The sequence below is a fragment of the Ostrea edulis genome, chromosome 10 (genome assembly GCF_947568905.1).
Source record: "Ostrea edulis chromosome 10, xbOstEdul1.1, whole genome shotgun sequence".
NCBI lineage: Eukaryota > Metazoa > Mollusca > Bivalvia > Ostreida > Ostreidae > Ostrea > Ostrea edulis.
This window is the reverse complement of record NC_079173.1, coordinates 14796842-14920718: the sequence shown is the minus strand read 5'-3', so window position 1 is coordinate 14920718 and position 123877 is coordinate 14796842. Positions and strand designations below refer to the sequence as shown.

General features: G+C 35.2%; 2 protein-coding genes across 2 annotated transcripts; one reads left to right on the top strand and one right to left on the bottom strand.

The window, feature by feature from the left end:
* Positions 1-5839: 5839 nt before the first annotated feature.
* Positions 5840-49055, top strand: LOC125666394 (atrial natriuretic peptide receptor 1-like). The gene is made up of 19 exons (XM_048899563.2): positions 5840-6137; positions 16717-16877; positions 18130-18267; positions 18544-18679; positions 19748-19839; positions 31134-31202; positions 34461-34538; positions 35621-35728; positions 36296-36367; positions 36641-36788; positions 38352-38513; positions 38789-38957; positions 39510-39659; positions 42035-42158; positions 43481-43549; positions 43652-43826; positions 45557-45655; positions 48598-48689; positions 48981-49055. Exons 1-19 carry the CDS (start codon positions 5840-5842, stop codon positions 49053-49055), a joined length of 2415 nt encoding a protein of 804 aa, XP_048755520.2.
* A 16509-nt stretch (positions 49056-65564) lies between these two features.
* On the bottom strand, positions 65565-116529 carry LOC125666890 (atrial natriuretic peptide receptor 1-like). Its single transcript, XM_048900216.2, has 22 exons — positions 116184-116529; positions 103784-103944; positions 100724-100861; positions 99549-99684; positions 97870-97961; positions 97053-97191; positions 94280-94361; positions 86323-86440; positions 81347-81415; positions 79658-79735; positions 78198-78305; positions 76321-76392; positions 74947-75094; positions 72647-72808; positions 72217-72385; positions 71691-71840; positions 69544-69667; positions 68200-68268; positions 67926-68100; positions 66921-67019; positions 66511-66602; positions 65565-65780 (listed from the first exon to the last, which is right to left on the bottom strand). Exons 1-22 carry the CDS (start codon positions 116527-116529, stop codon positions 65706-65708), a joined length of 2802 nt encoding a protein of 933 aa, XP_048756173.2. The 3' UTR covers positions 65565-65705.
* Positions 116530-123877: the final 7348 nt, after the last annotated feature.

Genomic DNA, 123877 nt, shown 5'->3' with positions numbered 1-123877 from the left:
TCATATCTAAAATATGTATTCCCATCCATCGTTGTTTTGATTTTAGCAGTTTAGCTTTATTCGTATGTATACAATTGTATGATTTTTCCTTGTAGTAATAGAAGAGTTGATATAATATTTGGAATACTCTTAAAAGTTTCCAGAGTTAATGATCATAAATACACTTCAAATCTCTTTCCTGTATTTTGCAGGTGTTTTGCACAGCACAATTGTATCATATCAAAGGGCAATGATTAGAATTGGACATGATAGATGAGTGATATATTGTTTATATGCCTAATTAGCTTAGATGTTTACCAAACCATTTAAGAACATTTAATTACCTTGCTGCCTTTTTGAAAATACTTGTGATATATACATATGTATGTTGAAAGAAAGTTGAAAGTCAATGGCGATGCCTAATAATTATAGGTTATCATGACAAGAAATTTTGATTCAATTTGACTCAAAGAAAAATCCTTTGTTTTGTGTGTTTTTGTCATTAAAGATAGCTTGAAACTTTGCTAGGTTTGCGTGTATTTGCTTTCAGAAAACCCATTTAATCAGAGAGGTATTGTCATCTTGAAGTGTTGCTATATTTGATTATTGTATTTTATTATAACTGATGTGCTGTCTACTTTAACACATTGTTTGCTTTGTGAGATGTGCTACGTAACATTTTCCAAGGTGATTTGGAGAGGTCGTAGGCCTTTGAGTTTAGACGTAGTTCATGAGGAAGGCTTTAGAGGGATTCATACCAATTATTGCTGTTTATTCATGAGTTATTGAGTACTAAATGTAATAAAAGAAATTTGACATATGAGATTGATCACTGTTCGTCATCTTCACCTTTCATATATGCATGTATGCACCATAACCTAAATCAGGGAGTAACCGTATTTAAGTAAGAGAGAGGTAACGTGTTTTGTTAAACCAGTTCTATAGTGATGCGCTATTTCAGCAAGAGTCGCCGAGAAGGTATGACTTTCATACAGTGAGCGCTTAGGTTAAGTTTGTGTCGACCTGTGTGGTCACAGAACTGTCATGTGTGATGATGACATTCTGTCTGATGATGGTGTCATTTGTTTATGTGTGAAATGACAGCAAGTGTGTTTTGCAATAATTTAGTCTATGTATATATTATGTATATGAAAGGCGAAGATAACGAACAGTGATCAATCTCAAAACTCCTATAAGCAACACAAAGTAGATAGTTGGGCAAACACGGAGCCCTGGATACACCAAGGGTGGGTGAGGTGTCTAGGAGGAGTAAGTACTAATATATGTACAATTACATATATTATTTTCGTTAATTCTATGCTATTATAGAATTAGGATGTATCACGACTATAATCCGACCATCAATAACTATCATAGGTGACATCAGATGTCTACTCATTGATAGGATTGATGTAATCCGTCTACTTATTCTACTTGTACTACATGTGAATGTTCCTGCACTACTAGGAATTCCAAAATTTAAATCTTCAGGTATCAGAGTATCATTTCTGGACGAGACATAATGAGGAACCTCCGCATTATGTATTACATATACGGTATTCCGAGTGGTGACATAAACAACATGTCCGCATATCCTTATCGTATTGTGGACTAATGGACGCTCTCTATATATGCATTATTGTCGTTTGTTATGAAATGGACAATGGTTCTTATAAAAATAAAGTATATTGTTTCGACATACGTCGTAGGGCTTACGATGGATGTGACCGGTCGACAGGGGATCCTTTCTTCTCCTAGGCACCTGATATCACCTCTGGTGTGCCCAGGGGTCCGTGTTTGCTCAACTCTCTATTTTGTATCGCTTATGAGATTTTAAAGCAATGCTGTATCCCTTATGAGAATACGATTTCCGTCACAATATCATAAAGTGATAATAGCTCTAAATCTGAAAATGTTATTATATTGCAAAAATGTTCTTTTACGATAGTGTTTGTGTGTAACTTCAACAATAATCATTGATGAATTTAAAACTAAGTTTAAGATTTTATCAAAATAAGAATCTCGGATATATTGAATATGTAGTATTATACAGAAATCAGTTTTTATACTTTTAGATATATCGTTGACGTTTTGTCTATTAACAATGATAACTTTCATTCATATGTCGATTTGATATATCCCGGTGAGCTCGAAATGAACAACACCACAGAGTCGTCCACTTCTGCTTCATAGTTATGTAACCGAGCAGGAAGGCAGATGTTGGTTTTATTAATTTATTCAGTAGAAAATAAGGCATTGACCTACAATAACAGATAGATAATATTACAAATCAAGAAAGAAAAATATAAGTGAAATATGACAATTGTAAATTGTACCCACAGTAAACGTTTTAGAAGCATACTATACTTTACAAAAATATGTACATGTGTTCTGTAAATAATTTAGATTAAGATCTTACAGACTAATAGAATCATTACGACTTTGAAAGCAAAATTACAATAAAGTAAAGAACTTGCAATCAAAATAATTACGTATATCGGCTCTTCATATGGAAAAGAAACATATACTTTAATATAGAAATAACATACCATAAGATGCGGAAGATATCAGCTGCTTGTAACTCTTCAAAACGTATTACTGCTCTAACTACATAGGTAAGCGCGGTAGATTTATACATATACTGAAATACTATTATTGGATAAAGAAATATGAAATGACCAATGAAATCAAAGAACCAATGAAATAACAGAATAAAACTTTACTCAGCCAACTCAATCCAGATGCGCAATTGAACTTACGGTAAAGTGAATTTTAAGATTGTATTTAGCAAAACGATCAATGAAAAATATCAAAACGAATAAATACATATAGAAATTCATATTTATACTATCACATACTCCCCTGGAAAATTGTTAATCTGTCCTCAGATTAAAGAAACATCACATCTAAAAACAATAAATACAAATAGAAGTTTATATGAAGCAAAATAGAATTTGAGTTTACAAAATCATAATTACCAATGATTTGTAAACACACATCAAAATCCTTGAAAATCGGTTTTAATTCCATCCTATTCACATTCTTTATTCCACCAGAGTCACTGTTTTCCACTTTAACACTATAAACAGAGTTGCATGGTTTACCAACAATACTGTACACCTCTGATTTCCACTTGTCCTCTATCTTGTCTCGTCCTTTGAGTCCCCTGTTTCTTATGAATACGCGTTCACCGATTTGCAGATTTTTTTTTCGAGTTTTCCTGCATCGTGTCTCTGTTTTCTGTCATCTTCATTGCGGTGAATCTCTGCCTTAGCTCTGTTGTACGCAAACGACAACTTTTCGGAATGCATTTCAATCCACCGATCTAAACTGATATCATTGGTTGAAGTAAGGTTGCTTCTAATAAGAAATCTATTGGTAGATTTGGTTGACGTTCAAACATAAACGAATAAATACATATAGAAATTCATATTTATACTATCACATTTAGATATTTCATTGAAAGTAGACATTATCGACAAACTGACAACTCAACTGTATGACAAACGGGATGATTTCAGCTTCTCCATCGTCAACTTCCCATATTTGTGTAGCAATATTACATTATCACCTGCATATGGTGTTTATATATCTCAACTGATTCGAGCTTGTTCTGGGTATAGTCAGTTTTTAAATCGAGGTAAGCTACTGACAAACAAGTTGATGGTACAGGGATTTCGACAGTCTCGATTGAAGTCAGCATTTTGCAAATTCTATGGTCGTTATAACGATCTACTTCGTCCGTACAACCTCGCATTGGGTCAAATGCTGTCTGACGTGTTTCATACCGATTGTTAAACAGTTCTTGACACACTGATTTTCACTGCGGATAACTCCGTTTACCTGATCAGGACATAGGGCTCACGGCGGGTGTGACCGGTCAACAGGGGATGCTTACTTCTCCTAGGCACCTGATCCCACCTCTGGTGTGTCCAGGGGTCCGTGTTTGCCCAACTATCTATTTTGTATTGCTTATGGGAGTTATGAGATTGATCACTGTTCGTTATCTTCACCTTGCATACAAGAGAACAATAAGATAATCTTGCTTTATTCAGAACCTCTGGATAGATTTTCTAACATGGATATTCATAACAACAGTTTTTTAATCTTATTTTTCTGTTTTAATAATAGTAAATCACAAGTTTGCAAGCAAAAAAATGTTCGACACCAAAATAACAGCTAGTATTGCTTCAGGGAGTAAAAATGTGCATGTATATAAATTATATCGAGAAAGAACATCATCGAAATACACAGTTTACATTTAATTGCTGAAGGTTAATTTAAACAATAATATACACGTTTATAATATAAAACTTATACGGTACCAATTTTGATGCACCAGATGCGCATTTCGACAAATAATGTCTCTTCAGTGATGCTCAACCGAAATGTTTGAAATCCGAAATAACTATGAAGTTTTAGAGCTAAATATAGCCAAAAACAGCGTGCCAAAAAAGGTGGAGTCAAATTCGGCCAAGGATAGGAGCTATGCATGAGGGAGATAATCCTTAATTTTGAAATGAATTTCTAAATTTTATAACAGCAATTAAATATACATCCGTATTTTCAAGCTAGTAACGAAATACTTAGCTACTGGATTGTAGAGACCCTCGGGGACTAACAGTCCACCAGCAGAGGCATCGACCCATGGGTCATAATATAAAACTTATACGATACCAATTTTGATGCATCAGATGCGCATTTCGACAAATAATGTCTCTTCAGTGATGCTCAACCGAAATCTTTGAAATCCGAAATAACTATGAAGTTTTAGAGCTAAATATAGCCAAAAACAGCGTGCCAAAAAAGGTGGAGCCAAATTCGGCCAACGATAAGAGCTATGCATGAGGGAGATAATCCTTAATTTTGAAATGAATTTCTAAATTTTATAACAGCAATTAAATATACATCCGTATTTTCAAGCTAGTAACGAAGTACTTAGCTACTGGGCTGTAGAGACCCTCGGGAACTAACAGTCCACCATCAGAGGCCTCGACCCAGGGGTCATAATGTAAAACTGATACGGTACCAATTTTGATGCACCAGATGCGCATTTCGACAAATAATGTCTCTTCAGTGATGCTCAACCGAAATATAACTAAAACATTAACCTATATTTCCACCGAATGCACCATAATTACCATTCCCTTTAGAATACATGTACTTACACTGTGTGTGAATGTGAAAGGAAGATAACTAACAGAGATCATTCTCTTAACTCATATAAGCAATACAAAATAGAGAGTTGGGCAAACACGAACCCCTGGATATACATGTACCAGAGGTGAGACCAGGTGCCTAGGAGAAGTAAGCATCGCCTGTCGACCGGTCACAACTACTGTTAGCCCTATATTTTGATCAGGTATACGGATATACCTGTAGTCAAAACCAGTCTGCAGAGAACGGCCTAACAATCAGTATGAAACACGTCAGACAGTATTTGACCCATTAATAGGTTGTATTGACAAACTAGATCATTATACCGACCATAAAATGTACGAAATGCTGACGTTAAACGAGACAGTTGAAAACCCCGTAACGTCTCGTTTGATGAATATACTAAGTATTGACATCAAGTAGTAAACGACAGGTTAATGAATTCCTTGGATGCATGGTCATCAAAGATTAAAGACCTATTTTTATTTGTGAGTTATCGTTAATCAAGGGTCGCAATAAAAAATGATGGCTGACGATGGATAATGACACTTCAGAACAAACTGTATAAAGGGACGTTTTAAAAGAATGCACCAACGAATTGCCACATCCCCTATTAAATGTAAGGTTATTTAATGCTTGAAAACTTACCACAGCATGCAATTTCTGTTGTTTGTATCTTAGATGCAATAACATAGTTGTAAGCATGCTAACACAGTTTACCATTGCCTTAATGCTGAGTGCATTGGTGTATTCGAAGAAACCGAAAATAACCATAGGTGCATTCATCGGTGACCAGTCATTGCCATTCGGAATACATCGGAGTGGGCCAGCGATTGAGTTAGGACTTGAGAAACTGAAAGATATCGCTGCTGGTGAATTCGACGTGGAAGTCATTCGATACATTACTGACTTTGAGTGCTACTCAGAAATGACAGGGCTTTTCGCAACTGTTGTAGCTGAGATGTATCACAGAGGAAACATAACGGCAATAATGGGACCCAGTATGTATTCTAATCATTTAATTGTTAATGTTCATTATATATGACTGTTTCTAATGATCAAATGATAATACTGTTGAGATCGTTAACGCCCTATGAACACGCATGCTGAGAATGGCTATAAGGACATGTTAAAGTATACGATAAAAACTACATGTCTCAACTGAATTTGAATATCGACATTTGAATTTGTACTTTACTATGGCATAACAAACATCAATTTTCCCTTGAAAAATATTTTGTGGATTTCGGGACGAAAGAAGCATCATCATATAAATTATTTTGGAATTTTATATTCGCTATAACAATCTAGTTTACCAATGCAACTTATCGTTGGGTCAAATGGTGTCTGACTTGTTTCATACCAATTGTTAGGCCGTTCCTGGTACCCTGATTTTGACTACAGATATCTCTGTTTACCTGATTAAGATATAGGGCTAACGGGAGGTGTGATATATCAACAGGATATCCTTACTCCCTCTAGGCACCCGATCCCTCCTCTGGTATATCCAGGGATCCATATTTGCTTAAGTCACTAATTTGCATTGCTTATTAGAGTTACGAGATTGATCACTGTTAGTTATCTTCACCTTTTATAAACAGTAATTGAGAGCTTCATCATCGTGAAGATAACGAATAGCGATCAATCTCATAACTCCTACAAGCAATACAAAATAAATAGTTGGGCAAACACGGACCCCTGGACACACCAGAGGAGGGATCGGGTGACTTGGAGGAGTAAACATCTTCTTTCGACACGTTAATTTCCATACATATGACTCTTTATCCCACTACTTCTAAAGAACATCTATCAAACTAATATCAAACGGATTTTCTAACTCATTTTCTATGTAGATTCTTACGTAAAATACAATTTTTTTTATCTAGTGCCTAGTTTTATTTCAATTATCTGAATTTCATGGATTATATGTGACCATGCATTTACAACATAGGTTAATCTAATTTTTGTTATTAGCTCTTACAAATACTTCAAAGAAAATGTCAATAAAACTCCTACTTTCATCATAAGGATATATGGTTATCACGGAGATTGAAATCATTTTAGCACGTACATATGTAAGTTTAGGCCAGACTTACCTCTAAATGTTCCCATGCAAGTGGAAAATTAAGAAAGTGAATTTCGTGTTAATGGCTTAAGACTTAATTGTAAGTCATCACCCCCCCCCCCCCAATTTTACGTGTATGATGACCAATGGTATGCTGGCTGTCCATCAAACTTTTAACAATAAATCTCAGGTGGAGTAACATTTAAAGATACGTTTAAGAGTGAGATGAATTGCACGCTACTGCTTGCAACAAATACTTACATTACATTAATGTTGAGAAAGTAAAAGCTGTTTGTCATGTTATCCTCTGCAGCGCATCTTCAGAAAGTGTCAATTCTCGTAATCTCTCTCGTAATATCACTTTTCAAAGCTCACTGCGCTGATAATACAAAGTGATGCACAAACAAATGTTCCTGACGTAAGTGCGTCCTGGAATTTGCCTGCACAGATTGCGTATTATCAGCACGAAAAAGTGCTCAAAAGTAATTCTTTAGTGGTTGAAGGTTATGTATATTATTGAATCATACACAAAAAACAGGCAAGCACGACTCACAACGACATAAAACCCTTTGTGCTACTACTCTCAACAGGGTACAACCTATTATGTATCTGCCTCACATCAGTAGAACGATGACATCACAGGCACTCAACGTGTTAAATATCTATAATTAAGACAATGTCTTCCTGTAAACATTATATTCACAAGGTATATCACACCACCATCTTGGTTTTATATTTACCAGCTGCATCGCTTGAAAATTTCTGCGAAAAGTACGATATGATATGATTAGCCCCTGCCATTTAGAAGCAACTCGGTCAAGGTATTACCTCTCGCATCGTCATGTAAAAGTTATACTGTACCAATTTTGCGCATTTCGACAAATAATGTATCTTCAGTGATGCTTTTCAGTGATGCCGAAATTTTGGAGATTCGAAATAACAATAAACTTGTAAGAGCTAAAGGGAAAACTAGAGTGCCAAAAAATGGAGCCAAATTCGTCAAAGGATAGCGCTATGCATGAGGGAGATAGTCCTTAATTTTGAAATGAATTTCTAAATTGTATAACAGCAATTAAATATACATCCGTATTTTTAAGCTGCATGTAGTACCGAAATACTTAGCTACTGGTCTGTAGAGACCCTCGGGGACTAATAGTCCACCAGCATAGGCCTCGACCCAGGGGTTGCAATGTAAAAGTTATACGGTATCCATTTTGATGCACTAGATGCGCATTACCACAAATAATGTCTGTTCAGTGATGTTCAAGCCGAAATTTTGGAAATTTGAAATAACAATAAACTTGTAAGTATTAAAATGATAAGTAGAGTGTCAGAAATAAAGTCCATTTATTGGCTGTAATCCATCGTTAATCATTGTCTACTGCTTCTCAAATGTGAATGATCGCTGAAAGATGGACGGAAGTTGACATAATTTCGGAATAGCACTTTTTTCATTGAATATCATTAGCAGGAAATATGTTCTACAGAGCGAGCACAGGCACTCAACGTTTTAAGTATCTACAAAAACAATTATCTTCCTGTAAACACACTATTCAATTGAATATTATGTTTACAAGAAGACAATTTTTAAATTATAGATATATAAAACGTCGAGTGTCTGTGGGCGCGAAATAATGGATCTTGAACACTATTCTATTAGTATAAACTTTATTCATTTTTTTACAACGTTAAACATGATAACTTCACTTATTCAGCCTAGTTGAAAGTAAATGACATACGTAATAAGAAAAGTTCACAGAATTAACACACACGCGCGCGCACGCGCGTGTAGATGTTGGTATACTCTCAAACGTTTACAGTGACATTTATACATCCAAATGTCCTGTCCTGCTTATTTGTAAAATTTCAGTGCTTTAAAAATGGGGAACAAAACGTGGGTTGGGTCGAGGTGAAGGGGGGGGGGGTCATGAGCATCTCCAATGCTGTATTAAGTAATGTGATAGATTTACCAAATTGCCCATGCCAGTTTGTCCCGAAACCACACAATTGTATTCGAAGTTTAGTGTTTGTAGGGCTGCAACTCCCCTGCAGTCAGTGCCATCCCCTGTTCCCCTGCACAAGCTTCAGAAGGTACATTAGCAAGATAATTCTCATTTGCATATTTATGTAAACTTCCGTCCACCTTTCAGCGATTTCTCGCATTTGAGAAGCAGTAGACAATATTTGACGGTTGATTATAGCCGATAAATGGACTTTATTTCTAGTTCACCATGACGATGCGAGAGGTAAGACCTTGACAGAGTTGCTTCTAAACGGTAGGGGTCTAATCAACATATCATATCGAACTTTTCGCCGAAATTTTCAAGCGATTTAGCTGGTAAAAAAGAATTCCAAAATGGCGGCGTGATATACCTTGTGAACATTATGTTTACAGGAAAACAATTTTTAATAGGTATTTAAAACGTCGAATGCCTGTGGATGACATAACATGATGGTTTCTTAAACAATTGTTTTATCTGGTGATAAGGGTCGTCAGCTTACACTTACGCGGGTTAGAATTTTTTTCTGCAATCCTTGCTACTTTCATTATTCGATGAAACGTCAAAGAAACATTTATTGTTTATATTTATGTTTTTATGTATTGTTTTCACATAAAAACTAGACTTCTGCTTCATACTTAGATATTTTATTGAAAGTAGACATTAACAGCAAACTGACAACTCACCTATTTGACAAACGGGATGATTTCAGCTTCTACATCGTCAACTTCCAATATTTATTTAGCAATATACAATTATCACCTGCATATGATGTTTAGATATTTCAACTGATTCGATACGGAGGAGCTTGTTCTGCGTATGGTCAGTTTTTGAATCGAGGCAAGCTATTGACAAACAAGTTGAAGGTAAAAGGGTATCAAAAGTCTTGATTGAAGTCAGCATTTCGGAAATTCGCAAATTCTATGGTCGTTTTAACGATCTAGTTCATCAAAACAAAATATCATTGAGTCAATTGCTGTCTGACATGTTTCATGCCGATTGTCAACCCGTTCTTGGCACACCGATTTTGACTACGGATGACTCCGTTTACCTGGTCAAGATATAGGGCTCACGGCGGGTATGACCGGTCTACAGGGGATGCTTACGTATCCTAGGCACCTGATCCCACCTCTGGTGTGTCCAAGGGTCTGTGTTTGCCCAACTATTTCTTTTGGATTGGTTATAGGAGTTATGAAATTGATCACTGTTCGTTCTCTTCATCTTTCATTTACGAGTAAGTACTAAAAATATGATTTGGTTGACCCATTCATTACGTTAAATGGAACAGCCAATGTACTCTTTAACCTTAATGACACTCCATATTTGGTAATGATTACACAGACAGATGGTATATACTAAATATTCGATTGAACTAGATTGCAACAAGCATCCATTTGTTGTCGGATATGATTGCAATGTGAATTTCAATAGAACAAATAAGAGAAAAGATTCAGTGAATGTAAAATTATAACTGTATCGAATGTTCGCGAGACATTTTATCATTAATACACTGTGAATATTATGGTGGTGAGCTCTGGTAGAAAATCACTTTAATAATTGGAAAAAAACGTATTTTCTTGGAATTTAGAAAGATTGGAATTAACCACTAACTCATAACAGCTTTGTTTGTAAATCCAGCTCGTCACTGACGCTCTTATTGTTTACCTGTCGTACGTTAGAATTTTGTTACTGCTATAATTTTCTTTTGATAATAGTAAATAAATTGCGTTTATTTTCAAATTGGCTTCCTTAGTAATTTCTGCTGCTGTGTATTTAGGGTTTATTATGACTCATAACGCCCGATGAACATTTTGTTAAAAATCTGTCAAACAAGGAAGACATAACTTGATTTAACGCATCGCAATTGCGAGAGAAAGAGTGAGGTCTGAAGAAAACCGCCGACGAATTAATTCAGTCTAAGTCGATGACCTTTACTATTCACGTTCTTTCTTTGGCCTCATTAGTTAATGAGACTTTGTGAGTTTGAAATGACATTTACTAGTACGCGAAAAGCACGTAACTCAATCATAAAAAAATACAAAAGACATTTGTCAGGGCAATTAAAATCCAAGAATGTTTCATATAATTTCATACATAGAAATGAGAATTGAAAATATATTCTGTAAGAATGGAAACCAGTAGTTATACCGTCCTGCTTGTGCAGAAAATAATTGCAATATTATCAACAACTTGTATACTTATCCAAATTTACAAAGACTGGTGAATTCAAAGACTTGGAATATTGCAAATACCAGCGTTGTTTGGTATTCTCTGTACAAATGAAAGTAAATTCTTTTAGGAGATGACAGAATTTGATCAAAATGAATCTGGTGCTGCTGCTTAGATTGAATGCATATGTACTCGATCAAAACCATACAGGTATTTGTCTCCCCTCACCGTTCTTAATGGATTTAAGGCGTCCCATACAAAAATAAAGTAAAATAGATGCATAAAATGGCCTTTAGTGTTTTATATAGGAAATATTTAATGGAAAATATCCGAGAACGAAACGACGTGTAAACCAATACCTAGTAAACTTTCATATATTTTCATCGAGGCATGTGTTGAACATCATGAGACTATCACGTGACATTATATATTTAGAACCAACAAAAATATTGTGATAAAAGTGCAAATATAGGTTACATGTAGGTCAACCCTTTGAAAAAACAAAGCCTACTTTACATTAACTGAAAAGTTTTGGGAGCAAGTTCTCCGATAGAAGGGAGGAAGTTTAAAATGCATCTAATGCAGCATATTTCTTAATTTTCGAGAGTATGTAAGATATTATCAGATGCGGAAAGGGGTTTGTTTTTGTGTCAGAAGTTGCTCTCTACACTTTTCTGATATATCAATCTATTAAGAATATAAATATATAAACATCAAGCACCAAAATACACTGTACATCGTTGCACTTTTACATTTACTGCAGCTGGTAGCAATAATTATGTAAATTAAACGCAGTGCTAATTCGAATCAGGAGAATGTATAGGGGCGATTTCAAGGTAACAATATTAAATGAACATCACCTTCGTGCAAACTAGATATGATAAATGCAGAGTGATTTGATATGAAAAAGAAATCATATATGATTATATGATAAGCATTTGACAAGAACATTTTTCATGTATACTGCTTATCACTTGATAACGGTGGTAAATAATGACTTACTATTATGACACTTTCCTCGCGATACAACTGTAAGAACTTTTACGTCGTGACGTATGTTTTTATTGTGACGTCATACGGTGCGAAGTGCACTGGGGTACATTTATATAAAGCACTGTAATTGTTCCCGGGAAGCCTTAACTGAACTGAGTACGTAATTTTTAATCATTAGTAATACATTTTACTATTTGACCTGATTTTGAATGAAAGGTGAAGATGACGAACAGTGATCAATCTCATAACTCCTATAGGTAATACAACATAGAGAGTTGGGCAAACACGGACCTCTAGATAATACAAAAGGTGAGATCAGGTGCCTAGGAAGATTAAGCACCCCCTGTTGACCAGTCATACCCACCGCAAGCCATATATCTTGATCAGAAAAATGGACTTATCCATCGTCAAAATCAGTGTGCCAAGGACGGCCTAACAATTGGTATGAAATAAGTGAAGCAGCATTTAACCCAATGATTGGTTGTATAGGCAAACTAGATTGTTATAAAGACCATAAAAGCAAATTGCTCATTTTAATTGCGACTTTTGAAACGGTAACCCCTGCACCATCAACTTGTTTGTCAGTAGCCTGCCTCGATTTTAAAACGCATCATACGCAGAACAAGGTCTTGTGTATCAAATCAGCTGAGAAATATAAACATCATATATTCAGGTAAAAGTGGAATATTGCTAAATAAATATAGGAAGTTCAAGCGGGAAAGCTAAAATCATCCCGTTTATCATTAAGTCGAGTTGTTAGTTTGACGTTAATGTATACTTTTAATAAAATATTCAAGCATGAAGGAGAAGTGGAAGACTCTATGGTGTCTTTTATTTCGAGTTCACTGGGATATATCGAATCGACATATTAATGAAAATTACTAAAACGTCGTGGATATCTATAAATGTTGTATTGAAAGTGAAAGCAAGAGATGTTTTCTTCTCATGTACCAGTTTATTAAAATAAATTCTGCTTTATTAGAATATGAATACAGGTCAACTTGCAAAGGAGCACATTTTGAGCCCATGGGAATATCATGTCATACCATGAAGTGTTAATTATTATAAAATATTTGAATAGATCAAATACATATATGCATTAATTTATGGAAACAATTTATGAAAACAATGTGATGCATGTGACCATATCGTATATCTTGTTTTGATTTTGACCTCAAACACGATATATCCAAATTGCGTTTCCCCAACTGTAAAGTCAAATACCATAATGGATGTGTTTGTTGCAGATTATGGTCACAGAAGTGCAATTTTGCTCTCGTACAAATAGCTACCGTTATATGAACGTTCGATCATCAGAACTACTTTGGACTTTAAAGCTCGATTGAACCAAATGTCAAACTCATATGGAATGTGTAACTTGTTATCACCATACATACATGTATGTATACTACAAACCAAGGATTGACAGCAATGTTCAGTATTAGTAATGAAAAATGTTAATTTGTAGCTTGCAGTGAAACAACAAAAACAATCGGGAGAATGGCCGCAGCATGGAATATCCCTATGTTTACAACAAGTGGTGCTTTCCAATCATTAAACGACAAGCAGATTTACAAAACCCTAACAAGACTCTCCTATAGTTTTATTGCGATTGCTGAATTTTACATCAAAGTTTTCTCACATTTTAATTGGACTGACATTTCCGTCTTGTATGAGAGAGAAGGAACTCGTTTTGTTAAACTTATATATACTCTAAATGAAGCCATTGGAGAAGATATACATGCGGCTTTTCAAGGAGCCGGTCTATCATCTACGATCATACCATTTTCATCTGAATCGGAGCAAGGATTTACCAATACATTGCACAAAGCAAATGCATCGTCTCGAGGTAGGTACTCGAATCATGGATTTCCCACAAAGTATGTAATGATCTCGTCATAGATATGTATAGTGAATTTGTCTCTGAGCATGTGATGGATTCTTCTCAAGTTGTGTAATAGATTTATATTGGTATGTTATATATTCATATTGGTATGTAATAGATCCAAATTGGTACGTATTGGATTTATATTGGTATGTAATATATTCCTTTCGAAGTATTTAATGGATTCGTTTCGGGATATGTAAGGGATTCGTTCAGGGGTGTGTTATGGAATCAAATTGATCATATTGTTTACGATATATCGCTCACAGTGGGCCTGGCGGATCTACAGGGGATGTTTTCCCCTCCTTTACGCCTAGGCACTTGATCTCTCCGTATTTGCCCAATTCTCTATTTTGTATTCTTTGCATGAGTTATGACATTGAAAACTATTTGATATGATATATATTCGCTTCGGGGTAAGTAATACATGAAATATATTGATTTTAATAACATAAAATACATGACACCCATACAAATTCCAGAGGAAGAAAATGATTGTCATTATTTCTATAATCATATTACACTTCAACAAGTGATGGAATCCGTAGTCATTGTGAATTGTTGACGTATGTCTATGAAACTTGCTACATGATATTTGTGAACATATCGGTAAACCTTCACATTACATTGTTTTTGTTTCGACTGGCTATTTATCTTGTATTCCATTATCTACCTCCAAAAATATGACGAAGATTCTATTGAAACGGGTAGTTTTCAGGTAATATCGTGATTTTTGTGTAGGAAATATTATGTAAAGTGCAAATTAACTTTAGTCTTATGGTGACTGATATTATGAACGTCTACGTTAATTCATCACAATTGCGTTCTTGTGAAAATTGAATATTGTGATATCAAATTACAGATACAGGCAAATCCCGTCCGTCATCATTTTGTTGATTTGATACTCTAACTAAATATTCCATTCAGATTTTGTTGTCTTCCCATATGCTTTGAATAAATATTCATACTAAAACATCCAGTGGGGATCCGGGTTAGAATACTTCTTCAGTAACACCTGCCTGTCGTGATAGACGAGTAAATAGGACGGTCTTTCAGATGAGATCGCAAACACGAGGCCCTGTGTCACAGCATGTGTGTCATGAAAAGATCCATCCTTGCTAAATGAATGATTTAATATTGTTTAACGTCCCTCTCGCGAATCTTTCACTCATCATACTGCCGGTGAAGGGCTGCAATATTTGGGCCTATGCTAGGCGCTTATGGCGTTTGAACAAGGAACGATGTTTATCGTGCCACACCTTCTGTGACACGGGAAATCGGTTTTTGCGGTATCATCCGAAGGACCTCCCCATTTAGTCGCCTCTTACGACAAACAAGGGGCACTGAGGACCTATTTTAACCCGAATCCCCATGGGAATCTGCTGAAAGACCATAAGCACCAAGCATAGGCTTATGTTTTGCAGCCCTTCACCGGCAACGGTGAAATCTCCATGAAAGGTGAAGATAACGAACAGTGATCAATTTCATAACTCCTTTAAGCAATACAAAATAGATAATTGGGCACATACAGACTCCTGGTCACACTCGCCGTGAGTCATCATGAGTATATCTTGATCATTTGAGTGAAACATTCTCGGACGTCCCGTTAAAAAGCCATTCAATTATCCTAGGAAAGTTTGAAACTGCCAGTGAGGAAATCTTTATAACCCAGAAATCTTATGTATAAAACTGAAACTTAATTGTTTGGTTCCTCTACCATTCGCTGTATCATGAAATATATTAGCATTGTTTTTCGAAATAGAATTTTCTTCAATGACATAACTGTTCAAAAAGACTATGAGCATATTGTATTTTTCACTCTGGAAACTATACTTTGATATGGACAATCATGGCGTAATTAACTGAAATCAGATTAACATATGATGCTTTAATTGTGTTAGCACATAATTACTTTCATACAAGTCAGACGACACGGCTTGATTTCAAGCGTGATCGATGTTTCTGTAACGTCGCGATCCAGAACACTGAGTAGACTTTTCACACCTTCACCATAAATGAAATGCAGACAATATTCATTTTTTTCGGTTAGAATACTGCATTTTGGCGGTGTACTAACATCACAAATAAACGCGACTTCTCGTATGGCGAGATATCTGTCTATTATAATGCCGCCATATGTCCATTACGTGATCTTCCACTTCTTGCAGCGTCTCCTAAATGGAACATATTATTGGGAAAATGTGTGTATCTCTTTTGAATCGATAAGTTAGATGTATCCCGAGCATTCCAGACTTTTACCCGATCACATTTTTTTTATTTCAAGGAGAGACATTCAAAATCAACTTATATTGATTAAACATTTCATAACAAATACTTAAAACCAGATCATAGTCTTCACTGTTGAAATAGTTGTAAGGTGTACTAAATTTGACTATAATGGTGTAGATAAAGAGTGAGGTGGAGATAAAAATTTCACACAATTTGTGTTTTCAATGTTTCTTTTTCAGTGTTTGTCATTTTGTGTAAGAACATCGTCCTCAGAGAGTTATTATTGACTGCGCACTCGTTTGGCATGACAAATGGGGAGTATGTGTTCCTGTATTTCTTTGCGACTAATGGATTCATTCATGGCGAGATAAACTGGAAAATGGGAGATGAAAACGACGAGGTTGTATGATATATATATATATATATATATATTTATAATTCAAACTAGTACAAACGTTTACCATTAAACTAGAATCAATCATGGTAAAATCAAAGTGTTGTGATATAAATAAAATAGAAATCAGTGCATTTACGTAATCGCGATAGCCTAGCGGTTATGGCGCTCACATTGCAATTGGGGACATGAAAGTCCAGTTATTGACCACGGCGGAGGGATGCTAGTCAATAATTTTCTAGAGAGCAAATTAAGAGACATCGTGGGCTGATCCACAATATGCGATGTATGTTTAAAGACATGGTTCTCATTATTGTCACGGCAGGCATTGTGGAGAGCACATACACCTTACGGTTTGAAATAAGTAAAGATATACCTTATAATTTAAATACAGGTTATAAAGGAGTTATGGTGATTTTTGCAATTTCACTTCCCAATAATAGTAAACCAACTCCAAACATTTAATTTATAAAATGCAAAATTGGTGAATTTTACTGATGGTAGGTTCATGAATGCAAGGTGAAGATAACGAACAGTGATCAATCTCATAACTCGTATAAGCAATACAAAACAGATAATTGGGCAAACACGGACCCCTGGACACACCAGAGGTGGGATCAGGTGCCTAGGAGGAGTAAGCATTCCCTGCTGACCGGTCACACCCGCCGTGAGCCCTATTTCCTGATCAGGTAAACGGATTTATCCGCAGTCAAAATCAGTGTGCCAAGAACGGCTTAACAATCGGTATGAAAAACGTCAGACAGCTTATGATATGTGATAATGTATGAATTCCCACAAAAAACAGTGTACGGAGAAGTCATTTCTATAGAAAATATAAAACAAAAAGTTGAAGGTTGAAGAATATCAAGTTGGTAATAAGAATAAAGTATGTGACCGGTCGACAGATGAAGATTACTCCTCCTAGGCGCCTGTGGTATATTCAGAGGTCCATGTTTGCTCAACGCTTTATTTGGCATCCCTTTTAAGATAGATGAGGATAGCGAACTCCTTTTAAGGTTTGAGATTTATCCCTGTTCTTTATTTTTACCTTCAAAATAGAAATTCTCCATTTATCCTTCATTGTATCATGGATTGCAATTTCCATTGCTAGGGAATCACACAAACTGTGTACGTGCTTTACGAGTTTTATACATTTTTCATTGAATTGTTTGATAATATGTTTAGAAAAAAACCCACAATATCTACACAAAAAAGTAAATGCTCTACTCGGGATACCTAATGAATGTTTAATTAATAGATCATGCGAAAGGTCTTCCAATCACTGTTCCTCGTCGGTCTCTTTCAATCGGAAACCAAGGAATATGCAGAATTCAAGTTTGAACTTAAGAGACGATCTCTGGAAAAGTATAACTTCAGTTACGGCGTGAAAGAAGACGTAGGTGTTTTAATGTTGTAGATACACACATTAGTTCACAAAGTAAGTTATATTATTTCTACGTTTCGATAACATTCGATATTGTGATGTTTATAAGTTGTAAACGTAGATGCACGAAAAGGACCAAACACAATGCTGCTCTTAGACTTGTGACCTTTTTCTGATTATCGTGGGGAGCAAACATTAAAAAATGAAATAATAAATCTTTCTATTTTAAGCAACATTTGTCACTCTGAAATCATCGTGTGCATATAAATTCACAGATTCATTTTGTAGGTAAATCCACACGCTTTCGCATTTTATCTCGCATTTATATTGTACGGAGAAACGGTAAAGAACATAATTCGTGATGAAAAAGACTTCAGAGATGGCGGTGAAGTCACTAAAAGATTATGGAACAGAACATTTGATGGTGAGAAAAAAAATCATTTTGGTGACTAAATTGAAAATGTACGTAGTGTAGCAAAAATTAATTTTAAAGAATAGTGAACATGTAAGCCTTCATAATGTTATAGCACATACTGAAGAAATAGTATCAGCTGTTATATTATTGGTATTTAGAATGTTACGTTATGTAGTATGCAGAATATTACGTCAATGTTCATTAATGCTGATGAAATACCAGTTCGAGTTTTGAAAGTGGTGTTATTTTGACCTAATGAACTAGGGAATTCGGTAATTATCGTTAGTGTTCTAATGTTATAACATTACTTGAGGTATTTGTACCCTTCAGTGATGTCATAAGATTTCGCAAAGTCAATGATTTGATAAGATTTATGCATGACAGGAACAAATTTTGTTGGAATCTTTTTCAATGGTGATTGTAAAAAAAAAATATTTACTATAAACTATTTCAAAAATCTAGGTTTTATAAGAATATCAATTATATGGTTCAAAATATTGAATCCGAGGGCATTTTCATTAAATCATTTATCAAGTCCATTATGTGATATATTTCCTATATTTTTCACAAACATTTTGTATATATCATAAAGAAACAGTTTCATGCAATTGTTATGAATGCTATCATATCGTTGCAACCAGTTTGTCAATAATACTGTTTAAGGAAAATTGCCAATATTCTGATGTTGATAACAGGTATATTGTACTACTTAATAAGCAATTATCAATACCGCAACGTACTTGTATTATCTTTTCTATTTGTTACCAAGATGCATTGTTTGAAGAATCAACAATCAAAAATAGAATTGAACCTATAATTCTAGAGGGGTTGAATTACGTTCATTTGACAATTTTCGAAAAGTTCATAAGAACCCGTTACCATCAGGTTAAATGATGTAAATTTGACAAACAAATGCAGTTACTTACAATCGAATCGGTGGTGAAGCTTGACAAATATGTAAGGCAAGTTCAGGAATCGAACGTATAACTCATACCAACATTATGGAGATACATTTACGTTTTGATATCTTAAAAATTATTAAGTTATAAGGTTACCGTTTTTTCTCTATCATTCTAGCTGTCAACGGAAAAATATTCGTTAATGCCAAAGGTGATCTGCTTGTTGACATGATGATTCTGGACCTCGATCCCAAGTCAGGCGAATTTGTTGTAGGTACTCTCTCTCTCTCTCTCTCTCTCTCTCTCTCTCTCTCTCTCTCTCTCCATGAATTATGAATTCCTTAAACTCCAAGTTGGTGACAACTTCATTTGAGGTTTAACAATAGTCAACCACCTACCAAACGAATTTAACAACATATTCCCAAAACTTGTTTACTCTGTTTCATAGAGATATTTAAATACGTAATTCAAACAAGCCACTGCTTGAATATACTTTAATTTTTCAAAACCAAAATATACACTGAACCCAATGATTATGGATGTTGCCAATTACAGGCTCTTTACACCACTGCAGGTCATGGATGACATTCCTTCCGAACCATGACGCCAGTTTCTTATGCTTAAATTTATAACAAAGGAAGAAATGCCGTGAACATAAGCAACATTCTTCATCATTAAAGAGTTCAAACTTGTGTTTTAAGATATTTCAAGTTGAAGTCTGCACCTTGTATTTCATACAGATATACTTCTACTATTGTATCCACACTTTATAAGTAGAACAAACTTCGTTAAATAGAGACCATTTCATACTTAATTCACCCACATCTTTGTCCTCTTCCAACTATAGTCCAGCTGGACGATTCATTACTGGTGATGTTGATATAGTGAAAAATAAGGACCTCAAATCACCTATGTTAAAAGGTTTTTAATACAGAGAACCTCGATCTTTCAACTGGTGACAAAACTTTATTGTAAATGCTGCTAAAGATTTGCCAGACGACGGGCTAAATATGAAAATGAAGAACTTGATAAATTGTCAGAATGGATTAAAATTATAAGAGAAATATCAAAATCTCGCATTAGATACATTAAAACAAAAGTACGTACCATCTATCCTTCTGTGTTTAGTAAAGCAGAAATGATAAAGGAATTAGATTATTTGTCGAAATGTGCAGCTGGTGCATCAAAATTGGTACCGTATAAGTTTTACATTATGACCCCTGGGTCGAGGCCTCTGCTGGTGGACTGTTAGTCCCCGAGGGTCTCTACAGCCCAGTAGCTAAGTACTTCGTTACTAGCTTGAAAATACAGATGTATATTTAATTGCTGTTATAAAATTTAGAAATTCATTTCAAAATTAAGGATTATCTCCCTCATGCATAGCTCTTATCATTGGACTAATTTGGCTCCACTTTCTTGGCACGCTGTTCTTGGCTATATTTAGCTCTAAAATTTCATAGTTATTTCGGATTTCAAAGATTTCGGTTGAGCATCACTGAAGAGACATTATTTGTCGAAATGTGCATCTGGTGCATCAAAATTGGTACCGTATAAGTTTTACATGTGTTACATGAGGAATACGTTTTGATTCAAGTTGTCAAAGCTTGTACCAGCATTGTCGCTGTTTGTAAAACTCTATTGCAACTGTATTTTAACGAACCTATCAATAATTCCACTTTTGGTAATCGTACTTATAATCCACCTGTCCTCTCAAAAGATGAAATTCTTCTAAAGCATGATCCGATTTTAGACAAAAATTTAATATTCCAGTCAATGCGTCGGGTAAATATGAGTTAACATACTTATACTGGATTCCTAATCTTTGTAAAAAAAAACTTACAAACAAAGATATATTGCTGGATCCAGTAAATGATCTACCAAGACCCATTTTTACTCCTCAAGAAAATATTAACAGATGTGAAGGATAAATTTCAAACGTACTCTGCGACTGCATATGCCATAATTTATGTAGATCAAATGTAAATTCTGAAAACTTCTAAAGTTCTAAGGAAGTTTCAGTAAATTTGAAATGTCAAAATATTTCTCAAATTAACACCATCAAAACGTATTTTTTTAAATACCATTCATCACGACAAATCTAAGACTAGATTTTTGACATTGTAGACAGTTGCTGCCTAACAAAAATGGAAAACGGAAGTATTCGTATCAGTCATCCAAAACATTTACTTTGTTAAATACCACTCTGATTCCACGCAAAGTATTGTAAAGTTGAAATAACGAAAATGCTGCAGTTCCTCAGTGGCAATATTTTCATAGCCTTTCGTGATCAAGTCTTCCAACAGTCTGTTTGAATTCCCATGGGTGACCTGTTTTAGTATTCTTATGACGCAGAATTCATTAAAATAAACATCTATGTGAGATGAAAAATATCTGCCTGTTGTCTTTCATTCGACATTTAGAGATATCTATCAAAAATGATATGATAATGATATTCATTCATATGTCAATATGATATATGTTCGTGAACTCGAAATGAAAGACACCTGGAGCCTTCCACTTCTGCTTCGTGCCTAGATATTTTATTGAAAGTGGAAATAAACGGCAAGCGAATAACTTACCTGTGTGATAAACGGGATGATTACAATTTCTCCATCGTCAACATATTCATATAGCAATATTCCATTATCACCTGCATATGGTGTGTATATATCTCAACTGATTCGATACTCAAGAGCATATTCTGCGTATGATCAGTTTTTAGATCGTATTTGGCTACTAAAAACATGTTGATGGTGCAGGGATTTCAACAGCCTCTTCTAAAGTCACTATTTCGCAAATCCCATGGTCGTCATAACGATCTAGTTTGGTAATACAACCTGTCACTGGGTCAGATGCTGTCTGACGTGTTTCATACCGATTGTTAAGCCGATCTTGAAACACTGATTTTGATTACAAATAACTCCGTTTGCCTCATCAAGAGATAAATGTAAAGCTCGTGGCGGATGCAACCAATCAACAGGGGATGCTTACTCCTAATAGAAACCTGGTGTCATCCCTGGCATATCAAGGGGTTCGTATTTGCAAAACTCTCTATTTTGTATTGGTTACAGTACCCGCAAAGTTATTCTTGACATTCCTATCGTGCTCTGTCGTGCGTGTATCCTATCGTATCGTGCGTGTATCATATTGTACCGTGCGTGTATCCTATCCTCTCGTGTATCAGGTTTTCCGTTTTCTATCGTGTTTTGCGTTTATCAGTTCTATCATGTATCGTGTTTTGCGTGTATAAGATTTTCCGTTTATCGTGAAACTCGTTTATCGTGTAGCTTCGGAAACTATCGAGATCGTATATTAAATCTAATGAAAAAGTACGATACTTTCCGAAAGCTTTATTTGTTTTGTTAAAGAATCTATTTTTAGGAATTGAGGAAAGACAGTATATTTGAAGGAGAACATAAAGCTATCGATTTTAAGGCAGAAAAAGAGCTATATGTCTGTCCAGAGAGGGTGAAAATTCATCACAATTTCATTCTAAGTAGTCTGGAAAGTAGGCAGTGGTTTGCCAAGCAAACCGAGGACAGTGAAACTGAAAGCTCCTTCATCTGCAGTTCATAAACATTTCCTTGTCTAGAAACAATTATTTGTAATTAACACTAACAGAGAAATGGGAAGTTCCGATCTGAAAGGAAAAATCAGTAAATTACATTGTTTATTACATATATTTTAATAATGATTCTTTTTCTTCCGAATTTTTTCCACCTGTATTCAACTTATATAACAACTACTGAACTTGTGCGCGTTCTTATATCTGATTTTGTGTATCACCCGTGTTTTGACAGTAAACATTCTCAGGGACATTGTATTTCACACATTTAGAAGATTAAGTTTTAAAAGAGTTCAAGGGTAATGCATCTCCCAAAATTCTGCTCAATTGGGCACAATTCACCTTTCATTGTTGTTTGGTTTTTTTTATTTATACATGTACACATGTACCAATAGTCGTACATGTAGATACTGGAAATTTATGCTAGTTTTGATCATTATATCAATTTTTTACATGCTAAACACAAACATTTTTAAGCGTTTCTAAATTGAGAATTTAAATCAAGCCGGTTTTAGTATATGTTTTTAACGGTTTACAGTCTACTTCGGATATGATGAAATCCAGGGGACCGACCTGAATTGTTCATTATATCCAAAATTCAATATAACCAATGCTGAACTACACAAATATTGCTACTGCTATTTTAACTTCAATATAACACATATTTCAATATAACCGACTTCAATATAAGTGGAATGGACTGTATTTGTTTTTGTTAACAAAAATCAATTATAATAAATATGTTCCAATTACTTATGAGTATCAATTATCACTCATAGTGTAGAAATATCTAACATATGAGCAGATGGTGTAGTGCAGTGGATTGTTTTTAAAGCGGTCATTATGAAAATAATACGTAAGATCGCGACTACTTTTTCTGTCTTGGTTTTAAATTTTACTTTCTCTTTTCAAAGTCTCGCGAGACCCAGAATATGCGAGAATTTGGGCATGTTGGTAAATAATACCACTTCTGCAACTTTTGTTGTGATTGATTCAACTGATTTTAACAATGGCGCACTATTATTGCATTGCAGTATACTGTAGTAATGATTTAAGAAAGAAACAAAATACGCAGAAATATCCACAAATGATAGATTTTAATGGAAATGTGGTGGATTTTGTCCCACTGCTGTCAGCAAGGAAATTCCCTAAGCTGAGAAGAGTTTGCGTCAAAATATATATCTTCACGAGCTAAATTCAGGAGTTCATTTTTCCTGTAGCCAGACGTTTTTACACACCTTTCATTTAAAAATGCTTTTAATTGTGGAAAGCACGGGTTAAATCTTCTTCCGATGCTATGTTTGAATAAGCAAAAAATGTCCAAGATCGAGACGCTTTTGCAGACTTCTTTACAAAAGAGTTTCGCTAACTCGATTTTTACGATCTTGCGTATTGTAGTTGTTGAATGAGCGGTGAACTCAGAGCTTGATTCAAAATACCCCCCCCCCCCTCCTCGCTACACACAAAATATTACTTGGTTTTATTTTATATTCAAGATAATAGACATTAGAATAAGAGAGCTATTGAAGGATGATATCACTACATTATATTATTTTTTTTTTATTTTTTTTTTTAAATATATATATCTTTTATTTCCCAGAACCTATTCTATAACAATAATGATAGTAATAATAAAGTACACTATAGGGCAGCTGTCAGGGATGAGGCCCTGGCTAAGCTCCCTCAAAATTTAACAAGACATTTCCTACTGTGCCACGCAGGGCATTATACATTATATTACATCTTCTTAATCCCCTGTTTAATTGCTAAACGCTCGGCATCAAGTGTGAATGTCACGGGTCCTCGGAGAAGACCTTAAAAACTGACGCCCCGTGTTACAGTAGGTGTGGCACGCTAGAGAACCCTCACTGCTCAATGGCCGTAATTGCCGAGCATAAATTTTAAAGCTCTTCACCGGTCATGGTGGCGTCTCCATATAAGTGAAATATTCTCGAGCGAGACATTAAGCAAGATAAAATTCAATCACTCCCTGTGTGATTCATAGATTAAACATTAAGTGACAATATACGTTTTAGAATCATTGGCTGAGAAAATTCATATAGATACCAAATAATGAATTAAATACCGTATATAGTTTAGTTTCGGAATTTAGCTGTAATGACGGTAAAAAAAAAAGATAAATAGAATTTTTAAAAAATTAGGAAAATAAACGTACAACCGTGGCTAAATAAATTATTATCATATTATATTGTGCGTGTATCCTATTGTATCGTGCATGTATCCTATCCTATCGTGCGTGTATCGTGTTCTATCGTTTATCATGTCAAGAATAACGTTGCGGGTACTGTAAAAGAGTTAAGATGTCGATCACTGTTCGTTATCTTCGCCTTACATAACAGTTGAATTTAAATGAGGATCATATGTAAGAGTTGACATGTGCCAAACATGTCGCCCTAGCCGACACCATATGCGATTAAAGGCTTATCATAAGGATATATTTAAAAAAGAGTTAAATTAAGTAGGTATGGCATCTCCAACATGTCTAAGCCAAAGTGATTGTTCAGAACATGAAAACAACCGAAAAAAGCCCATTGTCTAGTGCATATTTAAAGTAAATCATCGCGATTAAGATGTAATATGGGTAATATTCAATTCTGTTTAGGTTAGATATCTTTATTAATACATGTATATGTTCACATATATAACAAAGAATGAGTTATTACCGATAGATAACATGAAATCAAACGTATAAGAATATATGTTGAATAGAGATAGGAGTTAATAGATAATAGATTAGATTGAACACGAAGATATTCACAGGGAGTGTTTACTCCTCCTAGGCACCTGATCCCACCTCTGGTATGTTCAGGGGTCCGTGTTTTCTCAACTCTGTTTTGTATTCTTTGTTGGAGTTATGTTATTCACCGGTCGCTCACTGTCCACTTTGCGTTCCGTTTGCTTCCGCCATTCGTTTACCGTTCACTAGCAGTTAACCAAATTGTGTTCAACGTTTAACACACAGTTCGATAAGCATTCGCTCAGTTTCAAGTGAAATGTAGAACCGTTCAGAGAGCACATGTCTTTTTTTTTAAAATAGATATGAACTTTTCTGTATAGTCGAGACTCTGTACATATCCACACTCTGCCTTCAGCAGCTTATAGAATTAACGACGCACAAACTATTGTAATGTATATTATCTATCGTCTCTGAGTTACTAGTTTAAAGCGACAATAGTGAACCAGCATCAACAATTCCACTTGCATAAATAGTATAGTGTTCTATTTCTATAATTTTAGCGAGATTCTAATTCAGGCTGCTTTGGTGACCAGAGGTAAACATAGTTGCCCTAAATAGGAATTCTGCCATTTACCCATTATCATATTTAAAAGATGCACTGAAACATAAGTACATGAGAGGATGCATTAACTGCGGTTGTGTCAAATTTTAGAAACGCTGAAATAAGTAAACATACGATATTTTATTTGTATACTGCATAAATCGATATATTTTTATTTACAGCGTGTTGGATATGGAGTTCTTGGCGAATTTCATCTCAGCAATTCCAACACAATTCATTGGCCAAATAACAAAGGACCCCCTGCAAACAGACCGCCATGTGGATTTACTGGGGATGCACCAGAGTGTTTAAATATGGAGGGTAAATTGAAAATTAAATTTCTAAAATACAAACATGGTGGACCAGAGTTGGGTTCTTTGTGTGTGCTGGAAATTATACTGCATTACCACCCTTTTTGGCATATTCTGATTACGGATTATTCCGTTTATGTGATCACAATATAGGGATCACGGTGAGTATGACCGGTCAAAAGGGTGTACCCATGTATGATAGGCACCTGATACCACCTCTGGTACATCTATATATCTAGGAGTTTGCTTTTTGTATAGGCGTTATGAGATATACTACTGTTTGTTATCTTCATAATTCCATTTTACACTAACTGCACACATACAAACATTAACGAATTGTATATAAACTATACATATATACTACATTATATTTGATGATTCCTTTTTAGATCCAATGTTCATGATCGCTAAATGTTCTCTGAAACTTATAAAACTTGTGCTATACTGATCACTAGAAACTAATTTAGTAGTAAGCTCACTAAACGTAGTTTCTGTACCAGATCCTTTGATAATTTGACTTGTAAATCTTCTAACATTGTCTAGGATATTGAGTGTAACCTATGTGGATTAATTTATGTGGGAGAAATTAAGAGTTCACTTAATAAGACAGTATCGGGACAGAGATTTCAAATGTATAATGGTGGTAACCAACTTCTTTATCAGCTTTTCAATTCACCGAACCATTCTATGTTGTCCATGAAGGTAATGATTTTGTGGAACACATTCCCAACACACAAACAATACAACATTAAGTAGCCCTTTTCGTAGACAACGAGAATATCACTGGATCAGGACTTTAGGAACTGCATTTCCATATGGATGCAATGATAATGCATGTGATGTATGAAATTTTACTAGTCCACAAGAAAAGAACGTGAATGTGATGGGACTTTTTTCAAATACCCAAAGACGGAAACGCAGTCATTAAAAACTAATCTTTTTGACATTGAAAACGGAAATATTCATATCTAGTGATCTGTCATCCAAAACATTAGAGTGTTAAACACCACTCTGATTCAACACACAAGTATCAAAATCTGATGGAGGTCCTCATTGACAATATCTTTGTTGTCTTTAGTGATCAGGTCTTCCAACAGTCTGTCGGAATTCCCATGAGCATGAATTGTGCTCCTTTCTTAGCTGACCTTTTATATTCATATGAAGCAGATTTCATTCAAACACTTCTACGTGAGAAGAAAATATGTCTTGTCGTGGTCCTCAATGTGGCATTTAAAGATATTGACGATGCTAGTTTTGATTCATACGTCAATTCGATATATACAAATGAACTCGGAATAAAAAAAACACCAGAGTCATTCATTTCTGATTCATACTTAGATATTTTATTGAAAATAGATATTAACGGCAAACTTACAGCTGTATGGCAAACGGGATGATTTCAGCTTCTTCATCTTCATATTCCGATATTTATTTAGCAATATTCCATTATTACCTGCATATGGAGTTTACAGCTCTCAACTGATTCGATACGCAAGAGCTTGTTCTGCGTATGGTCAATTTTTAAATCGAGGCAAGCTACTGACAAACCAGTTGATGGAACAAGGGTTCCACCAGTTTCGATTAAAATCAGAATTTGGCTAATTTTATGGTCATTATAATGATCTAGTTTGCCAATACAAACTGTCATTGCATCAATTGCTGACGGGCGTGTTTCATGCCGATTGTTAGGCTGTTCTTGACACACTGATGTTGACTACGGCTAACTCCGTTTACCTGATCATGGTATAGGGCTGACGGCGGTTGTGACTGGTCGACAGATAAGGCTCCCTTCTTCTAGACACCTGATCCCACCTCTGGTAGATCCAGGCGTCCGTGTTTGCACAACTCTTTATTTTGTATTGCTTAAAGGAGTTATGACATTGATCACAGTTCGTTATCATCAGTTTTCACACACTGGCTATGTATACGTGTTCGTATATATTTACCAGATGAACATGTTATAACTGATTGCACACTAACGATATTTAAACATTCGTCTGATTTGATTCGTTAGTTGTTATCGTAAATTATACAGGTTTAGACCTATTTGTTGAACTACAGATAAACCATACCGATGGGATAAAAGTTATGTATTACAAGCTTCCAAAACATTTCACCATGCACATAAATCAGAACGAACCGCCGCGGTGGTCTACTGGTAATGCGTTTGCCCCGCAAGCGGAAGGTCGCGACTCGAATTCCGGGCGTGACAGACATAAGCTTTAAAACAGGTAGTGCGTTTGTTACATGTGCAGCTGATATTCCGGAAAGGTAGCGGTCTAAATTATAGATAGATGATGTTGATGATGTTGGTATTTTCAACATTTGTATCACAATTACGTGTGAAGTCTAACATGATTTTCTATTTGCCTTGCTTTACAGAAAGCCTATGGGTGTCCATCCTTGCCTCAGCATTTTCGATATCAATATTGATCTTTTGCATCACAGTATTGGTTGTGTATCGGTAAGATTTTTCACACTCTTTCAATGTACATGTAGAATGGAACTTATTAAATCGCGAGATAATCAACGATAGACATAAATGAGGCTACGATTATTCAAACTCTATTCGAAAAGTTTCGAAAAGAAAGAAATTTGCGAGGAAGCTTCTTAACGTAATCTATCATTAACAAGAAAAAAAGTACCATAACTAACCCACCACCCAACATTATCATCTTTCCAACGCTTTGTTCAGCATGTGCAGTTCTATGTTGCCACCAGACATTAATTTAAACAATTATTCAATACTGAAAGGGATTTGGCAACAGGATGAACAAATATTTCCCCAAGCACGCTAATATTGCGTTATTTTTACCACACACATCTATGCACGCGCATGCATCACTTACTTTATTTTCAATAGTCGAACCGTCCACTTGTCGTTTATCTTTCTTTTAGAAAGATGAAAAGAGACGCTGAGTTGTTCAGCAACTGGTGGAAGATTCCATGGAAAGACATCACGTGGTGTTCGTTTTGCAATAGTAAATTTTCCGCTTTGTGTGCTTCCGAAGCAAAGGTTTGTCCTAATAAATATTCTACTATTTCAGATAGATTCGATATTCCTAAAGATTGCAATCTTCAACGAAGACTTCCATAGCTCGTTTAATATATTTCTCTTAGTCTCCCTTTTTCTTTCTCTCCTTTATCTTTCTTCCTATGTCTATCTCTCTGTCACTGTTCTTATCCACGGGATGCTCTAAAAATGTCACATCTTGTTATATATAATGTAATTCATCTCATCCTTTGTGAAAGTTTACTCAGATAAAACTTTAAAACGAGTATCGCAAACAGTACATAATACGGCTGTGAAATGCTTACATAGAGTGTTTTTCTTGTGCTATATTTTGTATAACTTTGCTTCGGGTAGTATCAGCCATCATGAGGCAGTGACAAATTTTCATATGAACAAAGGGTCTTAGCTTGAAAATCGAGATTTCCTCAAAATGGACCAACAACCTGTATTTTTTTCACAAATGGAAGAAAACTCTACAAAATAAGATGGTCCTCTCTTGAAAACTGTGGGAGAAGTTGGGCGGACAAATTATGTACCCTCCATAGAATACTAATTTCCAAATAGACTAAGTTCAACAACCTATACTTTTCTCAAAACCTGTCGAAAATCAAAATCCATCCCACATGAACATCTTCTGTACCTATACAAATACTCCATAAAATAAGAAGTTCCTCACTTGAAAACTGTGAGAGGAGTTGGGAAGACAAATTATATACTCTCCAAAGAATATTAATTTCCAAATAGACTAAGTTCAACAACCTGTAATTTTCTCAAAAAATATAGAAAATCAAAATCTATCCCACATGCACATCTTCGATACTTGAAAACTGTGGCAGAAGTAGGGTGGACAAATTATGTACCCTCCATAGAATATTAATTTCCAAATAGACTAAGTTCAACAAACTGTATTTTTCACAAAAAAATCCATCCCACATGCACATCTTCAATACCCATACAAACTATCCACAAAAGAAGAAGGCTCTCACTTTAAAACTGTGGGAGGAGTAGGGCGGACAAATTATGTACGTTCCATATAATAATTATTTCCAAATAAAGGAGCAAAACTCCTGGAAAACAGATCGAAATGGATCAAAATTGTAGAATGATCTAGAGTGACCCACAAAAAAGCTACACAGCAAGTTTCAGCATGATATGTGAAAGAGAAATGAAATTATAAAGAGAAAACCCCGAACGAACGGACGGATGGACGGACAGACGGACGGACGGAGGTACAGACATCGATGTACCATAATACGTCCTGTCTAAAGACGGGCGTATAAAAACAGGACAGCAAGACATATGTCATTAATATTTATTATAAATCGTTCATCGCTGAATATTCTTAAATTTCCAAATTTGAAATATTACAATTTTAGTTGAAATCCATGTCGGATGCTGTAACTCTGAGCGATAGGCCAATGGACACTAGAGTAGCTTCGTACAAGGTTAGTTTTCATTACCTCACAAATATTCAACAGTAGCCCAACAAGAGCAACTCTTCGTTAGGTTCACTGTAGGGTTTGCTTTGAACAGAGTGTCGAAGAATGCATGCATGATCAATGTAGGCTTCATATCCTTGAAATTCATGAAACAGGGAGAGCATCTGGAAGGTAGATGGTATTTCTTTATTTTGTACTTAAACAGCCAATCGAGAGTCATGAGTGCGGGAATTTATTTGGCTCCTTCAGTTTTTGTCCCTTGCTAGTAGTCTATCAGCAAGTCAAATCTATAGACAAATTTTGCAATTACAATTTGTCAGAGTAATATTTGATTCTGGGAATCGGATATGAGTCTGTTTTCTTGACATAATCAACGTTTCTGAAATCAGTACAAAATCGATAGGTATCGTCAGGTTTCGGTTCTAAAATGAAGAGGTAAATATATTGGTCAATATCAAATCTCCTGGAAGAAATACAGATTAAGGATTGGGCTAACACGGACCACTGAACACTCCAGCGTTGGAATCAGGTACCTCGGAAGGGTAAGCATCCCATGTCGACCTGATACGCCTGCTGCCAATCAATAATTTATATATATATATATATCATGATTAAATTTATACGAATAAAGATTCGAAACCCACAGTTTCTTTTTACATGGTCTGTTATTATGACATACTTGTATTTCAAAACTAACCAATGCAAGGTGAAGATAACGAACAGTGATCAATCTCATAACTCCTACAAGCAATACAAAATAGATAGTTGGGCAAACACGGACCCTGGACACACCAGAGGTGGGATCAGGTGCCTAGGAGGAGTAAGCATACCCTGTTGACCGGTCACACCCGCCGTCACAACTATCCCACCACGAACAAGATAGGAATATTTAAGAAATTCAATGCATCATGCTTTACATTTACAGACGAAATCTATATGTATGGTAACCTAGGTTTGTATTTTGAAGTTACCAATATCTTTCATTTGTTGGTTGTATATAGTTTATTGTGCAGCGTCCTGTTCGAAAAATTTTCACTCATACAGAGACGTCTTAATTGCCGTGAAGGGCTGCAAATGCAAAGCGAAGATAACGAACAGTGATAAATCTCATAACTCCTACAAGCAATACAAAATAGATAGTTGGGCAAACACGGACGATCGACACTAACCGCCTTTGAGCAGGAGGCTCTATATCGTACCACACCTGTGACACAGGGCCTCTGTTTCGCAGTCTCATCCGACGGATCACCCCATGTAATCCCTCTTATAACAAGCGAGGGGCACTGAGGATATATCTAACCCGGATCCCACTCGACATATGAATTCACTGATGTCCATAAGAATAATAGAATAGATGATTCAATAAGATCTCTCCATTTGGTATTGCTTATAGGAATTATGAGATTCATCACTTTTCGTTATCTTTGCCTTCATGTATTTCATAAGCTCTTTGAACTTTCTTAATATCATGGACATAATTTCTTTGAGCAATTAAAAAGTTTGGAGTTCCCAGGAATTTTTACTACAAAGTATCCCGTAGAAAGTAAGATAATATCATAGGTAAGCAGATGATTAGCAAGAAGTTACATCTATACAGGCAACATTTCCCAAACAATTCACGTGAGGCACATTTGTCTGTGTAATTCAGTCAACATAGTGCTACCATGTGTTCAATTGCATTTGGCAACATATCTTAATCATTCAGCTAGTTAATTATCACCTCTTAAGGACCCAAACATTGCATCAAATTAAACCGAACCATAACAATTTAGCGGTATAACGTGAATAGGTATACTTGTCCATTCCTAGACTGCAATGCGATGACAAAGATAGATAGTGGCAAATTAACAGGTGTTCTTTTTATTGATCTTAGTAAAGCCTTTGACACTGTAAACCACCAGGTATTGTTACACAAGCATTCATCATTTGGTATTTGTCATAATTCTTTTAAATGGTTTCAGTCTTATCTTAGCGGAAGATCACAATGTGTTAGATGGAAAGGTGTTTTGTCAGATGAAAAAGATGTTACAATAGGAGTGCCTCAGGGGTCCATATTGAGTCCATTGTTCTTCATTTTATTTGTTAACGATTATCCTAAATGCCTAGAGCACTCAAATATCTCTATATATGCAGATGATACATCTCAGGATGTTTCACATCAATCTATTGATGTTATTGAGCAAAGGTTACATGATGATCTTTTAAACTCTATGAAATGGATGGAAAGTAATAAACTTACGATGAATTTAGCGAAAACACAATGTATGTTGATTGACACTGCACAAAAACTCTCAAAGCGTAGAAAAATGTGTATCAAAGTAGGAGCTATTGTTTTAGATACTGTTAAAAAGGCCAAACTTCTTGGTGTACAAACAGATGAATGTCTAACCTGGTCTGTACACATTGATTCTTTATGCAAGAAACTTTCACAGAAAATAGGCATTTTACGTCGTCTGCAAACTTTTATGTCAAATGCAGCATTATTGAAAATTTATAACACTGTTATATTTCCTCATTTTAACTATTGTTGCACAGTTTGGTGCTCAGCCAAAAACAGGGGTTTTATTGACAGACTTTTTAAGTTACAGAAAAGGGCAGCCAGAATTATATTGAAGGTGGAAGTAACTGAGACTTCTACAGCTGATATTTTTAGTGTTCTTAAATGGATGCCTGTTCATGATTATTTTGTATATAGAAAACTTGTGCTTGCTTTTAAGGTTCTTAATAACATGACACCAGAATATATGAACGTTTTTAGTTTTGTCAGCCAAGTTAGTTCCAGAACAACAAGAAGTAGCGATAGTGGCATTTTATATTAACAAAAGTTCGAACTGAATATTATAAACGGTCTTTTAAGGTATCCTCCACAATTTTATGGAATCAGTTGCCCGAGTCTGTCAGAAGCTGTGGTTCTATTACATCTTTTAATTCAGCATATTTGCAGTATTATTTCTCAAATAAGTGATATATAGATATAATGTATATGTTTATTTTTTCCCCAGTGATATCGTGTGTGTATTTTATGTATATATTTTATATTATGTTATCTATTTTTTATATTCTCTCATTTATCTGTCTGTGAATATGTTTTATACAGGACCACAATGTAAACTAGTCATTTGTACTAATTGTGCTATCCTGTCTAAATAAAAGAATTTATTATTATTATTATTATTATAAAGCGTCTTCAGGATTGATACATACCTGTAGTACAATGATAGCGAGGCATGCACAAGTATTTAAGCATATATAGATTCATTGCAGGGATCGAAAGTTAATCTTTTCGAAATCAAGACAAAGTCATTTTCAACCAGTCGAACTCTATTCCTGGAATTATTACAGGTAATTATATAAACAATTAATCTCTCTCTCTCTCTCTCTCTCTCTCTCTCTCTCTCTCTCTCTCTCTCTCTCTCTCCGTATAACGATCTAAATCGCGTTTGTTGTTTTACAGTAGTTTTAGTACTAGTGTTTTTTGTATATATTTGGCCATTTTTAGGTCAGCTGAGTAAACTCAGTTGACCTGTGGTTGTCGTCCGTCGTCCTAAATCTTTAGTGATGTAGAGCAGGAAAGCCACTACCAAAATCGTAAATTTCATGATCCCCGGGGTAGGGGCTCTGACCCCAGGGCGGGGCCAAATGTTTATATGTAAAACATTTAAAAAAAACATCTTCTTTAGTGCTTATGATACTGAATTGAAACTAAATGGATAGAGCAAGTAGTCTTTTATCAAACTTGTAAATTTGATGACGCCCAGAGTAGGGGTCCTGACCCCTGGGTGGGGCCAAACTTAGTAAATAGTATTTAATGTACGTGTGCTGATACTATATAAAATCTAGATGCGTACTTAGGAATAGCAGAAAAGGTTGTACAAAAAATCGTAAATTTCATAACCCAGGGTTATGACTTTAGGATAATTCCAAATTAGTCATATATTTTTATGTTTTAATGTCAGTATTAGTACACTTATTATTTAAGGCCTTTCATCAGTGTATGTACATTTGAGGGCATTAAAGTTTTAAGAACACATCTTGTTTTATACTGTTACTGAACATTAGAATGTAGCTTAACTTTTTAGAACAGGAATTTTTTCTAGATTTCATAGCCCACGCAAGTAGGGATATTTTTCACTGGGTGACTGATAAGGTATGTGGGCTCTTGTATGTAAACCTTTTCGTTTCTCCCGTGGTAGGGTTTGGTTATTATGTAGATTGTATCTTGCTTAACGTATCTCTCGAGAAATTTTCACTCATATGGAGACGTCACCAAGAACGGCGTAAGGCTTCAAATTTAGGCCTTTTCTCGTCGCTTACGGCCATTGAGCAGGGTTATTACGTAGAGGTGTGTCATTCCAAACGAATGGATGCATATCGTACATTAAATTCAACTCAATAACTTAACACATCTGCTTGTATCGTTTTAGCTAAGAGATGTAAATTGTGCCAACTTGGCTAAATTTATTGGACTCACCGAAAGCGACTCTGATCAGATGTATGCTGTTACTGAATTCTGCTCACGTGGTGATTTGAGGGTAAGCTTGGATCTTTATAATTGTTGGAAACAGATTTATCTGCGAGCGATGGTAATCTCTGGAAAGCCCATATTTATAAATAAACAGTTACAAAATTGAAAACATTTCAAAGGTTGAATTGTTTTACGATAATTATTGAAGCATACTAGCAAAATCTAATTTCAGATAAATGAGCTATAGATTTTGCTATATGATAAGACAATCTAGCTTCACTTTGAAAGATGGTCTTCATTTCAAAAGAACACCTCTTTGTGCCTTCTTGTAAACACCCATAACCCAGTTAATGTCTTGGATTATTTAGCGAAGTTCAGATAGGGGAATAGAAAATGATATATATAAATCCTTGTTTCATGTCAATTGTTAAGCTGTTCTTGGCACACTTATTTGGCTACGGATCAGGCAGTTTATCTGATCAAAATAGAGATTATGAAAGCCGTGACCGGTGGACAGAGAATACTAATTCCTCTTAGCATCTGATCCCACCTCTGGTATATCCAGGGGTCCATGTATATCATATAGCGACATATAAACTCTTGCTTCCTATGTTCTCATTATTGTATTTTACAGGATATTTTAACAAAGGAGTCATTCAACTTAAACAAGGAATTTCGAATATCCCTAATACGTGACATAATTAAGGTAAAATATCCGTGCACGTAACACTTCTTCATACATACTTAATTTTTTTTAAAATATTAACCAATAAAATTTGATTAGTTATACTGTATTTAAGCATTAACACGATATTTTGGAGCAAAATATCCTCGATTAAAGATTTGTTCGTGTAATTCTCCTAGTTTTACATTGACCTCGATATAAAAGATTTCACAAAATCTTCCATATCTGTAAAACTATCGATCACAGATATTATCGAATTGTAAATGTCAATGAAAGTTTTACTTGTTTATGTAGGCAATGGAATACATCCACACTTCTAACATCCTGTATCACGGGCACCTTAGCAGTAGAAGCTGTGTCATCGACAGCAGATTCGTTCTTAAAGTTACAGATTTCGGAATACAATCCTTGAGAGATTTTGAAATCGATGAACGCAATGAAAGTAGGTCTTGCACTAATGAATATTTTAGATCGTTTGCTTATGACAAAAGAGATGTTATCTACAGTGTTGTTTTGTATATAGTAAAGGTTCTGAAGGATGTTTCTAATCACTTCACCTTTCTTGATATGCAGTCGCGTATCACAACGTGTGCAACAGTATTTTAGAGGGTTCTCATATTTATTCAAAACCTTCAACTCAATAAACACGGACCCCTGGATACACCAAATAAGTGACTGGTCGACAAGGGATGCTTAATCCTCCCCGACACCTGCTTCCATCTCTTCTATATCCAAGACTCCATCATTATTAGCTGACCTGTTTTCGTATTCTAATGAGGCAGACTTCAGGCAAACATTCTACGCGAATAGAGAAAATCTCTTGTCATGACCTTCACGTGGATATTCAAATATATTGACGATGTTTTAACTATCAACAGTGATCGGTTTCATTCATCTGTCAATTCGATATATCCCAGTGAACTCGAAATCAAAGACACAATAGAGCCTGTGTCATTTTTGGCCATTATACAAAACTTTACGACAAACAAGGTGACTTGATATTCTCCATCGTCAAATTCCCAGACATATGTAACAATATTCTCTTATTACTTTCGTAGGGTGTTTATGTTTCTCAACTAATCTGATATACGATAATATGTTTTGCGTATAATGGATTTTTAAATTGGAAATGCTTATTGAGGAAAAAATTCATATTACATGGATGTCAGTATTGTCGTTTAAAGCATTTCATAAATACTATGGTTGATATAATTATCCTATTTTTCGCTGTGACGCATGTTGTATAATATGTCGATACCAATTGCGGTAGATCAGTTAGGGGGGTTGTTTTGTAAATCCTATGCCGTGAGTTGGAACCCTGCTCAAACCATAGCCACGTCAAACCTAAAACGTACACATAGGTTGCAAGTGATCCTTTGACAAATGCTCCGCATTTAGATATGAAAATCAAGGACTTTCAGTATATTACCTTAAAAACGTGGTCACTCGTCGTGGCAGGAGTTTGCTTGTTAAAGAATCCTTACCGTTACGACATTGAGCGCTTACCATAGGTACTACAGATGCCAATGTCTTACTGTGAGTAAATGATTATGAGTGAAACATTCTTGTCCGGTCCTAAAACAAAAATACTCATTTTGACTACGAATTCCTACGTTTACCCGATTATGGTATATGTCTCACGACGAGTATGACCAGTCAAAAGGGGATGGTTACTCTTCCTAGTAACTTGACCCTATCCTTGGTTTATTCAGGGATCTGTGTTTACCGAATACGATAATGTATTTTTCATAGTAGTAGTTATGAGATTGGTCATTGTTCGATATTCACGATTGTCCATGCAATGAATGGAACATCAGCTTTTTTATATGTGTGGTTTCTTTGCAAGAGACCGCAAAATTCACAATTCAATATCCTTGCGAAAATATCCAAGAATATGCTTATAACCAGAAATAGTAAGAGTTAAGGAATATGCATAAGTTCCAGTTTAAAAAGCAATTACAGTGGAGTGTATCCGGTCTGATTCTCATTCACCTGTTTTCCTTAGAGTGTCTCTGGGCTGCCCCTGAACTTCTTCGAAAATCGGTAACGAAGACCGACATTACCGGGATGCAGTGCGCTGACATCTACAGCTTTGGTATAATACTGTATGAAGTTCTCTCTCGGAAGGGACCTTTTGAAGATGATCGAGACTTTTTAACATTAGATGGTATCTATTTTAGGTCTCTTATATTTTGTTAAGGGGGTGCAAATGATTAATAAGAATCTAAAAGATCTTCCCAAAATAGTAAATGTGGTACAATTACCTAACGCTCATTTACAAGTTTTCCCATGATAAATTATACATGTAAAGGAACCAGAAATATTTGTGATATAGCAATTATTTTGTAAACGGAACGATCAAATATGGCACCTGATAAGTGTGATTAATTAATTAATTACAGCTTCCTGTTCTGACTTGTTTGCGTGTTATATGTTAAACAGAGGTTATAACAAAACTGAAATACATCAACCAAACGCCATTTCGCCCACGCCTAGACTTGGTAGAAATCTACACCGATATAGATAGACTGATGAAGATGTGCTGGGACGAAGACCCTAAATTGAGACCGACTTTCCATGCCATACGAAAAGAATCTAGAAAACTGCAATGGTAAAAGTAAATTTTGAAGTATATTGAGATATTTTTAATCCAACAAATTCTGGGAGATTAAACTTGTGTCTGTTCATACACCACTGTGGTATCCTTGTCACCACTTACTGTGGATTGTCAAGTTTGAATGATTTTATAGTATGTTTACTTTTAATGCAGTTGATATGTTTTTGTACATTGAAACAGTGCATCTATTGTGGATTTACATATGTTTTTGTCATTGATTGGGATAGTGGTATTCACGAAATTTAATATAAAATGAGTCCCATGTAATGCAATGTTTCTACTGTGTAGTGAATTCATTGTGTAAAGAAGTTTTAAAATCTTCATTGGAAATGAAGTTAAGATATGATATTCGTAGCAAAGAGGAGTAAACAAATGTCAGATCAGACAGGGCGAATTGTAGATTGAATTCACCCAGAGAGGTTGAGAGCTAAAAATGTAATACCGTCCATCATTTTGATTTTTGTCTCTATAGGGATAAATCTGTTGACAATTAATGGATACACTACTGTCCCATGTCCTTCATCGTCTTCATTGTTGTCTCTATAGGGATAGATCTGGTGACAAATTACTGGATACGCTACTATCCCGTATGGAGGAATACGCTGATAACCTGGAAGGCTTGGTAGAAGAAAGGACACAGAACCTGATAGAAGAGAAGAGGAAATCAGAGGAGCTACTCTATCAAGTTCTGCCGAGGTATAGCGTTGTAAGAATTGGTATTAAGCTTCTCCTCCTTACACGTAGTAGCTCAACGGAACAAACATGTGATGTGTTTTTCTGATCGAAGTTTGAATATGTAGTTTGTTCGATCGAATCTCCTTTAACTTTAATCATTTTCTAGTCTTTTTTTTTCAAGAATCAATTTCAACCAAATTTGGCAAAACGTGTCTTCTGCAAACGGGTATAACTTTAGTAGACGAAAACATGGTTGTTGAAGTGAATGGATATTCCGCTTTTCAATATGATAGTATACCTGTAATCAAATATCTTTTTAAGGACCATCACACCAGAAAACCCAAATAGTGCATTGCAGTCCCCTCATACAGTGATAACTAATATGCTGTAATTCCCATTTTACCTTTCCCTTAAGGTTAGCTATATTAATATGGACGTGCGACTGAGCAGATGTATAGGGTATAAGTTTCACCAGTAGTGTATATGATGATTGAAACATTCAGGAAAGTCAAATTTGACATGGTCGTTATACCAATCTAGTTCGTCAATACAACCTAGCATTGGGTCAAATGCATTCTGACGTGTTTCATTCAGATTGTTAAGCCGTTCTTGGCACACTGATTTTGACTACGGATAACTACGTTTTTTTTAGCAGGATATAGGGCTCACGGCGGTTGTGACCGGTCGACAGGGGATACTTACTCCTCCTTAGCACCTGATCTCACCTCTGGTGTGTCCAGGGGTCCGTGTTTGCCCTACTATGTATTTTGCATTGCTTATAGGAGTTATGACATTGATCACTGTTCGTTATTTTCACCTTTCATATGCGAAAAATGCGCAAGTGGGGGTGAAAGGGAATGGTGCTGGCTACACCAAGATATAATATCTTAGCTTTTTCAACATACTCAATATTTAGCATCGAATTAATTGTCGCAAATTTCACTCTAATCGTGAATGAATTAACTCAAAACTACGCACAATCTATTGCACTAAGGTAATCAAAAATGCTGTTGCGTAAATTTCAACGGGATGGAATTATTTTCTATTCGTCTTGTCGAAAACCATACGAGGTGATAGTTTCCAAATACACCAATTTTAAGTTTAACCATCATAATGATGCTCTACAAACGTGTTGTGGATACCACACCATTTATGAGTCTTAAAGTTAGATATTGGACATATATTTGTCGAAGAGATGATAGGGACATTGATATAATGGAACATTCAAGAATTTAGTTTCAGTGTTCTTTAGAGGTAATTGGTATCACACTGTTCGATATTTCAATCAGAAGACCAAGGTCATAATTAAACCTTTGAATGCTAAGGACGTCTGATATATATGCAAGGTGAAGATAACGAACAGTGATCAATCTCACAACTCCTACAAGCAATACAAAATAGATAGTTGGGCAAACACGGACCCCTGGACACACCAGAGGTGGGATCAGGTGCCTAGGAGGAGTAAGCATCCCCTGTTGACCGGTCACACCCGCCGTGAGCCCCATATCCTGATCAGGTAAACGGAGTTATCCGCAGTCAAAATCAGTGTGCCAAGAACGGCTTAACAATCGGTATGAAACACGTCAGACAGCATTTGACCCAATGCGAGGTTGTATGTGCCAAGAACGGCCTAACAATCGGCATGAAACACGTCAGACAGCATTTGACCCAATGCGAGGTTGTATTGACGAACTAGATCGTTATAACGACCATAGAATTTGCGAAATGCTGACTTCAATCGAGACTGTTGAAATCCCTGTACCATCAACTTCTTTGTCAGCAGCTTACCTCGATTTAAAAACTGACTATACCCAGAACAACCTCTTGCATATCGAATCAGTTGATATATATAAACACCATATGCAGGTGATAATGGAATATTGCTACATAAATGTGGGAAGTTGACGATGGAGAAGCTGAAATCATCCCGTTTGTCATACAGTTGAGTTATTAGTTTGCCGTTAATGTCTACTTTCAATAAAATATCTAAGTATGAAGCAGAAGTGGACCACTCTGTGGTGTCCTTTATTTCGAGCTCACAGGGATATATCAAATCGACATATGAATGAAAGCTATCATTGTTAATAGACAAAACGTCATCGATATATCTAAAAGTCGAATTGAAGGTCACAGTGAGAGATTTTTTCTTCTCACGTAGAAGTTTTTGAATAAATTCTGCTTCATATGAATATAAAAACAGGTCAGCTAACAAAGGAGCACAATTCGTGCCCATGGGAATTCCAACAGACTGTTGGAAGACCTGATCACCAAAGACCACGAAGATATTGTCAATGAGGAACTCTATGTAGAACAAAGTTGGTACCGTATAAGTTTTACATAGAACAAAATGCCGCTGCATCTATGTCTTTTCATAATGATTTCTTTCTTTTTTACAGAAGTGTCGTCAACAAATTAAGGAGTGGCAGAGTGGTGGAACCGGAAGCTTACACGTGTGTTACGATTTATTTCAGTGATATCGTTGGATTTACGGACATTTCGTCAGATAGTACCCCAATGCAGGTATTTTCCTTGATTAGATGCTATTGATTGAATATTGTTTTACGTCGGTTTGGCAATATTTCAGCCATTTTACGACTGTTAGCTAATTGAAATATGTTTGGTTGTGAGTGTTTGAGTGTCCCTGACGGCCCTCAGTAAGCCTACTCTCTTTTTTTCGAAAATCAGGGAAACGATCTTTAGGGTGTCGAGGTGGTATGATCCTTGGTACGGGACACCCCATGGACATTTGGATTTTAGCTACTGTAATGATTCTCAAACAATAATACAAAAAGTATGATAGTATGTCGGTGTAATGTTCCTTGTACTTGTTCTACCATTTTCCAATCACTCTTTGTAGCATATAAGTGTCAAATGTTAAATGCATTTGTCGGACACACGACTTGCTTGAACGCAATGCTGTAATTTCTAATTAATCATTCGAGAAAGATAATATTGTTTTGTGTTTGCTTGGGAACCATACGTGAAATATATTCTTTCAATACCCACAACGACATAGATTAAACTCGTTCACATATTTTACCAGTTAAATACATGTATATGACGGAAGATAACTCATACGATGATTTACGATTTCAGCCCGCGTCCGATTTTTTTTATTTTATGTTTTATTTTTATCTATTTGGATTCTTTAAGTCACTTGCCCACGGACAAGTAGTTATTAGATATTAAGTTGCCTGACCAGGAACCAATGTGCCCTTGGCGTCGGGTAGTGAGATTTGTCAGCATCTGAATTATTTCAACTGAGTCGATAAACAAGAGATGGTTCTGCATAGGATAAGTTTTTTTTAAATAGAAGCAGCCTATTGACAAGCAAATTGATGTTACAGGGGTTTCAATAGTATCGTTTAAAATCAGTATTTCGCAAATTGTATGGTTGTTACGATGATCTGATTTGCCAATACAATCTAGCATTGGGTCAAATACTGTCTGACAATTTTCAAACTGATTGTTAGCCCGTTCTTGGCACACTGGTTTAGCTACGGATTACTCCGTTTACCTGATCAAGGCATAGGGCTCACGGAGGGTCGGCATGGAATACTTGCTCCACCCAGGCACCTGATCCCATCTCTGTTAAATCTACGGTTCCGTGATTGTCCACCTTTTTACTTTGTATTCGTTGAAGGGGTTGTGAGATTGATAATTGTTCATTGTCTTCACCTTCCCTTGTCCTTAAATCTATATGTACAATTATACAAACAAGTTTTCTATAAAAGGTTAAGGAAATAATGATTCAGAATCATTAGATCAACTTGATGAGTGTATGAAGAAAACAAATGGTGTAATTCGCAATATATAATAATATATTTTTGAACATTTTGTAGATTGTTGACCTGTTGAATGACCTTTACACGAGCTTCGACAAAATCATCGACAATTTTGATGTCTACAAGGTAATATCTGAGAACATGTTATGTTAGATGTATATCGATCCGTTATGATCTTTTTATTACGATACACTGCTTCTACAATAAATATATCAGTTAATGTTGTAGGTTGAGACTATTGGCGATGCATACATGGTTGTTTCTGGTCTGCCTGTGAGGAATGGAGATCAACATGTTGTAGAGATAGCAAAGATGTCATGCTCTATTCTACAGGAAGTGAATGTTTTCAAAATTAGACACAAACCAAACACGCGTCTGTCCACGCGGATCGGGATCCATTCTGGTACATTCACGACATAGGAGCATCTAACAGATATATTTTTATTTCATTTCCATACAAACATATACATCTAAATTGTTTAATCTCATGCAAGAAGGTTGATTATCGGGTGGGTTATAGGACCTGTAATAGGCAACGTTTCTTTAGTGATCAGCCTTTGTAGGTATTTTTCATGTTTCCGTGCAAACACTTCTCAGGAGTTTTCTTTTACTGCAGATACCGAATTGAAAATTTATATATCGACTTATATCAATGGATTACAGACTTTGAGTGTGGACTTTTCGAGCAATTTTTGAAAGAAATGTGGACTTACTTATTTTTGGAGGACTATACCTGAAACTATTGAATTGAAAATTGATACATTACGTAAGGGTTAATGTACAAGTATTGCTCCATTCCATAAAAGTAATGGACCGAGGCCCTGAAGGGGCCGAGGTCCATTGCTTTTAAGGAATGGAGTGATACGAGTACATTGACCCACTTAAATTCCACCTTTGCTGGGCCCCTTGCTACAACTAAACTTTGTGCATTTTAATCATGTCTTACGTTTTTCATTCTTTTGTTGCATGCATTTATATCTACTTGTATAAAGGTTGACCTACTTTCCGAACACTCCATTCCTGAAAAATAATGGAGTGTTCGAACAAAAGAATGATGTAATAGGTAACATTTTAACTGATATTAATGAGTTACAAATCAATGTCAGGGTCATCTAGATATATGTATAATGATAATATAAATGATGCCACAGAGTAGGGACCTTTTGTGATGCTAGTCTGGGAAACGATGTTTGATTTTCTTCTGTTTCTTCTTAAATAGGCGCCGGGATGGGTGTATACTTAGTCGTTCTCCATCTCTAAAATTATAATTCTCAAAGATGGGATATTGTTGAACGTTTAAATGATAAATAAATGCCGTAAAAGTCTTGTATCGTTTGTGTGATGACTTAGATTTTAAGGATATGTAGCCCTCGCAAGTCTAAATAGGTGTCGCAATGGGTGTAGATTTAGACATTCTCCATCTCTAAAATTATAATTCTCAAACATTGAATATTGTTTAACGTCCCAATCGAGAATATTTCACTCATATGGAGACGTCACCAATGCCGGTGAAGTGCTGCAAAATTTAGGCCTATGCTCGGCGCTTATGGCCTTTCAGCAGGGAGGGACCTTTCTCGTGCCATACCTGCTGTGACACGGGACCTCGGTTTTTGCGGTCTCATCCGAAGAACCGTCCCATTTAGTCGCCTCTTACGACAAGCAAGAGATACTGGGGATATATTGTAGCCCGGATCATGTGACGACTTTGTACCAATCTTTTCATACCTTGTATCATCAAGAACTACAAAGATTAAGTAATTATTGTAACTCTTCTTAGAAGTAGGGATTAAATATATATTCGGCTTAAAATGAAGAAAGATCGTGCACCGCAACTTCTCTAACCGTTTATTTACTTGCAAAAATGATAAATACATGTCGTTAAATTATTTTATCGTTTTTGTAATGACTTAGATTTTATGGATATGTAGCCCTCGCGAGTCATTATCCCGGACTATAAAAGAATGTGTAAACGTTTCTTACTAATAAATAACAATCAACTGTATACTCTCCATGAAGAAAACATGTCAATTAGAAAACTTCCTTCCCTACCAGTAAATGATGCGTTATAGGAATATACTAATACCAATGTACCGTCAGTATTTTTGAAAGTATAATTGAATATATATTTTTCAGGATCAGTTTGCGCCGGCGTGGTTGGTCGTAAGATGCCACGGTACTGTCTGTTTGGTGACACAGTGAATACAGCGTCACGGATGGAGTCGAACGGACAGGGTAAGAAAATGATTCGTGTTTTGTAATTAAAGATTTGTTACAATCAAATGAAAGTTCTCTGTGTTTCAAGTGTATCTGTACCAAACATGAATAAATATACAAAACATGTAAACCAACGAAAGAAAGTAAAGTCAGTTGAAGAAATTCATGGTGTTTATGTAAGGTGAAGATAACGAACAGTGATCAATCTCATAACTCCTACAAGCAATACAAAATAGATAGTTGGGCAAACACGGACCCCTGGACACACCAGAGGTTGGATCAGGTGCCTAGGAGGAGTAAGCATCCCCTGTTGACCGGTCACACCCGCCGTGAGCCCCATATCCTGATCAGGTAAACGGAGTTATCCGCAGTCAAAATCAGTGTGCCAAGAACGGCTTAACAATCGGTATGAAACACGCCAGACAGCATTTGACCCAATGCGAGGTTGTATTGACGAACTAGATCGTTATAACGACCATAGAATTTGCGAAATGCTGACTTCAATCGAGACTGTTGAAATCCCTGTACCATCAACTTGTTTGTCAGTAGCTTACCTCGATTTCAAAACTGACTATACCCAGAACAAGTTCTTGCATATCGAATCAGTTGAGATATATAAACACCATATGCAGGTGATAATGGAATATTGCTACATAAATGTGGGAAGTGTGTATTATTTCCTGAACTTTCCCGTGAAGAATCGGCTGAACTCAATACAAATCATCTCGGTACATTGTGTTTCTAAATTATATCGGTACATCGAGTCGGTAATTTATCTTGGTACATCGAGTTGGTACATTATCTCGGTACATAGAGTCAATAATTTATCTCGGTACATCGTGTTGGTAAATTATCTCGGTACATCGAAACTCAATTATATCATTTTTTTCAGATTTATCTCGGTATATCGTGTAGGTAAATGACCCCGGTACATCGTTTTGGTAAATTATCTACAGTAAGGTGGCGTTCAAACAAATTAGAATAATGTCAAAAGCTGAAAAAATATAAAAGTTGAAAGTCTCCAAAAGCAGGTAAAAAAATGTGTTGTTGCAAGTATTCTTAACACCTAAAACGGTATTAAATTCAGTTTAAAGAAACAAACATCCATTTTATATCACAGTTAAGTCTATAGTCACTATATAGATCGAGGATAAATGTGTAGCGCTCAGCCGGGTTCGATCGCCATTGGCCAGTTAACTCAGTTGGTGGAGCACCTGATTGGAGATTCAGGGGGCTCGGGTTCGATTCCTGGTCTGGTCCGTTGCATTTTCTCCCTTATTGTACCTTCACATTCCCGGATTTTTCTAACGGATCCTTACGTTTTTCACAAATCTGTAAAGGTACATGGATTGTTACGATTTAGGCACGGATACCAACGAGTGATTTACGAATGCTTGCAATTGACTACGAGTCGGAGATCGGTAAATCGGTGGGTGTGAATTAATCGTAGAGTTTAAGTATGTACTCGTTAAGTAATCGTGTCTATACGTAAAGTGCTTGTAATCACTCCTAAAAATATGTAAAGCGATTATAACCCGACGTGAATGAAATCGTAATTATCATTTAGGCATTCACCATAATCCGTAAACAACTCGTAAACTACCCATCACATATCGTAAACTAACCGCAAAGATTCGTAAACTAAACGAGTGTTTTGTGCATTCTTACGAGCAGTGTACGTGTTCTTGCGACCAGTTTACGATACTCACGGTTTGTTTCAAGTTATTTACGAGTTATTTACGGGAAATGAAATCCGTGGACAATTGTGAAAAATTTTTGACATGTCAAAAAGGTTGCACATTCTTTCACGGATCCTTACGAGTGTGTGCGAGTTGTGACGTGTTATTAACGAATACCGACGAGTGATTTACGAATGCTTGCGATTGACTACGAATCAGAGATCCGTAAGGACTCGTAAGAAAAATCCGTGAGTGTGAAGATGGTATTACTGATCCAAATATATCATTTTAGGAGGACGATGCAAATTACGTGATACATATAGCCAATCATTTATCTTCGTTGATCAACTTTTATTTACATTCACCGAATCCTTTCTCTTATATTTCTTTTGAAATTGACATTACTTTCATCATAGACAGGAAATGAATGCGTGTTGCAAAGTAATTCGATCCGGTTATTTAGTAACAATTGTCTGCGTAATGATTACCAAATATGGAGCGTTATTAAGGTCAAAGGGTGCATTGGATGTTTCATTTAACGTTATGAATGGGTCAACAGTACTTAAAATATAGATTATCTCTTTTCTTGAAACTACATACAAATATGAATATTAACAATTAAATACAATTTTTGTTGTTCCATCGGGTGATGAAGGTAGCAATAATTGCAAAACATTTACATTATCTACTTACGCGGCATGCAAGCATTTCATTATATAAAACAACACGGTAACATGAACAATTTCGGGGACTTCTGTTATGAAGCTGAGAACAATGGAGCGACGAATCACGTTGACGTTATTCTAGTTAAGGGTAATTTGTGCAAACGATAAAAAGTGTACCTCTTTGAAAATGAAACATAGTATTAGACTATAATAACACGCATTAACGTAGCTTTCACATAAATACACTATAGACGGAAAGATGAAAAATAGAATGTTTCGTTCATACCAATGTATCCACATCCCTCTGGTGTGTCCAGGAGTCCGTGTTTGCCCAACTTTGTATTTTGTATTGCTTATGGGAATTTTGAGATTGAGCACTGTTCGTTACCTTCACCTTTCATAAGCATAATAAGCCGTTGTCATTCAAATATGTAGGTCGTGGACTTGTCAAAGAAAGTTGAATAAGCTTGAACTAAACGCACAATTTATTTGTGTAAGAGACAAAGTTGAAAATCTTCAACAGCACAACATTAAACTACACACAGTCTATAGTCATAATCCCAGACAATATCGTAGTTCTGTTATCCATCTTTAATAAGAAAGTTCATTCTTAAAGCCATGAAGATACACTGCAGTGACAGCACGCGGGATCTCCTTGTTGGACATCATGAATTTGTGCTGGAAGACAGAGGAAATATACAAGTCAAGGTAAGAACGAAGGGTTGACTATAGTGTGACAAGAGAGAGGAAATATTTAGATCTCCGTAAGAAGGGGTTCACTATAGTACGACAAGATAGAGGAAATATACAGATCAAGGTAAGGAGGAAGGGTTCACAATAGCGTGACAAGAGAGAGGGAATCTACAGATCGAGGTAAGGAAGGGTTTAATCCATCAGTTAGCAGTTTGAATGAAATATTATGGTGGTGTACGACCTTGAATAAGGACTATATTTGATTCGTACATAGATTTTTATTTGGTTCCTTCAATTAAATTTCAGGGTAAAGGCGTCATGAAGACTTACTGGCTTCGCTATCACATAGAGGATGCATCAGACAATGTCATGAATGTTTAAAGCATCAGTATTGATCGTGAATAATTTGCAACATCGATTACTATATGACATGCCCTTTCGCCAGCTTGGAACAGATGATTCAAGGGACATGTAAAGAATACTAAGAGAAAATCGAGTTTTATTAAATATTTTGTTGTTTTACGTCGTATCCATTGTTTACATACAGAAACGTTACCAAGTGTATATTTAGACCCAAATATTTTAACCCGATTTCCGTTTGAAGCTTCGTAATCTGTATATTGTAGTTAGGAGAGAGAGAGAGAGAGAGAGAGAGAGAGAGAGAGAGAGAGAGAGAGGGGGGGGGGTCTTCACATGAGTGAAAAATTCCCCGAGAAGGACTTTAAACAGTATAAGATCAATATATATATATGTAAAGCACTAAATAATCACAACTAGGTACTGAAAATTTTCGCCCCAGCCCGGGGTCGAACCAGCGACGTACGGCACCCACCGCCTAGCAAGATTGTCCCTGGAAGTCGTTGTGGCCGAGTGGACTTACGTACTGGTTTGACAATCTTGCTAGGCGGTGGGTGCCGTACGTCGCTGGTTCGACCTTGGGCTGGGGCGAAAACTTTCAGTACCTAGTTGTGATTATTTAGTGCTTTATATATTAATTAATTGATTATCACATGTATCGTTTAGATCCTAGGGGTAAACGTAAGGTTGGCTGTTATAATTGTTTGTTTGTGCTTTATATATATATATATATATATATATATATATATATATATATCGGTTATGAAGTTCAAAGTAATTAAAAGGGATGGGCTGACTGTAAACAAAATTGTGAAGAAAAAAATGTGTTGAAAAATGGTCATAGTACCACTGTTAGGGACATGATCAGACGAGTAGGTCTAGATAAAGCTTAAAATCTAGTAACGGTTTAATTGTCTATGTCCTAATTATCTCCACTTTTAACATTGATTGGTAAGCCTAAAGACCAAAAAAATGTAGTCTTCGTTGTAAATACGTTTGTAGATTAGTGTAGTTGTAGTGTTAGATATATTTATATGTAGTTTTTGTTCTTATGCTCTGTTGATATTGGCCACATTATGTAATTCTTTTCGTTTGTCCTGAAGAAGGGACGGGTCGTCCCGAAAATTTGACAATCTGGTTGTTCGTATCGTTGGTTATTTTAGCGCTTTATATATATATATATATATATATATATATATATATATATATATATATATATAAATATATATATATACATATTTGAGAAAGAGAGCACTTGTTTTCAATATTACTCATTTCTAGACGAAGACATATTTGAAAGTGTGGTTTAAATTAAATATATCGAATCTTTTATGGATTTCATATAATATTTGTCGTCATTTATGATCATTGGTTATATAATGTTCTTTGCAAATAAAACGTTCTTGTTTCGAATTTTGTTTGATATGCTTTGTACCAACTGCTAAGCTGTCCTATTCATACTAACTTTAACAACTACGGATCAAGCCGATTTACCTTATCAAGACAGGGAGCTCAGATTGAGTGTGATCAGTTTTTCCTAGGCACATGATCCGAAGTACATATATTTTCAGGAGTCTGCATTTCCTTTTTCGCCATTTTGTATTGTTTAGATGATTTCTGACATTGAGCACAATGTGGTATCTTCACCTTTGTGAGACCCATGCACGACATAATAAAGTACAAACAAATAAACCATTCCTAGATTTTCAATGATGCCTGTATATGTAGTCACTGTTATCGGTATAGAGATATACCAGTTGAATTTCGTTAAGGAAATAACACTGTTCGTTATCTTCGCCTTTCATTAGGATAATAATGTAGAGACTGTAAGGGTAGTAAACTGTAGTATACCTGCAGAATGTGTCGCTCCTTTGGGAAGATACCAGACAGTTACAAATCCACTTTTCGTAAAGCCCCTTGATTTACAGTGTGATGTGTTCTGTACATGATCACTGTATTCTTCTGTTGTATTGTGAAATATCTGGGGATTTTAAGGCTAAGTTTCTGACCCGGTGATGCACAGATATAGCGATATTTGATCTCACTCGTATACAGAAACATTCTTGTTAATGAAAGGTGAAGATAACAAACTGTTATCAATCTCATAACTCCTATAATCAATACAAAATAGATAGTTGGGCAAACACGGAACCCTGGACACATCAGAAGTGGAATCAGGTGCTTAGGAAGAGTAAGCATCAAAGTAACGATAACTCTCTGGTATGGTCCATTTCTCCACAGAGAGATACAGTTCTGCAGCCACCAGTAATGCAGATATTAACACAATATATTCATGTTATCGTTTAGAGGGAATGGATAGCATACAAATGTTTTACACAAACCCTTTTACGCAGAGGAAAATGAACATGTGAATGTGCTATCAAAATAAAGGACGTATCTCATGTTTTCAAAGTATACAAAATTACATGCATTTTGCCTTCTTTATGCTTCCGAGTTTTATATGTTCTTGCCACCAGTGCATACATATAGCGATGTAAATACCCAAATATAGCGAGAAAAGAGTGTATAAAATCGGCAATATTGCGAGTAAATAATGTTTACATGGGTTGCTGTCAACAAACTGTTTGATAATGTTATTTCTTCACATATCTGTAATTGGCTCTGCCTCTGCCTCCCCCTAAAATAGACAGTGCAATTATCATTTCCTTTTTGGATGAGAAAAATTATGATACGTTACATTGTTGATATCTACTAGATCAACTAGTAGTTGAACTACGTCCTAAGCCAAGCTACTATCACGGCCGAGTGCATTTCGGAAAGGGGGGGGGGAAACAACACACACAAATCAGTAAAAATAATCAAATTTAAAGTGAAAATTATTTTGTTTTATTTCAATAAAGTAACCTTATTATTTGTTTCACTTGCATGTGATCTGCACGTCGTTAAAAATTGGGAGCACGGTGTTATACTGACGCACTCTTGAAAAATGGTACGAGTTCATTGAGGAAATAATTTTAGAATTTAATTTAAAGTAAGGAAATACAGTATTCCATAATTTATATAATTAAGAATTCAATTATTTTGTACCGTTAAAATGTTTGTAAATCTACCATTTTGTAGAAACTGGAAGCATGTTATTACTGACAAAGTGAAGGTCAGTTGATCCAAGTGTGTATTTAATTCCAAGACTAGAACATAATTATGTAATGCTTATAAGCTTCGATATACAATGTATCCATTTTATCGCAGTTTATCAGAGTGGAAATTATATTATTTATTTTAATAAAGCAATCTTATTATTATTTTTGAATTGTGATCTGCAAGTCGTTAGGAAGTGGGAGCACGGCGTTATACTGACGCACTCTTGAAAAATGTTACGAATTCATTGAGGAAATAATTTTAGAATTCAATTTAAAGTTAGGAAATACAGTATTCCATTACTTATATAATTAAAAGTTCAATTACATTGTACCTTTAAAATGTTTGTAAATCTACCATTTGGTAAAAACTTGAAGCACGTTATAGATGTACCAGGTATGCTGTTACTGACAAAGTGAAGGTTAGTTGATCCGAGTGTGTATTGAATTTGAAGACCAGAACAGAATTATGTAGTGCTTATAAACTTCGATATATCCATTTTATCAAAGTTTCTGCCTAAGCGGTTTTTGAAAAGGTGACTGAATGTGTTTTTAAAGGTTAAATTCTTGCTCCAACAAAAAATTATCCACACCTTTTTTCTCGTACCTTCCTTCGAAAAATCGAAGAAATACTCAGTCTAAATCCTTTCTGTACCGAAAACTAGTATACCCAAGCATGGCACAAAACATCTTAATGCAATAGTATTTAAAAGCCGTCAACGTGACAATTGGTTCTTAGTCGATTAAATCTAATCTATTTATGAAAATGCTAATAGATGTTTTTAAACACGAGGGCGCATATGACGTCACACATAATGGCGCGTAAAATAGCGAAAGTAAATATGCATATCACAAGATTTGAATTTCATCGCTTTCAAACTCGAAAACTACGCAAAATACTTCATTTAAAACACATTTAAAGTAGTTTTAGGAGTGAGAAGAATTAATTTTGCTGAAAAAATTATAAAGTTTAGAAACATGCGTTATGTCCTTTAAGGATATTTATCTATGCCTCATTCTCTGTACCCTTACTACTAAAAAGTGCAACATTCCACAGGAAAATATCAATAAGAAAGCCCAATAAAGTTTTACTATAGCTAGTACTAGATGAACAAGTCCGCATCCATCTTGATGTGACGTTTAATGGTCACCAGATTATTACCAAACGAAGACTCGACTTAGAAGTGTTGGTGATGTAAAATGTGCGTATCGCCGTCGTATTATGGGGACTTGATGTGTTGATAGTAAAAGGTGAAGATAACGAACAGTGATCAATTACAAATCTCCTTTAAGGAATACAAAATAGAGAGTTGGGCAAATACGATCTTGGTCCCACTTCTGATGTCATGATACGTCCAGAGGTCAGTATTTATCCAACTCTTTAATTTGTATTTCTTTTGTGAGTAATGAGATTGATCAATGTTCGTTATGTTCGCCATTCTTTTTTTTTTTTCTTTTGATGTTTTCTGCCACAATCAACAATTTTTCAGTTATATGGTGGTGCCCAGTTTTTATTGGTGGAAGAGAGAACCCATATACAATGTACCTGTGAAGAGACCACCGACCTTCCGAAAGTAAACTGGGAAACTTTCTCACTTACTGGCGCGAGCGGAATTCGAACAAGCGCCGACAGAGGTGAGAGGCCGTGTGATTTTGAGCGCAATGCTCTAACCACTTTCCACGGAGGCCCTTGTTCGCCATTCATTACACACGTACAAATAAAACATTTCATATACAAATTATCCTTGGCGCTTATGACCTTTGAGCAAGGAGGGATCTTCCTTATGCCACACCTGCTGTGACACAGGACCTCGGTTTTTGCGGTCTCATCCAAAGAACCGCCCCATTTAATCGCCTGGGTTGGAAGAGGTCCCCAGTACCCCATGCTTGTCGTAAAAGGCGGTTCTTCGGATGAGACCGCAAAACCCGAGGTCCTGTATCACAGCAGGTGTGGCATGAGAAAGATCCCTCCCTGCTCAAAGGCCATAAGCGCCTAGCATAGGCCTAAAGTTTCCAGCTGTTTACCGGCATTGGTGACCTCTCCATATGAGTGAAATATTCTCGAGTGGGACGCTAAACAATATTCAATCTTTGAGAATTATGATTTTAGAGATGGAGGATTATTTGTATATGAAAAGTTTTATTTGTACGTGTTTAATGAATGGCAAACATAATATATATATATATATATATACAGTGTTTTTATAAATTTATTAAGGGGCCTCCGTGACTGAGTGGTTAGAGCATCGCGCTCAAAATCACACGGCCTCTCACCTCTGTCGGCGCGGGTTCAAATCCTGCTCGCGCCGGTAAGTGAGAAAGTTTCCCAGTTTACTTTCGGAAGGTCAGTGGTCTCTTCCCAGGTGCATTGTGTCTGGGTTTTCTCTTCCACCAACAAAAAACTGGGTGCCACCATATAACTGAAAAATTGTTGCGTGTGGCGGAAAACATCAAATCAAATCAAAATCAAATAAATTTGTTTACAGGCCTTGTATCTTTTTAGATCCGACACTTTAAGAAAGAGTAGGGTGTGATTGGGTTTTCGTGCTTATATATATATATATATATATAATTGGAAAAAAATAGCTAATATTTGCGAGGGGAAACAGCCGAATATCGGTGGCATTTTGGCCCCCAAAAAAATCACTGATAACGACAAAATATTATGACATTTTCCCCGCGATACAACTATCAGAACATGTACGCTGTGACGTATTTTTTCATTGTGACGTCATATGGTGCGAAGTGCACAGAGGTACATTTATAACAGCACTGTGATTTTTCTCGGATAGCCTTAACTCAGCTGCGTGGGAAGTTGACGATGGAGAAGCTGAAATCACCCCGTTTGTCATACAATTGAGTTGTCAGTTTGCTGTTAATATCTACTTCCAATAAAATATTTAAGTATGAAGCAGAAGTCTAGTTTTTATGTGAAAACAATACATAAAAATATAAATATAAACAAACACAAATGTTTCTTTGTCGTTTCAGCGAATAATGGAAGTAGCAAGGATTGCAGAAAAAATTATAACCCGTGTCATCCACAGGCACTCGACGTTTTAAATATATATTAAAAATTGTCTTCCTGTATACATAATATTCACAAGGTATATCACGCCGCCATCTTGGTTTTCTTTTTTACCAGCTGCATCGCTTGAAAATTTCGGAGAAAAGTTCGATATAATATGATAATTAGACTGCTACAGTTTAGAAGTAACTCTGTCACGGTCTCACATGTACCTCTCGCATCGTCACAGTGAACTGGAAACAAAGTTATCGGCTATAATCAACCGTCAAACATCGTCTACTGTTTCTCAAATGCGAAAAATCATTGAAAGATGGATGGAAGTTGACATAATTATGCAAATTAAAATTCCATTGCTAACTTACCTTCTGACGCTTGTGCAGGGGGAAAAGGGGTGGCACTGAATACAGGGTAGTTGCAGCCCTGCAAACAATACAATTCGGGCACAATTGTGTGGTTTCGGGACATGCTGGCATGGGCAATTTAGTAAATCTATCACACATTACCAAAACAACATGACATGACCCCCCCCCCCCCCCCCCGGCCTTGACTCCAACCCACGTTTTGTTCCCCATTGTTACAACAATAAAAAATACAGATACGCAGGACAGGGCATTTGGATCTATAAATGTCACTGTGAACGTTTGAGAGTATACCCACATGTACGGGCGCATGTGTGTGTGTGTGTTAATTCTGTGAACTTTTCTTATTACGTATGACATTTACTTTCAACTAGGCTGAACAAGTGAAGTTATCATGTTTAACGTTGTAAAAAAAATGAATAAAGTATTTACTAATAGAATAGTGTTCAAGATCCATTATATTGCTCTCACAGGCACTCGATGTTTTATATATCTATAATATAAAAAAATCCTTCCTGTAAACATAATATTCAATTGAATATTATGTGTACAGGAAGACAATTTTTAATAGATATTTAAAACGTTGAGCGCCTGTGTTCAAAATTATGTAAACTTCCGTCTATCTTTCAGCGATCATTCACAGTTGAGAAGCAGTAGACGATGTTTCACGGTCGCTTATAGCCAATAAATGGACTTTATTTCTGGCACTCTAGTTTTAACTTTTTTCTTTTTAACTCTTACAAGTTTATTGTTATTTCGAATATCCAAACTTTCGGCTTGAGCATCACTGAAGAAACATTATTTGTGGAAATGTGCATCTGGTGCATCGAAATTCGTACCGTATAACTTTTACATTGCGACCCCTGGGCCGAGGCCTCTGCTGGTGGACTGTTAGTCCCCGAGTATTTCTACAGCCCAGTAGCTAAATACTTCTTTACTAGCTTAAAAGTATGGATGTATATTTAATTGCTGGGATAAAATATAGAAATTCATTTCAAAATTAAGGATTATCTCCCTCGTGCATAGCTCTATCCTTGGACGAATTTGGCTCCAGTTTTTAGGCACTCTAGTTTTCCTTTTAGCTCTTACAAGTTTATCGTTATTTCGAATTTCCAAAGTTTCGGCTTGAGCATCACTGAAGAGACATTATTTGTCGAAATGCGCATCTGATGCATTAAAATTGGTACCATATTAAGTTTTACGTATAACCTTTACATGACGATGTGAGAGGAAAGACCTTGACAGAGATGCTTCTAAATGGTAGGGGCTAATCATCATATTATATCCAACTTTTCGCCGAAATTTTCAAGCGATGCAGCTGGTCAAAACGAAAACCAAGATGGCGTTGTGATATACCTTGTGAATATAATGTTTACCGGAAGACATTTTTTTATAATAGATATTTAACACGTTGAGTGCCTGTGATGTCATCGTTCTACCGATGTGAGACAGATACACAATAGGTTGTACCCTGTTGATAGTAGTAGCACAATGAGTTTTATGTCGTTGTGGGTCGTGATTGCCTGTTTTTTGTGTATGATTCAATGATATACATAACCTTGAACCACTGAAGAATTACTTTGGGCACTTTTTCGTGCTGGTAATACGCAATGTGTGCAGGCAAATTTCAGGACGCACTTACGTCATGGGCATTTGTTTGTGCATCACTTTGTATCATCAGCGCAGTGAGCTTTGAAAAGTGATATTACGAGAGAGATTACGAGAATTGACACTTTCTGAAGATCACACTTAAACGTATCTTTAGATGTTACTCCACCTGAGATCTATTGTTAAAAGTTTGATGGACAGGCGGCATACCATTGATCATCATACAGGTAAAATTAAGAGTGTGTTAACTTACAATGAAGTCTTTAATCCATTAACACGAAATTCACTTTCTTAAGTTTCAACTTGCATAGGAAAATTTAAAGGTAAGTCTGGCCTAAACTTACATATGTACATGCAAAAATGATTTCAATCTCCGTGATAACCATATGTCCTTAAGGTTAGAGTAGGATTTTTATAGACATTTTCTATTAAGTATTTGTAAAGCTTTTGTAAGTGCTAATAAAAAATTAAATTAAATTATGCTGTAAATGCATACTCACATAAACTCCATGAAATTCAGAAAACTGAAATAAAACTCGGCACTAATTTAAAAAACTTGTATTTCACGTAAGAATCTACATAGAAAATGATTTAGAAAATCGTTTGATATTAGTTTGATAGATGTTGTTTAGAAGTAGTTGGATACAGTGTCATATTTATGGAAATTAGAATATGTATCGATAATGTAGCTCAAACTTAGGAGGCTTTAACAACTTAAACATATTTAAAATTTTCCTTTTAATGTTAGTTGAAACCACACATTATTCTAATCCATTTATAGTATTTAAGATATTGAATGTCTCGCATGCCTTCTGTCCGTGTTTGTCCAATTGTTGACTTTGTATTATTCATGGGAGCTATAAATTACTGTTCGTTATATCCACCTTTATTAAAGGTGAAGATAACGAACATTGCTCAATCTCGTAACTCCTATAAGCAATGCAAATTAGTGATTTAGGCAAATACGGACCCCTGGATATACCAGAGGGGGGATCAGGTGCCTAGGAGGAGTAAGTATCTCCTGTTGACCTATCACACCTGCCGTTAGCAATATATATTGATAAGGTAAACGGAATTATCCGTAGTCAAAATCAGGGTGCCAGGAACGGCATAACAATCGGTATGAAACAAGTCAGACACCATTTGACCCAATGATAAGTTGTATTGGTAAACTAGATTGTTATAGCGAATATAGAATTCCAATAGAATTTATATGATGATGCTACTTACGTACCGAAATACACAAAAGATTTTTCACAAGAAAAAGGAAAATTAATGTTTTTATGCCATAGTAAAGTACAAATTCAAATTTCGACATTCATATTCAGTTGAGACATGTTGTTTTTATCGTACACATTGGCATGTCCTTATTGCATACTTTAATATGTTCTTTAGCCATTCCCAGCATGCGTGTTCATAGGGCATTAACGATCTTAACTATTATCATTTGATCATTAGAAACAGTCATATATAATGAACATCAACAATTAAATGATTAGAATACATACTGGGTCCCATTATTGCCGTAATGTTTCCTCTGTGATACATTTCAGCTACAATGTAAAACTTATACAGTACCAATTTTGATGCACCAGATGCGCATTTCGACACAAAATGTCTCTTCAGTGATGCTCAACTGAAATGTTTGAAATCCGAAATAACTATGAAGCTTTAGAGCTAAATATAGCCAAAAACAGCGTGCCAAAAAAGTGGAGCCAAATTCGTCCAAGGATAAGAGCTATGCATGAGGGAGATAATCCTAAACTAAAGAACATATTAAAGTATGCTATAAGGACAACTGTTGCGAAAAGACCGGTCATTTCTGAGTAGCACTCAAAGTCAGTAATGTATCGAATGACTTCCACGTCGAATTCACCAGCAGCAATTTCTTTCAGTTTCTGAAGTCCTAACTCAATCGCTGGCTCACTCCGATGTATTCCGAATGGCAATGACTGGTCACCGATGAATGCACCTATGGTTATTTTCGGTTTCTCCGAATACACCAATGCACTCAGCATTAAGGCAAGGGTAAAATGTGTTAGCATGCTTACAACTATGTTATTGCATCTAAGATACAAACAACAGAAATCACATGCTGTGGCAAGTTTTAAAGCTTTAAATAACCTCACATTTAATAGGGGATGTGGAAATGTTTTAGTGCATTCTTTAAAATCTTCCCTTCATATAGTTTGTTCTGAAGTGTCATTATCCATCGTCAGCCATCATACAAACAACAAAGTATTGAGACACTAGATTAACGATAACTCACAAATAAAAATAGGCTGTTCCTTTAATCTTTGATGATTATGCATCCAAGGACTTCATTAACCTGTCGTTTACTATTTGATGTTAATACTTTGGATATTCATCAAAAGAAACGTTATAGGGTTTTCAACTGTCTCGTTTACCGTCACCATTTCGTGCATTTTATGGTCGGTATAATGATCTAGTTTGTCAATACAACCTATGATTGGGTCAAATGTTGTCTGACGTGTTTCATATTTATTGTTAGGCCGTTCTTGGCAGACTGGTTTTGACTTGACTACGGATATACCTGATCAAGATATAGGGCTCACAGTAGTTGTGGCCGGTCGATAGGCGATGCTTACTCCTCCTAGGCGCCTGTTCTCACCTCTGCTAAATGTATATCCAGGTGTCCGTGTTTGCCCAACTCTCTATTTTGTATTGTTTATATGAGTTAAGAGAATGATATCTGTTCGTTAAATTCCTTTTTCATTCACACGCACTGTAAGTACTTTTATTCTAAAGGGAATGGTAATTCTAGTGTATTCGGTGGTTAAAAAAAATTAAGATTGATGTTTAGTTATGTTATAAAAGTGCAAAATATTGTATAACTTAACATTCAGCAATTAAATGTAAACGGTGTATTTCGATGATGTTCTTTCTAGATATAATTTATATACATGCACATTTGTACTCCCTGAAGCAATGCTAGCTGTCATTGTGGTATCGAACATTTTTTCTTGCAAAATTGTAATTTACTATTTATACAACAGAAAAATAAGATTTAAAAACTGTTGTTATGAATATCCATGTTAGAAAATATATCCAGAGGCTCTGAATAAAGCAAGATTATCTTATTGTCTTCCGGCATATTAATCATTGGGTCAGGTGCTGACTGACGTGTTTCATACCGCCTGTGAGGCTGCTATTGACACACTGAATCTGACTGCGGACTGCTCTGTTTAATTGATCCAGATTGGGCTTGCGATGGGTGTGACCTGCCGACTGGATATACATGTACTTGCTCCTAGTGGACACCTGGTATTACGTCTGGTGTGTCCAGTGGTCCTAATTTGCCAAACTCTCTATTTTGTATTCCTAATAGGAGTTACGAGATTGATCACTGCTCGTTATCTTTACCGCTTCAGTCAAGTAGCTTGTTCATGGGAAGAAGGTCATGATGCGACCTTCAATTTGATAATAATATACGACAACGGCATTTTACATAATAACAACACTCATTTTCATTCACATATTAAATCGATTACTATGGGAACACAAATACAGTGCAGAAGTGTTTTTCAAAACTCTTCATTTTTCGATATTTTATTGAATATTGACGTTAACTACAAAATTAACAACTTCACCTTAGGACAAATTGGGTGGCATCATGTTTTCATTGTCAGTTTCCGATCCTTATTCAGTATTTCCTGTTGCCACATGCACATGGTGTTCTATCTCTATCATTTCAAACCGGAGCAGGACACTAACAAATAATTTCATGTTGCAGGATTTTCAAGGATATCGTTTAAATTGAGCAATTCGAAATTGTGTGACAGCTGCAATTTGTGTGATATACTTAAATATGAAGTTGAAATAAAAAATATGCTAAAGTTCCTCATTGACAATATCTTCGTGGTCTTTGGTGATCAGGTCTTCCAACAGTCTGTTGGATTTGTCATGGCACGACTTGTGCTCCTTTGTTAGCTGACCTGTTTTTATATTCATATGAAGCTGAATTTATTCAAAAATTTCTACGTGAGAAGAAAAAATCACTTGCAGTGACCCTCAATTCGACTTTTAGATATATCGATGACGTTTTGTTTATTAACAATGATAGCTTTCATTCATATGTCGATTTGATATATCCCTGTGAGCTCGAAATAAGGGACACCACAGAGTCGTCCACTTCTGCTTCATATTTAGATATTTTATTGAAAGTAGACATTAACGGCAAACTGACAACTCAACTGTATGACAAACGGGATGATTTCAGCTTTCTCCATCGTCAACTTCCCATATTTGTGTAGCAATATTCCATTATCACCTGCATATGGTGTTTATATATCTCAACTGATTCGATATGCAAGAGCTTGTTCTGCGTATAGTCAGTTTTTAAATCGAGGTAAGCTATAGACAAACAAGTTGATGGTACAGGGATTTCAACAGTCTCGATTGAAGTCAGCATTTCGCAAATTCTATGGTCGTTATAACGATCTAATTCGTCAATACAACCTCGCATTGGGTCAAATGCTGTCTGACGTGTTTCATACCGATTGTTAAGCCGTTATTGACACACTGATTTTGACTGCGGATAACTCCGTTTACCTGATCAGGATATAGGGCTCAAGGCGGGTGTGACCGGTCAACAGGGGATGCTTACTCCTCCTAGGCACCTGATCCCACCTCTGGTGTGTCCAGGGGTCCGTGTTTGTCCAACTATCTATTTTGTATTGCTTGTAGGAGTTATGAGATTGATCACTGTTCGTTACCTTCACCTTGCATATATATATATATATATATATATATATATATATATATATATATATATATATATATACCGATTGCTAGGTAGTTCTTGGCACACCGATTTTGACTATAGATAACCCCATTTACCTGATCAAGATATAGGGTTCACGGTGGGTGTGACCGGTCGACAGTGGATGCTTACTCCTACTAGGCACCTGATCCTGCCTCTGATATATGGAGGGATCTGTGTTTGCCCAACTCTTTATTTTGTATTGCCTATAGGAGTTTCAAGTTGAATACAAACAAGTACCATCGTACGTTAATTAGCTCCTGTATGGCTACATAGAGAATATTATTTGTCAAAATCCACCTCGTGCAATGTAAGCCCAAATGACCAATATCAACGAAAGTGCCGTAGATATGTAACATTTTATGATAACCTCGGCTTCTCCATTTTCAATTTCCGAAATTCATAGAGCGAAAATACAGAGGCAGTTGCATCTTGTGCTTATATTTCTCAGCATATTCTATACGAAAAAGTATGGTTTGCGTATGATCACTGTTTAAATCGAGGCAGACTGCTGACGAATAAGTTGAATGTACAGGGGTTTCAAATGTCTCGTTTAAAGTTAGCATTTTGCAACTGTTGGGTTCGTTTGAATGATCTGGTTTACCATTGCAAACTGTTATTGTGTAAAATGCTGTCTGGGGTGTTTCGTGCTGATCTATACACAATGAACTTGACTATCTCTTACCCCCTTTACCTGATCAAGATAGAGAACTCATGGTGGTTGTGACCGTTCGATAGAGTATGCTCAATTCTCCTAAGCACCTGACCCCTCCTGTATTTTTTTTCAGGGGTTCGCTTTTCCTTACTCGTTATTTTGTATTGTTTATAGGATTAATGAGATTGATCACTATTTGTTATCTTCACCTTTCATTAGGGTATGAACTCCAGCACTTCACCTTGACACGCTGTTCATTAAGCACTAAACAGATTCATCAAATATGCCTGCGTGAAGCTTAGCAGTTCATACCCTCAGTTAGTTTCCAGAATGAAATATCATCTGTGGCATATGACTGTAATAGAAACACGAAATTCAAATTTGTTTTATTATATTTAATACTCTAAATCTAAAAATCTAATAACTCATAAATAAACAACAATAATTGGTATGAATCGCTCTAAAGAATTTCATTGCCTTCCTCATCAACTACGTTTAGAATCAAAGGCCTATGACCTCTCCAAATCACCTTGGAAAATGTCACGTAGCTACATCTCACAAAACAAGCAATGTATTAAAGTAGACAGTACATCAGTAATAATGAAATGCAATAATCAAATATAACAACACTTCAAGACGACAACACTCTCTGATAAAATGGGTATTCCAAAAGCAAATAGACGCAAACCTAGCAAAGTTTCAAGCTATCTCTAATGACAAAAAACACAAAACAAAGGATTTTTCTTTGAGTCAAATTGAATCAAAATTACCCGTGATGATAACGTATAATTAGTAGGCATCGCTATTGACTTTCAGCTTTCTTTCAACATACATATCTTTATATCACAAGTATTCTAAAAAAAAAAAAAAAAACGTGGCAAGGTAATTGAATATTCTTAAATGGTTAGATAAACATCTAAGCTAATTAGGCAAATAAACAATATATCACTCATCTATTATGTCCAATTTTAATCATTGCCCATTGAAATGGTACAATTTCGCTGCGCAAAACACCCGCAAAATTGGGAAGATACAGGACAGATTTTTGAAGTGTATTTATGATCATTAACTCTGGAAATTTTTAAGATTATTGTCACAATTAGATCAGCTCTTCTATTACCACAAGAAAAAATCATAGAATTTAGATATACGAATAAAGCTAAACTGTTAAAATCAAAACAACCAGGTATGGGAATAAATCTTTTAGATATGAGGCAGCAGTGCTCTTCAACTCCTAGCCGAATGATTTCTCATCATACAGTCAATTTTCACATTATATCTGAGATTGATTCGGTGATTTAAATTGTAAATGTATTTCGTGTAGAACCCAGCCTTTCCTACCTCATTCTTACATTTTTGTCAATCTAAACCGAAACATTACTTGTTTTTATTTCATTTTCCCCAACTATACTAGCACTATGTGTTTTACAGTTTTTAACATCTGTTTCTTTATGTGTATACGTGTTTTATATAGTATCTGTATGTGTATTTATCACGTGGGGTGTCAATATACATGGATGCGTTTGTATCATGTTATGTGCGTGCACATGTATTCATGCAATTTGTGCCACGTATTTCATGTTATTCAGTCGTTTATAGAACATTTAGCCCATGTTACTTGTTTAATATATATATATATATATATATATATATATATATATATATATATATATATAAAAGCACTGAAAAGGCCACGACTAATAACCAACAGTGTCGTGGCCTTTTCAGTGCTTTTATAAATTTCTTTACTGGCCTTGTATCTTCTCAGATCCGACACTTTAAGAAAGTAGGGTGTTGTTGGGTTTTTGTGCTTATATATATATATATATATATATATATATATATATATATATATATATATATATATCGCATACGTGTGATGTATATTGAGAGTGAGATAAAACATTAGCTTTATCACACACCCATTTGATTAAGCACTTCTGGTCCGAACTACCTTTGACACTGTCCCCCTTGGATGACATATTTTCTGTGGTTATGCATATCCATGCATGAAATAAAGCGTAAAATTTATTATTCTGTATTTATTTAGAATTTCTTTTATAGCAAAATTAAAATGATGTTGTCCCCACTGACATACATTTGTATAATGCAAGTTACCGGCCACAAAATGTCAACTCGGTCTGTAACTAGGCCTACTCAAAAATTACGATCAGAAAACAAAAATATGCGCACATTATTATCTTCGACAAGGAATCGACGACCTACTGGACAAGCCTAATCGAAAGTACCTCGACATGCTACGATACCAAGTATTTGCAAGCCCAGTCTCTTTTCTCTGGAGGATATTAAATGTAACAAATCTCAACCGCTTTACTTACTGCATGTAGGCTAGGCTTAGTTAAAATGCCTCAGGATTTCTTCTCGCCCATAGATCCAAAAAAATAAATAAAACCAAACTGCAGAAACACCTGTACTCTTCATTGTAAACTGTTGAACATTCTAATAACGCTGCATTAAAATATTACTTTCATTGATCGTTATTACCCATGTTTATTTCAAAACGACGACGACATCAAACTTTTATCAGAAGGTCAGGCCTACGTCAAAAATAAATACTCGGTCAATAGTTGTTACTTTGTTGGAATGGCAAAACCATTATTAATTATAAACAATAATCCCTTCTAAACAATTTTCATCCATGGTTTCTTTTATAAAAATGACCTTTTCTACTGTATATTAATGGTTTATCAGTTCACTATTTTTTCCCGCGTAAGGTAGACACGACGTCTGAGCCACGGATTCAAAACAAATTCAATCAGCTGTTTCTACCATACTGGGGATCATCTCAAAATTAAGTGAAAAGAAGACATATGAGATAAATAGAACATCTATAATTGCGTATTCTGATATTTGGTTTATCCAACTCGTTGATATGGTGTATTTATACACCATATCAAGTCGTTGGATAAACCAAATATCAAAACACACAATATAGATATCCTCGATATAACCTCTCCTATATACATGTATATAGATTGGAATTAGAAGTGCTATGACCCTTTGCCTATATCAAATACGTTTGCCTATTTAGTCGCCTCTTACAATTAGGAAAAGGGCATGTATTGATCAATGCTATAAAGTCATCTGTGGTAAATACGGATACTTATACATATTGACAAATTTTAAACATTCGTGACATTATCTGACACGTCCTCTATTTCACAGCAAAGCCAGTACGTCCTCATAACGCCTTTCCCCTAAAATTTAAATGAGGAAATTAACTGCAAATATATGTAACAATCAGACGGGGTCCTTCTTCAACGTCATAAATCAAATGCTAATAACAATAGCAATACTCATAATACAATACAGACTGAACTGGATTTTGCACTGATAATTTGGTGAAACAACACACGCGGTTAGTTCAGTCTGTTCCAAAACACTGAATCGTTTACAAACCAATGGATTTCGACGTGTCACACCATCGAACCTTGGCGTGTCAGACCATAGCACTTTGGCGTATGAGTGTGGGCCGACGCACTTTGGCGTGTCACACCATCGGAGTTTGGTTCAGATCATCGCACTTTGACGTGACCATCGCACTTTGGAATCTTACATATATACCCTATAGTAGACTCCTCCATTTACCTTGATTTGTAGATTTCCTCTCTCTTGTAAAAGTATAATGATCCCCACCTTGCCTTGATTTGTAGATCCCCTCTTTCTCTCTCTTGGCACACTATGACTCTCTCTTCTCTACCTTTATTTGTATATTCCCTCTCTCTTGTCACACTGACAATAGTAAACCCCTCCTCCTTATCTTGATCTTAGGATTCTCTATCTTGTCACTACAATGATCCCCTCCATACCTTGATTTTGATTTGAAGTGTTTAGAGTTTTTCACTCATGTAAAGACCTCTCTCTCTCTCTCTCTCTCTCTCTCTCTCTCTCTCTCTTGTCACGCGATAGTGAACCCCTCCTCCTTACCTTGATTTGTAGATTTCCTCTGTCTTGCATTACAAATTCATGGTGGCCAACAAGTAGATTACGTGTATTTTCACTGCAGTGGATTTTCATAGCTTTAAGAATTAATGTCCACATTAAAAGGAATAACTATACGATATGTGTAGTTAAATGTTGTAGTATTGATTAATCTTAATCTTGTCCACTGTATCAATAAAATGTTAGTTTAGAAACAAAATGAGTTTTCCTCAGGATCCGAAAGTACAGTCTACATAATTATAATGTCTTGAACTACTTATCTTATGGGAACTATGGAGAAATGTTCTGATATTCGATAATACATGTATATGTCATCTAAACTTATTCAAACTGAATTAAACTCCATCAAATAGTCCATATATTCTAACGTTATAACACGAAAATCATGTTCTTACCCTGTCCGTTCGACTCCATGCGTGACGCTGTATTTACTGTGTCACCAAACAGGCAGTATCGTGGCATTTTACGACCAACCACACCAGCGCAAACCGGTCCTGAAAATGTTAAATATACCCCTCTTAGGCACATATTCACACCTTTGGTATATCTAGGGTTCAGTGTTTGTCCAATTCTCTAATAATTAAGAAATACGAAGATTACAAACAGCAATCGATCTTATAACTCCTACAAGGAATGGAAAATAGAGATTTCAGCAAATATTGACCCCTGGATATACCAGAGGTGGGATGAGGTGCCTAGGAGGAAAAATCATCTCCTGTCGATTGGTTAAACCCATCGCAAGATAAGTCATACGTTGAATGAAATTTACCACTAAATTACATTAGAAGTGTTCACTGTTTAGGAATACAAAATTCCGTGCAGGAATATGGAAAATGCAATATTGATTTTATTTGAAAACTCACCGACGAAATATAGCTAAATGAGTTTTGGTTGAAATGCTGTTTTAAAAGACAAAAGAGTTGAGAACAGAACAACAGAACAGCTGAGTTGATAGTTTGTCGGTAATATCAATTTTCAATAAAATATATAAGTATTAAGCAGACATGTACGACCCGGTGGGTTTTTTTTATATTTCAAGTTCACAGGGATATATTGAATCGATATGAATGACAATTATTATTGTTAATAGATAAAACCTCGTCAATATATCTAAATTTCGCATTGAAGGCCACAGCAAGATTTTTTTCTTCTCACATAGAAGTTTTCGAATAACTTCCGCTTCATAAGAATATAAACACAGGGCAGCAAACAAGGGAGTACAATTCATGCCATTGGGAAATCCAACAGACTGTTGGAAGACCTGATCACCAAAGATGGCGAAGATATCATCAATGAGGAACTACAGCATATTTTTGTTTGGATTTCAGAGTAATTGTGCGTAGAATCAGAATAAGAAAAGTATCTCTTAGATGATCATGAAACATATGCCGTGTATATACCAGAATGGATTCCGATTCGTGCGGACAGTGGCGTGTTTGGTTTATGTCTAATTTTGAAAACATTCACTTTCTGTAGAATAGAGCATGACATCTTTGCTATTTCTACAACATGTTGATCTCCATTCCTCACAGGCAGACCAGAAACAACCATGTATGCATCACCAATAGTCTCAACCTACAACATTGATTGATAGGTTAATTTTAGTAACAGTGTTTATCGATGAAAAAATAAGAGATAAAAATACATCTTTCACATCATGTGTTCAAATATTACCTTATAAACATCGAAATTGCCGATGATTTTGTCGAAGCACGTGTACAGATCATTTAACAGGTCAACTATCTACAAAATTTTCCAGATAAAATTACGAATCATCAATTATTGCACATCAAAAACTATGGATTTTCGCTACATTTTCGCATGGATACTACAGTAGGAAAAGAGGTGACGAATGATAATTGGTTTGCCACCTACGGCAAACTAGTATCATTTGTCTTATATCCCATGACTCATATTCCAACACTGTAAAATCAAAAATTGTCAGTATTGATTGACAGCATTGTACGAAAAGAAATAAGACAACAAACTTACTCAACTTCAGTGTTGTATGTTGTAATTTGGAAAAGGATATCATGAAATATCAAAATAATGCCTAAATTTCCATGGAGAAATAGAACAATTCTTCTATATGCTTTAAATAATAGCAAAATATAGCTTTCAATCTTTATACGGTAAAACGAATATTTCTGATAACAAAATCTTCTCCCTGGACCTGTAGGATTTTATAACTGTGTTCTACTGTAATGAAATATTGAAAATTTGCTTAATCCCTAAAGTATACCTATTTCTCCCATTATCAAACTTGTGTCATTATCTTGGCACAGTTGTTGATTTGGTAACATGATTTGAGACACGTGGAACGATTTCGATTAGACGAATAGTTCATTTGTCTCCAAAGTATACTTCAGACAGATCATCGAAAGCATTTTTGTCCACTGCATGCAAATAAATATATTGATAATGTTGAAATTCGCTGAAGTCAATATGCGTACCAAAAACTCCAAATGTACGAGAAACATCTACTCCATAACATATGGCTCTTTATCATATGGTGTTCTCAACCGATCATTTACCATGCGTCTTCAAAATTAGATACATACATTTAAATAAAAAAAACTCGAGTTTGAGAACCCACCAAAAATCAAATAACTCTACTGGTTATAAATTCTATATTGACATGTTTCTTTATTAATCAAATAAATTTATTGTTATGTAGCAAAACAAGTCCTCTTTCAAGAAAATATTTCATGCACCGTTAACGTTCACCTCCAAGCATACACACGTCATATCTCTTAGATAATGAATTTCAAGTTACAGTCTTGAAGTCATGCAAGTTCTGTGTTGAACAAATTCAACATTTTCATATACATGTATAGCATCTAAACTTGTAAACTGTAGAAAGTTGAAACAGAACTCGAACATGTAGAATAAATCAAGTCACATCGACTAGGTAGTAGATATAACTTTAATCACACAGGCGCATTATTATACAGTTTTAATTAGCGTTTGGGAACCATTGCAATAGCTGAAATCCAGTTGTTTAAGAAGGGAAAATACCTGCATTGGAGTACTCTCTGATGAAATTTCCGTAAACCCAACGATATCACTGAAATAAATCGTAACACATGTGTAAGCTTCCGGTTCCACCACTCTGCCACTCATTAATGTGTTGACGACACTTCTGAAAAAAATAAAATAAATTAATATATAAAGACACAGATGAAACCAAATTTCTTTTTTACATCAAATGTCGTCAACATATGCATTGATTGATTTTTCTTATTTTTGATCTACGAACCAATGATCCAAAAATCAGCTGCTTTAATATTCATCAAGTATTTGTTACCTCTATGGAAAACTGAAACTGGATTCTGAAACAATACTTGAAACCAGTCTCCCTATCATGATACATATATTCATGTAAATATATTGAGTCTGGCTATTTTCATTAGCCTGGATATGAATTTTTACCCCACCTCTGACAAGTTAGCTGGGAGATCCTGAATAGTGATTGGCTCATTACGGTCACGTGAAGACGTGGGATATTCTATCCCACGTCACCGTCAAAATTTATACCAGGCTTCCTTGCGAGTTATCTATCTTGTTGCATTTGTCAATAACAATGGCGGCCAAACGGTTTGCAAGTTTAACAGCAGACGAGATCGGAAAAAAAGAAGAAATTACTGATAATCACACTGGGTATATTTACACTGATGTATACATATAATGATATGATGTTTGTCCGTGCAAAAGTTCGTTTAAATACAGTCGTCTTTGAACAAGGAATATTTATGGTATGGTGTTGTCTGTAGTTCTGGTACGCAATAGCCTCATGCATATTATCATAATAGGTCATCGGTGGGGTAAATTCGTTACCTAGCCATCTAGTGACCTGGTACGGGATGACACCAGGTCACTAAGTTTTATATCGGGCTCGGTTTCGCCTCGCCCGGTATAGAACTTAGAGACCTGGTATCATCCCGTACCAGGTCACTAGATGACTAGGTAACTAATAATACCATCCCTATCCTACCATTAGTAGCGCAACATATAGACTTTTAAATAAATTATGCTATATGTAAGCTGTCGACAACATTTACTTTGAACTGTAGTTGACAAATGCTTTTCTAATCCCAGAATTCTAGAAATAAATCCAGAACTATAAACTCCCCTGTTATTTCTGTAACAAGCGTACACCAAATGTCTGGGATTACTGTTTTAACTATTGCAGTGTCAAGCTTTCTGTTGACCCGTTTCATGACACCATCGGTACCTCTGTTAAGCTTTGATCTTGGAAGTTGAATATATGGAAATTCTCACCTAAATTGGTTTCACAAAGAGATACTGGAAAATTATTAAACCTCATTTCATATCTTTAGTGTAATGTACTTTGCGAAGTTTTGAATTCATTATTTCGGGATTAGAGTTAAATGCACGACAACGAAATGATTGTGAGCAACATAACCACTTCGAGAAAGCTCAGATCATATGTCAGTTTAGCCAACACCCCTCCATTTTATCCATCAAATGTGCAATTTGTTAAAATGTCTGTTGAATGTCGTCTTAGATTATCAAGGGCAATGTGACTTTATTGCACTTAATATGTACTCTCTGTAAGTATCATTTACATTTCTACTGATATGTCTTCCCATACCTGCTCAGTCAGACGTTGTAGATGTGTGACGTAATGGTTAATACAAGTACAAGATACTAGTATTTAATATTTGAAGATACGAGGAAACCATTAATGCAGTGTTTTGGGTTTCTGGTCCAGAGATTATTGAAAAATAGAACATTATTCATCTTGTCCAACTGATAACATCACCTCTCATTCATGGAAAGTGTATCTATCTACCTACGGTTGCTTTGTGAAAATTTTGATTAAAATTGATTCTTGAAAAAAAAAACAGACTAGAAACGTGAAAATCGGATCTATATGCATATGCACAAAGTTCCGCGTGAGAGCTGCCTGTTCGAGTGAGATACACATGTAGTCAGTATTCGAAGCCTAATAAAGATGATTTATGCCAAATTTGATAGAAATTTATTCGTGAAAAGACTAGAAACGAGTAAATGTTAACATGCAAACAGTCCCTCGACACACCTACATGTATAACTTTCGATCAGAAAATATATTTGTTTGTTCCACTGAACCAATTCCTGTAAGGAGGAGAAGCTTAATACCGATATTTACAACGCTATACCTCGGCAGAACTTCACAGAGTAGCTCCTCTGATTTCCTCTTCTCTTCTATCAGGTTCTGTGTCCTTTCTTCAACCAAGCCTTCCAGGTTATCAGCGTATTTCTCCATACGGGATAGTAGCGTATCCAGTAATTTGTCACCAGATCTATCCCTATAGAGACAGCAATGAAGATGATGAAGAATTACTGTTAGTAGTCTCTAACCTGATGTATGTGTACGCCGATTTCATATCTTGATTTCCAACTTCTTTGCATTGTGCAATTCGTCACACTGTGGGATCATTACATATCTAATCGAGACTCATTTTTTGTGCATGCCCCTTTCCCACGAATGTCAAAACATAACGGAAATCTTAATTCATATACTTTCTCAACGTGCAGAAACCAAATCCGCGAAATTACATTCCAATAAAATCGAAACAACTTGACAATTTGCGGTAATTGGCCCCACAAAATTCGATACAGCAAAAATAAGAAATTGGGATAACCAAACTAGTCTACAATATTGACCAGTCAGTCCACTATTACCATCGTAGTTTTCTAGATTCTTTCCGTATGGCTAGGAAACTCGGTCGTAATTTAGGGTCTTCTTCCCAGCACATCTTCATCAGTCTATCTATATCTTTGTTGATTTTTACGAAGTCTAGACGTGGCCGGAATGGTGTGTGGTTTACATGCTTCAGTTTCGTTATGACCTCTGTTTAACACATCACATGTACACAGGTTATCATGGGAAACTTGAATTCATCGCAATTTATAGATATCATAGTTTTGTTTAGGATTAAATTTAAAAAGTAAATATGATATGAAAAATACTTTATTTTCATTACTATTGATCCTGAGAAGCATAGAGATGAGCGTTAACAAAAGCTACTACTGCATTAATGATTTTTATTTGGGGCAGTTTTCAGGATATATATCAATATTCCCTTAGTCTAAAAATACCTAAACTAATTACCATCCAATGTTAAAAAGTCTCGATCATCTTCAAAAGGTTCCTTCCGAGAAAGAACTTCATACAGTAGTATACCAAAGCTGTAGATGTCAGCGCACTGCATCCCAGTTATGTCGGTCTTCGTTACCGATTTTCGAAGAAGTTCAGGAGCAGCCCAGAGACACTCTAAGGAAAACCAATACACAAAAGGTGAAGATAACGAACAGTGATGAATCTCATAAATCCTATAAGCAATACAAAATAGATAGTTTGGCAAACACGGACCCTGGACACACCAGATATGGGATCAGGAGCCTAAAATGAGTAACCATTCCCTGTCGACCGGTCACACCCGCCGTGAGCACTATATCCTGATCAGGTAAATGGAGTTATCCGTAGTCAAAATCAGTATGCCACAAACGGTCCAACAATCGGTATGAAACACGTCACACAGCATTTAAACCAATGCTAATTTGTATTCGCAAACTAGATCATTATCACGACCATAGAATTTGCGAACTGCTGACTTCAATCGAGACTGTTGAAATCCCTGTACCATCAACCTGTTTGTCAGTAGCTTCCCTCGATTTAAAAACTGATCATATGCAGAACAAGCTCTTGCGTATCGAATCAGTCGAGAAATACCATATGCAGATAATAATGGAGTATTGCTACATGCAAGGTGAAGATAACGAACAGTGATCAATCTCATAACTCCTATAAGCAATACAAAATAGATAGTTGGGCAAACACTGGACACACCAGAGGTGTGAGTGGAATCAGAGTGGTGTTTAACAAAGTATGTTTTTGAATGACTGATCAATAGATATGAATATTTCCGTTTTCCGTTTTTATAGAAGAAGCAACTGTCTATGATGTCAAAAAGTCTAGTCTTTAATTTATCGTGCATCAAAATTGGTATCGTATAAGTTTTACATTATGACCCCTGGGTCGAGACCTCTGCTGGTGGACTGTTAGTCCTGGACTGTTAGTCCCCGAGGTTCTCTTCAGCCCAGTAGCTAAGTACTTCGTTACTAGCTTGAAAATACGGATGTATATTTAATTGCTGTTATAAAATTTAGAAATTTACTTCAAAATTAAGGATTATCTCCCTCATGCATAGCTCGTATCCTTGGACGAATTTGGCTCCACTTTTTTTGGCACACTGTTTTTGGCTATATTTAGCTCTAAAATTTCATAGTTATTTCGGATTTCAAACATTTCGGTTGAGCATCACTGAAGAGACATTATTTGTCGAAATGCACATCTGGTGCATCAAAATTGATACCGTATAAGTTTTACATTATGACCCCTGGGTCGAGGCCTCTGCTGGTGGACTGTTAGTCCCCGAGGGTCTCTACAGCCCAGTAGCTAAGTACTTTCTTACTAGCTTGAAAATACGGATGTATATTTAATTGCTGTTATAAAATTTAGAAATTCATTTCAAATTCAAGGATTATCTCCCTCATGCATAGCTCTTATCCTTGAACGAATTTGGCTCCACTTTTTTGGCACGCTGTTTTTGGCTATATTTAGCTCTAAAACTTCATAGTTATTTCAGATTTCAAACATTTCGGTTGAGCATCACTGAAGAGACATTATTTGTAGAAATGCGCATCTGGTGCATCTAAATTGGTACCGTATAAGTTTTACATAGTGTTGAAAAGTCATAGGGTTTTATGTTATTGATTTGGGGAAGAGGTTTACTAAAGGTTCTATAGAATTTCTTAGAATCCACATTTGATTAACACTTCTGGCATATGTAGTCGCACAGTAAGTTTGAAGTTTCTCCTTCACAGCTGTTAACATTTTCGTGAGGAGCAAAGGTAGGGGCTTGGTAGAGCACTTACTGGATCCAGCAATGTATCAAATATGGAAAGTTGACGATGGCGAAGCTAAAATAATTTCGTTTGTCATACAGCTGAGTTGTCAGTATGCCGATAATGTCTACTTTCAATAAAATATCTAAGTAAGAAACAGAAGTGGACGACTCTTTTGTTTCGATCTCATAGGGATATATCGAATCGACATATAAATGAAAGGCAAAGATAACGAACGTTGATCAATCTCATAATTCCTATAACCAATACAAATTAGAGGCTTGGGCAAACACGAACCCCTGGACACACCAGAGGTGGGAAACGGCGGCTAGGAGGAGTAAGCATCGCATTACGACCGATCACACCGACCGTGACACCTATGTCTTGATCAGGTAAACGGAATAATCCGTAGTCAAAAATAATAGATAAGGCAAAAACAACACCGAAAATAATGATAAATTTGCACGCCATGAGAAGACATATATTCATGATTAAGATACTTACTTTCACTGCGTTCGTCGACTTCAAAATCCCTCAAGGATTGTATTCCAAAATCTGTAACTTTAAGAACGAACCTGCTGTCAATGACACAGTTTCTGCTGGTAAGATTCCCATGATACTGGATGCTAGAGGTGTGTATATATTCCATTGCCTACAAGCGAACAAGTAAAAGACTATAAAAGGTATGGGAGATTTTTCTTAAATTTGCTTAATCTTTTCCGACAATTGCTACCATATAGCCATGTAATACATGCATTCTGAATTCAAATTGTTTAATTTAAAGAATGAGGCCATAATTCAAATGCATAAATAATATGCAATCACACAGAACTTGGAACAAGTGCTTGAACAGTATATATTTCTCCGGCAAATACTTTTCAATACGTTGAAAACAAAACTACCATAAATGAAAGGCTAAGATAACGAACAGTGATCAATCTCATAACTCATATAAGCAATACAAAACAGAGAGTTGGACAAAGACATAACCCTGGATATACCAGATGTGGGAATAGGTGTTTAGAAGGAGTAAGCATTCCCCGCCAATCGGCAACACCCGCCGCAAGTCTCATATATTGACCCGATGAGACAAACGGAACCATCCGCAGTTGAAATCAATGTGCGAAGAACGGCTTCATAATCGGTATGAAACACATCAGACAGCATTTCACCCAATGATAGGTAATGAAATCATTTGAAATAGAAAAATGTATGTGGTAATTTTGAAAAGGTGAAGATGAATAGTGATAAATCTCATTATTCCTACAAAAAATATTAAATTAAGAGTAGGGTAAACACGGATCCCTAGGTATACCAGAGGTGAGATCTGGTGCCTACGAGGGGTATGCATTCCCTATCGACCGGTCACATCAGCCGTGAGCCGTATATGTTGATAAACTTAGCAGTAATATAGATTATTCCAGACTTATGAGATGACGTCAGACATTACGAAGAGTTTACTATTAAGTTTCTCTCATCAATTCAAACTGAAGAACCATGTCCTCCAAGATAGGAAATGGTTGAATGTTCTGCACATTTGTGCTACTTTAAATCTACTGCAGATTACATTTGTTTAGGGTTGGGGAGGTAATGAAATTCTTAGCTTGGTAGAAAAACAACCTTTTTACATCTTGAAATTTACCATTTTTACTTAGTGCACACTGTAAATGTGGTTATTTACGTTAGGTGTAAGTACGCGTTTCTCCACGTCGTACATTACACGTGGGGGATGCCACAGTAACTAAATATAATATGTATGATATTAATTATCTTTAACTATACGCGTGGGGAAATTTCCGCGCTTATTACGTTACAATTTGAATATGCAATACGAATATTTCACATACATGCAAAAGAACGGTTTTGATGTAAGCCTACCTGAATTATGTCACGTATTAGGGATATTCTAAATTCCTTGTTCAATTTGAAAGAGTCCCTTGCTAGAATATCCTGTAAGAGAAAAGTTATGTATGGAATATATAAATTACACCACATGTATTTTATACATTTAAAGTCCTTTAAAATCGGATATGAAAATGATAGATACATATATATGTAGGCTAATCATGGTTTTCTTTAAATTGTCCTCATAATACATGAAAATAAATTGAGACATTCACCTCTGTTCCAAGTCGCAATAGAACTGCAATGATATTATATGATCTTTAGAACACGTTAGAATTTTTTCAACATTGTTCTCCGATTTTTATCGTATACAGTACGTTTAAAATTCACACGGTGTATTTTGTAAATCATTAGTTTCAAATTCATTTTCAATGGTTCTGGCTAAATTATGTACATTGTAAACGAACAAACGTTTTAGGTAAAACAATTCTAAAGATTATATAGATACAAGGAGAAAGAAATTGACGTCAGATTTTCCTCATGCCTTAATCCAACATAACAACGAAAGTACCAGTAAAATATATATTTATGATATGAGTGAAACGTTTCCACGTCCTGCTCAGCTAACCCTAAACTACGTTTCATGTACTGAATATATTCGAGGGTTTTTCCCCCTTAAAACCAATGGCACTATATTATATAAGTTGTCCCTACTAATTATATTGCTATATTATAAGTTGTCCCTACTAATTATAATGCTATATTATAAGTTGTCCTTACTAATTATAAGGCTATATTATAAGTTGTCCCTACAAATTATAATGCTATATTATGATAGATTCGGTTATTTCTTCTTAAAACCAATGGCACAATATTAAAAGTTGTCCCTACGTACTAATCATAATGTTATTGAATAAATTTGCTATGTTATACTACCTAACTTATGCGAAGTAGATGCAAGTACCACTCTGGAAGATAAATAGACATAAAAATCTATAATAATAATAAATATTAAAATCGTAAAGCCCTTATATAAACAAATTACTCTAAGGCGCTTTACATGGGTAGAAATAGGAATAAAGCAATAAAACAATTAAATGAAATGACATACTACCTTATATCTGTCAAATTACCAAAATAAAGCACTAGAATTAATATCCTTAGTTTTTTATGTCGAGCATTATGTAAAATAGTAGGCATCAACGAAATAAAACATTAAGAAGGTTTAGAAATTTACAATGAAAAGGTCACAGACGAAAACCTGCACTGTGTAAGAAGCTTAAAAGTCAGGGAAAGCAATTCTTTAAAAGTGGGCTTTAACAGTTTTCATTTAAAAAGTAAATGTTTTGGCAGCTTTGATATGTTGGGTAGGTCATTCCACAGAGTAGCTGCACCCCAGCTGAACGTGCGTTCTCCAAGACTTTGTTCGAATCTTTGACACAGTGAGCATCAGTGATGTTTCCGATCTTACTGGTTGAGAATACACGTCCATGAGTTCTTCTAGATATTCGTTCATGAGTTGTTGTAGATATCCAGGGACATATCCGTCAGCGCGCAGAAGGTAAATACCAAGATTTTGTATTTTGGACGATGCCTGCACTGAAAGCCAGCGCATATTGAGTGGAAGTATATGTAAAACTTATACGGTACCAATTTTGATGCGCCAGATGCGCATTTCGACAAATTATGTTTCTTCAGTGATGCTCAACCGAAATGTTTGAAATCCGAAATAACAATGAAGTTTTAGAGCTATTATAGGCAAAAACAGTGTGCCAAAAAAGTGGAGTCAAATTCGTGTTTCTGTATATAAATATATATCTATTAAGAATATTATTATCATACTAAACCCACCAGAGATTAAAATATATCGCATATAAATCCTTTTGCAAACTATGAAAATGCTAACATACCCTCAAATCACCACGTGAGCAGAATTCAGTAACGGCATACGGCTGATTAGAGGCGCTCTCAGTGAGTCCAATGAATTTTGTCAAGTTGGTACAATTTACGTCTCTCAACTAAATACAAATCGATGATGTTAGTCATGTCGACACAATCTACATTTCTAAACTAAATTGATATAAGTACTCGAAAATGTATTTTAGTTATGTTGACATACTTTGTGATTTTTTTTTGATTTTTTTTCTTTTTTTACATTTTTGCAGTTTAAACCGGAAGTTGGGGCACTTTTACCATTGCGGGGCTGGGCTTTTGCATCAAAAGTATATTAACAAATACATGCAGTGTATAGTAAGGTAAACGTTACCAAATTCTTTATGTCAAAACCAGGATTTTACACTTTTTGATGTATGCACTTTGTCAAATCGTAGAGTTGGGGAAGGGGTTTATAGACGTATTGACCTTTATTTCCGTCTAAGTTATAATGTTATTAGTACCAGGAATTTAAGTAGCAATCTCATTAAAAACAACATACACCTACAATTGAAAGCACAATAAATGCATGTTATAATCAGGCATGTAGCATCGGTTTTAAAAGGGGGAGGTCAAGTCTGAAAAGATTGGTTGAATGATTTTATATTGTTTAACGTCCCGCTCGAGATATGTTCCCTCGTATAGAGACATCACCATTGTCGGTGAAAATCTACCAAATTTAGGCCTGTGGTCGGCACTTACGACCTTTAAGAAGGCAGGGGTCTTTATTGTGCCACACCTGCTATGACACGGATCTCGGTTTTTGCGATCTTACCCGAAGGATCAGCCCATTTAGTCGCCTCTTACGACAAGCAAGGGCTACTGAGGACTCCCACGAGATTGCGGCAGAAAAAAAATGGGTTGACTTCATAACATCGCCTGAGAATTCTTGACAAGCAAATGTTAAAACAAATAAATCCAAAGCACCAGACAGAAGGTGGCAAAGGTTGATCGGTTAAAGTTTACATTTCCACCACCATTCACAACAATGCTGTTCTTAAGGGGACAAGAAGCCTATTTATAGATATACATCTGCATGTAAAAATAATAAAATGGGTAGACCCATTGTCGCTACGTGCCTGATACATGTAATTATTTTGTGCTCATTTAGACGTAAAAAAAAGTTGTAAGTTAATGTATATAAAATCTAATTTTCATAAGATTGAACCACACGCGAAAAAATATTTCGACAGAAATATTACACTAGATACACCAATTCAAGATAATTAATATGGTATACATTTAGTTACGTTACATTGAAACAAATGTAGGCCATGCATTTAAAAAACGATACAAGTAAATGCATGATTCAATATTTGCATTCCATTATGAGAGAGAGAGAGAGAGAGAGAGAGAGAGAGAGAGAGAGAGAGAGAGAGAGAGAGAGAGAGAGAGAGAGATAATATGGGATGCATCAGTTCCCATCGTATATAATTACCTGTAATAATTCCAGAAATAGTGTTCGATTGGTTGAGAACGATTTTTTCGTGAATTCGAAAAGATGAACTTTGGATCCCTGGAATAAACCATCATAGGGTTTGATTGGGAGATACATATATGTCGGGAAATCATCACACTCTAGGTGTGTATGAATGTACGTAAAATGCAACAATTTGTCACAATATTGCTGTAGGGTTTTCAATATTGGAATAACTTCACATCCACAAGCTGTTGTATAACGCATCACACTAACAGTTCTGTACATGAAAGGTGATGATATGAACAATGATGAATCGCATACCTCCTATAAACAATACAAAATAGAGCTGGGCAAACAAGGGCCCCTGGATATACGTACAATATATGTATAAATGTGCATTTTGTACATTTCATAAATATCTTGCATAGTTTGATCCTAATAATTATAACAAACATCAACCGTAGTGATAATCAACAAAGAATTGTTTATGACAAACCAAAAAAAAAACCATAAAATAATTTCTACTTCAAATCATTTCAAACCGTTTAATGCTTATAGCGGTCTAATGTGTATTTGAAAATGCAATATATAAATTACTTCTATGGATACAATTCTTGATTTGTATTTCTCTTATGGATTTCAAATCAAAATGGGTATAACAATATAGTTTGCCAATACAACCTATCATTGGATCAAACGCTGTCTGACGTGTTTCATACCGATTGTTAAGCCGTTCTTGGCACACTGATTTTGACTGCGGATAACTCCGTTTACCTGATCAGGATATAGGTCTCACGGCGGTTGTGACCGGTCAACAGGGATGCTTACTCCTCCTAGGCACCTGATCCCACCTCTGGTGTTTCCAGGGGTCCGTGTTTGCCCAACTATCTATTTTGTATTGCTTATAGGATTTATGAGATTGATCAGTGTTCGTTATCTTCACCTTGCATAGGGTTTACCGCAGGATGCTTACTCCTTCTAATCACCTGAGCCCACCTCTGGTACACCCAGGGGTCCGTGTTTACCCAACTATCTATTTTGTATTGTTGTAGGATTATGAGATTGGTCAGTGTTCGTTTTCTTCATCATTCTTTATATTACTTCAAAACTTATATTATATACCCATCAATGTTTGTTTTTTTTATACCGTGGATTTAATGGAGTGGGATCTGATTTTCCGGATCACCACACTGTGGTGTTCGGATTCCGTATCAGTATACTCTGAAACTGATGCCGTCACAATGACGTCGCAATGCATCAACGCAACGTTTTTTGTAGAAAATATTGACCGCGTCACAAACAAAACTGTGTATACAAAATATGTTTTCACTGTATGTCTGTTTTTTGGTTGTTGGTATTTTGTTTGGGGTTTTTGGGGGGTTTTTTTTGGGGGGGGGGGGTTGGATCATTTTGATTACATTTATTATCTTATAAATGTGGATTTAAAATGCATACGGGGATATATAATAAATTCATCATTACTACAGTAACTTGATCCAAAGAGTTGGATCACGTCTTTTTGACAGGCGCGGATCATTAGATAAAACTCGATGTTTTGCGTCTCGTGTGATCTGATGATCCGCGCTTGTCAACACGACGTGATCCAAATCTTCGGATCAAGTCACTGTAGTAATAATATTTATTTATCACTAGAACGTTAAACAGTCCGCTGGTATTCCTGAGATGTTGGAAAAAATAATAACTAACCTTGTACAAAGCTACTTTGTTGTCCATTGGTCTGCCACATAGACTTCCACCATCCGACATAGACTTCAACTAAAATTGTAAGATATGAAATGTAGACCTATAAAGAAATAATCATTGATATATACTGTATAGGCATTCTCTCTCTTTCTTTCTTTCTCTATCTGTTTGTTTATGGGTACATGTATGAGGGGTTCCATGTAATGCATTAGAATCAAAGAAACAATGGTCGATTGAATTTGGAGAGGAATAAAAACAGTTGCAAACAAAAAGAGATTATGAAGCCTTTGAGGAATTTTGCAGTCCTTTGGCGTACTGAAATGGACTAAATTGGTTATAATGATTATTTACAACAAAATCAAGTATACTTGACATTGTAACATTTGATTTTCTAGAATGTGTTGATGAATTGCAAGTTAAGGATTTTAGTTGTTTATATTTTGATATAAATATGCCGATATCATGAACACTGAGAATGAAAACCAAAAATACTCATAATATACGTATACTGTCTGATGACCTGAATCAAACTACAGACTTAAAAACATGGTCATTGGGGGAAAATGGTGAAATGTATTGCAGATTGATTTAATTGATAAAGATTTAACTCAGTTATATATAAATAGTGTTAACAAAGAAGACGCTGAGTGTCTCTTTACACGTATAACAGATGTGATGCTAGAAACTGCAACAAATTATTTGGTATACAAATTGTAACATCAACAACACACTGAACAAAGATAAATGTAGTCATAATAAAATTTGGTTTAATTCTGATTGTTATAATGAATCTTATCAAAAATTTCAGATATCAAAATTATTGTAGAAAGTATGGTTATATAATTTTTAAAGATTAACTTTGCACAGCTGAGAGAAATTATAAATCTACTTTAGATGAGTTTCTTCAAATATAACATTATTGTAAAATAATAAGTTTTATGTAATCGCGTTCGTAGAGTGTGATGTTTCATTTAGGGTTTTTCATGGTTTTAGCCTGACCCCTATGTTTTGGTCACGTGACGAAAAGTTAGCGTCACTTGATCATGGTTATCAGTGGAGCTTGTAGAAAATTCTTGCCAAATTATTACCCCACCCACCTTCCCTGACGCTCACCGAGCATTTTACACTTTGTACTCTTGGGCATTTTGTTTTTGAACGCCAATTTTGGGTTGTATTGTATATGTGTTTTTACACTTTTTTCTCTGTTTTTAAATCTTACAGTATTTTGTTTTAAATCAGGGGAGATCATCAGGCAACTTTCATTAGCAACAATGTATGATATATTTATGGGTGATCTCCCCTTTTTACAGTGTCATTGTTATTTCTACATTAATTTGTTTTTATATCTGGAGAGATCACTACGCAATTTCAAGTAGTACCAATGTATATCTTTCTGGGTGATCTCCCCTTTTTACATTGTCATCACAATAAATGACAATTCACACAAATAATGTTGTGTCTTACTGTTGGGGTCAGAGCAACACGTTTCTGTGATCATTAAACGGGTATTACATAAATACCAATGATATGATGTGAAAAATTCGGAAATTAAAAATGTTAAATCCGAAAGAGTACTGTATACTTGTAAATAGGGAAAATACAAACAAAAATTGCCTTGTACATATTTCTGATTTTTATAGATATTTTAATGACATAATTACAATTGATAATGAAGATGAAGTTCAAATTGATGTTTAGTTAGATTGATTGATGTTTTCCACCACTCTCAGTTATCTGGTAACGCCTAGTTTCTATTGGTGGAAGAGAGAACCCAGATACAATGTACCTGGGAAGAGACCACCGACCTTCCGCAAGTAAACTTTGAAACTTTCTCATTTACCGGCGCGAGCGGGACTAGAGGTGAGAGGCCGTGTTATATTGAGCGCGATGCTCTAACCCCTCGACCACGGAGGCCATTGTTGAGTTAGAAACAAGTGACGTAAATATAGATGATGACGTATTGCATGTATAAATGCCTTAGAAAAAAATCCGGCTTTTTATTAGCACACTTAATATTGAGAAGGCATGTGGTGTAGATGATATTGTTAACAAGAAAAAAAATAATCCATTGATTATGTGATCCCACTCTATTCGAAGCTTTTTAAACATTGTATTTCATGCAGATATTCTCCCAGTGGCATAATTGATAGGTACAATTGTACCAATATATAAAACCAAGGGCCTTCATACTTTTTCCATGAAAGGTGAATATAACGAACATTGATCGATCTCATAACTCCTACAAGCATACACAATAGATAGTTGGGCAAACACGGATCCCTGGACACACCAGAGGTAGGATGAGGTGCCTAGGAGGAATAAGCATCCACTGTCGACCGGTCACACCCGCCGTGAACCCTATATCTTGATCAGGTAAACGGAGTTATCTGCAGTCAAAATCAATGTGCCAAGAACGGCTTAACAATCGGTATGAGACACGTCCGACAGCATTTGACCCAATGATAGGTTGTATTGACGAACTGGATCGTTATAACGACCATAGGATTTGCGAAATGCTGACTTCAATCGAGACTGTTGAAACCCCTGTACCTTCAACTTGTTTGTCAGTAGCTAACCTTGATTTAAAACCTGACTATACGTATAACAAGCTCTTGAATATCGAATCAATTGAGATATATAAACACCATATGCAGGTAATATGGAATATTGCTACATAAATATGGTGTAATTGACGATGAAGAACTCATCCCTTTTGCCATACAGTTGAATTATAAGTTTCCCGTTATTGTCTAAAATATTTCAATGAAATATGTAAGTATGAAGCACAAGTGGACGACTTTGTGGTGTCCTTTATTTCGAGCTGACAGGGATATATGAAATCGACATATGAATGAAAGTTATTATTGTTATTAGACAAAATGTGATCGATGTATCGAAATGTCGAATTGAAGGCCACAGCGAGATATTTTTCTTCTCACGTAGAAGTTTTTGAATAAATTCTGCTTCATATGAATATAGAAGCAAGTCAGCTAACAAAGGAGCACCATTCGTGTCAATGGGAATTTCAACAGACTGTTGGGAGACCTGGTCACCAAAGACCACGACAATATTGTCAATAAGGAACTCTACCTAATTACAGACCTATTACCTTATGAAGTTGTCTCGGGAAATTATTTACATCAATTTTTTCGAAAGGGTTGTATGCCTTCTCTAATATGCATGACGTTTTATCCGAAAATCAAGCTGGATTTAGACCAAAATTTCTACTTTTGATCACATTTTTACTTTATATTGTTAAAAAGACCTATATCAAATGGACAAAAAAAAACTTTATTGTGCTTTTATAGATCTGAAGGCGATGTAAGGAGGATGGTATTGTGAATGAAAGTGTTAAACTAAAGAATATCAGGGGATGTTTCAAAGTAATTTTAAATAGAATGAAAGTAAATCCAATAATTGTCAAAACAACCTCTCATTGAGTCAAATGCTGACTGAAGTGTTTCTTTCCGATTGTCGGACAGTTCTTGTCACATTGATTTTGACTAAGGATAACTACATATGTACGATTGTCTGATCGAGATGTGGGGCTCACGGCGGGTGTGACCGGTCGACAGGGGATGCCTACTCTCCCTAGGCACATGATCCCACCTCTGGTGTGTCCAGGGGTTCGTGTTTGCCTAGCTATCTATTTTGTATTGCTCACAGGTAATGAAATTGATCACTGTTCGTTATCTTCACCTTTCATAATGCATGTAATGTTGGCATGAGACAGAGTAAAAATATCTTGCCTTTTCTTTTTGCGCTATTTGTAAATGATTTAGAAGAATTCCTTTCTACAAATGGCGTCAATGGGCTTCCATACTTTACAAGTGAAACGGAAAACGAACTGAATTTATATGTCAAAATACTTGTAAGATTGTATGCAGTCGACACAGTATTTGTTGCTGAATCCAAAATGAATCACAAACATATCTTGATATCTAATTTATCATATTGTAATACCTGGAAACGTCTGGTAAACATTGATGAAAGGTGAAAATAACAGTGATCAATCTCATAAATGTCGTATCCAATACAAAATAGATAGTAGGACAAACAGAGACCCCTTGACACACCAGAGGTGGAATCAGTTGCCTAGGAAGAGTAAGAGTTCCCTGTCGACCACTCACACCCGCCGTGAGCCCTATATCTTGATCACATAAACGGAGTTATCCGTAATCAAAATCAGTGTGCCACGAACGGTCTAACAATCGGCATGAAACACGTATGATGCATATGGAAAATGAAAAATGTTGATAAATTATATATAAATTTCTTGTGGGTAAATTTCACGAGGGACGTCTATTAGAATAATTGTGGAATGTCTAATATCTTGAATATATACTAACTGGGTTACATGTATCTTTAATGTTAAACAAAGGTTGGAAGATCAGTTTATTGAAGACTGGGTTTCTATATGTTAGGAATCTTCTTTTTTTTAAATCTTATTTTTAAATGTCAAGAATATGCATTGCCGTATATTTTAATATATAAACAACAAATATTAACTAGCTTTTAAACTACAAATAAAAAATAGAAATGGGAAGGAGGATAGATATGTATCGAAATCAAAGAAAACGTAATATTTGCAGCTCTGATATTGGAGATGAGATGCATTATATTCTTATTTCTCCTGATTTTAATGATCCCAAGCTACAATATATACCAGAAACATTTCCTGTTAGACCTAATGTTATCAAACTTCATAATCTATTAATTGCATACAAAACTGAAAATTATTTTCGAATGATGTAAATACAGACAATTAATTACTAAGATAGTAAACCCTCCCGTTTAAATGTATGAATAGTTTATTTTTGTACATTATTATCAAGATTGCGATATATATGTATATGAATTACTTGCACATGCGTAAATATTGTTCTGAAATGCGAGTTTGATATGTTCTGTGTTTTGTCAACAGCGAATGAGAAATAAAAACTTGAAACTTGATCAGTTTTGTATCCATAAGAACAAACCTTTGCTTCGGAAGCACACAAAGTGGAAAATTTACTCTGACAGAAGGAACACCACGTGATGTCTTTCCATGGAATCTTCCACCAGTTGCTGAACAACTCGGCGTCTTTTTTCATCTTTCTAGTAGGAGATAGAAAAATAACGAGTACCTAGTCGTTCGCGCCAAAGATCATACGTTTACAATATAGATGCACATTGCTTTTTCATCATGTGTACTATTGTTTATTACACGATTGAATAATTTAAAATATCGAAACCAGTCATGACCTTGTCAAAAGTTTTTATAAACGCAGATTTGCATTGTTCGGCCAAAACTTATATCAAATTGACCATCCAAATGTTTTCAGTGTTGGAAGAGATCGTCATATGATCATGGACCTAAACAAATAAAACACTCAACACCTACATACGGGTAATATTTGTAGTTATAATGCATGATGACGAGTATCCATTATGGCACTTTTAATGACTGGTAATAGTGCATTTCCTCCCTGTGTGATGCAAAACAACAGGATGTTGAATATGAAGCGTGTCTGTTACATCAAAGGTGCTTATCATGTTTTGATTTGAATTCAAGATGTATTATCATGTCATAGGCGACATGTAAATTATTGTATCATGTTAATAATTAAATTCAAAGCTTCTTAGGCAAGGTGAATATAACGAACAGTGACGAATCTCACAACTCCTATAAACAATATAAAATAGATAGTTGGGCAAACACGGACCCCTGGACACACCAGAGGTGGGATCGGGTGTCTAGGAGGAGTAAGCATCCCCTGTCGATCGGTCACACCCGCCATAAGCCCCATATCCTGATCAGGTAAACGTATTATCCGCAGTCAAAATTAGTGTGCCAAGAACGGCTTAACAATCGGTATGAAACTCGTCAGACAGCATTTGATCCAATGATAGGTTGTATTGGCGAACACGATCGTTATAACGACCATAGAATTTGCGAAATGCTGACTTCAATCGAGACTTATAATTTTTATTATATTTTTAATTAAATGTGAGGTGTCTCTTTAGGTTAATATTTTCACAATATAGATTCTGAACCCATTATTCCAAATTTAATGTACACAATTAAATGATACATGTATATATGTTACTTAGATTCGCCCTGGTGGTTGTTCAAGGAGTGTTTTTAAAAACGTCAACCTTTTTATGAGCACGATAGTGGGGACTATACGTTCTATATAAGAATACAAGAAAACAACCATTAAAATATTTTATTTTCAAGAGCAACAGGACTACGATTAGTCACATTAACATACCATGACTCAATAACAAAACATAGGGATACATGCATATCAATATTACTAAGATGGTCTTATTCATCAATCTTATAATTCTTATAAGCAATAACCGCCGTGGTGGTCTAGAGGGAGAGCGTTTGAGCAGGATGCGGAAGGTCAGGGTTTGAATCCTGACCACGACAGATTTAAGTCATTAAAAGAGGTAGTGACAGTTCTATCGCCAAACGCTCGGCATCAGGTGTGAATGTCACGGGACCTTGAAAATAGATGTTCCGTCTCACAGTAGGTGACCGTAAACATCGAGCTTGGACCTAAATTTGAAGCTATTCAACGGTCTTGGTGACGTCTCCATATGAGTGCAAAATTCTCGGGAGGGACGTTAAACAGGGTACAATTAATCAATCAATCCTATAAGCAATAAAAATTTAGAGTTGGGCAATCACAGACTCTGCATATACCAGAGGTGGAATCAGATGCCTAAGAGAAGTAAGCATCTCCTGTCGACTGGTAACACCCACCGTGAGCCCTATTTCTTCATTAGGTAAACGGATTTTTTCCGTCGTCAAAATCAGTGTGAATATTGATTAATTGATTCTTTGCTGTTTTCCGGCACACTCAACAATTCATCAGTTATCTGGTGGCGCCAAGTTTTTATTGGTGGAAGAGAGAACCCAGATACAATGTACCTGGGAAGAGAGCACCAACTTCACCCAAACTAACTGGGAAACTTTCACACTTACCGACGCTAGCGGAATTCGAACCCACGGTGCAGAGAATGTCCTAAAAATCGGTATGAAATAATAACGATTATAGAGCTGCAGAATGTTAACTTTAAACGGGACCGTTGAAACTTCTGTACTATCATCTTGTTTGTCATATAATAGCTTTGAAAACAACATTTTGTCACTTTAAGGCAAACTGACAAGAATAATTTACCAATGTACCGCCATTCTAGACTCTTTTGTTGTATCTCGCAACAAAATACTTTAGAATGGATATATAGAATATCACACTCTAATGTTGATCTCGGACCTGGGATTGGCCCCGAGAGTTGATCTCGGCCCGAGCCTGTAGGACGAGGGCCGAGATCACTCGAGGGGCAATCCCAGGTCCGAGATCAACATTAGAGTGTGATATTGTTTATATCATATACCTAAAACACAACAAGTTGATAAACATTTTTTTTAAAATTGGGTGGGTGGGTGGGGTGTCATTGACCCAAACATAAATACATGGTATACTGTACAACGATATTTGACTATTTCATTCCTTCAGAGAGTTTACTTTAATGGTTACGTTTCCAGTACTATTGACATTGTGAAACATGCTAAAGTCTGGGTTTTGTAGCTTTATTCCATTGCTGATTTTTATTTATTTATTCGGATTTACCAAACTCGCCCGTTTTAAATATTTCATATAATTTGTAAGAGTTGTAGAACTTTGTTTACGTGGCGTCATCGTATGAACGGGAATGTTTACAGATCTGATGCTGCTATTTCTTTGCTTAAGGAATGTTACCTTATACTGAAGTAAGTTTTTTTTTTTTTTACCGTTTCCCATCTGTTTAGCATCTATAAGTCGTTCAAATACGTCGGAAGATAATGGTTCTACTTTTCTCGTTTTATTGCCAAGTCCTCGGGATTTTAGATTTCAGAAATCGTTTTAAAACAGTTTTCTACATCAAATTTGCTGTAAATTAACATTTTATCTCCATTAGGACCGGGGATTTCTGAAAATGCTTCAGTATCATCCTCCATAATCCTCCTACTGTTTCCTGTCACCTAGAACGTTGATTGTTTTGAAATGAAGTTAAATGTGTTATTGTTCTAAATAAACAATTGTTACTTGGGTTACCCCCCTTTGCTTAGATACTCGCTACAATTTAGCGCTGTTTTCAAAAACGTTTTTATTTAATTTTTCTGCTTAAATTAAATTTTGTCGTGGAAGAAAGTATTATATATGAAAAAAATTGTGTCTAACATCATTTTTTCATGTAGTAATGTTAGATTTCAAAAGATTAAAGAAGAAATAGCCATTTGAAATTTGAGGGCGAGACAGCCCCTTGACAACGGGCCGAGACAGAGATATATCGGCCCTTCGGGCGAGACAGCCCTACCTACTTGCAGCTGTCTCACCCTAGCCAATATAGGTGTATCAGGGCTGATACACTACTAGGTATATGATATATAAAAAGTAATACAGCAAACATGTACATGTGTACATGAAATTGAACAGGATGGAACTTAATCAAATACGTTTTAAATGTCCAAAATGCCATATACGATGCCAATTGATATTTTCATAATTAAAACAATTAATATTATAATAGTTGTGTATAAAGATAAAAAAACAAAAGATACACATGTTCTTCCAAAGAAAAGGTTAGTACTGACATTACAATGAAATCGAAGATCTTAACGCAAATTATGTCACACTGATTTAATGTCTGTTATATTGTTGATAATGCCTCGCTCATATAGAGGGCATACTATAAAACCTGGTCTGCTCCCATTTTCCTGGCCTGGCCTCAAAATTGGCCTGGCCCCAGTTTTGGCCTCTAATTATACTCCATCCCAAATTTTGGCCTGGCCTCAAAAGTTGGCATGTCCTCAAATTTGGCCTCTAAAAATGTTTTGGTCTCAACCCCAACAATTTTTTAATTCAAAATCTTGATTGAATTCATTGATTTATTATTGATTGTAGTTTTTCAAAGTCATAGCAAATAAATCATAATTGTAAATGTGCACTTTAGAATAATCATGAACGTAACCACCACTCTGATTAGTTTTATGGTCTATGGTCGTTATAACGATCTAGTTCGTCAATACAACCTCGTATTGGGTCAAATGCTGTTTGACGTGTTTCATACCGATTGTTAAGCCGTTCTTGGCACACTGATTTTGACTGCGGATAACTCCGTTTACCTGATCAGGATATAGGGCTCACGGCGGGTGTGACCGGTCAACAGGGGATGCTTACTCCTCCTAGGCACCTGATCCTACCTCTGGTGTGTCCAGGGGTCCGTGTTTGCCCAACTATCTATTTTGTATTGCTTGTAGGAGTTATGAGATTGATCACTGTTCGTCATCTTCACCTTGCATTGAATATCTATTGATCAGTTTATTGAATAAATCATTTTATTTTCCCTTCATATATGTAGGTACTAGTACACACCAACACAGATTGCACAACTAATGAAACAATTGGCATAGTGATTTTTTTCAGAATTATCATTGATTTGATTGATTTATCATTGGTTTTGTTTTTTCAAAGTTGTTGAAATAAAATGATATATGTACATTTGAATAAACATGAACTACTACCAGTCTGGTTGATTTTTTTGATTAGTTTATGGACAAAATTATTTGCTTTTCCCTTTCTAACTTTTGTACTAGTACACCAAAAAGTATACTGATGAAATGATTGATTTATTGATATTTTTGTATTCAATAGAATTCAATTTGATATCAATTTACATATTATAAAAGTGTTACAATTATGTTGTCATTATATTGAATTCGATTTTAAGAGCAGCACACATTCAGAACAAAGTATGTGGTCTTAATGTTTTCAATGTGCAGATAGCACGTATTTAGTGTTAATTTCCAGAGCATGATGAATGACATTCTTGTTTTGTTTTTTTAAATCAAAATAAACACAGTGAAATGTTTGCTAGCATAATAACAATAGCCAATAAACTAAGGAATTTAGATTTGTATTTTAGTGTTCATTTATCTATACTTTACTTTGAACAATGTACAGTAAAACTCTCATATAGCGAATTTCTGCAGACAGTCTATAAAAAATTCGCTATAGGCGTAATTCTCTATACACCTATAGCGAATTCATAATTCAAATATAACGAATTCGTTATAAAACTGATTTGTTCTACATGTATATCATTTGTATAAGAAAGCAGCAATCGATGTACTTGCGTTTGTATTGTCTCTTAGAGAAATTAAGCCTTTGTATTTTCGAGAACTATTTTTATACCAAGAACTATACACACTGATTTATATATGATAAATTTTCTTGAGCATGTAGAAAGAAAATTGTCAACAAAATTATGTGCAATACATACAAATAGTTTATTGCAGTAGTCATTTACTTGTTGCTTTACACAAATAAAGAAGTGTACATCAAATAAATGCAATCAAACTTCAAATTTAATTAACGAGAATAGTAAACAATACCGACAATATATTTGTTAAACGTATGTATAAGTATTATTTTGCGTTAACAACCTCTTTTGAAAAATACAAGCAGAAATTTTGTAATAAGTGTGGGTCCTTTCTGGCAATAGAAAGCAATTGTTACAAATCACGAGAAAAAAGATTCGTTATAAAAGGTGATTTTATGTTCATGTTTACTTCAAGGGGAATAGAAATTTACTTCGTTATATCCGTAAATTCGCTATATCCGTGTTCATTATAGACGCAGATTTTTATATAGAATATATAAAGAATTTGTCGGGGAAATCCATTTCACTTCGCTATAGCCGTAATTTCGCTATATCCGTGTTCGCTATATTCGAGTTTTACTGTACATGTAGATTAACACGGATGTGATGTATTATAAATATTTCTTTCTTGATTTCAAGATTAAGTTTCAATACTCATTGCAAAAGTGACAAGTTCCCATGCTATGAAGGCCTGCCCTGTCGGGATAAAGGGAATATCTATCACCATATTAAAGGATGGTGATGAAAACATTTGCTGAAGTTGGAAATTACATTATACAGAAACAATGGAGCAGTCCAACATTTGCAAATAGGGTGTGTTTGATACAACAGAAAATTTTAATTAGTAACTAATTTTATGATTGAGCCTAAGCTAAATAAGGTATACACAATTATCTGTCTGAATTTTAAACATTGTGGGGGTTTTTCTGGTTTTGTGATAAAGCATTAGTAAACAGAACTCATTACAATTATTACATTGAATTTGTCCAGTGGCCCTCTTCCTATTTTATATCATAGCCTGCATTAGTTAACCAAAAAGAAAATCGTTTGTACCTCTATCTAACCACTGCAACAGCTACATCTAAGCAAATATCAGATACATGTAATGCTCATAATATTGTTTTATAATGGAAAAACAAATGTTTATGCATCTACAAATTCACAAAGTGCAGCTTTATTTTTGTGTTTTACTTTTGAACGTTTTTAGACCGTCATCAAAATCATCTTTCATTCTGATAATTATTGAAAATAAACATTATGTGCAGAGCTGTGTGACATTTCAAACCCGTATCTCGTAGAGTAACCTCAACCCTGATCCGTGCTGTAGAACTCTGTGTTAAAATAATATTTTGTAAAATACAGTACTATTGTTACATGTTTATTTCAAATAGTTTAAACAAATATGAACATCCTTAATTTATCAAAGTTGTAGTTTCAAATTTGTATGATTTTTGGTAGTATTTTTATACCTAGATATCAAACTCATTGTTCTTATCAATGAGAGTGATGGTGGTACACTACATTGCAGTGTGTGAAGTGTGAGGATTCATCATTACGCTAGTGTGAATTTGTTTTTTAAATTCATTATCAATAAGTGAAATGGATCATTAGTAAAATGAGAGTTTTCAATGTGCATATTTACAAAACAACACAAACATATCATTTACGTTCAACAACTTGGAAAAATCAAAACCAATAATAAACAATGAAATTAATCATAATTCAGAAAAAAGTCAATAAGCCAATCGTTTCATTAGTTACGTACTAGTACAGATGTTAGAAAGGGAAAAATTATTTAATCAATAAACTGATCAATAGATATTCAATAAAATCATTCAGATTGGTGGTACTTCATGGTTATTTTAATGCGCACATTTACAAAATAACAAAAATATAATTCATGTTCAACAATTTTAACAAACAAAATTAATAATAAATCAATGAAATCAATCATAATTCTGAAAAAAGCACTATGCCAATCGTTTCATTAGTTGTGTATACATTTTTGGTGTATGCAAGTACATACAGATATGAAGGGAAAAGAAAATGATTTGATCAATAAACTAATCAATAGATTTTCCATAAAATCAATCAGATTGGTGGTAGTTTATGATTATTTAAAATGCACATTTACAAAGCAACAGAAATTTATCATTGATCTGCAATAACTTTGAAAAACTAACACCAATGATAAATCAATGAATTCAATCGAAATTTTGAATAATTTTTTTTTCTAGTTGAGGCCAAAAAAATTTTAGAGGCCAAATTTGAGGTCAGGCCAACTTTTGAGGCCAGGCCAAAATTTGGGATGGAGCATAATTAGAGCCCAAAATTGGGACCAGGCCAAATTTGAGGCCAGGCCAGGTCAGTGGGGCCAGGCCAGGTTTTATAGTATGCCCATATTGAGAAGGCATAACCTGCATGTGAAGTACCACCGATTTAGACTCGTGCTTAGGGCAATATTAATGACGGGTTTTTAACGTGTCAACGCATGTCGCGAAAATCTGAACATCTGTTTTTAATATCCTATCCCAAATACTCACTATTCTCACTTCTAGATTTCGAGCGTTTGGTGAAGGAGCAATCACTGCCTGTGTTTACCTCTCAGGCTTGACGTATGTCGGAGCTCCGACTCACGATCTCCCGGTTATGAAGAGAATATTCTACCACTAAACTACCACAACCGGTATGTTGTAATCTGTCATACAATTATTATATAAAGTGTGGATGTTATCTTACCTGTACACTGTCAGCACGGTGATGCCAAAAATTAGAATTATTATCGAAAATGCAATAGAAAATGCTTGTACCAATGGATTGTCTGTAAAACAAAGAAAGAAAAATGTTGGACTTCACTTAGTATTGTAGCAAAATCAGTATGTAAAAGAACGACCCGACAATTGGTATGAAATTGATATGAAACACGCCAGACAGCATACGAGTTCATGACAGATTGTATCTATCAACGAGATCGTTATGAGGAATATACAGTCTCTGAAACGTTCTGCTTTCCCACTCGAACGGTCAGCGCACGGTGAACGCACGCAGAGCGAATGGTGAACGCAATTTGGTAAACGGTGAGCGCACGATGAACGCAAAATGGTCTATTCATTCGGTATATTTCGGATTTTTCACTTGGATTTCATTTATTTTATGATTAGGTAGGGGATGTATCATATGGACACATCTGTTTGTTCATTTTTGTAAAAGTACTGTATCTATATTTCTCATGAAATGATTGTAAATTTCATATCAATGTACGCATCAATCATGCACAAACAAAAGTAAATTTCTATATACATTGTTTACAGTATTACATGTACAGATATATGTACATGAAAAGTAGAAACGTATTCTCTATAATATTTACAATTCTTCACGTTTTCATAAATTATGAATATTGGTGTGTCATAGCGATATACTACATGCAAGGTGAAGATAATGAACAGTGATCAATCCCATAACTCCTATAAGCAACACAAAATAGATAGTTGGGCAAACACGGACCTCTGGACACACCAGATGTGGGATCAGGTGCCTAGGAGGAGTAAGCATCCCCTGTTGACCGGTCACACATCCCGTGAGCCCTATATCCTTATCAGGTAAACAGTGTTATCCGCAGTCAAAATCAGTGTGCCAAGAACGCCTTAACAATCGGTATGAAACACGTCAGACAGCATTTGACCCAATGATAGGTTTATTGACGAACTAGATCGTTATAACGACCATAGAATTTGCGAAATGCTGACTTCAATCGAGACTGTTGAAACCCCTGTACCATCAATTTGTTTGTCAGTAGCTTACCTCGATTTAAAAACTGACTATATGCAGAACAAGCTCTTGCATATCGAATAAGTTGAGATATATAAACACCATATGTAGGTGATAATGGAATATTGCTACATAAATATGGGAAATAGATTTATTTATCTGGTAGTGTATAATATGTTTAGGCCATGCCAATTTGTAATCTAGTTCGTCGGATTCGCCGCTTCTATTTGTAACAAATCCAAATTATAATATTATCAAAAAATAATATCCGCCCGCGTGTTAAAAAATATCCGTAAATATTTTTTTTAGTTTTTACAACAAGCGCACAAATAACCTTGATGTATATGCTGACAAATGACAGACGCGCGGGCTCTCGAGAAATTTCCTAACAGTGTAATACGGTTAAGTTATTCATGATGTCTATCTTAATATGTACGATACTTCATAACACTGGATTGGAAGTTGTTCCTTATGCTGGAATCGAACTGGAAGCTGATGAAACTTTTGAAGCGCTATTCGATGCCACTATTTAGAGAACATTGATAGCATATGATTGATTGTTTGATTAGCCTATATATTGACTGAGCTGAAGTCTCTCTTGAGAATATTTCACTCACATGAAGACGTTACCATTGCCGGTGAAGGGCTGCAAAATTTAGGCCTATGCTCAGCGCTTATGGCACTGAGGGATCTTTATCGTGCCAAACCTGCTGTGACAAGGATCTCAGTTTTTGCAGTCCTATCTGAAGGACCTCCCCATTTATTCGCCTCTTACAACAAGCAAGGGGTACTGATCGATGACTATTTTAAACCGGACCGACAGTTAACGACAAATTCACAAAAGGTTTGGTGATGTCATATCAAAATTCAAGAAAATGCTCAAAGCGATGCAATGGATATTGCATTTGCAATGAATGTCAAAACTGGATGTGTCCCTAGCAATATGCATATCTCTGAATCGAAAGTTTGTAGAAATGAAACTTAAATAAAATGCTTCAAAAAGACCTTATCAGTTAATGTTGCAAAGTACATGTATTAGGTATAAAGAAAATAAGTTTTTGAAACCTGAAATACTTCTTATTTATTGTAAACTATATCAACAAAGTTGAAAAATATTAAGTTTATGTGGTAAACAAATGATATCTGATGATTTTAGATCTTTATTTTTAGGCTCCCGCTTTTTAAAACCACACTTAATTCAATTAAAAATATTTATATTTCTTGTATTCGCTCGCCTCATAATTTTTATCTCCAAAATTAAAAATAACATTTGTAAAATAATTTCGCCCTCTCGCCTCACTTTTTTTGTTTGAAAATCCGAAGAACTATTTTACAAATTGGTGTGGCCTTATGCATGTACATGTATAATCTAATAATGCATATGTTCATATTTTTGATATATAACAAGTATATGTTTATTTAAATAGTGTTAATCCGAACAAGATATGTCTGCCTCCCCGTTGTATCTTAGGTGGCGATAACGAACATTGTTCAATTTCATAACTCTTATAAAGAATTCAAAATTCTGAATAGGGCAAACACAGACCCCTTGACAACGCACAAGTAGGATTAAGTAGTGGGGGGGGGGGGGGGGGTAAGCATTCGCTTTTGACCGGTCATATTCGCCATGAGCCCAGTGCCTCAATCGGGTGAACGGAAAATTTGTATTTTATAAAATAGATCACTGTTCGTTATTTTCACCTTTTCACTGTTTTATTTTGTATTTTGGACTATGATTTACCCTCCATATTGAAACACTCTGGTGCCTCCCCAGTAAATCCACATGGTGGTTTGTTTGCAGGGGGTCCTTTGTTATTTGGCCAATGAATTGTGTTGGAATTACTGAGATGAAATTCACCAAAAGCTCCATATCCAACACGCTGTAAATACAAAATATGTCGATCCATACAGTATACGAGAGAAATACTGCACATGCGTACCGATTATAGCGCAATCAAATGTCCGCAAAGTTAGAGCTGAAATACCATTTAGTGTAATCCTGATTTAGTAATATCCCATGTTTAATAACTAATTTTATATCTTATCTCAACTGTAAAGCGATATTGTGTATTCAATTTTAAATAGTTGATCACTAGATTCGAATGCTTCTGTTTCATCTATCAACTATCGCCCTATGCTGGAATTTCCTCAACTGGATGTCTAATATACATTGGTTTACCTAATATCCACAATTAATCTATACATATTTATGAATTAACAGTTTTTTAAAACTGTTGATATTTAAATGTTCTCATTTCAACAAGTTTTTATCTATTTTTATTATTCTGTATAACGAAAATGTATGATTTTCTGATGTTGATGTATACTTCTGTTTTTGCATGTCTGACATCTTTAAAAAGGTGGCAACATATATGTTTTCTTTGGTTATTAATTAAATTAAACTATATTGAGTGGAAATCAATAAAGTTTTCCCACTTTTAACCATTAATATTGATAAGTCACATGAGGATTGAGCTACCTTAAATGATGATGTGGGTTTCAAGAATTCCAAAATTGATATCAACCTATATATCTCAACGAATTTGAATACTACCTACAACAAATTTGCCAGTTTCTGGATTCATATCCAGAATCATCATGTCAGTGTGAACGTCACCATTGGCATTTACAGATATGTTTCTGGATACCCCTACAATAGTATAGAACATATCATAAGAAAGATTGGTATGCACATAAATTTGAGCGTTGAAATATTTGAGAAGCTAAAATGAAACTGAAAGTTAAGGGTCATCGATATGGAATTTAAAAGTGTTTCCTTGCATACTGACATTAAAAAGAAGACTTCCTATGTTGGTTAAATGCATTGTGAAGGTCAAAATGACGACGATTTCAAATTAAAATTTATTTATTTTCTCAGTATCATATCCCAGTGAACACTAAATTGTGGAAACCGCAGAATCGTCCATATCTGCTTCATATTTGATATTTTATTGAACATTAACAATCCAATTCAAATAAAGAACTTAACTTCATGACAAATTGGATATTTTCAGCTTCTTCATTATCAATTTCCAAATTTCATAATCAATTATCATCTGCATATATTCATCTTTCTTACTTCTTAATAGCATGATCTGCGTATGATCAATTGTGAAATCGGGGCAGGTCACTGACAAATAAGTATTATTTAAAGAGAGTATTATTGATATCATTTGATGATTACAATTACTTCATTTGCAAACTACAAAAATTAAATGTTGTATGATGTCTGTCATACCGATTATTAGACCACTATTAAGATATTTTACATGTATGTAATGGAGATATAGGGCTTACTGCAAGTGTGACAGGTCAACAGGAGATGCGTATTTCTTATGGGGAGCTTAACCCTATCTCTGTTTTTCCCATATGTCCACGCTTACCCTAATGTCATCATTCTCTTCATAAAAGTGATCATTGTTTGCCGTCTTTAATTTTTCCTCGTGGACTTAAACTTACAGAATTTTCCTTATCTTCATGCGATTTTTAGGTTAAGGTAATATACAGTTATCAATCGCATAACTCCTATAGGAGTAAACACTTAAGAGTATGGCTAAGACGGACCCTGATCATACCAGATGAGTGCTCAAGTACCTAGTGGAATTGTTTGAACACTGTCGACAGGTTACACCCGCCACGACCCCTACATCTCCATCAGATAAACTAGGTATCCCTCGATGGAATCTCTGTGTGTATAGAAAGACTTAACAATTGGTTGATACACATTATACAGTGGTTAGATACTTCGTTACTACATTTTAGCTTGAAAATACGGATGTATGTTTGATTGCTGGGGTAAAATTTTGAAATTCATTTCAAAATTAAGGATCATTTCCCTCGTGCATAGCTCTTATCCTTAGACGAATTTGACTCCAGTTTTTGGCACTCTGTTTTCCCTCAAATATCTTACAAGTTTATTGTTATTTCAGATTTCAAGCATTTCGGTTGAGCATCACTGAAGAGACATTATTTGTCGAAATGCACGTCTGGTGCATTAAAATTGGAACCGTATGAGTTTTACATACAGAGTTTGACCCAATGACAGATTGTATTGACTACCTAGATCTATGAACATATGTAACTATCATGAAATTTGCGAAATGCTTATTCTTTGGAAAGTCCTGTAATATCAGTACATTGTGCAGTAATAAGGATTGATGTTGTTGTCCATTGTATAGATATATTTTGTCGTACTAAATACAAACGAGAATTTACCATTAAGAGGTTTTGTTCTTACCATTAAATGTTTTGTTCCATAGCCTTTTAGTGATCTCTTTGCCGTCTCTGAAGTCTTTCCCATCACGGATTATGTCCTTTAAAACCTCTCCATACAGTGTGAAGGCGGTATAAAATGCGAAAGCGTATGGATTTATCTATGTAATGAATCATGTATTTCCTTTATAACAATTAATGCAGCTGCACGTTAAGTTGTTGAAAAACCTAAACATGCAATATGTTCTCTGTTCTATAGAAAAATAAACATTATGGAAAAAAGAGCATATATCTACTATGAAACAGAATTTAGTCAAAAACGTTTACTTGAGAAGAAAAAATCTTTTGCTGTGACCTTCATTTCGACATTCGGATATATTGACGATGTTTATCTATTAACAATAATGACTTTCATTCATATGTCGATCAGATATATCCCAGTGAACTCAAAATAAACGACGTCATAGAGTCGTCCACGTCTGCTTCATATTTAGATATTTTATTGAAAGTAGATATTAACGGTGAACTAACAACTTAACTTTATGACAAAAGCGATGGTTTCAAATTCTCCATCGTCAACTTCCATATTTATTTAGCAATATTCCATTATCACCTGCATACGGTGTTTTTACCTCTTAACTGATTCGATATGCAACAGCTTCTTCTGCGTATGGTCAGTTTATAAATCGAGTCAGGCTACTGATAAACAAGTTAATGATGCAGAGTTTTCAACAGTCTCCTTTAAAGCCAGCATTTTGCAAATTCTATGGTCGTTATAACGATCTAGTTTGCCTACCATTGGGCCAAATCCTGTTTGACGTGTTCGTACTGATTGTTTGACAGCTCTTGGCACACTGATTTTGACTACGGATAACTTCGTTTACCTTATCCAAATATAGGGCTCACGGCAGGTGTGACCGGTCAACAGGGGATGCTTACTCCTCCTAGGCACCTGATCCCACATCTGGTGTGACCAGAGGTCCGTGTTTGCCCAACTATCTATTTTGTATTGCTTGTAGGAGTTATGAGATTGATCACTGTTCGTTATTTTCACCTTTCATCTAATTACTGGATCATTTTCTTGTTTTTTACATGAATTTACAGTTTGATTTTCATAACTGTACACATGTGGATATGATATTGAAACAGTGAAATGTAGATATAAAAAGTTAATTGTGTGTGTAACGATAAAACACCTACATCTTCCTCTACGCCGTAACTGTAGTTGTATATTTCCAGAGATCGTCTCACACTGTGAGATTTGAATTCTTGATATTCTTTGGCTTCCGATTGAAACACACCAACGAGAAACAGTGATTGGAAGACTTTTCGCACGATCTAAAAATCAAACAGTCAGTATTTTTGTAGGAATTATCAATGTCATAATTGTGTTCTTAATTAAGATTTTCTGGCAGCAAATAAAAAAAAAACAAACATACTATTCAATAAATTAAAGAAACATAGTAGATTATTATAACATACATTAAACATGCATAGTATAAACACATTTTATTGTGCTTCCTTGATTATATGAAAATACTAGCCAAAGCAGGATTCGCAAAAATAGTATATGCTTATCATAATTTCTTCGAATTACCACCTTCGCCTTTTTTCAGCATATAGCTTTTTCGGGGTTTTTTCTCTACAACTCTGATTCTAAAATGAATTACATGTATTTTGTTCTCGGTGGCATTTTATGTTGTTATTTTCTGCGATAATCGATAGATATGATAAACTTCACATTCACTAAAAAATGATTGAGGGAAGTTTGCTCACATTCACAAAGTGAATTTCCTATATCACGACAGTACACAGTACGAGAAAGCGTCGATCAGTGAGCTTCTTGTGGAGCTATGTCTATGATGTCATGTGATTTTAGCATACTTCGTAACCCCTTAATTTGTTCATACCTTAAACTCGACTCAAAACTTGGGTAGTACGTTCTATGTTGCTTTTTACAAGGTAACGGCTAGATCACCAAGTTATGAGCAAATGCGGTTTAAGCAGGTAACGCAAATAATTAATAATAGATGTTTTTTCTTCAACTGATCTCGTAATTCCACAGGAGACAATTTTAATATTTTTACTTAACATAAATCTACCATATTACAATGTATAAATTTCATTCACAGTGTCGGCAGTCAAATGACGTGAAACGTTCATTACGAGATCGATATTCTAGTCCAAAGCAAAGTAAAGCACTGAACAGAGTTAGCATGGTGTTTTAATCCACTCACACTCACAAATGATAGCAAAGAAAATAATAAACAGCCGAGCTATTGCCTATATTTCCAATAATTCCTTGAAATGCAAATGATTGATACTTTCTTGAATGGATAAGAGAAAATTACGAACGTAGATCAATATTACAAATCCCATAAAGAATATTGAGAGTAGAACAACTGCGGACTCCCGGAAACGTCCAAGAGGTAAACAGGAGTACATCGGAATAGTACGTATCCTTTGTTCATCGGTCACATCTGCCGTGTGCCCTAAATCTTAAGGGATCATGTTACTTATATGTACATGCATCTTTGATAGAACACAATTATTCTAAACCATATGTTCCCAAATTGCTTAAAATTATTCCATTCTTCAAATATTCCTTGGTCTGATATCTTTTGAGAGAGCAGCGTTCTAGTTGGATCCAAAATAAACCAATTTTTCCAAAGCAATTATTAAAAGATTCCTTTAAGTTCTATTCTACTTAAACCAACGAAAATATTTCCTTAATATAAGAATACAAATGTCGGTCAAAGTAAATCTACAATGATTTATTCTATCATTATAAACAGAATATGCACTTAAATTGGCTTTGTTTTTGACTTTCTCCAGCGAAAGTCTTATTACTCTAGTTCAGTCTTGACGCTCGATAAAAACGACCTTCTGTATTGCTCCTTATTACACTCATTAATTTGAAAATATACACGTTTTGTTTGTTGTCGGATTTAGTAGCATAATCTTAGTGTTAGTTTGCATTTTTATTTAGCTTTTATTTCTATGTGAATATTTTATCATCCTGAAGAAAGGACAGGTCGCCCCAAAAATTTGAAATCAGAATGACACATTACATAAAACAATTGTTTACTGCTAGCATGTTCTTTATGTCTACGTGGTTCATCAGACAGTTCAAATATACAAAAGTTATTAAATACTTTATTGTGTCAGTTAAATTGTTTTCCTACGGAATGTGCTATTCTGATTGTCAGTGACTATTTATAACTTTACGGAATCAACATCTTATATATCATGTTACTGATAATGTGAAGCATTGATTAACATACTTTGGGTATAAAGTTCTTTTACTCATCCAAAGGTGTTGACCTATAGAGTCTTCCACATCGCTTCATGCTTGAATATTTTACTGAACATAGATGTTAATGGAGAACTGACAGCTCAACTTTATGATAAACGAGATGACTTCAGTTTCTTGATCGTCAACTTCAAATATGTATGTAAAATATTTCATTGGCACCAGGCCTAGGGGTTATAAAACTTTTTTGAGCACGTTTTCATACTCAAACTCAAACTACGTGCTCTAAATCGTACTCATATTCAAAAGTGAAGGTTATTAAACATTTATAAAAATAATTCTCTTACTCAAATGGAGTATATGATTTAAATGCTTCGAGTATGCTTGGGACTTGTTCAGAGTTGTACTCAAAACAAATATGACTGTGTTTGAGTATGAATATGGTAAAAGTTTTATAACCTTTAGGTATGGATATGGTTTGTATGCATCTCAACTGATCATAAACAAGAGGGTATTTTCTGCGTATGATCAATTTGCATGTTAAAATATGTTACTGACAAATTAATTGATATTAGGGGATTTTGAACACTTTTTTGTTTTAATTTTAATTCACAAATTGTATGGTTTTCATAATGATCTTATTTGCAAATAAAATCTGCCATGAGGTCGAATGCTGTCTGGCGTGTTTTATTCCATTTGTTAAGTCTTTATTTTGATACTGATTTGGATTACGGATTACTCTGTTTACATGTACCTGATCAAAATAGAGGGCTCACGACGGGTGTACAACAAGGGATATGTCCGCCTCCTGGACACGTGATTCCACCCCAGTATATTTAGGGTCTCATGTTTGCTCTACTCCTATTTTGTATACCTTTTGAGATTTATGAAGTGGATCACTGATGAATATTTTCTTTTCTTCATCCATTCATTAACGTTAATTCATTGTTTAGACAAGTAATTGTTTGTATCATTCAAAAGTCATAAATATAAGTATGGTATACAACCTCGTCATTTTCATCTCCCATTTTCCAGTTTACTTCGCCATTAGCGAATCCATTGAATCCAAAGAAATACAGGAAAACATAATCCCCATTTGTCATACCCATCGAGTGCGCAATCAACATCAACTTCCTGAGGGTAAAATTATCGCACGTAATGAGAAACACTGAAAATAGAAAAAATATAATATGTTTATTGAAAACGCACATATTTAACACACACTCTCTCTTGATCTCGATTAATGTTATATGTGATAAACGTTTCAAGTATATCAATCATTTTATAGATATATATATATTTTAATATTCATTTATCAGATTTCCGGTTTATAAAGATTTTCCCAGAGGCAATTACAAACATTTAACAATTTAGCACATAGAATGAATACAATGCATATAAATGATGTGGGATAATATACCTAATAGGGGTATACCAGAGGTGGGACCAGGCGTCTAGGAGGATTGAGCATCCCATACACTTCCCCTGTCGACCGGTTACACCTACCGTGAACCCTATATCTCGATCACTTACAGAAGTTAAAGGAGTAATCCGATGTCACAATCATCGTGTAATGAACAGCCTAGCAATTGACTTAACGATGTCAGACAGCATTTGAAGCAATGACAAGTCATATTGGCAAACTAGCCTTTCATAACGAACATAGAAATTGCGAAATACTGACTTTAGAAGAGGCTGTTTGTCTGAGTTTGAGCATTGACATAATCGGGTTACATAGTACAATATACATTACAACTGTTCATTCTCCTCATACATTACATTAAGGATGAAATATCTGGTGACCGAAGTTTCCTGCCATGATAAATATGCGGGGATTTGTACGATGAAAATGTGTCACTACTGTGACTATTGTTTGCGGCAGATATACTAGTACGTCACCTGAACTAGAAGGCAACTCATAATTCATAATGTATTGTTATTTTTTATTATTTTTTCATATATTAAATAATGCAGTTTCTTTTTCCCGTTAGTATAGATATAGGATTGCAATATAACCAATTCAAATACTTTCCTTTTTGCGAAACATTTACAGACGGCTTTGGATATTTTCAGAAATGCATTGTCAATTGCGAGGTCGATCTAAGTAATTGTTCTAATGTTTAAAAAAATAATAAACGATTCTATTTTCCCCATAATAATTTGACTTTTTTCAGTTTAGTTCAGCAAGTCTCACTACGCTGTAAATGACATTTAAAACTCCAGATGTGGATGTGACAAAACTATCAAAAAGCCCACAATTCCATTGATCATGTCAAATATATATACAGTGTTGAAATGTAACAAATCAAAACTTTTTTTATGAAATTATAAATCAAAATACCTCAATCACATCAGGCAAAAGAAAATGGAGTGAGCTTTTGGAAGTTGACACTAAAGAATTTAAAATAATTCATAAGATACCCTTCAGAGTGACAAAAGATAGCAAAATACAATGGTTGCAATATATGATTATAAACCGAATCTTGGCTACAAACTCTTTTTTATTCAAAATCAAAAAAAAAATGACGCAAAGTGTTGCAATCATTGTCATTCTGAAGAGGAAACAATAGAACATATTCTGTGGGAATGTGATTTTTTACAATTATTCCTAGCGGAATTTGAGCATTTGTTAGAAGATAAGACTGATTGACAGATAGCTATTACAAAAAAATCTTTTATTCTCGGTTTTATTGAAAATAATAGTATGATACAAAACACTATTTTCTTATGGCTTAAATACTATGTGTACACAGCAAGATGCACTGAGAAGTCATTGAGTGTGCGTGCTGCAATTTCACAAATGAATTTTTTTTTACGAAACTCGAAACTTAATTTCGTATAAAAATGGTAAAAAGGAAAAGTTTGATGCCCAATGGAATCGATGGAACCCTCTGTTTTCTTAACTTCTCTCTCTTCCTCTTCTTCTGTCAAAACCCAAACTAGCTAACCGTAATTTAGTTATATAAATACTGTGACAAAGACCCTGGGAATTTGCATGGTATTATGGTATATATACTTAGTCAATAATGTTCACTCATATTGGAACGTCACCAGCTGTAATTAAAGTACCACAAATTTAGACCTATACTTAGCGCTTACGGTTGTAGCAGTGAGGGTTCTCACACCCACCGTGAGCCCAATATGTAGTGAGAATAGATATTAATCAATGAAAGTTTCTTCTAAAATGTTTTAACCCTTTCGAAAGTGCTAAAATCAATATTTACTGATATTATCATACAAAATTTATGAAATTCACGAAAACTGCGGATAAAAGGCGGATGTGACCGGTTGAAAAGGGATGCTTACTCCTCTTAGGCACCTGATCCCACCTCTGGTGTGTCCCGGGGTATGTGTTTGCCCAACTTTCTATTTTGTATTTCTTAAAGCAGTTATAAGATTGATCACTGTTTGTTATCTTCGCCTTTCATAGAAATTTTAATTTCTTATTTATACGCCGGAATCTTCACATGAAAAAATGAATTAGTAATTAAAATCGTTTGATCTTAGATGGATAGCGTTTCTTTAAGAAGTAGTGGGTTACAAACTAATATTTATGGACTATTAGAACATTTATTGTCCATCAAGCTTGATTTTACAACAACATGTTTACAAAGTTCCTTTTAAAGTTAGTTGAAACCGCACTTTTTTCTATATATTTAGAGTACTTAAGAGATTTAATATGCATTAATATTATGCCCGTAGAAAATAACGAGATTATACAATCGACTTATAAGATACTTAAGATATAAGGAATGAACCCTCACTTATCCATCATCGCTCATTATATCATAATGATTCTGAGCTCATCTTTCTTTTATGTCCTACGAACATTAAATATTTCTCTTCAACAATAGATTAAAGGTGACTCACCAATAAAACTATGTCACACTTTATATCCCTAGTAATTATGCGTCGAGGAAATCTATTAAGCTTTTCAATTCACATTTTGATCTTAATTGTACGTTGGGTAAAAAGATGTTTAATTGAAGCATGAATCTACTTTCTGCTCGGTACTAAAGCTCTAGATATTGTAGAAGTCTTAATACATGAAAACAAATTACCACATCAGTTTACCTTTTCGATGAAATCAGAAAGCAATCAAAAACCTCTGTCTTGTTTGAGTTGATTGAGGATAAATGTGAAACACAGCCATCTTTTTCTGTTACGGATGATTTTCTGTATAGAATTTATATCATTTACAAACCTGAGAATAAAATTGACACCATTTGTAAATGTGAGCATAAAATTAGTGTCAATTGGGTTTATGAATCTGAATATACAATTGGTATGAATTGTAAACTTTAGCATGGAATTAGTATGAAAGGTGAAGATAACGAACAGTGATCAATCTCATAACTCCTATAAGCAATACAAAATAGAAAGTTGGACAAACATGGACTCTGGATATACCAGGGGTGAGATTAAGTGCCTAGGAGGGGTAAGCATCCCCTGTCGACCGGTCAAACCTGCTACAAGCCCAATATTTTGATCAGCATAAATACAATTAGTATTAATTGCAAATGTAAGTATATGTCGGCTAATTAACATATATCTTTCTTATTTCACCAGTTCTAGAAATTAACAAAATGAGACATCGAACTTTAGTTAGGTAAACAGATGATATTACCCACTGTTAATATCTCATTGAATAATGTTGATTTATAAAACGTCACACCGTATATCAGGGTTTTTTTTTTCGCGTGTATCCAATTTCCGCTTTGTTCGCGACGATTTCCGAAATGCTGAAAAAATAAATCCGCGTAAATTTGATACAAAGTTAGCTTTTATGATGAAGTTATACGGCCGATCTATCCCTACATCTCAAAGTCTGTCGAAATTCACAACTATGAAAACAACGGCCTTGATTCCCCGATTCTTGAATTTATTAGATAAACAACAACTCAGTTTTTGTTAATTAACCCCATCCGAACCTATGTTGGTTATACGTTAACCAGTTGATGGCTTGGGTATAATAATTGAGTTAATGTGTCGACTAAACAAGATTACAGCCAACTATTACTCGTACAGTGTAGTATATATTTAGGACGTTGTATGCTTGCATCATATTTTATACTTTAAATTGTCTTGATTTGTACTTGTTATCCATTATGACATAATGTTGCATTCATGCTTATATGTGTAAGGATTATTCGTTGTGTATTCTATGGTTTTTCTTTTAATTATCAATTGTAAATTTTAGTATGTTGTACAGCGCTTTAGAGTATTTTTAGATAAGGCGCTATATAAGTGTACTTTTATTATTATTATTATTATTATATTAGCAATTACTATAAGCCTTTTAGCTTGTTTCTCAATCTATTTCATGTATAAGACATTGTTTGTAAACATTATCGAATTATTTACGAATAAATATTGTTTAAACTAAACTTTAAAAAAAAACTAACTATTACTCGTGCGTTTTAAAACGAAACTGTTAGGGGCGATGATTCCCAGAATAGTCATACTCGACTGAAATCGAAAGTAGGAATCCTGTTATAATAGAAAAATGTACAGTCGTTGAATAAAGGTAACGTGAAATCACACGGAAATGTTGTAAAACTCACGGTCGTTGTCTACCTGATATGTAGACATCCTTCATTTTAGCCTTTGAATAATTAAGGGACACACGTAATCACTACAAAATACGGAACGTAGTCAAAATCAAAGGGTGTATTGGCTGTTCGGTTTAAATTAAAGAATGGTCAAAAACATGATAGTTTCACTTCTGAAAAATATGTGCACCAATGAAAACAGTTCTGTCTTCATTAAATTCAAAATGTTGATGATGATTTGGAAATCCGATATTATCCTTCAATGTACGTAAAAGAAATCAATTAAATGCTAAGAACATGAAATATTCAGAGGTTGTTCTGAGTAGACAAAAGAGTTACCGGGTATCTCAACAAGGTGTCCTCAAGATAGGACTCGCTAACGCAGATGTTGATTAAGAGGAAGAACAACCAATATTTTGTTAAACATAAATTTCCTCGTTAATATACATCATTCGTTTTGATATATAAAATGAATGTGTCAATTGACCTTTAAGGATTTACGCAAGAAAATAAATTCTCATGGACTTTCTAAGTGGAATGAGTAGAGAAAATAATGAACTAAAAGATTTACACAGTAGCTAGAGAAGTCCAATATGTCCTGCAACATTTAGAAATCTTTGGAATTTTTCTTTCAAATTTCACTTCTTCTGTGCCATAATTATGATGATATTTTACTAAATATTTTGCGGCATTTCTTGTAATGCGACAATGAAGCATAGCATTGTCAGTTCTTTGTTCCATACATTCTGAGATTAAAGCGTTTTGTACGTGTATGTATACAAACACTGAACCTTTCTGCCAACTGAACTGAACCCTCGTAAAAACATCCGAGAAAGATCACCTTATAAATCGCATAGCAAGTACTGTTGTTAAAGATTTTTTCAAGTATCTGGATTTTTTTTCCCCTTTAAACAAGCCACATCGCTCACCTAAGTCACCTTGGCCCTGCTATTGTTCAGTTGTTGTGATTTTTGAAATACTTTCTATCACTTTTTCCTAATGAAAAATGTTGACCCAATATTATGGTCTCAGCTTAGCACTAACGTACATGTATCGAAACATATCTGAAATGAATTTACATAACACAAAGATACATCAATGCCAATATGACTAACATGATCTTACTGTTTTTGGATAAAACCAATGTAACAAGATCATTGGTCATGTTTTAATATGAAATTCCTCGCCATAAGAAATCTATACACAAAATATAAAAGTTCTATCTCAAATACTTTGGGAAATATTTAATAGGTCAGTTTTTTTATTAAAAGTAAGTCAAACGTCCTGCTCAAGGTCACCAAATCAAACACCAAAGCATAGCATAGCCTTGTCATAAAGAATTTGTATACGAAATATAAAATCTTAACCTTAAATACTTTAGGAAATATTGATTAGGTAAGGCCTTTAAGAAAGTACGTCAAGGTCACAAGATCAAATTGTATCACAGGTCTTAAATCAATATAGAATATGATAGCCCTGCTTTCAATAGTTCTAGAAGTATTGAAGGATATTCTCTCCTAAGAAGCATCACACTTTTTTAATAAACCATTTTAACTGATCTCGATCAGAAAGACAATGCAAACATTAAAAATGAATGTGTTGGTGCAGAATTTAAGGTATTGCAGCCACTCAAAGTTACACCTTTGTTGAAACTTATTTTTTCTTGGAAATCATTAATTTCCATAAGAAACACAATGAAAAATCAAATATCAATGACAGAATACTGTTGATTGTCTTTTGTCAGTTAAGTCTGGAGCCGTATAGATTTGAGACTGATCTTTCGCAATAAAAAAAAATTAAAAAAGATGTTCAGCCTAGTCGCAGACCAAGCAGAAGGTACACGTTTATTCATACAAATGTCTCGAACTTCAACTTGTCATTACGCAAATGATGGATCCACAGTTTACATAGTCATTTATTTTCAGGTGACTTGGTTGAGTCAGGGATTTAGAAAACAAAATCCCCTTCGCATTAGTGTAATTAACTACTTGACAGGAAGGCGTCAACCTATTTATTTGTAAAACCTACCAAATGCACATATTTGATAATCTTAGAATCTCATCAAAACCGGCACTGACGGTGTGACGTCAAAATCATTGATCTCTGTGGTCTTGAATACAAAAAATTTCAACATCATGGCAGTCTCTATAGATAGCGGGATTATCAATTTTTAACGAATTCAAATTAGTGTTGAAGCTTATCTAGGCCGTATATTAACAGAATATGATGACGATTTTTTATCATAAGATTAATCCTATCATTTATAATGTAAAATGTTTCCGGATGCCATCCCCTTTGTGAGTACCCATATGTCAAATTTGGTTTAAATAGAATTCGGAGCACTTGACTTATTATCGAGAAACCAGTTCTAACAGTTAACTTCCATGAAAACGGGATGATTTCAGCTTCTCTATCGTCAACTTCCTTTATATATGTAACAGTATTCCATTATCATCTGCACACGGTGTGTATATATCCTAAATGATTCGATACGGAAGAGATTGCTCTGCATACGATCAGATTTTAAATTAATACACTATACTGACAAAAACGTTCGTGGTGCAGAGGTTTCAACAGTCTTGTTAAAAATCAGCGTTTCGTTAAATCCTATTGCCGTTATAATAAAATGGTTTGTATATACAAAATATCATTGGGTCAAATACTGTCTGACGTGTTTCATACCGATTGTTAGACCGTTCTTTGCACACTGATTTTGACTACCTGATCAAGATATAGGGCTCACCGCGGGTGTGACCAGTCAACAAGGAATACTTACTCCTCCTATGTACCTGATCCCGCATCTGGTATATACAGGGATCCGTGTTTGTCCAACACTATTTTGCATTGCTTATAGGTGTTATGAGATTGATCACTGTTCATTATCTTCACCTTCCATTTTAACAAACGTGCATATGCACTATGTCAAAAAAAGCTCATCTATTTTTCAGTTCTTCTGGTCCAGTGGTTCTTGAATTATTTTTTTTTTTGATGACCCAAATAAAGTTTGAATATTTGCAATTATCTTTCCCTTGAAAGAGTAATATCCCTTCATTTGAACCAACTTGAATTCCCTTTAGCTAAGGATCCTTTCTGTCGGGTTTAATTGAAATTGACGTGGTGGTTCTGAAGAAGAAATCGAAAATGTGAATATTTCACAAGAAACAAAGGGACGTACCGACAGACGGACACACAGACAGCGGACAACGAGTGATGAGAATACCTCACTTGAGCTTTAAGCTCAGGTGAGCTTAAAAGGGACCTGCCAAATAGTTGATAAGAACAGGAAAAACATGTCTCAATTAGAAAAAAAACTTATACATATTTACTTGACAGCAGAGTGATATTTTTGCGTATGCTCTTACTAAAGAACGTCCACATCAAATGAAATTGATAAAGAATATCAGAATTGAAATAAAAAAGCATAAAAATTTTGATTGAATTGAATATAAACATTACATATTTCCTTTCGGAGAAAGAACAGCATTTGATGATCAAAAACATCCAGGTACTCAAATGATGATCCATATTTTTCAAATGAGTAATTTCTTCCACAATTTTAATCGCAAAATGCATGTAAATTATCTGAGTAATTTAAGAATTTCATGTCCTCCGGAAGGTGCTAAATTCCTTGTTAGGATGTAACTGACACTTCCCCTGGCTTTCACCATGAGTCTTTTCGGTTTCTAAACTTCTGTCGTTTTCACGTCAATCCTTTTACGTACTCCTCTGATGAGGAAAATATCAAATTCAACCGGTACTTCTATCATTGCGTTTCATTAAAGGATACATCTCATGTTTTCAAAGTATACAAAACTATTTGCATTCTGTCTTCCTTATGCTTATAGTAATTAATTATAATAGTTCGTTCGCCGAAATATTGCGATAATTAGCCCCAATGTGGACTGAAGTCTAAGCCCCGATTTCAAAAATCTAATTAGTTAGGTAGTCATGTGGTACCGTGACGTCACATGCGACCTCCGTCGATTAACTCATTGTGAACGTTGAGTAAGATATTTTTAAAAACTTGGGTTTTAGGGGCCTATTCATCATAAACATTTATTTCGATGTTGACCCCGAGTCTTATATGTCTTAGACACCAGTGCATACAAATAGCGACCCGAATGTAGCGAGGAAAGCAAGTAATTGCAGAGTAAAAATGTTTACATGGGGTCGTTGTCTCAACACTACTTGATAATATCATTACTTTGAATATCCTTCATAAACGTTAATTGCTTTTTTGAATAAACAGTGCAATTATAATTAGATTTATTTTTGGAATTAGATTTGATTGTTTTGCTATTTTCCGCCACACTCAAACATTTTTCATTTATCTGGTGGCGCCCAGTTTTTATTGGTGGAAGAGAGAACTCAGATACAATGTACCTTGGAAGAGACCACCGACCTTCCGAAAGTAAACTGGGAAACTTTTTCACTTACTGGAGCAAGGGGGATTGGAACTCGCGCCAACCAGAGTTGAGAGGCCGTGTGATTTTGATCGCGATGCTCTAACCACTCGGCCACGGAGTTCCCTTGCGATTAGGGGAATTATGATACGATGTATCATTGCGATAAGATAATGAATTTGAATTGACAACTAGACCTACTGTCACGGGAGCATTTAAAAAAACTAATTGAAAAAAAAAAGGATCAAATCTATAGTGGAAATCATAATCCTTAATTTCAATCAAGCAATTTTATCAAATCTATAGTGGAAATCATAATCCTTAATTTCAATCACACAATTTTATTTATCATTATTTTTCAATATTCACATTTGCCAATACACTTCTTTATCTGACAGTACTAAAGCAATTGAGATTCAATTTAGTGTAATATGAAGCTGGTCACTTGATCTGTCTTTTCTTGCATATGAATATAATAACTGCTTCAAAAGTCAGTTCCTGTACTTTCGTCTGGCTTCTTGCCTATGCAATGCAGTGGGGGATTTAGACACCCGCCCCTTTCGCCACAAATTTAGATAATAGAAATAGTGTGAGTAAAATTCCAGATTGTCAACATTTTGACTAATACTTGACTTTCACACACACCCTTTCCTAAACCCTGGATCCGCCACAGCGATGACATCATAACAGAAACAAACACAGCAGGACATTTATATATCGTTTATTTTATAAACAAACAAGAACTTCAGCAATGTATAAAACAGAAACATTAAACATACCGTTCTGTTGTTTCATATTTAAACGTTTTAAAAACCGTCTACAACTATGCCTCAATGGCAACTTCTGCATGGCGAATTTATGAAATAAAGTTCTATGGTATTGGAAGCGAAAAAAATGTAGGCAGAATTATAGGACTATTTACTTTATGATAATAAGTTAACCTGTTGTTTCCTGGCAACTGCCATCACGGCTATGACTCGGCATGAACATAAGCGAGGCTGGTTTCGAGGCTCGAAAAATTATTTTCATGTCAGGGTTCCGTTGCGAGATTTCATTAAAATCCTACAACAGAAATGTCTCAAGTGAACAAAAACTTCGTCAGTTCGTTTTTATTTTATCTTACACACACTGAAGGTAAATAAAAGAAGCAACCTACCTGCACTTTGTCTAATTATGTCCTACTGTCTTGAATTGTCTCCTGCATGGCTACAACCACGAGTCCTAACGATGGTCATGTAGTTGTTTCTTTCCAAAAACCTTACTAAGAACTTAATGTTCACTTGACCCATCATATCCTCGTTCAAGTTCTCTCAGATCATTTGTATTCCTGTCGAAATCGGTGTTCAACGATTGCGTTTTCAACTTTGTAGGCTAGACCAACGCCAGTTTCTCCATCGCTGATCACGACCAAATCACATCACGGATGTAGTTTACTCTTCTCTTGTCTACATTTCAGTTATTTCTACGCTCTAAATTACCTTTATTTTTACACCTGTTACGTCTTTTATAACCTTTTGAATTAAATATCTGTATCTTATATTCTCTTTGATATTGTTCCTAATTTTTTATTCGATAAAACTCTAACGAACTATATTTTGTGTTCTCCGATCGTTATTTTGTTCATATGCTACATAATTATGGAAGCTCGGTAAAATAGAAAATGTAAATATAAGAAATAAAATATCATTTTGGGGTGTTATTGGGATATGATATAAAGTTGGTACATAATCAAACCTACTGTAACGCCCTTCGGGTGTTATAGGATTTGATCATGTGACCAACTTCATGTCATATCACAATAACATTAAAAATTATATCTTATTTCTTAAATGTATACGTTGTTAGGAAGTGAGAGCACGGAATTTATATTTTAGGCCAACTACGCACTCTACCGGGACTATTAGTTACACAGTTAGTAACCTGATGCGGAAAAATACATGGTGTGAAAACAAAACCCGCATTCGCCGAGCCCGATACGGGCTTTCTTTTCACACCATGTACTTTTCCGTATCAGGTCCCAACTAACTGTGTAACGAATTTATCACGTCGAACTCTATCTGTATATGTGGGGGGTCTATATCTCCATCAATTTTGTGACGGCTGCAAGTCGAACCCGACCATAAAATACTCGTTCAATTCAGATTTTTCTCGCATGATATGTTTTTTTTTCACGGCTTGTGATCAAGATCTGTCCAATTAGATTTTAACAATATTGTCTGAGACGTGATAAATAGAATTACCGAAATACCCCGTAACCTACGGAAATACCCATTTTTTCATATTGTATTATTGTAATTAAAATATTTGTGTAAGACATTTTTTATATACATGTATATATGAACCCATTTATATTCATTTATATTCTGTCTAAGAAGACCTCCGCGATGTCAGTCGGAATTTTTCATCTTTTACATATATAAACCCAGATGTAATGTAAGCATACTGCATATCATTTCAAAACAGATATTATTATGCCATTAAGAATCCTATCATGAAAATTCTTTCCAGCTAATTGTACATTTCTCTTCAAAGTGGGCAAGCTGAAGACGACTTTATAACAGAATCACCATACCATATTTGATATTTCTAATAGTAATGCCTTTAATGTTTTTATTTTTTCCTATTTGTATTGATATAATTTCTGCATATATTAGAAATATATAAGGTGATAAAGGGTATCCTTGTGGGCACCCTCTCTGAATATTAAAAACTTCAGACAGATTGCCGCCTTAGTTAATTCTATATTTGATTAAAAGCTGGAATTGAAATTTTTTCATGACTTAGAATGCTATCCCGAATGTTGACGCTTCAGTAAATTAATTATACATTCAATTCGTAACGCAAAATTTCACTATGATTGCAATTCAACATTTCCTATTTTTTATTATAATACTAAGATAGACACGATTCAAGATACAGATTTAGTTGATTTTGTGTACACCTATATCTAATTATCAAGTCAACATTTTAGAACAATATTCAAGAGATTTGAGGTAGAAATTAGTATAGGGTTTTTATTTAAAGAATTGAAATACCCATATGTATTAGGAAAACATATCACGTGTTAAGCGTTACTCATGTTGAAATGTGAAAGAGTTGAATTATCAACAAGATTATTATCATTCCTCTTGAATTTTTTCACAGAAATCGGCATCTTTTTCACTACGTTAGTTTTAGAAAACAATATCCATGATTTGAGTTAGTGAAGGTTTATGGCATTAAATGGATGTGCTTGATTCGGGTATGTGAAGGTTTATGGCATTAAATGGATGTGCTTGATTTGAGTTAGTGAAGGTTTATGGCATTAAATGGATGTGCTTGAATTTACGTATGTGAATGTATATGGCATTGAATGGATGTGCTAGATCTGAGTATGTAAAGGTTTCTGGTATTAAATGGATGTGCTAGATTTGGGTATGTGAAAGTTTGTGTCATTAACTATTGTTACGTACCTCTTGACACTCTGCTTGCTCTCTGAAGGATCTCAACCAATTCACTTTCGGAATCCGAGTTAGATATTACCATTGTAGATCTTAGCCCCGCTTCTATGAGTTTTGCATGAACACTTTCGGACACAAATCTGTTCAGATTATAAAGGGCTTGAACTCGTGTACCAGCTCCTTGATACATGACACTTACGTCCGTCCAGTTGTAATAAGAAAGAACCTTTACGTAAAAGTCACCGACTTGAGAATAACTGAAGGCGAGTCTCGTCAGCGTTTGGAAGACCTGCTTGTCTTGTAATGCTACATAAGACCCTCCTGTACCAAACATGGGGTGGTTCCACTCTGTCGCCATCTTTCCGACAATCATTGCTGATATGGTGCAAGCTAAAAATTATGCAATTAACTTAGATGACCAATATCTTTGGTTTTACATAAAATTTGAAGGCACATGTTGATTTTATTTCTCCTACTAAATTAACTTATGAATGCTCGTGTGACTCATTACACAATACAGCAAAATAATTATATTAATGTTCGAGTTAATTGTGATTTTCACATGATTTCTGCATGTGTTGCTTTGATTTACATTTGTAAACTTGTTGGGTTGATATGCTCTATAGATTTATTCTGCGTTTTATTACCATTGCTAATATTTGATTCTCTAAGCATTTTTTGAGAATTTATTAAAACTTTTATGTTTGATTTTTTGCAAGTCCAAAGTAACCACCAATGTGTTGAAAATTAATGCAAGGTTAAGATAACGAACAGTGATCAATCTCATAACTCCTATAAGCAATACAAAATAGATAGTTGGGAAAACACGGACCCCTGGACACACCAGAGGTGGGATCAGGTGCCTAGGAGGAGTAAGCATCCCCTGTTGACCGGTCACACCCGCCGTGAGTCCTATATCCCGATCAGGTAAACGGAGTTATCCGCAGTCAAAATCAGTGTGCCAAGAACGGCTTAACAATCTGTATGAAACACGTCAGACAGCATTTGACCCAATGCGAGGTTGAATTGACGAACTAGATGGTTATAACGACCATAGAATTTGCGAAATGCTGACTTCAATCGAGACTGTTGAAATCCCTGTACCATCAACTTGTTTGTCAGTAGCTTACACCGATTTAAAAACTGACTATATCCAGAACAAGTTCTTGCATATCGAATCAGTTGAGATATATAAACACCATATGCAGGTGATAATGGAATATTGCTACACAAATATGGGAAGTTGACGATGGAGAAGCTGAAATCATCCCGTTTGTCATACAGTACTACTAGTATATCGGAAACACAATACCCGCCAAAATCAAATCGCCGTGTGTAATGAGAATTCCAAAGTTATTATAACGAATCTGTAACAAAGATAATATAGGTATAACGATCATGTAATGAAAAGGATACCTGGGTCGAGGCCTCTGCTGGTGGACTGTTAGTCCCCGAGGGTCTCTACAGCCCAGTAGCTAAGTACTTCGTTACTAGCTTGAAATTACGGATGTATATTTAATTGCTGTTTATAAAATTTAGAAATTCATTTCAAAATTAAGGATTATCTCCCTCATGCATAGCTCTTATCCTTGGACGAATTTGGCTCCACTTGTTTGGCACGCTGTTTTTGGCTATATTTAGATCTAAAACTTCCTAGTTATTTCGGATTTCAAACATTTCGGTTGAGCATCACTGAAGAGACATTATTTGTCGAAATGCGCATCTGGTGCATCAAAATTGGTACCGTATAAGTTTTACATATGAGGATAACTCGGATTACCTTTAAAGATATAGGGCTCACGGCGGATGTGACCGATCGACAGGGGATGCTTACTCCTCCTAGGCATTTTATTCCACATCTGATATATCCAGGGTTCCGTGTTTGCCCAACTCTCTATTTTGTATTGCTTATAGGAGTTATGAGATTGATCACTGTCCGTTATCTTAACGTTTGATATAACGAATATGTAATGTACATGATATAAATGTAACGAATACGTAATGAACATGATATAAATGTAACGAATATGTTATGAACATGATATAAATGTAACGAATATGTTATGAACATGATATAAATGTAACGAATTTGTAATGTACATGATATAAATGTAACGAATATGTAATGTACATGATATAAATGTAACGAATATGTCATGAACATGATATAAATGTAACGAATATGTTATGAACATGATATAAATGTAACGAATATGTAATGTACATGATATAAATGTAACGAATATGTAATGTACATGATATAAATGTAACGCATATGTCATGAACATGATATAAATGTAACGAATATGTAATGAACATGATATAAATGTAACGAATATGTAATGTACATGATATAAATGTAACGAATATGTAATGTACATGATATAAATGTAACGAATATGTAATGAACATGATGTAGGTTTGGCAAAAGTGTAATGAACATGATATACTAAATGTGTAATGAGCATGATTTAGATGTAACGGATGTTTAATGAACATGATATAGTAAATGTGTGATGAGCATGATTTAGATGTAACGAATGTTTAATGAACATGATATACTAAATGTGTAATGAGCATGATTTAGATGTAACGAATGTTTAATGAACATGACATAATCATGGAATTGAACTACTATGAGTAAATACTTTAAATTAATTCATATTGGTAGAGTAGTGATAGCTAATGGTCATTTACATGACTAACAGTGATAAATCTCATAACTCCTATAACGAACACAAGATAGAGAGGTGGGATCAGGTGTCTTGGAGGAATAAGCATTTCAAAGTAGGAAACATACATTGGCCCTAAACTATTACATATTAACCATCTCATCGTTTGTTAAAACCGTACAAATCACATCTTAGTTGTTATGTTTTCTTTTTATTCTTTCTTTCTATTGCATCACTACAAAACCGAATCTTTTTATTTGATGTGAAATATGATCATTGTGCGATTCCTAAATAGCTTTAAAGGAAGTTAGCTCCTGAGAATTTGAGTACAACTGCGCAGGATGCTACAACTAAGTATTTACTGGTTCAATATTGATCCCATTGGTGCAAACATATTACACTTTTATTGCTAAACCCTATCCAGTTGAAAAAAAAATTGTGACAATTCAAACTTTGAAAAGGTTTGACAGGGACTATATTCTGTGGCGGAAGAATTCATTAACCAAAAAGTTCTAATTCTGCATGATATCACAATTTCTGTTTCACCAATGTATCGTCTATATTTATACCCCTATACGTGTATTTCAGTTTTATAATTCATGATACAGGTAGTTGAGACTTGGAAGTAGTTCAAATTATGTAATTTATTAACTTGGTTGATATATTTTTCCAAACAGAACACCGATTCTTTCATAAGTTTTTATTAATGTACTCCAAAGTTTGTATAAAAAATCAGTATTTTCGCCAATAATTCAAATATTTGATCTCCAACCCCCGCCTTATTTAGTTGCATTTCAAATTGTAAGACCAGACTTTGAAAAAATGTGTAAAATTTTAGAAATTCACATTACTCCTAATATGTCCTTTTAAACTATCAATTTTGATGTAATGAAGTTTTCATATATCAAGTGTAAAATGTTCATTATTTATTTCTATAACTACTATTTATTTATTTATTTTTTATCTGAAGCGTTTATGATTATGACATGAGTATGTATCTATTTTATGTAATGATTGATTTGTGTTACTTATGTTGTGTTGACACCGACAAAAATATCAAGTTTAATTTAATAAATCTTGAGTCAATTAAATATATTTTAAGTGCAAAAAGTTCGTGTTTAGAACACTATAGCTCAATAACAAGCATTGCGACCCCAGCTTTTCTTTCAAATTTTCTTATTCTCTTTCAATGTAGAAATCAAAATTACACTTTCCAAAAAAGTGACATTACTCCAAATCTCAGGTGCCAACCTCTTTAAATAGTCTCATTTCTGTAATTTGTCAGTTTTTCATTTTTTTTTATTCAGGTTTAACTTTCAAGATTGAAATTACAACGTCATTTTTAATATCGAGTAAATTAGGCTACTGAAAAACAAAAGAAATCTTAACCCTACTATATTTCGCGTTACAGCTGCAGTTAAATCATGTTTATTGATTTCAACATATTTTATTGTATAAGTATACAAAGGGATTGATTACAAGTTCTAGCAACTTAGACAACCTCTCCCGATGTTTATTTATCTATCTACCATTGAGGTTATTTGTAAAGACTTGTGTTCTTTTTTCTCGCTTCTTTTAATATTTTTTTTTTTGCAAATTCTTTAGAAATATATATGTCAAATATGTTAATATAAGTATAATTAAAGTACTGATTCAATATAAAATTATGAAATGAATCTTAGACCACATATATATTTCTTACAGAATCCAAAAACAGCCTGAGTAAAATCAGAAGGCACATCTATAATGATAGCACTGACAGTGGTATTCATTGTCCTAATTGCATCATTTACCATACAGATCACGATATACATACTAGGTCCAATTATTGCTGTGATGTTTCTTTTGTGGTGCATCTCAGCAACAACTGTAGCATAAAGTCCTTCGTTGCTGCATTCTAGTCCAGAAATATATCGAATAACTTCCACGTCCAATTCATCTGCAACCAATTCATTCAGTTTCCGAAGTCCTAACTCAATGATTGGCCCACTCTGATGTATTCCGAATGGTAATGACTCGTCGCCGATGAATAAGCCTATGATTATTTTCGGTTTATTTGTTTTGGATACCACTGCCGTGGTCAACAATAAAGGAATGATACAAAATGCCAACATACTGCTTTGTCGTGTCACTAAGACATTGTGTGTGATGATGACAAATTCAGATGAGTTTCCAAACATTTAACGGAGATACTTCTGAAAGATCCACGAGTCATCAGGGCTTTTATAATTTCATAGAGACGGTTTCTTATTGATGGATGATATAAATGCATCATCCAATTATGACACTAATGGCATATTATGACAAAAACTATTTTCTAAGACGTAAGATTAAAGGTACCCTACCATAAAACACTTGATTCTTTTCTTTTTATGACCTGAAGTCAAGCGTTATCATACATTTCAAAGAGCATCTTTGACATTTTAAAGTCCATATAAATTGGGTTATTGTTGACAAGAATATCTACTCTTGTAATTTTAGAGATGAAAGATTCAGAAAATTTGTGTCCCATTATATGTCAGAATAAGAACAAAACAAAGATCAAATTAAGAAGAAATTGACATAACCCGAGATTTACATTGCAAATTTTTGCGATAATGATGGAAATTTGACAACATTTTAATGTATCGACGGTACTGGGTGAATAGCATGGATTTCACGGGCTTACTTGTACAATGCAATCGGTCTACAGACGTTAACAATGCGCCTGGCCTGTCACTATGAGCACGAAATATTTTAGCACCCCGCACGTTTTACTTCAATTCCGTAGTACAGCGGCTCCACAACTACCACACCACACGTTTTCGTCGAAGAGCAAACAAACACTGTCTTACCTATAGTCAAGGTGGATACAACACGTTCCTGCCAGACCCAAAATGTACAGGAATCCAGGAACAGGTCCAAGGGTGGAGACTGGGACAAATAAAAAAATATCTAATTGGTCCTCTCCCTATGGAGCCTGATTTTTCGCCAGCTTTAAGACCCTACGGGCACAATCCTGGTGGGACCAAACGCCCCTTTTGTTCACGGGTGAACCAACCGGTCTCCCAGGAATGGCATTTACCAATCCCAGTTGACTGTCAGACAACCCCCCCCCCCCTGCTATCAACAAACTGAGAGTTATCGGTCATCGTAATGATCAAGGAAAATTATCTTTATCCTCCCACAATGACATACTAATTCCCTCTTCTCAGCCAAGCCAAGTTCTCGAGGGGAAGGAAATTTTGCAGAGGCGTTGTTCTTTTCAGATTGGAACCTGAAACAGAGGATTCCTGTGGGCTTGGGGCCCAACATTCCTCTCACCTGAGTCCTCTGCTTGGTGGGAGCATCCGATACGGAGGTCCACACCAAGGAATCTCTAATGAGCCTCCTAGCCACATTCTCGCGGGCAACCAAAATACTCCCTTTGGACGATAGGCAAAGTGAAAGAGTAAAATGATATTGTTAATTCGTGCTATTAGGACGAATTTTGTATTCAATAATAGCACGTACTAAGTCACACTCGTTTAGTCAATACATATATGTATATACAACCGAATAACGAACCCAACGGCATTTCCAACCCGATCCAAACATTACAATAGAGTAAGATACACATTTATCAACATCCCCTTTTCTTTAGAAAATTTGTTAAAATTTGACCTTAAGTTCATTTCGCAAACTAGTTCACTTACTTATCAACATACATGAGATGATAAATGCACCTATCTAGCAAAGAATATCACCAAAAAATCAAATAACATTAACTAGATCTACATTGTACATACACATGTACATAAATACGACAAGAAAAAAAATGACTAGATCTCCAGTGCATTGCATTGTTTATATTATGCACTGTACAAGATTTCAACCAGTCACATATTCTTTCAGGTACATTGTTTGTTGTTTTTTTTTTTTTTTTGTTTTTTTTTTGCATTCACGAGTAGGTCTTCCTTCATGAATTGGTTCTCTTGGCGTCGGTTGAGTCACTTCCACTGATGTTTTTTGTTCACTAACACTTGTCACAGTGTTCGAATTGTTCACGATTTTCGGTTCAGATACGGAGTTTCTCTGTAGGCTGTCAACTGGATTACCCAAGCTTAAACGCGTTGGAGAGGGTTCACGACTATGGAAGTTTACTTTGGTAGGTTGCATATGAATTCTGTTCCTACGATATTCAACTCCTTGTGCGTCAGTTTAATATCGTATATGTTCTCTGGCCAAGTATTTGGGTCACTTTTCCGAGTTTCCAATTCTATCCTTCTCGATGATGGAAATATACAGACTGTCCAACGTCAACTTCAGATAAATTCCGTGCGTTCCTGTCCTGTGATTTCTTTATGGAAATCTGTTTGGATTTGCTTGTGGCTTCCACCATTTCAAAATCATTGCTATTGTTCATTCGACATCGCTGAAGGAGTGTAACACGGATTTCCTTGTAGAACATCATCTGTGCTGGACTTAAACCTGTATCCTGCCTTGGGGTACAACGTTGATCAAGTAATGCTTCATATGGGTCTGTTCCATCCCCCTTGATGATCTTCACCGCGGATTCCACTTTTCCGTTTGTTTGCCGATGCATTGACGGTGAAAACTTATGGTAAATTATAATGATGGGTATCCCAAATCTAGAGAATTGCTTCTTCATCATAGTAATCACTCTTGCGCTTGTCGTTGTTGATAGGTAATCTACCTCAATGAAATTGGAAAAATAGTCCACTGAAATTAAATAGTGTTTCCCATGCAAGGTGAAGATAACGAACAGTGATCAATCTCATAACTCCTACAAGCAATACAAAATAGATAGTTGGGAAAACACGGACCCTGGACACACCAGAGGTGGGATCAGGTGCCTAGGAGGAGTAAACATCCCCTGTTGACCGGTCACACCCGCCGTGAGCCCCTTATCCTGATCAGGTAAACGGAGTTATCCGCAGTCAAATCAGTGTGCCAAGAACGGCTTAACAATCGGTATGAAACACGTCAGACAGCATTTGACCCAATGCGAGGTTGAATTGACGAACTAGATGGTTATAACGACCATAGAATTTG

Bases quoted from the DNA above. Each gene is read 5' to 3' on its own strand.
- LOC125666394 (XM_048899563.2), top strand. From the start codon at position 5,840: ATGCTAACACAGTTTACCATTGCCTTAATGCTGAGTGCATTGGTGTAT. The intron at 18,268-18,543 runs GTAGGTGTTTTA...TTCATTTTGTAG, and splicing joins GTTACGGCGTGAAAGAAGAC to GTAAATCCACACGCTTTCGC. The intron at 38,514-38,788 runs GTATCTATTTTA...TATGTTAAACAG, and splicing joins AGACTTTTTAACATTAGATG to AGGTTATAACAAAACTGAAA.
- LOC125666890 (XM_048900216.2), bottom strand. From the start codon at position 116,529: ATGGCGACAGAGTGGAACCACCCCATGTTTGGTACAGGAGGGTCTTAT. The intron at 86,441-94,279 runs GTAAGATAACAT...ATCTCCTACTAG, and splicing joins ACCGTGCTGACAGTGTACAG to AAAGATGAAAAAAGACGCCG. The intron at 76,393-78,197 runs GTATGTTAGCAT...TTTCTCTTACAG, and splicing joins GCTCACGTGGTGATTTGAGG to GATATTCTAGCAAGGGACTC.